We start from the raw sequence: 129,340 nt of genomic DNA on the forward strand, positions 1-129,340 counted from the left end.
AAAGCAAGAAACACAGTTCCATTTTGGGGTGAAAAATTTCTTCTTCAAGTTCAGTGTTTCTGACAGTCTACCACTCACACTGTGACCCAACACCCTCCTCAGGGCAACAGGGGATCTCAGCACCATCCAGGAAAAGTAAAACCCCTGTTCATCTAGAGAGCATGGTGTGAACAGCCACAGCATGAGTGATATGAAATATAACCCAGGGGACAGGAGGGGGAAATGGAGTAAAGGGAACTTCTGAGCCTGAGGACTTTTTTCAGAGGGCAGTGGCAAAACAATCACATGACTGTAGGAGTTTTTTCCAAAGGACATGCCATCGACAGATTGAGTCCAATATCCATGAGCTCTTTGATCTGAGCTGTGAAAATAAATTATTTATGGGGTTATATGGTATCATTGGGAGTTCTAGTAGTACTGTCTTAAAATTTCCTTTAGCTGTGCATAACAGATGGGCAACATGTTAGTTTTATTTACAGACAGTCCTTATTCGCAGAACAACAGAGGTGGAAGAGGAACAGACTGTTTAGTTTTGACATGAAGGACTTCTCTTGGAAAAAGTTCTGCTGAGAAGTTTAGGGGGACTTTTTTTTAAATTGTTTTGCATCCTCAGTTTGGACTTAAACATCTATCCCACAGCTCTATTGTTCTCCCCTGGAAACTCTTAATCAAAGTTTAAACATTAATCAAAAAGGAAATAAAACTAAAATTACCTCTAAACTACAGTGAGTTATGTCTTGGCAACTCTACCCTTTTGACCCTGCTGTCACTTTGATGAATCCAGCCTATTGTGTTGTGCAGTAGAGTGTTGGCTTGCACAAGCTATAGCACAGGCTGCCAAACAGTATACTGACTGGTTTGTAGACACTTCTACTACCAAAGCTTCTGAGTGTGTATAGACAATGTCATAGATGATTGGTTTAAATCAAACTACTGAATAAAACCAACATCCAGGCAACAATTCACATTCAACAGAGAGAAGTCTGGGAGTGACTTGAGCCTTGTACTGTCTCATGAAGAACAGTAGCCTCAAATTCTCCTAGACCAACGAGGACGAAAAGTTGCAGAGATAGTAGTTTTCCTTGAGAATAATTGGATGGGATCTACAATTAGCAGATTTAACACTAGTTGATTGTAATCAATTAATACTAATAATCCACTGTTTACACTAACAATTCACTCATCTCACTTGTCTTGGCAAGACAAGTAGCAGTTCAAAAGGTCTTCAACCTGTGTAAGGAATCAAAAATCCTTGAGTCTAATAGCCTTCGCGTCAGGTTGTCACACAGAAATCTGTATCAACATCTTCAGCTGCACCCACAAGCAGAGAGTTCACACTGGAGAAGAACTGATATATTCTGTCTTTCTCTGACAAACCACTGGACCTGTACGCTGTAATCACAGTTTCATGTAGAAAGGAGACCTCAGGTGCTGTCACTAAGAAAACCCAGAACAAACTCCCAGCTCTGCCATTGCTCTGCGGTGGGACCTTACCCATGCCATGTCAATGCTCTGCCATTCTCATCGTCCCTGCTTTAGCTTGATGGTTTGCACTACACCCACATTGGGTCATGTAGGCAGTAAGACTAATAAAATTATGTCAAGATCTACATCTAGCAGTAGGCTGCAATTACCATCGGAAAAGATGCTTTTCTAGTGATATCATTTCAGTGTCATCAGAGCTGCCTGAAACAAATACTTCATTGTTTTATTGCATAAACCTCCTTCTAGGTCATGTCTGCCTTGATGAACTTTATCTATGCTGTCAGAGGATGGAAGATGGCAGAGGTAGCCAAAGTGCGTCAGCTCTGCAAACCCACTGTTCCCTGGTTCAACAGCTAACCAAACTGTCCACACATCATGGCTGGGGAACCAGCTCTTTCCCAGAAGGAAAATAGAAAATGTACTGTATCATTGTGGGGCAGCTCCAGCACGCTAAATAGAATCATATACTATCACTTCATAAGCAAAACCTGCTGCTGAGGGGAAAGAAATGTTATGTTTGTTTTTGAGGTTTTAAAAGCAATTTTTTCTTTTTCTTTTTTTTTTTTTTTTTTTTGTTTCTTACCCCAAAGGGATCCAAACCAGAAGCTCCTTCCTGTCTGAAAGATTTAGGCCTAGGACATTTGTGGCCTGATTCTCCTCTCAGCTACATTGAGTTAAGTCATATGTACCTTCAGTGAGCTGACAGAGATACTTTAGCATAAAACCAGGACGAGTGAGACACGAATCTGCGCCATGCTAATGAAGTCATAACAGCAGCAGCCCTCCAGAGCAGCATCAGCATTTTCAAACCAAAATTATGTTGATCTTTCAGCTGGAACACACAAGATTTTGAAGCTCATTCAAGTACTCTGCACCAAAATATTCAATTCCTCTCCAGCATCGTTTTATGGCAGTCGATAATATGGGTCTGTAGCTTGTTGAGGCCAAGAAAAATGGCAATGACTTTACCCATTTTTCTCTGCTTGTCAGTTTTTAACCCAGATGAAAGACTAACTAGAATAAGCAACAGCAATGGGTAAGGAGCCCTTGCGGGTGCCACAAGGTGTGACATTCTGCAAAGCATCCTGACACTTGGTGACAAGAGGGACTGTTGTGATTACAGCCTACGGCATGCAGACCACAGAAGCCATTCAGCAATTCCTGCAGTCAGACCACAACCCTTGGGTGACTTGGAAAGTCCAGATTAGAAGGGTTTGGACACTGGAAATTATTTTGAATATTTGCCTCAAGCAAGGAGAAAGAACTACCATCATGTGCCTCAGATCTTTTTCTTTCTAAAGCTAGTTATCTTCATAGAGTCTACAAAAAGAAGAATCTCAGAGGATTCTGTCTGTGATAAATCTCGTTTCTTTGAAGACAGACAAGTGCAGCCTCCAAGTTTGGTCCCTGTAAGAATTTGTGACCCATCACAAAATCAGAGTTTCTGGTCCTAGTTATTCCAGTACAGGTAGACTCTGCCATGGGAGATATGTATGTTTTCAGCATACAGTGCTCCTTGTCAGCTCAGTCTTTTCTTTGGCCTTTGAACCTCACTTGTCATTCCTGACTTAGCTCTTGACCCTTCTTCACAGACTTCTGATTTGACCTTTGCTAATTTTCTTCCTCCTAATCCTGACCTGCTTGTCATACATTGTTTAAACCTTATCTCATCTGCTATCCCAGAATCTGCTCTGCAGTTTATAGTCCCTAATCTTGTGATTAAGCCTCTGAGGACCTTCTTGACCAGACCCTCTGGCTAGTGCAGCCTATTTCCCAGATTCTAACTGATTGCAGTACCTTCATCCCATCTCCAAACCTGATTCCACTTTGAATCTTGTCAGGGGGGCTGATTGCCCATATCCTACTGTGTGCATTTTACCTTCCAGGGCAGAGGAACACAGCAGAGTAGCTCCTGAGTAATCTGTGATAACTACAAATATCCAGCCTACATTCATTGCTAAACCACCTTCTCTCTTCCACGTCAAAAATTCTCCCCCTTTTCAGGAGATTTTTTTGGCTGAAATTGTTTGCATTTCTTTTTACATTCCTGTACTTAAGCATTTGCATCCAGTAGAGGCCCTGAACTATCAGTAGATATCCTGGACCCACCTTGCATACTCCAAGTAAAAGATGTCTTTTTCTAGGTTTTGTTACAAAAAGCATTTCCCGCTCTGCCAATGGACAGCATCAGCCTAAGGCAGTGCTAACTGTTCAAATGTCCAAGTCTCACATTACCCTTCCAGCCTCATCATATCTTTTGTGATACTCTCCTGTGTTATCTTACCTCTCCTTCCCACTTCCACCCTGATCTTCATAGTATGACAAGTGTACTGACCAAGAGAGGATTCTTGTGGGGTTATTGGTCCCATCTTGCACAGCATGTGGTCCCTGACATACGGGTGAATACTTGGCAATATCACAGAGTGGCTGGACACCAAGCAGCCACGAGAGCATTGCCCTTCCTTTTGTGTGCCTCTCCTGAACTGAAGGTGCCTGTTCTCCACTTGAACTACTCCTTCTTGAGCAAGAGAAGCCCAGGCTCACTGATGAATGCAGCTCCCCTGTCCACACCCTGGCTGGATCTGCTGGCTCTTTCCAGTGGCATTGGGTGGAGAAGGTGGGATGCTTCCTGTCTGCATGTCCAATATCTTTGGAAGTCTGGGTGCTACAACACACTCAAACAGCTTAAATTAGACAACACTGTAAACTGGGGATGGGACTGGTGGAAAAGCATTGTCCTCTTCCATACCACCAAACTCAGAATCAGCTCAAAGCTACTCAAACAAAATTAGCTTTAGCTGCTGTTGGTAAAGTCCTGACTATTCAGGAGAAGTTTCCCAATCACAGGGTACTGAAAAATAGGTGTAAAGTGATTCTTACTAATATTAGGAAACCAGATAAGAACAAGGCAGATACTATGCACAGATTCTTCGCCAGGCTGCACAAAGATATACCTTCTCAAAGTCACAGGCAACTTTTAATAAGTTCTAGAGCCTGTACTAGGTCCTTCCTTTAATCATCTCCTAATATCTGTGAAGCAGTGTGATCCAGAAAGTTGTCGGCCTCTCCAGTAAAGAAAGTAGGGCTGGGTGGATGTTTGTGAATCTAACAGCAAGATGCTGTGTGTTTTTTACATGTAAAATCTGCATCTTTACACGTAAAAGATATTCACAGATTGACTTTTTTCTTTCCTCTCTGGGAAAATAATCCAATCTGTATGCACTGGCACACTGATGATTCTTTTGCTTTCTCCCTCACTTCTCTCCTGACAGGCTGCACAAGTAACTAAATAGGTGGAGGTTTAATATTTTGTTACTTCTATAGCTTTATTCTGAGATGTTTATAAAGAAGGAAATCGACCTCTTCCTGGATACCAATGAACTGTCAACTTCCTCCAGCCAGCTTCTTTGTAACACATGAAAAGCCTTTCTCATAGGCAGGGTTATTAGCTTTGCTCCAGCTATACAAGGGGAGTGAAAAGAAAGCAAAAGGGTTGGATGAGGAGCGTGCCTCAAATCCTTCCCTTGAACTCCTCCTCATATTCACCAGAAACAGGTAGGAGCTTGGTATGTGGCACACGTCTCAGGCTGTGTTCACAATTCTTGGATATGGGAAGGATTTGAGTAAGGAGAAGGCAGGCACTGTGTCAGAGCTTCCACCGAAGCAAGGGGGCTTAGACAGGACCCTTCCTGCACATAAAAGTACCCAGAATAAACTGTGCATTGTTCTCAAAGATATAAACAGGAGATGCTTTAACTTTCACGCAAGCCCTTGCAATTTCACACATGTATCTGCAAATGCTCTTCGCTAAAATATAAATGCCTCGATTCTCTGTGTCCCAGCAGGAAACCTGGGACGTCCATTAACAACATCGGAGCTTGCCAATACCCTGAAACTCCTAACACCGGGTAAAGCACCTGACAGTTCCTAGGTTAATTTTTATGCTTTTTTTTTCCTTCCAGTAAACCTGCAGGCAACTACATACTTTTCTCAACAAGTCTCTGGAGGAGAGTTCTGTCCTCTCTACCTTAAGGGAGGGTTTGGTTTCAATGGTTTTCCAAGCTGGGCTGAAATCACAAATCAGACTTGAACTATTGACCCATGTCTCTCAAATTCTGGGAGGCAAGTTAGAGAAATTCACGCCCAATATCAGATGTCTGACCCAGGTGGGGATTCATAACGGCTGGGCCAGCTCAGACAGTACCTTTAGCAGGATCAGGACACCAAGCCACTCACTGCTTGGACAAAGGGATAGCTGTTGACCAAGAACAGTAAATACACAGCTCCTGTGATGTGATTTTGAGTCCTCATATATGAGAAAAGGACTGGGAAAAGCCCCTTGTGTACAGTCAGTTGGCTCAGTGGCCAAAATAGTGCGTAACCGGGAGGTTGATAAAAGCCAGGTTTAGTGCAGAAGGTAGGAGGTTAAAATGGATCACAGCCCTGGGGGCAGAAAGATGCCTGAACTGTTCCAGGACAGAAGTAGCTGAAGCTTCAGAAGAAAGAAGATAAAAATACCCATAGAGACAGCCCAGGGGTACAGCACTGCACCCTTGCGAGGACCCAGGGAAAGAGCCCTTTGTGGTATTTACCCCTGTGGGTGGTGGTGGTGGTGGTAACTTTGAGTTTTGATACGGGGAAAAGAGAAGAGGGAGTTTCTGCAGGAAGGAGGCTGGGCCTCACCATACCACGGGGAAGAAAGGGCTAACAGAGAAGCTCAGGAGAAAAGGGAGCCGTGGGTCTGAGCTTAGGGCGCCGATCACTAACAGCTCCAGAAAGCTGCCATGCTGCAGGGGTGGCAGTGCCAAAGACAAGTGTGTGACAAGGTCGTGGGCTGATGGTCTGAGATAAATTCGACAGCAGGATCCCACGTTAAGGAGCGGGAGAATTTCAGAGTCACGTAACTCTCTTGCAGGTGCAAGAATATTTCCTCCTATTCTCCGTCCAGTCCTCTGGCTTACAACTTGCTCTCCCCCGGCATGAACAGCCCAATGGCTTGTCAGTTCACCCTATCAGCCAAGATAACAATTCGGCTGTGGTACACCCTAGCCCTCCTGGCATCAATCCATGATTTTGGTTCATTTGCAGCATACAAAATTTACTGGTGAGAAGTCAGAGCTGCTGCAGCTCCTCTGGCTTCCTGGCAAGGGGAACAGAGGAGGGAAGATAAAAATACCAAGGAACCGTACAACTGTCAGAAACAGCCTTTCCGTAGCCAGTGGGAGACAACAATCAGCAAGAGGCATTTTGCCTCCCCCGCTGGGGAAAGAGAGCACATTAAAAATGCACATTTTTCCCTGGATTTTTCATGTATTTTGAGTGATAGTCCTGTCATCATCTCACTGTCCTGCTCCAAAGATTTAAGGAGATCACTGAGCACTTTATGCCAGGTTTGGAATAATGCCAGGAAGGCTGAAGAAGCTGAGAACAGCTGTGTCAGATACCCAAATTTCAGGGCAGTGCTGTTGCCCCAGTGGGTCCCCAGAATTGGTTTCCAGTCCTAAAGGAGCAGGGACAGAAAAAGGTGGACAGGTCTGGACGCATCAGTATAACCTCCCTGGCGCATCAATACAGCAATGAGTCGCTGCTTATACTCTTTTAGTGCAAGGCTGTTTATACAGAAAAAATAAAATCAATACAAAAGGTAGAATAAATCACCTTTTGTTTTTTCCCCAGCTGTGACACTTTGATGCAGTTCTGCAGTCTGTGTTTTTTCCTTCGAACCGTGCTGTTCAGAAAGGCTTCTGCACACTCCCGTTCCAAGCATCTCGTCATAGATGTCCTTCAAATACACAATCAAACATACTCATCTCAACATTGTTCATAAAACTAGACTTAAAAACTGTCCTGCCAATCCACTGGCAAACAACCCTACTGTCCTGATTTCGTGGGGATAAAATTTATAGAATCACTTTTCTGTTACATTTTGTTTCAGTGTGTGGCCAGCCATGGTGATCAGGGTCATTAGCAGCTAAATCCGGGGCAGCTGACCCAGGCTGGCCCACAGGTGTATTCTGTAACATTAACATCAGGTTCACTATAAATGGGAAAGCTTGGAGAGGATGGGGGTTCTTTGCTCTGCTTTCTTCTGCTTTCCCTCTTTCTCCTTCTTCTCAACAATTACAATCCCTGGAGGGATTTCCTACCACTCTGTGGGCTAAGTATAACTTTGTGTCTTTTGTATTAGCATCAATATTGGTTTCCTTATTTTATTAAATCTGTTTAAATTTTAACCCATGAGTCTCCCTCCTTTTCCCAATTCCCTTTCTCGGTTGGGGAAGGGACATCGGGTGAGAGAACAACTGCTTATTGTTTAGCCCCAGGTGCAGGCTAAATGAAGACACCTACTTAAAAAAAGAAAAAAAAGAGAGAACCAGAGAACCAGTGTAGAGGCATTTCAGTTCAAAAAAGCTACTACTCCCCCAAAAAGTATCAAGTATGGGTAGCTGAGAAAGCACGAGTCAGGCTCAAAACAACTTTGGCGCCTGCCTGGTTCTCACTGACTTCCTTGGTGCAGCTCATTCCACCCCCTGCTCTGAGTTTAGGGCCTGATGCAGCAGCAACCTGAGCACGTGCTTAATGAGAAGTGTGGTTACTGCCCATTGGCATCAATACACATTGAGTTGCTTGTCACAGGCAGGACCTAAGGAGACAGGAGCTCTGCCCTCACAGGCACGGTAACCTCTCCGGTGGGCTGGCTTGGCTCTCCAGCACAAAGCTGTGCTTGCCTGAAACACTCATTTCTGCCTTTGCCCTCACTCTCCCGCTGCCAATGTTGTTTCAGTCTTGCACTCGCATTTCCCGCGGTGATCTCGCCCTGACCTTTGACAGGCTCCACACAGTTAATTAAGTTTGGCTGTAAGTTGCTTCATTTCTAGCAGGGTTTTCGTTTTGCTTGTTCCCTTTTCCCCTCCACTGCAGGATACAGCTCTTCAAGGGAGATGAATTCTGTCTTCAGGTGAAAGTCCAGAGGTTTTTTTTTCATTGACCTAAATTAAACTCCAGATTTGCATTGACATCAGAATTTAGTCCTAGGACTTTCAAGTCCTGCCAAATTCATAGAAATGGAGAGCAGCATGCTTAAAAATCTACCTCCACTCATTAAAGTATTTTAATTAAACAGTATTTATGGTACAATTGGACAAACGTATGTGTATATTGAGTTAATATTAATACTTTAAATTATGCAATTAAATGAATTATGAAAATAAATTAGATGCCTGTACTCAGCGAGTCAGCAAAAGCAGAGACAGAAAGGATTTCTCCTCTTTTACCTGCTTAAGAATAGAGTTGAAATTATATATGTTAATGCTAGAAGGTGGTTCTTGAATTAAAATATCACAGGGCTCTCAAAAGACAATAAAGGGCTAGGTAAGAACGATTAATGTGCTTTTACACAAAGAATGATACTTTTTATATATCTTTGACCTTCTAAGGTCAAAAGGATTATAGGATTGTTTGAAGTTCAGGAGGAGCTGAGCAAGGAAACAAGAGGGCTTTTCATGGGGTGATGAGAAGCTGTGGCTGACATTTCAAGAGCAGAAAGCCTATTTTCATTAACTCCTTCTTTCTCAGGTAAAAAATTTTTTGACAGAAGAAAACAAAACAAGCATACAAACGTGCAGAAAATAATCCAATTTCCTCTGCAAGCATGTAGACCTAAACTTGAAGTTCAGCAGAACCAGTGTGGTTGTCCATGAGGAGGAAGAAAAGAAAGATCCATCGGAGGCAGGTCACTGAAGGCAGAATAGCATGGCATTATCAGCAGTTAAATTAACATTGCTCACTGCACTTCTGGAAATTTATTAGGACAGCTGTTCAGATTCTGCAGCAGTCATAGTATATTTTTATCTTAGATTGTTCTGTTTAAACTTTTGAAGAGTATGTCTTGTACATTTCCGTGCACAAGTCAACGGGTAAGTGAATATCAGGGCAGTTATTTGAGCATGCAAATAACAGCAAATACAATGTGTGAACTAGAGAAAGGAGTAGAGCATAAGGACTCTAGGGTAAATTAGGTTATTTATTCTCAGTGAGTATTTTACTTGCTGAAAAACACTTTTTGCAAGGGGGCAGGGGAAGGATAGGTCAAATTTAATTAATAGTTTTGGCAGTGGGATCTCAGAAAGATGAACGACAGGGCAAAGTGTTTCATTTGATATTTTCCGTATTCTTTCCCTTTCTTGTCTTAAAATGGTATTTTTTGCTTTAAAATTGTCCAATTGGCTTCACTAAGGGCAAATCATGCCTGACAAATTTGGTGGCCTTCTATGAAAGGGTTACAGAGCTGATGGATAGGGGAAAAGCAACTGATGTCATCTATCTGGGACTTGTGCAAAGCATTTGACACTGTCCCACACAACATCCTTGTCTCTAAATTGGAGAGACATGGACTTGACAGATGGACCACTCGGTGGATAAAGAATTGGCTGGATGGTCACACTCAAAGAGTTATGGTCAATGGCTCGATGTCCAAGTGGAGACGAGTGACGAGTGCTGTTCCTTAGGGGTCAGTATTGGGACCGGTCCTGTTTAACATCTTTGTCAGCGACATGGACAGTGGGATTGAGTGCGCCCTCAGCAAGTTTGCCGACGACACCAAGCTGTGCGATGTGGTCAACACGCCGGAGAGAAGGGATGCCATCCAGAGGGACCTTGACAGGCTTGAGAGCTGGGCCTGTGAGAACTGCATGAAGTTCAACAAGGCCAAGTGCAAGGTTCTGCATGTGGGTTGGGGCAATCCCAAGCACAAATACAGACTGGGCGGAGAATGGATTAAGAGCAGCCCTGAAGAGAAGGACTTGGGGGTGATGGCTGACGAGAAGCTCAACATGAGCCGGCCATGTGCACCTGCAGCCCAGAAGGCCAACCATATCCTGGGCTGCATCAAAAGAAGCGTGGCCAGCAGGTCAAGGGAGGTGATTCTGCCCCTCTACTCCGCTCTCGTGAGACCCCACCTGGAGTATTGCGTCGAGCTCTGGGGTCCCCAACGTAAGAAGGATATGGAGCTGTTGGAACGAGTCCAGAGGAGGGCCACGAAGATGATCAGAGGGCTAGAGCACCTCTCCTATGAAGACAGGCTGAGAGAGTTGGGGCTTTTCAGCCTGGAGAAGAGAAGGCTCCAGGAAGACCTTCTAGCAGCCTTCCAGTACCTGAAGGGGGCCTACAGGAAAGCTAGAGAGGGACTTTTTACAAGGGCACATAGTGACAGGACAAGGGGGAATGGTTTTAAACTGAAAGCAGGTAGATTTAGATTAGATATTAGGAAGAAATTCTTTCTAGTGGAAAGGTGTCTCTCCTCATGGCAGGGTGCTCGAACTAGATGATCTTTAAGGTCCCTTCCAACTGAAACCATTCTATGATTCTATGAATTACTTTAAAGAGTCTTTAAAAGAGTTTAAAATCCCACAAAGGAAACTGAATATTTAACTTTGAGTCAAATTAAAGCTTTTGATCAATCTTAAATTATTTTTGTTTTTATAGTGTAATTACATATGGGTATGTGGCCTTTAGCACGAATGTTATTATTTTGTAAACATATGCAGTTCTATCAAACATAAAGTAAATTATGTATATCTACTTACTCAGACACAGTGGTAAAGTGTGGAGAAGTGCATTTTCTTCTTTACCTGTTCTGAAATATACTGAAATTTTGTATTTTAATGCCACAAGAAAGCCCTGATGTTGAGTCCTTGCAAAACAGGAAAAAATTTTCACTTAGGGTCACCACTATACCAAGAGTCTATTCCAGTGTCCTCAATTCATCTACCAAACTGAAAATTCAGTGAAGATCTTGTATGGAACACTTGGGCCAGGGCTTGCTTCTCCCTTTTCACTTTTGTCTAAATTTTCTGAATTTTTATGGACAAAATTAAACTTTTTCACTTTTCCAAAATTACTTCTCATATTCTAGCTCTAGCAAAATCTGGAATGAAAAAATTTCATTTTGTGCTGTCTCCCGTTGCTTACCCTCAAGCTATGAACGCTAGTACTTGACTGTTATTAATGCAGCTTGCTCAACTTACATTAGACTTTCTGAGCATAAATTGAGATTGCCAACAGAAGTTCTCAATCTGCGTATACAAAAACACATATATGAGTACCATTTTCTACAAAAAAGCAGTAAGAGGTCTTCTCAAGAATGAACTCTTAAAACTGAATTGGAAATAGCTTGCAAGCCTCCACTGTTTAAAGGATGAGTAACTTACTTCAATGCAGAGCAATTGGCTTGGTCTCAGCCTTTTCACAGAATCACAGAATCACACAGAATCACAGAATGTTAGGGATTGGAAGGGACCTCAAAAGATCATCTAGTCCAATCCCCCTGCCGGAGCAGGATTGCCTAGACCATATCACACAGGAACGCATCCAGGCGGGTTTTGAATGTCTCCAGAGAAGGAGACTCCACAACCTCTCTGGGCAGCCTGTTCCAGTGTTCAGTCACCCTTACCGTAAAGAAGTTTTTCCTCATATTTAAGTGGAACCTCCTGTGTTCCAGCTTGCACCCATTGCCCCTTGTCCTGTCAAGGGATGTCACTGAGAAGAGCCTGGCTCCATCCTCATGACACTTGCCCTTTACATATTTATAAACATTAATGAGGTCACCCCTCAGTCTCCTCTTCTCCAAGCTAAAGGGACCCAGCTCCCTCAGCCTCTCCTCATAAGGGAGATGTTCCACTCCCTTAATCATCTTCGTGGCTCTGCGCTGGACTCTCTCTAGCAGTTCCCTGTCCTTCTTGAAGTGAGGGGCCCAGAACTGGACACAATATTCCAGATGCGGCCTCACCAGGGCAGAGTAGAGGGGGAGGAGAACCTCTCTCGACCTGCTAACCACACCCCTTCTAATACACCCCAGGATGCCATTGGCCTTCTTGGCCACAAGGGCACACTGCTGGCTCATGGTCATCCTGTTGTCCACTAGGACCCCCAGGTCCCTTTCCCCTACGCTGCTCTCCAACAGGTCTGCCCCCAACTTGTACTGGTACATGGGGTTGTTCTTGCCCAGATGCAGGACTATACACTTGCCCTTGTTATATTTCATTAAATTTCTCCCCGCCCAACTCTCCAGCCTGTCCAGGTCTCTCTGAATGACTGCGCAGCCTTCCGGTGTGTCAGCCACTCCTCCCAGTTTTGTGTCATCAGCGAACTTGCTGACAGTGCACTCTATTCCCTCATCCAAGTCATTAATGAATATATTGAATAGTACTGGTCCCAGTACCGACCCTTGAGGGACTCCGCTAGACACAGGCCTCCAACTGGACTCTGTCCCATTGACCACCACTCTCTGGCTTCTTTCCTTGAGCCAGTTCACAATCCACCTCACTACCCGATCATCCAGACCACACTTCCTCAGTTTAGTTGCGAGGATGCTGTGGGAGACCGTGTCAAATGCCTTACTGAAATCGAGATAGACCACATCCACAGCTTTACCATCATCTATCCACCGGGTTATGTGCTCATAAAAGGCTATCAAGTTGGTTAAGCATGACTTTCTCTTGGTGAAGCCATGTTGAGTGCCCCTAATGATCCCCCTGTCCTTGATGTGCCTAGAGACAGCACCAAGAACAAGTTGTTCCATCAGCTTTCCGGGGATGGAGGTGAGGTTGACCGGTCTATAGTTACCCGGGTCCTCCTTCTTGCCCTTTTTGAAGACTGGAGTGACATTCGCTTTCCTCCAGTCCTCAGGCACCTCTCCCGATGCCCACAACTTAGCAAAGATGATGGAGAGTGGCCTAGCAATGACTTCCGCCCATTTCTTTTACCTTGTCTGCATCAGAATAACACGGGAAGTTTCCATGTTCATGAAGATGCTGCCACAGAGAGGTACAATTCTGGAAAATCCATTCAGTCCTAAAACAGGCCTCAGCTCATCCTCTTTGGTAGAGTAGTTTGGAGTGGCTGTTTCCTCTTATTCTTCTTTAATACTCTCTCCATAGACACACAAACACCAAAAGCAACTTTAACATAGCTTATTCAGTCAAGGTCTTAGACCAAGTACAAAACTATACGTAGAAGATATGGTATCTACGCTATAAAATCTACAATTCAAAGTCCTTCACTGCCTATAGACCATTCTGCTATAGCTCTATTTGTGTTGAGATAAATGCCATGTATAGTCCTGATTTCTAGAGCTTTCTGACAGAAAAGGTGAATTTCACCTTAAAGGCTTCATTCAGCCCAATGTTTACTCTGGACTCATACTGTAAGTTCACACATGTTCAAGGACATTTTTTATTTGGTGGAATACCTGCCATATAATACATGCAGCAAAGGACAGACTGGTCAAATCCCTGAATTGTTTTGGCTTGAAGAAAAGTTAAAAAAGCCAGACTCAGGAAAGCATTAGTTGTAGTGTTCTTTTAACTGGTATTATAGCAGCCTGAGAACTCAGGTGGATGTGAGAAAACACCAGTTTCCCTCCTCTGCCAGAGGAGACGTAACCAATAGCCCTCACCTCCCAGAAGCTCACCTGTAATATCAACCCTTTTCATATTCAGGGCAGGGTATTTGTCTCAATCTGTCCTGTTAACTAGTTTCATTAGTAATTAAAGAACTTAAGAAACGATTAAACTGCAGATTTCCCACCTTTCAGCTGAGCATCCTGCCCATCAGGGTAGGGAGTTCCATTCATTTGCTCTAGTTGTCTCAGTTTTGAAAAATCCCATACAGGGTAGAAGAGCTTCAACAGAAGTGACTGCAGGAGCCGCACTAAAACCTGACTGTTTGAATGTTTACTACACAGGTCTGACTTAAAATTCACTGCTTTCTGATTCAGGGGCTTGGTCACCAGAGGAAAAAAAAATCAATTCTTCAGATAGATAGACTTAATGATACATTCAAACAATTGCAATTGCTAGATCTCACTTGCTCAGCTGCTGTAAGAACTCCAGGCTACAAAAACAAATTTCTGCAACAGAAAAGGTGTACCAAGCATGTCTAAGTAGAAGACAATATGATTATTGTAAGACAGGGGAAAAAGGGAAAGGGAAAAAAGGAGAGGAGAGGAGAGGAGAGGAGAGGAGAGGAGAGGAGAGGAGAGGAGAGGAGAGGAGAGGAGAGGAGAGGAGAGGAGAGGAGAGGAGAGGGGAGGGGAGGGGAGGGGAGGGGAGGGGAGGGGAGGGGAGGGGAGGGGAGGGGAGGGGAGGAGAGGAGAGGAGAGGAGAGGAGAGGAGAGGAGAGGAGAGGAGAGGAGAGGAGAGGAGAGGAGAGGAGAGGAGAGGAGAGGAGAGGAGAGGAGAGGAGAGGAGAGGAGAGGAGAGGAGAGGAGAGGAGAGGAGAGGAGAGGAGAGGAGAGGAGAGGAGAAATTGTCTGATGCTGTCTGCAACAAGGTAAGTCCCATTGACAGCCGCAGTTATTTTGACTTAGAGACATGTGAAAAACAAGCAAGTAATGGGCAATTTGGATCTGCTGTTCTTTAACATTAATGAAAAGAATTAAAAAGAAAAACCAGTCCAAACTCCTACACTTCAACACTCCTCTGCAGGCAAAACCAGGTGAGCCTACGCCAATTTCTCCCAGTATGTGTGTTGAGACTTGGCTGATGCTGCATTCCACAAATAATTCCTCTTCTCTGTGCCTGCAAGACATTTTGGTGTAGGAATGGGAACACAACCAACACTTTCAATTAAAATAATTATTCAAAACTGGCAAACTCTTGAGATACCCCTATTGTTTCTTGCTTAAGAAGTGGCATTTAAACTTTCAGAGATATGGAGAGGAACTTTGTTTATAGATCAAATGCAGTTCTAAGGAAATCCTGTATCTCACTTGCCTCTCCTGAAGATCACGAAACCCCCTCTAAGGCCTCCTTATAAGGGGACACTGTTAATATGTACAGATAAGGATCTTATTGCACATTCAGGAAAATGTTCCTAATAAAACATAAGCTATACGGCCATAAATATTGTGCAGTAAAAGGACTGACTATCATATAGAATTACTATATTGCTTGCACAGAACAATGCACCTTCTCACTTTTAAGGCTTTAATATTAATTAAACATCTCACCACCTTTTTCACATGCTTTACGTTAGTTTCTCTATTAACACAATTCCAAGGGAAAATATGAGAGATTATTTGACTTTCTCTTTATTTAGACTGAGAAAAACTAGCCGCCTTCTGAATTCATGAGAATGGCACATATAAACAAATAGCCTTTTTTAATTACAGTTATTAACTCTCATTTCTTATGCATGATCATTCTCACAGAGAAGCTGGTCTGATGCTACAAGACTTTGTGATTTCTGAGCTCCACTGGTTGGTGTGTGTATATGCATTATAGCTTTGCTGAGGCAAGTTCTATTCTTTGACTCTAAATGTCTCCCCTGTGGCTCAATCCTTTCCTGTTGCTTTCATGAAAATGAGAAATAGTCCTTGATCACAAAGTTCCCAGGTTTTTCCTCACATTGACAAAGGAGATAGATAGATTGTTGTTAGCCTGCTGGCAAGTGTTTTGAACTGTACCAAAGAAATGGGATTCAAGTGAATACTCTCATGGATCAGGACGGGTTTTTTAATCCTCTGTAGAAGCGTTAAGGACACAGTGATGGGAGCATGTAAGAGAGGCCAAGGGTGACTGTGCACTAAACACAGCTCTCAGAGCAGTTTGTCAAATTTTTCCACTCATGACCTCACTTCCCAGTGCACTTCCAGGCTCACGACCCCACTTCTGATTACAAGCCCTACTCCTGCAGTCAAGTTCCCATCAAGCCACCTCTTAGGTACCATGACCTCTTGTTTGTAAACCTGTGTCCTAAGGGTCTGGTAAAGAGGTAACTCCCTTGTGATTCCCCCAGCACAGCTGCTGCCAGCAAACCATGGAGATCTCAGGCTGCCTGCTCATATACTGTATTTGCTCACACCAGAGACGAAGATATTTCCACCCAAGATTTTGTCTTGGAGAATAATGGTCCTGACATTATGCACCCCTGTCCTAAAACTATAGAAATAAGATGTCCAAATCCTCAAATTACATGTGGGCCAAGATGCCCACACAATCTCCCCCTGGCCTGCCTGCATCCATGGCCTGTGATTGCTCAGCATCAAGAGGACATTTCTGCTGACCACCAGATCTCCACGTAGGATGCTGCAGGGCTGAGTGCAGCCACAAAGATGTGAAACCACGTCTTGCGACGACATAATTTGCAACGTTCCTTGTGTCACTAATAGCAGGTAGGGGAAACTAAGCCACCCTGGTAAACCTCCCTTCATGTTCAATCCTTCCTCATAAATCAGTTCCTCTGCTCCTGACTCTGTGGCTGTCCATCTCTGGCTTCCCTCCATTTTACCATTGAAGTTGGAGATTTTTCAATTGTATGATCTTTTTCAGAGGCAGTCTTTAAAGGAGAATAGGCAGCTAATTGCAGTAGAACTATTGACTGGGGTCACAATTTAGGACTGAAACTGATGCCTAATCAGCCTCACACATGCTCTCCTCTTCTTGGTGTTTCCTCTTCCAAACTGCCCAAAATCCCACAATGTTTCATTTGTCAGACCGCCGATGCCACTGCAGATTGGTATAACCCCACCAGGATCTACATTCAGTTCTGCATGGACTGTCAATATAGGTCAGATTCAGGTACATGTGTGCAGTTCCACTAAAGCAACAGAGGGGAAAATCCTACAAAATAATTTTTGTTTTAATAACAAATAATTCCTTACAGGGTGTTGGAACATCTGCCACATACAAAAAATGCCATCTCTGACTGTGATAACCATATAGAGAACCTTGGATCAAACTGGAACTTTCAGTTTCATGTTAGTAGTAATGCCACATGACTCTCTCTGAGCCTGTCTTTTTGAATGTAGGGGAGATCTTCACACCTGTGCACAAAAGCACAGAAGTATGGATTGATTTTTTTTTCCCCCTTAACGAGCATGCTTGCCAGAATGCAAGCCAGGAAATACCAACTTCCATAGGCACTGCCACTGTGGGTGGTTTGAGGCTGGTGCACCCATCCCTCTGGGGGAACAGATGTTGCCACTGATTCACTTTGCAAGCATGTGAATCAAAGTCTACATCTGTGACAGCTTACAGTAAAGAATTGTGAGCAGCTGCAGAGCAAAAAGCACGGAGTGAAAAGTCAGTCAAGATGTAAGACAAGATACTGCATCAACCTTGAAAACTGACAAATGGAATCCATTTGATTCAAGCTGCAACAAATCTACCTGAGCAAAAGAAAGAAAAAGAAAGAAAGAAAAGAGACAGGCAACAGTTCACTGAGTGCCCTGTGCACAATCCATGGTGACTGCTCTCTGATGCCTTACATACGTCCTCCCGCATTAAAAAACAGCTGGAAGCGGTATGTACGATACTGCAGGACTTCTGACCAACTTCTGATCCAAATGCTGCAGCCCTCTGCACCTTCTCCCCATCCCCTCCCTGACCCAGTGAATCACTCAGAGCGTCTGTCTGGAATGCTGCCCCTTGCAATCTGCAGTCACAAAAAGACCCAGGATATTTTTCATTGCAATGAAAGTGTTGATTTAAGTCTGATGGCCAAATTCCATTTCTACCATTTATTTTGCCCCTTTGATACGATATTGGCACACTGTCAAAACTAAGGGAGGTTGCTTCGAATTGGGGTGCCCTGCCTACTTCACACCACGGGCAAGTGCAGTTCAGATGAAAGCAATGTAATACTGAATTGAAGTTTATTTATTGCTCGTTGTTTGTAAAAGGGGTTGGAATTCTCTAGGTGAAAAGTACTGCCTACATAAAGAAGCAAAGCTACCTCTGTGCCTACATAGGAGAGGGAACACTGGAGGAAAAAAAAAAAAGAAAAAAAAAGTTGCAAATATTTGATCAACTTTCTAAACAAATGTTTTCCATCTGTTTTTTGGTCTTTTGTATTTGTTTTCTTAGCTCAGATGTTTGTAGAAGGCAGAAATACACAAGGGTGCATAATGAGGAAAAACAAATTTTAAATGTGGTTTATCCCCTAACTGTCCAAGAAGCAGGATTATATTACTACACTGGTCAGTCACAAAACAGAAACAATTCCATGAGTCTTAAGTAAACTAAGCCTGTGATGTGAGAACTTTCTCAAACTTACTGGTAGTATGAGTACACCAAAAGATAGTTATCTTTATAATCTTCAAACAACTTCTAATGATAATTAACCTCATTTAGTCAAAGTGGGGGTTTTGGCCAGTCAGAACACTTTTCTAGCAGTTACCAAGACTACAATTTTGCAGAGGGAAGCAGTTTCTTCAAAATTATGTGCTTTATGAATGTTTTGTCTTTCAAACCTGTGTGGTTCAGGGACTTCTTAAATTAAAAAGAGTGATTTGACTACCTGAATGGTTTCTGTTTCTTGTGTGGGTAGGACTTTCCCTACCGCATATGCTACTTGTAGCAGCTTAGCAGTTGCATGCTGAGTAGAGATTTTTCACTTTTTTTCTTGAATTCCTGTAACAGAACTGTCTACAGTGCACAGAGCACTTCTCTACATTTGCACTGCATTTATCCATTGTTTTTATAACTATTCCTGCATTTACAAATTTCATGTATCAATACTGAACTTCATTTGCTATGAGTAGTTCATTTATCTAGATTTCTTAAGGTTCACCAAATTTTTCCCAGTCTTTGTCTTCCTTCTTTCACCTTTCACTTCTTCACCCCCCACCTATTCAGGGGCCATCTGCTGACTTACTGCCTCTGGGCTCACCATCATGTCTGAGTTATTACTGTATACACTAAACATTGGTCCTAATATGGAAACTTGTCAGACCCTGCTTTTAGGATTTTACAGTAATGAAAACTGATCACTCATGGAAATTGATTTCTTCCCGCTTTTTCAGTAATAACAACTCTTTGACGTTTAGCCAGTACCTACCTAATTTTTTAATCGCTGCTGTCAAAGGTCTTTCGAAGTCTAAACAAATTTCACCAACTCATTTTTATTTATCCACCGACCACTTCATTGACATACTCAAAGAAGTCCAAGAATTCACCCAGCACAATCTCCCACTGCAAAGACTCATTATGATCTTCCAGATTCATTTTATTTCATTAGTTCAAAAAGTCTTTTGCAAGGTCTGAACATAAGGTCCACGGCCTGAAACTTCCTGAATCACCTCTAAACCAATATAATATTTCTTAAAAGAATCAAGAAACAAACATAAAGAAAACTTTCACACAAAACTTTTCCAAACAAAAGTGTGAAAAAAAATTTAGGTAAATTGCCCTAAAAAAGTTTATTTTCATTCTGGATTTTTAACAAAATCATCCTATCCTGTTTCCCTTAAAACAAACAACTCTTTTTTTCTATTAGTATTGTTCAGCTAGGCTGGTCTAGTCTAAAATGATGGCCTCTAAGCCGATTACCTCTCTAGAGTACAATCCTTTACGTAGGTATTTTCACACAAATACAGGTTTGGTATCAAGAAGCCATCAGTAAGGAAAATCAAAGAGTGGGGCTTCTAAAGAAAAGACCAAAACAAGTTGTTATTATTACGCCACTGCATGTATTTCTCATATGCCTGCACCTTGAATACCCTATGCAGTTTTGCTCCTCCGTCCTCAGAAAGGATATATTTGAACTGGGGAAGGTTCAGGGAAAGGTCACAAGGATGATCAAAGGTGTGGAACAGCTTCCCAACCAGGAATCACTAAGTAGAATAGGCTGGAAACGAAATGACGGAGTGGGGATACTCCGATACGGACAGAGGTCCATAAATCACACACCAGTGTCACGGTGGGGGGAGCAAGGTGGGTACAATGGGAGCACTGTCCCCTCCAGGCAGGAACTGGGGAAGCAAGAAGGTGGCAGGTTGAAAACAAGGGAAAGGCAGCGGCTCTTCACACAACGTGTTATTAAGCACTGGAGTACTTTGCCTCAGGATGTTGTGGATACCAGCAGTTTCAAAAAGCAACCCGACAAATTCACAGAGCAAAGGTTCGCAGGGGACTCCTTCATTTTACAGATGCAACTTCCAGCTCAGGGGCAGTTTGAGCCCCAAGTCACTGGCTGGCAGGAGAGCATACCAGGGAAGTACCACTCACTAAGCACTAAGCCCTGTTCTTCTTTTACCTAGACATCCATGGCTTGCCAACATTAGAGGGAGGACCCTAGGTTAGACGGGTGCCTGGTCTGACCAGCACTGCCATTCCTACATTCCTGTTTTCTATCTCTAATGCTGAAAACTACTTTTAGTGACAGATTTTTGCTATTATCTCAACCATCTCATATCCAAGTTACCTGCCAACCCTCTTCTTGTGAGAACAACAGCTTGCTTTAGACACCCTTCTTCCAACATTTCTGTCCTTCATCTTATCACAGAATAGTACCTTTCTGGAGATAAGTCTTCTGTGGAGTCATCTGAGGAACATCCCAGCCATTGATAGGGAACTGCACCTATACTGAAGTCAAGGGGAACTGCACACGCTTGATGACAAACAGTCTTTGGTATTTACACTGCAATGTACAGAAGGCGTGTAAAAAATGGATAAATTAATCCACAGAATACCTGATTCCCCATGCTTCATGCACTTAATTGGTATGACATGTCAGAGCAGAATGACCAAAGGATAGGTTGGGCTGAACCTGACCTGTAAGTTTAAAGCTAAAGAGAAACATTTCAATTATTTAAAAAAAAAAAAAAAAAAAAAAAATATTTCTCCTTTACTGATGTCCTGTTTAAATGCCTGTATGATATTTCAAGAGCTACATTGGATTCTCATCCTCCAGAGTAAAGAAAAGGAATTTAAAAAAACCTCAAACCTCTTACAAAGAAAACTTTAGATGTTATGGAGGAAATGGGTAAATATATTTGATTGTCAAGATGAACTACAATATTTTCAAGCTTGTCTAAGTGTAATTTAAAACTCAGGGCCTGTGAACTTTTTGTCGTGTTTACTTACATGCAAACATTCCCCCATTTGTTCAAAATAAATAGGTATTTTTTTAATTTATTTATACACACTGAAAGCATAAGCACTAATGCAGCAACAACAGAACATCCAATAACAATCCTAGTTGCTAAATTTGACAGGGTCAAGCTGAAAAACCTCTGGGCTTGCTTAATAAATAGTCAGTCTAAAAAGGATCCATAACACTTATGCTGGACTCATCCCAAACTTCAACTTTTCAGAAGACTCTCAAAATAGGCCTTCCACGCTGGTGAGACATCCTGCACTAAGAATTGGCTCTGCTTGAAAAAAGAATGGGGCAATGTGGCCTGTTTGACATGAAGAACTAAATTTTCTGGGTTTCATTTCTGGAACTGCTACTAAACCATTGTATAATCCAGTCAGCGGGATGGCAGGCATTTTTTCAATTAAGGAGGATTTTCTTCTATCAAAAAATGTGATTTTTGTAAACAGAGTTTTGATGTTTGTGTTTTTTTAAACAATCCCAATTGATCTCTTTTTTAATTATTTTTTTAAAAGCTTTGACATTTGCTACTTTAAAAGCACAAGAAAACTTCCAATCCGCTCTCTGTTATCTTTGTTTTAAGTTTTTCTTTGCAGTGGAAAGAAAAAGGTCATAAAAAGAGATAAAAAATACAATCAATATTTTTATCTTTCTATACTCAACTCTGGAAAACTGATGAGACAACAAGGATGTCAACCAAAAATTGTTTAAAAAGCAACTTAAATGATGCAATTTTTTTCCATTTAAATAGGCAAAGTACTGAACCTAAATCTGTCTCACTTCACCCATCACACATACAATGTCCTAGAGCAGCAACAGTCAAACAACAACCCTGGCCTCAGCTGTAAGTCCATTTCACCTGGACCTCCCACAGTCCCGGACTCAAGGTGCTCTGCATCCCTCATACCTGTTTCAAAGGGATGTGCCCCTTGGGACACCACCTAACCCTTGGCCAGACCTTCCTAACACTCCTGGCACTGGCATAGGCACGATTTCCTCATGCTAAAAGGTGACTGGGCTGAGCAGTGATTATTTTTTGGGCAGATCAGTTCCCTGCTCAGGGTCACCAGGTGACCAGAGAGCAGCTTCTGTTGGCCAGAAGAAGCAGCTGCTCTCCCAGATGGGAACAAGCATCCAAAAGCAGAAAATCCAGCTCGGTTCTTTCAGTGCCTGTTTGTTAAATTACAGACTCCATCTCTGGGAAGGCTGGGCTGAACTTCCCAGCTCCCACAATGATGGCAGGTTGGTCCTGGCCCCAGGGATGCCAGCGGCCATGCACAGAGGACAGGCAACCCCTGGCAGGGCTCCCCTTGAGGGTGCCCTGGGGGAACTACCTGTCCCCCATGGACAGGCACAGCTCTGCTCCTTCCACCATCACATAGCGTGCTGGCCTCCCCATAGCCCAAAAGCCCTATAAGTAAAGGCAAACCCATCCTTCCGTGAGAGCGCAGCTGATGCTGGCCTCTGCGAATGCTCCGTGTGCGTGTGCTGCATGCCCAAGTATGCTTTAAGCCAGAAATGGTTATGCTAGAAATTGAAGAAATTATGCACAATGTTAGGAGCTTCCAGAAAGGAAATAGTAAAGTGTACAAATATATAAGATGAGATTTCATCAGAAATAAACTATGTGGATATGGGAACTTGCTTCATTCTGCATAAAAGGCACGTATATAACACTGTTGGATCCAATACACTTAACAAAGACAGGAAATAGACCTCAGTCAAAATTAATTTAGCGCCTGACCTACAGAGCTCATGCATGAAAATATATGGTGTGCCTCATCTTTTCTTGTATATACGTGATAATGCTTACCTACTCCTAAGGCTATTATGAGAATGTTTTAATCTGATTAAATTTAATTCAATGTTTTAGTGCCACTTACCTACAGCTCTAACAGTGAAATGGATGCATTAGTTCATTCCACATAGCAGGGTTGTTCACACAGAGGCGTGTCCTCCAGACACAGGTATAGAAGCTCCCCATATATATAAGATTATTCAAGAACATAAGCACATGCAAGAATGGAGCCTAAACTTTGTCTGTGGTGCCTAGCCAGTACATTAGTATTTGCTGGATGCTAATACATATTATTTATCGGTTCTTCTTTTTAATTCTTATTCTTGAACAGACTGATTTATTTACATAGAATCGTAGAATCATACAATGGTTTGGGTTGGAAGGGACCTTAAAGATCATCTAGTTCCAACCCCCCTGCCACAGGCAGGGACACCTTTCCACTAGACCAGGTTGCTCAAAGCCTCATCCAGCCTGGCCTTAAACACTGCCAGGGAGGGGGCAGACACAGCTTCTCTGGGCAACCTGTTCCAGTGTCTCACCACCCTCACAGTAAAGGGTTTCTTCCTAATATCTAATATAAATCTACTCTCTTTCAGTTTAAAACCATTCCCCCTCCTCCTGTCACTACATGCCCTTGTAAAAAGTCCCTCTCCAGTTTTCCTGTAGGCCCCCTTCAGGTACTGGAAGGCTGCTATGAGGTCTCCCTGGAGCCTTCTCTTCTCCAGGCTGAACAGCCCCACCTCTCACAGCCTGGAGAAGATAAAATTTTGCACAGTGGTCCACCATTTCATAGAATAATGTGTCTTTTCTGAAAGGAATTGTGTAATTTTTTTTTCTTTGTTTCTTTTTAGTATTGTACCACTATATTTTAAAATTTCAAATAAAAGCATGACTGGAATAACAGACAGTTAAATTACATCCACATGGATACTAATAAGCAGTCTCTAAAGTCTTAGCCAGTTGCCTAACCAAAACACGAAGCATATGGGAAAGAAGGGGGCCTAAAATTAAAAAACAGCAATTCTGTACTTTGATTGTTTAGTCTGAGTGGTTGAGGGGACACGAGTGTAGGGATAAGAGGGCAAGAATTGGAAGCCTAGTGCAATTCTTTGGATGTGTAGTGATGTTAAAGGACCCCCACCTTCACATGTAGACCAACATGGTATACATTTAGGTCTCTACTCTTCCAAAAGCTTCTCTTCATTTATGTTTCCTCTATATCTGTACATCTGAAAGGTCCAGGACCCGGTTCAGTGTCATTGGACCCAGAGCCTTGTGTGGAAGACTGAATAGCCTTACTCCTAGAAACTTCATTAAGAGCTCGGAGCTGCTTATAAATTATCATAAATCCAAGGCCCAAAGGTAGGGTGCAACAAACAGTGTGCAAAATGACTTGCATGAAGTGGAAACAGCTACGGGAGTCCCTCAGCCTGACTGTGCCTGTTTGCAAAAGGCAAAAGGCACGCTGCATCGCCACCCAGCCTGCTCCACTCCTAAACACCCACAGAACTGGATCCGTCACACTTCCCAGTTTGTGCGTTTTACTAAGGGACAATTATAGCTGGAAAAATGTGCAATTTTTCACACCTGCAATTTGCTATTTTCCTGCTTTCATTTCTACTCAGGCAGACAGAGTGAAAAAAATCTTTTTCAGAGCCCATGTTTCTTTGCTCTGACACAGATTTTGGTATGTTGATGAAAAGGCAACAGTTTTCTCTGTCCTCGCCCTGCTCTCAGAATAAGTGTTCAAATCTGAGCTATCTTATCTGAGGAGAATCCAGAAAGGACTGAGAAATTACGGTGTAACATGAAGTGATCTGCTTTCCATAGGAGAAGCAAACCTCCACCCACTGCGCTATTCAATTACTGCTGATGAGTACATCAGGCAGCCAATCTGTAGCAACAACAGTAAGAAAGTATGGCAATTACAAAGTGTTTTTCCCTGTTAGATCATAAACTGATTGTCTCAGATGGGTAAATATATCCTCTGCTCACCAGGAAACAGAACTGAACAGAAACTGGAATTGTTTCCGTCTGAGAAGCAGCGATGCCTTGTAGACAAAACGGTGACGTGCATCTCAGAAAGCTGAGTACCAAGACCTGATGGTAAGACCATGGGATAAATCATGTAGATTATTTTTTAAATGCTCACTAATTTTGGATGCCTCAGATGGAGTCATCTTTTTCCATGTGTTTGATAAATATTTTTTAAAGATGCATGGTTCCCTTGTACAAGAAGGACTCTGATTCCCAGATTCCCTGTTTTAGCCCCAGGCCTCTTCACTAGCTTTACAGAGGACATTTTCTGACAGGTAAAGGTGAACTTTTACTCTTGCCTTTCACAGAAGTGTGAAAAATTAATTATTTCTTGCTGAAGTCTTTGAAAAACATATTTCACCTTAAAGTAGGGACCCAGCTAAGACAGCTCAGAAAATTACGAGCCAGTGAAAACAACAGATTACCATAGAGAACATTATGCAAACTTAACAACTGCAATTCAGGAGAAGCATTTGCTCAAGTTCAACAGATCCTTCAGCTTCAGTTTCTGAATGTATGTGATGAGATTATTTGAGTTGAAATAATTATAAAAACTTATGTGGGCTAATAATGTTCATTGGATGCAGACACAGCCTGCAAAAATTTCTTACAATGCCAGGGCCTTTCCAAACAGATGTTTTATTTTAGTTTTACAAAACCATGCTGTTTAATCTTGTGACACAATCTACAGTTTAGACACAAAAGGATTTGGCATAGATATATATGTGTGTGTATGTGTGTGTATGTGTATATATATATACACAAACACATATATGAAGGGACACATACTTAAGATATAGCTTAAGTATTTTAACACTTATATTCATATGCAGAAGAGAAATAGTAACAGGAGAATATAATGTAGATGGTATGATAAACTGTACCCCATTCTGCTTACTGTTTCTTCAGCTGCAACTATTTACCAAGCGTCCTTCATCAGCAGATAAAGATTTCTTTACAAAAAAGCTTATAAAAATTTACTTGTTAGCACATCTCTCTAAGTGTTAACTGTTACCTATCTCTGAGGGTGTTACTTCCCTATGTGATTATTATAAAATATTTTTTGCCTATGAGTGTTTTGAATTGTCTCTGCTCTGTCCAAGTGTCTGAAACTGTTTGGCTAAATCATGGTTTCTTCGACTTCAGCAACAAGTGACTGCTCTATTAATTAAAAGCTTTCTGTTACGCAAGAGGTCAGGCTAGAACAGGGGTCCCTTGGTGTTATCATCACAACCCCTCTCTTGCGAAGAGAAAAAGGACCCTGAGCTCTTATAACATAAAGTCAAGGTATGAAAAAAGAGTGGAGGTAGGAAAGCAAAGGACCAATAAGGGCTCCATCCACTCTTAAAGTCCATGTTGCATTGCTGCAATACAGGCAAATTTCCTTGAAACTTAGACTGTGGAAATGTGCCTCCATTCCCACTCTTATTATTCGTACCTGCTTGGAGGCAACATGCAAAGCATCTGTTAAAATGTAGGACTTTGAAAATGAACACTTAAAGCCATTTCAGACCCAAAACAGCTCCTAGCCAACATCAAGGAGGCATAAAAGTGGGTTAAAGAAACCCAACTATTCATTTAATGTAAAGGATTAAAATGTTGGCATTTTTTTTTCTTAAACTAACATTTGTACAGACAATTTTTTGTTCCTTGTCAAATGTGACAAATTTTAAATGCAGCCCATCACAACTCAGGCTCAAGCCAGAACCATTGCCACTTCTCTTACAATAGAAGTGAATGCTTTTAACTTTCAAATACACAAACAAACACCAATACAACAACAGAGAAAGTTGAGGACAGGGCCTCTTTCTGTTACAAACAAACACCCCAAGAATATCTCTTTGCTATTCCATCATATTAGGCACGATCAAAAATTTCTACAACAGCCTAAGGGAACATCTGCTCCTTTCCTTTTAGTGGGAATGAATCTCCTTCTCTACTTGCAAATTGGTTTAGAAGCATTTAATTTGTGGTCATTTGAATTTTTCACGAGTACACCTTTCAAAGTGAGATTCTGAAAAGTTTTGCAAGAAATAAGCATGCCTCTGAGATTTATGATGAAGCCAAGGCCCACAGACACTAAATGAGATAACCAGCATAATGCCAGTTCATGGCTGAGCTAGTACTGGAACTTGAGAGTCCTGCTTCTGAGTTCTCTGATGTTAGATTGTATGGATTTGAAAAGATAGACATCTCGGACTCCCAGAGGAAAGTGCTCCAGACGAAATAAATCACTGTCAGAAGTGGGTGAGATTCCACTGAAGTCATGCCAGGGGTGAGTTGAGCAATTCAGCTTCAAAGAAGTTCATTGCACCTTATCTCCAGGAAGATACTAATGATATTAATGGCACATTTACGCAATGTAAGTTTCAACATGCAAATTATCTTTATTAAGACATTTCTTTTAGTTGTTTGCACTTGTTCTCAGACTGAACTATAAAGGATTTGTCACTAGCCCTACAACCTATCCCACTTCTGTTGAAACCAAAGGTGAAACTCCCACTGACTGCAATAGGACACTACTGAACTGTATAAACCTGGACAAAACCTGGAACAACGTACTTGGTGGTAGAAGTGTGCTTGCAAATTGAAAAAGCAAGTAAAGGAATCAATATTTTCATCATCATAATCAGGGCTGGTAGAAAGCAGGCTAACTGCCATCCTTTATTTAAGAACCGCTGTGCATCTCTCTTCCTGGTATACAAGTTATCCTGCCTATCATGCTGTAAAGCATTCCCAGTGCTTACATCTAGGATGCTTCACCAGCAAACAAGGAATACATAGCTCTTCAGAGCAAACTTCTGTACTGTCAAAGTGTCCAAAACCAGGTATAAGCAAGTAAAACTAAGTTTGAAGAGCTCATAAATGGCTACAGACTCATGTCAGACAGGAATGAGATGAGCAATAACAGTTTGGTAGTGGCCCACCATGAAAGCATGTGAGCAATTAAATTGCACTTCTCTCAAGTTCTTGATTTCCCAATCTTGACGATCAAGGGAGGAGAGTGTCTGTGAGCAGTGGAGCGTGTTGCAGAGGGCCCTTTACACCCAGACATCCCTACTCCTCTTCCCTGTATTCCTTGGAGGTGGTAGCCCATAGGCTACCCTGGCCTGTGGACCCTTTTGTGGGGGCACCATCAGAAGACTTAGTAGCCATGCTACTGTCTATATTCATAACATACAGTGATTAAAATAGACAACAGCTACAGAAAGGCTCTCTGTTTTACACTCTGTGAGTGAAATGTTAGCTCCTATCCACTGCTTGGGTCTCTCTGTGCCCGCCATGGAAAAATGAAAATCCATGGGGCATATCTGATCTGACCTGAGGAATTCGTATGAACTTCACCCCTTCCTTTTCCTTCCAAACAGCTCCATTCATCACAGGCAGCTTGCTCCCATTTCCCACACAACGATGCTCAGAAGAAAATTCTGCTCCCCACACATGCATCAATGCAGAGTCACAGACCGGCCGCTTGCTCTGACCGATCTGGGAGAGTAGAGACCAAAGTGAAAGCAGCAGCAGCTGTCTGCCCCTTGATTCACAATGGAGGCAACCTCTGCAAAATGCTCCTTTAAAAATATCTCAGGGAGAGACATCACTCATGCACCACACTTGCATGATGAGCAGAGAGCTCTGCGTGTAGACTCCTTCACGTCAGACAATTACTACCAAATGTACTTTTTCTTTCTGTAGTGTGATGGGGAACAGTTCAGTAATTAAAGAGCAGGCTGAAGGGGATATTTTTAGTAACTTGATAGCTTTGAGATCACTGAATGATCTGCCAGGAGCGAGCCGCACACACATGGGGTTATAATTGGAGTAGCTGCGATTATTCCGATGGGAAAAACAGTTCCACAGGTCGCCCATACATGGGGTGTTTATTTGTGTGCACGTGTCCCACAGAGGAAGAGTGGTGCAAAGGTCAGCACACCTCGGCTGCCTTCTCCATGGTCCACACCTCTGCTCTTTGTTTTCCTCCTCGAGCATCCCACGTGCACAGCCCCTTACCGTGCAAGGTAACAGAGGCGCGAGGATGTCCATTTGGCCAGGTGATTGTTATAATCCTCCACGGGAACGTGTTCCTGGCTGGTGTGAGGCTAGGCAGCGGTGCGAAGGGAAGGGGCTGAGAGGGGAGCTGGGGAAGGGGCTGCCGGAGCTCCCGGGGTCGCAGCTGCTGGATGGGATAAGGATAAAGGGCTTCTGCGCTGCTGTTAATTCCTCCCTGGCACCAAGAGAAGGTACCTCTATGTGCTTTTTGACACAAGTTAATTGTAACTTTGTCCAGACCAAAAATAAAAGGCAGGAGAGGAGGTGTGAGGTATCCTGTGGACACAGAGACCATGCGACTGCTCAGTGCAGTTGTCTGTAACAGCCAAAGATGCAAAAGGGGACAGAGCAGCTCTCTCTTACTCTGGAGGGTTACTCACTAACTATTTTCTGGAGCCTAAATAGCATGGGCCCCAGAAAACACAGAGATGTCTTATACCACCCCGGCTGTTATGCTCTTACTTCTTGTACCAAGCACAGAAACGGGAGAGGAAAGAAACGAGCCAGAATTCCGCTGGTTGGTGTCTTTCCTTCTCTTCTCTTCTCATTACCTACAACTGTAATTTAGCCACTACTCTGAGAAACTTGGAGCCTCTCTCCAAGAAGCCGCGGGTAATATTTTCTCACCAGATAAGCAGTTTTCCTACAGAACCTGGCAGGTTTTAAGTAGCCTAGAGAATACCTTACAGCTGGAGACAGAATTGTCTGGGAAGATTGCAGTATAATTCAGGCAGTCAGCAAGCTGGCTGGCTGCGTAGGGACTTGAAAAGCATGTGCTTGGATAATGCACTATCCAGATGTTTCAAAGACTTTATGCATATAGAAAATAGACATATTTTATACATATATACATACTGTATATGTACATACACCACCTACACAAATATATGTATATAACGTAAGTTTTACATTGGTAAATAGATGGAAATTATGGATGGAATTCAAAACGTACTGCAGCTGATTGGGAATATCCTGAGATGTTGTGTATAGAGGTTGCCCTGTACAGGCTGTGAAGTCTCCCACCCTGGAGATATTCAAAAACCTTCTGGACACGGTCTTGGGCAACTGGCTGTGGGTGGCACTGTTTGAGCAGGGGGTTTGGACCAGATGACCTCCAGAGGTCCCTTCCAACCTCAATCATTCTGTGACTCTATGACATATCTTATATAAACCCATATTAATGCCATTCTATCTGTGAATGAACTCCCACCCTAAGTTACCATTCATACTGTACATGCATTGTTTTTAGTCCACAAAGTTATCCACAGATTTGTACTTTTTTTCCTACTGTTGGGGAAACTGAGGCCCTGAGAAACCAAGTGATGTGCACTAGCCTTGCTCAACAAGCCAGAACAGAGGTTTGCCCCTGGCCTCCGTTCCACCCTGGCTGCCGAGACTAGAAATGGTAACTCTCCAAGTGTTCTTGTTGCTTAATTTTTTTCCTACTCCTTATTTTCAAACTATACTAGGAAAACATACGCTTCTATGTTTTTTTGGAGCCAACTGTGCCTTCCGTGGCCATGATGACACTGCAATTATGTCATTGCTTGGAAGTGCATGGAAGTAGTATTCTTTTGCTGAAAGATGCTGGTTAGCCCCCTTTGGGAAGGAGCTTTGATAAAATGCACTTGTGCTGGAACATACAAGTGGTTTTGAGAGCCAGGACCCTGAGTCTAAAATTCAGTGAATGTTTTGAACAATAGTCAGCTTTGTAATGAACGAAGGAAAAAAGCCTGCACGTGAGTACATTTGACATATCTGCAGACATCCAAGATTGTGATACATGTGATTCGAGATCAAGATTGAAAGTGGCTGCTGTAATATCACACTGAGAAAATAACCAGCCTTAGCACAAGAGATACAAGCCAGCCAAAGGGCCACTACAAAAATCCGGGGGAACTGTGAGAGAAGATCACACTTTCAACTTGTGTTTGGCCATCTATGTATCTAAGGTACATTACAAGAGACCCATCACCGAATACAAACTCTGAACAAAACTATGAAAGAAAATTTCCCACTTGCTCCCTCAAGGCAACGCTCAGGGTCCACCCAGTCCAGCTGACTGCTCAGGTCAATTATGGGCAGAAGCGCAGGAGGGCTTCCTCCTCGCTGAGGAACAGCTCCGTCTTTAACAGGGCTGCCTGGAATAGGTTCAATTTCCCACTCTTTGTCTTTCCCCTGCGTGTTTCCCCTGCTACAGAAGTTTGCCAAGTGGAAGGAAGACCATGGGCAGTGCCCTGCAAGGGATGAAAAACCCATTTCCCCAAGGATGTTACTAACCTGGAGAAGTACTGGCCCCAAAGGGACTACAAGAAGAATATAAACTAAGAAAGTAGCTCCCAGGTGCATTAGCTACTACTTGAGGCTCTTGCACAAGCTTGGCAGGTCAGGTTAATCCATTTTTCAGTTTGGAAATGAAATCTTCTTTGGATAGTTTATAAAAAATTGCCAGAACTTCCATTTTCACTGAGAAATTAATCAAAATCAAAGTTTAATTTCACTCTGAGACAATATAAGCAGCAATGAACACCACCATACTTGTGTTTAAATTTTTTCCAGAAGTTTTCTTTTGTCTACAGCAATGGAAACCGTCATTACTCCGACCAGTTGCACAATGCTGCAGAGCAAGAAGACATATGGAGGGCATTTTTGCCCAGACTGTAACAGATCTTCAATGAGCTGGTTCGGCTGTGTGGGGTTGGGTTTTTTTTTTTAAGTCACAACATCAGAAAGCCACTGTGCAAACAATAGAAGGCATAAACAACACTTAGGAAGGCATTTTTACCACACTCATTTTCATGGTATTTGAGTGCCATGAATGAATGAAATCAGCAGCGCTGCAGAGGGTTAGGATGGCTGCTCGTACAATGGATGAAGAAATACCTTCGTCCCCCGTTTGCCATGCTTCCAGATGAATGCCGCCAGCATACGACAACCACTCGCTGTTCCCACTGGCCTTTCCAACAGCCTCGTCCAGGGCCTGATCCAGCCTTGCTATAGTCAATGGCAAGACCCCGGCCGAGCTCACTGGGAGCTGGACCCGGCCCTAAAGCTCTGGTTCTAGCAACAGTACCATGAAATTGTCCCTGCTTGTAGTACAGTGATTCTACACAGAGAAGTTCCTCTTTGGCTCTGAGCAATCGAATCACAAGCACATTTTAAATGCCAGAAACAAGTGGAGAAACAAGAAGGAGGGAGCTTATTTCATGGAAAGCCATTTGCTTTCTTTGAGTTCTTTACATCTTTCTTTGATTTCTTTGTCTGGGATGGCCCAAGCTCTGCAGGGTCAGATTATTCCCACCTGCTTTTCAAGCTGCTCTAGGAAAACAAAAAAACCTACTTCAGATAACTACACTTCAGTAAAACCAGCAAGTCTATTCTAGCAGATGGGCTCTGTGTGTGTGTGTGTGTGTGTGTGCGCGCGTGTGTGCATGCGTACATGTCTCTGCCTGTGTCTGAAAAAAAATGAGTGAAAAGAGCCTATCTTGACAACAGCCATGAGACCTTCATTTTTACTATGTTTGCTCTGTATTTTCTACACTTGTCACCAGGTAGCAGAGCTTCAACATGTGCATTGTGTCTTAGATGACTAAAATAAATTAATTTCCAAAATACACTTCTCAGACTAGTTACCTACCTAAACAAGGAAGAGCAATAAAGGATAGACCTCTGCAGTAACCTGCACCATCTCAGAACCACAGTTTGCAGGTGAGCATTACCACAGGTACATGCTTGAGAAAAGTAAACCCAGATTCAGCATACCTTAAAAAAATCATAAAATTCCACTGGCCGCAGTGGATGCACTGAAGATCCAAGTCTCTGGTATGGGAAGGTGAAATATTCTGCACGATCTGGGAGCCGAACATCTAGAAAATACTGCCAAAGGCTCTTTCAGTGACTTTCTTTAACAAAGAATAAGAAAAAAATCAGCAGCTTAAACACCTTATTCTAAAAATGTAAAAATGATAGATGCAGTAACTGATAAACCCTGTTATACCCCATAAACTATTGCGTTTTAAGTCCAAATTGAAAGGAGAAACAAACCAACTGCCATTTGTTTTACATCGTAAAACAGTTTACCTTCTCCCTCAAACAGCTGAAGCCAAAAGAAGTCACATAGTACGTATTTCTATGTATCAGGCAGGCTCCAGGCTCGTCTTGTGGATTCTAACTCAAGCTGGACATGTAGCAGAACTTCTCTCCAAATCTTCACATATTTTGATGAATTTGTCACGGACAATTCACAAATAGAAATCTGATGGGCGTTTGATTCTTTGCGAATTAGTCACTCCTTTCTAATAAATCTTTATGTCCCGCTCCTTTGACTTACTCAAGAGAACATATTGTCTTTTAAAAAACATAATATAGCCATCAGCAAATCATAGTTGTGGCACCACCAAAGCATTACCAAGTTGAAGAGTGGTGCCGCATCCCATTCTTCTCCATAGCATAAAGCGTCCCACACGCTCGCTGCCTCTGTTCTTTTCCATCCTCTCTCTCTTCTCAGTATCTTTCACCACCAGACTGGCACTGGCGTCCAGCCAGCCAGCCGGCACTTTAGCTAGACAAGTGCTATGCTGATATGCCTAGATCTTTGAAGTGTCACACAACAAGTCCAACAAGTTAGTTTTCTTCCTATTTTAATATTTTTTGCAGAGGGCCCCAGCCACAAAGTACATTTCCCATCAGGTTTTTTTTCGAAACAGCTCCTTTCTGTGCAAACTTCTGCTGATGACTTCCTTTTCAAAATGCTTTGACCCCTATTTTTGAGAATATGGCTGAGAGATGCCTTTGTAAATGATTTTACATTATACCTACATTAGGTATATACCGTGCCCCTGGAGGCCAAGTTCAGAAAGTCATGATTGGGTTGGTTAATACAATTTTTAATGAGCACTGATGTGACATGCTGCTTAGATCAAAGCGCAAAGAGCTGTTATTTGTCACTGCTTCCCATTATAGCACATTCTGAACAAGGGCACAGCAATGAAACAAGTAGGACTGGGTATATTTTAAAAAAAAATATTGTTCATCAGGCTGAAAAAAATATATCCTTAAAATAACACAAAATAAAAAAGACAAGTAAAAGACAAAGTATAGTCTCTGTTGTTTTTGTCAAGTTCTCCCACGTCTGAACCCATTGGGTATTGATTTCCTATTATTTCATTACCACATCTGAAGCTGCACTGATAGTAAATCACAAGCAGAGCCTCATTTACCAACTTGGCCAATGGAGCAGTAAAGTCATTCCCCTTTCCTCTTATGAAAAGCTGTTAGTGATGCCACCATGGGGGGCTGTCACTTCCCAGAGGAGAAACCGTGAGCTTCTGGAATAATTGACTTTTGGGATAACTGACTTTTTACAGGCGACCTTCAGTGTCATCTTTTTGCGGATAATTAAGTTGCTCGATCTGTTGATGGTAAAGCAGGTTGTGTCTATAGAAAAAGCCTCTCCTTTTGGATGTTGCTGCTTTTATACAATTATACTTCAAAACCGCTAGCCTTTCATTACTGCTCAGGGTGATGCTGGCCTACCACTCAGGTAAACAGCAGGCGACTTACATTAAGAGCCTTCCTACACGCCATATTATCTGTACGCCTGCCAAACACGTAAGACTTCAAGCTGGCTTCCTCCATCAGGCAGGACCCCTTCCTAACAATCTGGTGCTCATGGCCAACAACAGGGCAATTCGCTTTCCCACATACGCTGCCTTTCACTTCACCTTATATCACCCGTTCACACGCCCACCATTATCTCACTGATCACCCTGGCAGGAACTTCTCTTAGGAGAGGCAACCATCACACACAGATCTGAAGTACATTACGGGTCCCCATGACTCAGAAATTCAGATGCTTGCACTGCATTCAAGCGAACGTTGTTGTTTTCCTTGCTCACTGGATGTTTCACTTATTAACCTGCAGGCAAAGAAAAACTACTTGGGTGTCTCTGCTGCTGTAGGATTGTTACAAGTGGCAAAATCAGAATTTTGCCCTGGATTAGTCCTGAAAACAGCCCAGTGGACACACAAGCCTTTTTCCAAATGCGTCGAAGATGAGCAAGCAACATTGGGCAAGGGTATTTTTACAGCCTTATCTAGCATTACTTGCTCATGTTCATGGACACCTGTTGCTCAAAGGATGTTGCTTTTCTCTGTGCATCTCTCCCCAGGTCACTGAGAGAGTATCTGACCGCTACAGGCTTGTACAGACCGCCACCAAGTGCTCTGGAAACCATCCTTTCTGGCTTGAAAAACCTTTGTGTGAAGGCGCAAGCGTAACCCTGAGAATCCAAAGCACCGGAGCGCTAATTCTGACTCACCACTTACTTGTGTCTGTCTCAGTTTCCTCCCTATATAAGTGAGGAAGTTTAAATTTATTCTTCCTTCTCAAGGGAGTTGGAAGGAACCATAATTGTTTATATTTCTTTTTAAACATGCAGCATGTAAACACTTTAGCTCGGTTAAGCTGTTCATAACTCAGTTATGTTGATTTTCTCAAAATTTCCTCCAATTTGTTACACATTCTTTGCCATGAGGCCCTACAGCTCAGCCCCGGAGTCCAAACACAAACTAGAAAACACAATGTCCCTGTCCAGGGGACATTACAAACGAAAGCCTCATGCTTAAACTCCGGCACGAGTCACTCACATGTACAACATTAAGCGCATGCGCAAAGCGTTCGCATGACCAAGGCCTAAGACTTGATTAAAAATCAAAACTAATCAACAACAGACATGGGGGAAAGCGTGCAGAGAGCGCTGCACCAAAGGCAACTTAGGCATCTACTTTTAGCTCTTAAAACGCCCGATTTACGCAGAAAGCTGCAACCACACAAAGGTTTCTTTCGGAGGCAAGGGCACACGCCACGTTTCTTTCTGTCCAGCTCACGAACAGCCGCTCCGCACCCCTTGGGAAGCGGGATCCGGGCCCCGGGAGCCTCAGCCCGGCCGGCAGCTCCCGCCCCTGCTCGGGCCGCGTTCCCCTCAGCTGAGGAAGGACCCACCGCCCCCGCCCGCTCTCACACGCGTCCTCCATCCCGCCCGCCGCCCCCGCTCACGACCCCCGGGCTGCCCGCCGCCGCCCCCAGCCCCGGTGCTCGCTCCCTCCCGTTCCCGCCACCCGCGCCCCGCTGAGGCACCCGACCGGTCCCGGCCGCCCCTTCCCCCGCCGTGGGAGCGGTGTCCCGGCGGCGGGGCCGCCCCCCTCCCCGCCCCGGGAGGAGTCCCCACCTCCCGACCCCTCCTCCTCCTCCTCCTGCTGGAAGGGGAAATATGAAGCGGAGCTGCTGCCGCGCTCCGTGGAGACGGTGGGGGACGCGGCAGCGGAGTGGGCATCCTCGGGCACCGAGCGGCGGCCGATTCGGAGCCCTGCCGGGGCAGCGGCGGTGGTGTGCGGGGCGGGAGCCCTGAGGAGCGGGAGCAGCGGCGGCGGCCCCCGGCCCCGGAGGGTGCCCGGCGGTCCCCGGCCCCGCCAGCCGCCTGCCCCCCAGCGCCGGGCCGTGGGCTGCCCGCGGCGGCGCTGAGGCGCGGGCGGCGCGGCGGGAGGTGGCGGCGGCCGGAGCGAAGGCGCGGGGAGGGGGCGCTGCGAGGCGGGGAGATGTCCGTCCCGTACGGCAGCCTCATGAGATACCTGTTCCCAGCCCTGCTGCTGCACGGTGAGTGCGGGGCCGGGGAGCGGGGGGGGGCCGAGTCGGCTGCCTGGGGGTCCCCGCTCAGTGCGGGGCCGGGGAGCGGGGGCGAGTCGGCTGCCTGGGGGTCCCCGCCCGCTGGGTGACTCGTCGTGGTGCGCCCGAAAAGCTGGCTGGGTTGCGAGGGGGCCCCGTAACCTCGCTGGTGGGGGGAGAGGGTCGCGGGTGGATGTGCTCGCCCGTCGTGGGCATTGCGTCCCGGCTGCTGGGGCCGGGGGGTCCGGCAGAGGAAGGGTCCGCGTGGGTGCCGAAGCGAGCAGGGACCTTGTTCGCTCTGCCTGACCCCCCCTTGTTAGCGGCACCCTTCGCAAAGCGTGCGGGTGCGGCGTGGGGCGGCAACCAGCCGGTGCAGGTAAAGCCACGCAGGAAGCGCCCCGCTCCGAAGTTCGTGTCGGCGGCGTTGTCGTTGCACGGCTGTAACTGCTTGGATGGAGCAGCTGGTCCGGGCACCTCACACAAAGATGCTTTACTCGCCTCCGGGCAAGGGGCCGGCTCTTACCAAACTCCGGGGAGCTTGGCCGAGGTGTTCTGTGGGACCCATGTTTCACCCGCAGGCGTAGAAGGAGTTTTTGATGTGGAGATATTCACTGGGAAGCCTTAGGCAGCAGGGTTTGCCAGCACGGGGTCTTGTACCCAACTAAAAATGTTTTACTGCAGAGCACAGAGACTCTCGGTGTCATTACACACCATCCTGCTTTGACACTCTCTCAGCTTAGCCCTGGACTGACATTTCTCTGAAACTGCCCACTAGGCAAAATTTTAGTGAGAAAAGCCAGCGTATTTAAACTTAAACTTACGAGTTCAGCTTATAAATACATATTTAGGCACTGAAACAGATAACCTGTCTTTCTGGAAAGGCAGTGTTCTTCAAGAGCAACTTCTGCAAAGGAGGTTGTTTAATGAGCTGCTTCAGTATGTCTAACATTTGGCAGCCAGATTTGAAAAATCCGGGCACGATATTGTTCTGAAAGAGTGACTCAACCTACTCGGTTACAGCATCATTTTGAAGAGTGTTCCTAATTCTGAAGGACTTTGTAGCATCCAGCCTTCTTCAGTTAAGTTTCTTAGGACCCCAAGCTTACTCGTAAAAAGAGGAATTTATTTTAACTCTTACAGTGCAAGTGACCTACATGGATTCAGTGTGAGATCTGTGAGCTTTATAAGGATTTCAAAGCTGTTCCTGGGGTTGATTTTGTGGAGCAGGGATTGTCTGTCTCTGTGTTTGTACAAGTGCTAAGCACACAGATGGTATTCAATAAATAATAAAGAGCATGGGCTTCTCATTGTGTATGTTGTTTTGAGAAAGAACGAGCAGGGGACCCTGTTCCCCAGGAGGGGATTTTATACCCTGTTCCCCAGGAGGGGCTTTTATACCCTTCTCACAGCTCAGCTATGAAATCTGGAGAGTGTAGAAATGTGTTTAGTTGAGCCAGACCTGCCGGGACGCCAGAGGTGTTCTTTAAAACTCTGTGGTCTAAGATGTAAAAGTTGAAATGGAAGGTTTGAAGTTAGAGGGTAAAGAGAGGAGGTGTAATTACAGGGTTGGACTCCCCGGCTCATCTGCTTGGAATTACAGAGCAGAGCTGAACCCTGTCTGGAGCAGGAAACAAATCAGGGCCAGTGATCAGATCAAAACAGCAGCTACCAAAAGAGGATGAAGGAGGAAAATCATCTCTTTCTTCTATCTGCAGTTATATTTCACCAAATAACATAAACCTAAGTTCTTGTAGAAAGGCGTAACTCAGCGCCTTGCATATAAAGATAAACACCTCCGTAATGTCGCAGTGCACGGTTTGGGTCTGAACTTTAAGCGTTGGGAAACTACTGCCCTCTTACAAACTTCAAATGCCATCAGTGGTATATAATGCACTGAAATGTAGCCTGTGTACATGTATTTACCCTGTTAGCTTTAACTTGGCCTAGAACTTCTCCCTCTGTGCCATAGAGTCAATAGGAACATCCTTCGGGCAGCGGCTAGCCCGAATTGGTAATATGTAAGAATAACCAGCAATCCCAGGGGATCACAGTGTTAAGCCTCTTTACAGCATGTGATGTTTTCTTTCGCATTTCAATTGCACATGGCAATTTAAGAGTTAAAAGCGAGTGAGTGTGAGTGGGTGGTTAAGGATTTTTAGGACTTAAAACTTTATAACACAAGTTAAAACGTCCTGTAAGGCTGAAGCTTCTGCTTTCACTACAGTAAGAAATGCCTACTTTAACATCACTAAATTGAAATTTGGAAAAACTTGTCTTCATTAATCAAAATAAAACCTGTACAATGTCAGGAAAAAAAAAAAAAAAGGTTTGCAGCTGGAAGTTGTCCATTATCACTGTTTTCTTTGCTTAGACAAAAAGCCACGGAAGTTTCAGATGTCAAATGCTAAGATCATTCAGCTCCAGAAAACCTGATTAATAAGAGCTACGTTCAAGTGGATTCAAAACAAATTTTGCTAATTTCTTTTGTAAATGTAAACTTTTTTTACAAATACAGATGCTAAGAAGAAACTTTAGTGTATTTCTGGTGATGTTACTGTTACAGTAATGAATTAGAAACTTTAAGTAAAACAATTTGTTGATAACATCATGGAAATAGTACTAATAAAGATGATGAAGACGGGACTGCTAGGCTTTTCAGAGCAAAACTGTTTATGCTTTTAAAAGTTCTCTGCCAATATTGCTTAAATTAGTTACATAGAAGTGTTTTATTTCAAGACCTGTTCAGGAAAATAATAAGTAAATGTATCAGAAATAAATACTCATATCTATTAAATGGACAAATATTGTGCTCCGTGCTAGAGGTGTATGTGATCTGTTCCCTCAGTAAAATACTTCATTTGGAAATCTGGAAGACAACAAAGAGAGAAAGAGGGGAAGACACACTGCTTAGTGCAACACTTGTAGAGTTTGCAGGGAGAGTTAGGAGGTAGACTCAATTTTCTTAACAATTTCATCAGTGTAATTGGATTTCACTCATCTCTACAGCTTGACTGTGGGCTAGCAGTGGTACCATGTAGTTATCATGAACGGAAAGGGTGATTTTTGTCTGTGGGAGGTGGGCTGCCAGACGATGAAGCCCAAAACTAGCCTCAACCACGCTGAAGGCAAATACCCTTAGCTATTCAAGGCAAGGGTAGTATTTTATGACTGATGTCACGCTTTAAACAGGGCTGATAGAGGCCAGGATTATACATACTGAGGTTGTTTAGCGTTGTCTTTACTCAGACACAAGGCGTTGGGGGCAGTTCCACCTGAATAAATCCTGGTGCTGAGGTGTGGGTGGAAGACAGGGCAGAGGTCTGGAGGCTGCATGGCAGATGTCTCAGACAGAGAGCAGGTGTTCCCTTCAAAGAGGGCAAGATCAAGCTACCGTCAATATTGAATTGCACTGGCGGCCCAGTGCTGCACCCACTCATGTCAATGGCAGAGTTCCTGCAGCCCTGAAGGGACGGGGGGCTTTAACCATTCAGGGCTTCATAAAGAAGCCCACGCTTTGCAGATTGGCATTTCACCTTGCATGGGTAGCAGCAGTTACCCCAATTAAGAGATGAACTTCAACTTAGCAGATGTTGTCAGCTGTGTAACTGCTTGGTGCGTGGTTCCCAACCTCTTCCAAGACAGGGCGTTGAGTAAGGACTGAGCTGGAGCATAACAGGGGACCTCAGTGCTGGGCCAGTCAGCCTTGGAGGAATTTATTTTTAGCGCTCCCTTCTAGAGATAGTTGAGATCTCTCTTTGGGATCTTCCACGCTCTGAAACGTTCATTTCCCTCCATCAGCGTACAAGTCTCTTTGAAAGCCGTACCTGGAAACTCTTTATGCACAAGGAAGGCAACAGATACACGTGAAAGGAAATCATTGTCCTGTCTGCTTCCACGACGATAAAACCCAGCTTTCCTTTCCCAACCCTTTTGTTTGTAGTAGCTAATTTAGGTCTCAATCCTGCGAGGACTCTTTGAAGTTTCAAGTGCAGGGAAAACACTGGTAAACACAGACTGCGGCTTGGTAACAGGACGGTATATTCTCCATGGCAATTACATAAGTTTGCACTGTGGCTAAAAGCCTGTCATGGGTGTTATCTAACACTATCCCACATCAAGAAAGAGCGTAATCCAAAAGTCTGTTTATTTAATTGTGCAGGGCAACTACCCAGATAAGGAGAGCTATAAACTTAATCCAGCCAATTATTCTTTATCTGTTATAAGGTTTTTCCCAAGTTTCAAACAAGTTCTAACTTGAAAAGAGTTTGCTGCAGAAATACAGCACGAATGTTAAAATGTTTCAATCGGAGATGAAGCCACCACGTATTTTGAACTTGTACTATCATTTGAACTTGTACTATCACTCAAGGTTGTTTTAATTCATAATAAAATTGTGCTTTTCTGGATTTACATTGCTATAAAGTGAAGTGGTTACTCCTGAGAAATCCCAATCTAAAACCAGGTTTGAACCCTACTTCCAGGTAACATTTACTCTCCCATTTAGCAAAGGGTGAACCTGCTGAATGCCTAGTAGCTTTGAGTCTGGTTTGAAGCGCTTCACTTGGACATGTTTGAAGCCATGGTTTAGATCCTGGTAAAGGTGTTCATTAAACTGATTAAATCTAAACAGTTTAAGATTATTTGTGTTATACTTTTGCAATCTGGCATAGCTGAGAACAGAATTTGGCCGGGTATTTAGGCACGAATTAAATTATAAGAATTTGTGTTCAAGCACAACGCTTTTTATTATCTGTTTTGCAGTTGTACGTTATTTGCATGCTGTTTTTCAGAAAACCGAAACATTTATTCTAGCAGCTCGCAGTTTTTTGCAGAAACGTTGGTGGAGAGCTTTGTCATAGCCATTTTTGAAACACGTTTGGGTAACGGGCTGCCAACAGATTGCCCTTTTAAGATTTGTATTTTACTCTCAGCTATGTGCAAAAATCTTTGAAGAACTTGAAAGTAACCTATCTTCCCTTAACAATTACTTTTATCTTGAGTGGTTGTTCCCACATCAGATACAGGTTTATAGGTGAACCTGAGAGCCTGAAGTTCCCTGTCTGGTGCAGTGCGTCTTACTGGAGTGGCAGCTGTGTAGACCTCCACTTTCCCATCCAGATGGATGTTGCATCTGTCCCTGTCAAGTGTGATCTGGGAGGGCCTGAGCAGGGATCCGCACCTAGCTGTAGCACCTCTTAAACTATTTTTGATTAGTTTGATGCTAAAGCTGTGATCTAAACTGCTAGGGCTTGGTTATGGAAGAGAAGTTGGATATCAGCTCATCAGAAAATGCATTTGTTTTGCTTTGATTTTTTAGCTGTCATTTCTGATGGATTCTGGAATTTTCCTTTTCCTTTTGGACTTGCTCCTTTCTTTGCGTAAACAGCCACCATGGGGCGGGTGATACTATCTTATGACCTCTGGTTGTGGTGTAGCTAAAGTGAAAGCCAACCAGAGGCTGCACAGAGTTATTGCTATTAGTCTCATGCAAAGATTGTTTTTTGTTTGAAGTCTGTCACACTTTTGAGTGATAACATGATGGATTTTATTTATTTGTTTGTTTGTTTTTAACAAGTGGGTAAGATTCTATCATAACACACAAAAATTTAAGTCAGTCACAGAGGGCCTGAGATACTTTCAGTTGAGTCTGAGATACTTAAATGGCTTGTCGTGGAGGTATTGAAACCTACCGTCTGTCTGTGCTGTACAGAACAGCAGACTTGGATCTCTTTGAGTGAAACTAGTGGCTCCAACTATGTTGCAACTGCATCTAGGCTCCAAAGCGGGCTTTGAAAGAGCCGTGAAATTATTTTTGCAGTTTCGTGGAAGCACATTTTAACCTCAAGCCTCCCACCGATGTCCCATTTCACAGGGCCAAATGGGTCTTTTAAAATTAGTGCCGTCATCCCTGCAGGACCTGGGTTTTGCAGGACACCTCGTCGTGCGCTGCCCAGGGTGGAGCAGGGGGATGCTGTGCCGCTGCTGAGCGCCTGCTGCAAGGAGAAGCACAGGAAGATGGTGTTCAGTTTACTGCCCTGTGTGGGAAGCGTGTCGCCGGTCGTGGTGTTTGATCTTCAGATGGTACAAGGGGAAGTTATGGCTCCTTTGTATGGTAGTCATATGCCCAGGCATATGTCAGTAAATATAAAAGCGTTGAAATCATTACTCAGTAAGGAAGGAGCCTGTGCTAAATTAAGTGTTTCCTTTCCCAAGCAACACAAACGTAGGTAAAGGTCCCATCACAGCTTTTTAATTTTATACCATAATTCATATCCTGATATTCCCGTCCTATTTATGTGATGTTGCCTAGCACATGTGTATTTTCTACATACCTTCCTCTGTCTCTGCAGCCTTTGTTATGTTCTCATGCCTGTCTTGATCACCTAAACTTGTTCCTGCCCTCATTTCTCACAGTTGGATGGACAGAGTCCCTAACAAATATCCTCTCCGCAGGTACAGATCTCTGGGACTAACGATGCAAATCTCCCTTCTATCCACAGGTTACAGCTTATCATTTGCAAGTTGCAGACAGAACTACATACATGTGACAGGGAGAGCTGGGACCCCATTGCTTTCAAGCTATATCAAAGAAAAGACACTGTGTAATACCACAAAAGTTTGACTCCTTTTCAAAAACCCCTTCTTTTCATTATTTCCCCAAGGGAATAATTGGGAATGTATAATGTGGTTACTGCATTTTCTCCTTTGATATGTGCACATACAAGATGGTATCCTCCCACAGAAAGATTTTTGCTTGGAGACATTAAATGCCCAAGTATGTTTAAATGAGTAAATTGTTCATTTTTAAGTGCGTCTGTATTCATGAATCATATGACATGAGCTAGGCAAAACACAACTGCTTAAAAGCAAATGGTATAATAAATATGCCTGGGAAATAGTCACTTGAACCATTTCTAAACCTCTTCTTGATGGCAGATTTCAAACGCTTAACAACCTCAAGTGGAAATGTAAATTTTCAAAGACTTTTTCAGTGTGAGATCTGTTTGTCTGCAGGACACATCCTGACAGCTATGTTTCTGTTGAAAGAGTTAGTACTGATGGCTACAGCCTCTACCGGGTGTCTGGCAGGAGGTGTCGCTTCTGACCCAAAAGGTGCGCTGAGCCCCTGGACAGGAGCGCTCGCTCCATTTCAGAATGAGGTGCTGAAGTAACATGGGCTTTTTGAGCGTGTGGAGACTTAGAGATGGAGAAGGGTGTTAGAAGGCAAGCTCTCAGTCACTAGCTGGGATTCGTAACGACAAAGATAAATATAGTGGTACGCTTACCTGTACCTGGCTGAACTTGTTCTCCTGGCAGTGTAAAGGCCTGTGATGTCTGCCCCGTACCCACACGGTTTCAGATAAACCAAATAAGCCCAAGTTTTTTGAGAGTGTCAAGTGCTGCTCCAGGTGAGGTGAGCTGCAGACATGGCACAGCACTGGCTTCAGCCTAGGAGGCTGTACTGCCGCATGTGTGAAGCACTGACCCTGTCTCGTAAATCCTGCCTCTCCGAAGATGTAGTCAGCTCAAGCAGAGCATCACCACGCCATGGTCATACCATTTCTGAAGTGGCTGTACTGTTTCTGGCTGCAGAACGGGAGGTGTTTGGTGCTAACATGAGTGACTCCACTCACCAGTGCAGAAATAACTGAGAAGCCTTGACTTCCAGAAAGGGGGAAGTATTGACCCTCTGAAAATCGGGCTCCTTTAAGGGCATCTCAGACGGCATGCTCAAATATCAAAGCATCCCTAGTATTTATTACCCTTTAGAAAGTAAGGCCATAAATTCTCATTCAGATGGAAGAATTATTTGTAACCTGCAACAATGCTACCAGATTTTCCAGTAAAGACTTTGTGAGGCTGTATTCATTAATCTCATTAAATCTTGAGACCATTCAGTGGTGAGCACTGTTTACATTCAAGTATTTATTGTATTCTTTCTGATCATTCTTTACCCTGCCTACTGGATAAGTCTTTGCCTTTGTTTAGCTTAGGAATTACTATTTTTAAATGGTTGACATGTATTAGTATTTTTAGCAATGCCATTTTCCCAAGTGTTACCCAAGTTTCTTCCAGAAGGTCTAAGACCTAGCCAACATAATGAATCACTGACACCATTTTCTTTTTTTGCAACAGGAGATAGCAAAGGTTTGAAACAGTGTTTAAATAAAAAACAAATAATACTCATTTTCTTGTCATTTTTTAGTGATGCTGCGCACTGCCCAAGCAGATGCCTAAGCATTAGATGGGGAATAAAGCGTAGGACCCTGCGTTAAGTGGCCTGGCATGGTGCAGGGTTGCACCATGCACTGATGATCCCCAACAGCCCAGTTCCTGAACTGGATCAGCCAAGAAGGCACCGGAAAAGATGGGGGGTGAATCCTAGACCCTGCCCCTGGAGCACATGTTAGCGAGACATCCCTCTCCCGAGATGGCTGTCCTGACTTCCAGGGCACACAACCAGCCCCTCCACCCCACCCCATATTTGTTTTCTAGCCCAATGGTTCTTAAATTCCTTCTGGCAAAGTAATACACTTTCCAACCCATTATGTAAGGTTCATGTTTGTCACCTCTTAACCTCTAGATGTGTGTTTTTCTTTTGATCCATGTTTTCCAACATATCTAAGAGCAGGCCATGCCTAAAAGAGTAAAGACGCGTTCCTTCTGAAGTTACGTATTTATTTTGTTCAATTAATATTGTGGAGAGAGAGCGCGCTGGTGGGTTTTGTATGTATACGTTACTAGAAACCAAAATTACTGTGTGCTGGAGATAAAATTAGCTTTTGAAATTCCTTTTCCCCTTTAAAATAAAAATAGCAGAATCTGCCTTTAATTGACCACCTCAGTCATCACAGAGGCTTCCTGTGTGCAGAGGCTTTGCTTTTACTATCTGTTTTCCCTTGGCTTTAAAGAGTAGCCTTTATTTGCAAGTTTATTATAGAAGCGTTCAAATTAGAGGTGGGCTGAAACCGCAAAGTTTATGTCTGGATCTGGATGCAACTTTTAGAAAGTTCCACAGTCCAGGTTTTTGATTGTCCTGACCAGAGATTACAGAGGTGTCTATAAAATTCAGGTTCAGAGCCACATCTCCTGGGTGTGGAAGCGCAACACTTTGGTTCAAGCCCTTTTCCCCAGTGTATTTCGTAAAGCACATTTATGTAGTGGATTGTTAGTGGGCTGATAGAGAGGAAGAGCTTCCCATATTTTTTTTTTCAGATGAGAAAAGAAATGTAAACAGTATTTTCCTAGACACATAACATTGTGAACAAGTGTCATTCAACACAAGATGTTCACAACATCCTTTATCGTGTTGAAGCCCTTCTCAGCAGGGTCTTATGATAATTTACAATTTCCTATCACAGGGCTGGGAGAAGGTTCTGCTCTTCTTCACCCGGACAGCAGGTCCCACCCTCGGTCCTTGGAGAAGAGTGCATGGAGGGCTTTCAAGGAGTCACAATGTCATCATATGCTGAAACACCTTCACAACGGAGCCCGGATCACTGTGCAGATGCCTCCCAATATTGAGGGACACTGGGTCTCTACTGGGTAAGGAAAGACAAAACAAGGTGCTTGAGCGATATATGTGGAAGAGAAGAGGGGAAGGAAGCAGAGAGGGAAGGATGAATATTCCCACTTTAAGCAGCAGGGGAAATATTTCCTTTAATATGGTGATGCTCTAAATTCCAGATGCACTCTATACGTTTATGCATAAAAGGAGAAGGAGCGGCATTATGTACAGTAGAATAGCATGCTATAAAGCTGTCTTGATGAATCAATTTATAGTCTGGATTTTAAACAGCATGCTGTGAAATATCTTTAAATCTCTCTTTGAATAGGAAGGAGCCCAAGTTGCCAAAATGGATGCTTATTCAAACATAACATTGTACTATCTTTGATTACATGTATTAGATCCATTGAATGGGTCCTTATTTTCAGAGCGTGTGTCTAGCACAGATTTTATTAGCAAAAGAAATTAAGAAGCTGTATTTTCACTGGTTCTATTACTCTGTATACATGATGAGTTGTAATTCAGAGCGCTACTTTGCTTTCTGTATCTCAGCAGGCAATGTTCACATACTCATTTGTAGTGCCTTGTAGTAGGAAAGACTGAGGTATTTTAACAGAAAGGAGTGTATTTATGTTAAGCAGTGTGGATGTGACAAGGGGGACAAGTTTGAAGGCACAAAAGGGCTTTCTACAGGAAGTGGAATTTAACTGCCATTTATACCTTCAGGGAAAAAAAAAAGAAAAAACAGAAAACCTGAATATTTAATGATCCAAATTCAAACCAAATAGAAGTTTTGCTTTAGTGATCAGAAGGTTGCATTAACTGCCACCCCTGTTGAGAGTGGAAAAGCTAAGGACACCATCCTGCACATCCTCTCTAGACCAGAGGTGGTGGAGCACCACTGAGAAGCTTGTACAGCAGCTGTAGAAGCCAGTTCAGTGTACTGTACTGTGGATGTTTGGCATTTCACTTTCTGATGTTATCAGTCCTTTTGCTAAATCTACTATGCAAAAGAGAAGAATAGATGTTTAATAAGCTGCTGCTTTTTTCAGAGAAGAATTGAGTCACATAGTGATCCAGAGACAAAAAGGAAAAGCAAAACATGACTCAAAGTATTTAAGCCTCAAAGGTACAGCCCTTAGTTAGATATGATCACCATGAAGCAGTATATTAATAACAGCATAAGAGCAGGGGAAATTGTTGGTTAATTGGCAGGCCACAGATGTCAAGTTCCTATTTACGCCTGTTTATGCCAGAGGGACATTGGCACCCAAGTACCTCTGTTGACCCGTGCAGGTTTACTCTGTCTTGTTACCTGTAGTGTACATCATGTGCCACCTTGCTAAAATTTTGTTTCCATCACTTTCTGTCTTCCCACAGCTGCGAAGTTAGAGCAGGCCCAGAGTTCATCACAAGATCTTACAGGTTCTACCACAATAATACATTTAAGGCCTATCAGTTTTATTACGGTGGCAATCGCTGCACAAACCCTATCTACACGTTAGTTATACGTGGCAAAATACGTCTCCGCCAAGCATCCTGGATCATCCGAGGGGGTACTGAAGCTGATTATCAGCTACGCAACATACAGATCATATGCCACAATGAAGCAATAGCCAAAAAATTAAGTGAGTTGGTGAACCATACGTGTCCTGGATTTATACCAGAAGATAGTCCCTGGGAGCAGGATGTGAGCTACGATTTGCTGAGAGAAGAGAATGGCTGTGAATGCACCAAAGCTCTGAATTTTGCCATGCATGAACTCCAGCTGATACGTGTGGAGAAGCAGTACCTGCACCACAATTTGGACCACCTTGTGGAGGAGCTATTTCTCGGAGACATTCATACTGATGCTACTCAGAGGAGGTACTACCGGCCCTCTAGTTATCAACCTCCTCTTCAAAATGCCAAGGTATGTGTCTGTGTATATGCCCTCTTTTTAAGATACTAGTGACAAAGCCCACGTTATTAAGCTCTTCTGAGTCAGTGCACTCGTGTAACCTAAATGTAGATGTGCTTCTAAAATAAGAGGTGGATGCAGCCTTACAGGTGATGCAGCCCATTAAAAAAAGATTGCAGAGCTTATCTCGTGAGAATAGTAACTCTTCTGTGGTTTATGAGACTGCATCAAATGCCCAAAAAGTAGTCTGATGGACTAAGGTCAGTAAAGGTCACTCTGAAGATGAAATCGAAGACTTGTATGCAGAGGTGGGAGTTGTTGGCTGGGACCACGGCTGTAGGCTAGCAGCTGAGAAGAGAGAAAGTTTGATACAGGACTGAGAAAGGACACGAGAAACAGGCATCAGTGGATGCTTGTGTAGCTGTGGGAATGCCAGGGAGAGAGGAAATAAAATTGTATGAGCATATGGAAGTTGAGTGATCCATAACCTGAAGAGAAAAAGAGGAAATTGGAAGGTAGACACATGAAAGGGGCAGCATGGAGGGAAAAAAACTGATGGGCTATGCAGGTCATGGATCCAGATGCAGGCACACACATTAATGAAATGAAAAACAGGTGAATTTGGAATGGGGCTTTAATTCCATTTGGTAATTCAGTTTTCAAAGGGGCCTCAAAGCTCCCTCAGCTTCATTGGGAACTGATCAACCCATAGTAAGTTAAATAAAAATCAAACAGCAAGAGTAGACATTGATGGCCTGTAGCAGGAGGGCTGTCTATAGATCTTTCCTGGTGACATTTCAAAGGCAGGCGGCGATTGGAACCACATTGCCGGCTGCCGCTGCTGCCGGTGTGCTCCAGCTGGGCGCTGCCGCAGCATCGCTTCCAGCTAATGGGTTATCACCATTCTTCATCATCTCGTTGCAACCGATTCAAAAATCAGCTACAGCTTATCAGCAATAGCAGGAAACACAACAGGGGAGGAGAAAGTTCTGATGAGAAGGCCTTGGCTTTCCCTTCCATTCAAAACTGCCTGCCCTGGGCTGCGTCTGCCTCCTGTGGACATCAAGTTTCAATGGTTCAGGACCTTACATGATCTGCCTTTAATCATTTTAATAGCCTGGCCTAGGGATAATTTTAATCCACAGTCAACTGTGTCTCTGTATGAAAGCTGCTGTCATTTCTGTCATTCTTATGCTGTCTTCAAGTGACCAGGGACAAATTTGCATTTTCTTTTTAAACATGTCTTCCCAAAATGGAGAGTTTCAGCAGCAGCAGATGAACCACAGCATGTTCCTCATCAAAATTTTACTTTTCTTTAATCAAGTCAAACATGCACATTGACTTTCTCTTTGCTTCTTTGGGAGTGAGGGTTCTTTCCTAAATCTCTTCCTTGCAGGTATCTGTAGGTACAAATTATCTGACACCAGCTATCATCTGTTGTATCTGTTCTAGAAAATATGGTAGATCTTTTTCTGACCACATGAAACAGAGAAAAAATCTTGATTTAATTCACCCTAGCTGATTATTTTTTTTGGTCAAATCTAGTTGTATTATTATGGGCTGATAGATAACATAGTAAATGCTTACACTTCTACCTTGTAGTAATTTCATTACAGTCAGAATGATCAGGTGAACTGTCAACCAGCTCTATAAAGTAAGATTTTTGTCCAGGTCTGCTGTAATTTTAGGACACGCTGGTAACAATTTTCCTGCTGGTCTCCTCTGTTACTGTAGCATCACTTTTTCTCTCTGAAATATAATGCCTCTAAGATATAATGCTCAAATTTAAGGCATCAAATCTTGCATGAGAGATCTCTTTCTTTAGCCACATTAACTAAATAAACTGCAAGAGCACTGAAAACTCTCATTTATGTTCACAAAGTCCATTATCTCAGGCATGATCCAAACCATTCTGGCCTGAGTGGGTGACATCTCTATGTGGAGGTAAGCGCTGCCTCAGGCTGCCTGCCTGGGACACCCCGCATGCTGTTATCCCGCAGTCCCACCTGTCCGGATGGGCAGGTCCTGCCTGGGGGTACCCATGCGGTCCAATCAGGGAGAGCCTGCGGTGTGGATCCCAGGGAAGGCTTTCCATATCATATGTTTACAAGAACTGGGGGAGAGGAAAAGCGAACAACCCAACCAGTTATCCATTGGTATTCATGAAGTACAGTGCTTCCAAATAAGGTTTTTGGTAGCCAGGTCTTGGCGGAGGCTGAATCTCAAGGCTGAATTTATGACACTTGAAGCCCATTGATAAAGAGTCCTGTTGGCTACACAAAGGGCTGTTACTACAGAAAGCACAGGTTAACTCTGAGTCCACCAAAATATGTACAGATTCCATCTCTCTGTGATGAAACTGCTGTAGTTTAATAAATGGAGGCCCCGGGTCCTGACTTGCAGGCCACTGCTCAACTCCCAGTTTGGCCAGTTATGACTTCTGGAGAGTTATGACACCTCTGTTGCTCCTCCAACCATTGTGTGCAAGGCCTGCTTTGGCTCCTACAATGTGTATATATACAGTGTGTGGATTGCTGGGACACACCAGTCTCAGCTGGAGCCTTCAACAGCAAAAGATGCATAGGTTTAACACAAGTTTAAAGTGGGCAACAGTGCAGCTTCTCTTTGTGTTTTTTGGTAGGTTCCTCTTGCTCAGATTTGATGTCAGATTTCTTTTTCTCTCAAGAGAAGTTGAGCCTGCTGATACTAGGCTTTCAGCGTGATACAAATAACAGTACCCCTAAAAAATGAACCTTTGCTTCAGCTGCCATGAAAGACTTCTGGATGTTGGTTTGTACCTAACCATGAAGTTCTCTGTACCAACAGGTTTGCAACCCAGATGTCTGACCTAGTGTTTGCCAAATGTAGGAAGACTAGTAACAGAGATGCTTTTTTTTTAAGTCCAGGCAAACATACTGCTGAAAGGTTATAACCCTTCTTCTTTGAACTCTTTTCCTTTCCTAATTGTTGCTCCACTGGGACCCAGCTGAAAATGAGTTTAAATGCTAAACTGAGTTTAAAACTACAAGTCACAGACTCCTCTGGAAACTGGAAACCATGAATAAATAGAAACGTTAAATCAACTTGTTTTTTTAAGGTTTCTACAGTCATACCAAGAGGTTGGGGAGGCCAGGAAATTGCTTCTGAAGTGAATCAGGTGTATTGTGTGGAATCTTTCATTTAAGGCTTTTTTCATTTCCTTTTTATTTATTTTTATTTTAAACTTATAAAGGCCTGCCTAAAATAAGTTAAGAGGATTCACATTTTGAGTTAAATTTATAGTTAAGGCTCTATATAGAAGAAAGTTCCACCCAGCTCAAGAGTTTACACAGCCTCTATGTTGGATGTTGTAGCCACATTCATTACTTATGTGGTTGAAATGAATGGTAATCAAAAGCAAATGATTGCTGGATATGTTAGGAATGCCAAAGCCGCATGATCAGGACTTTAAACAAATAGAATTGGACCTTCTCCAGATTCCTGCAGCGATTTCACCACAGGATGGTAAATCAAAAGGGCTGTCCAAAAACCAGACAGCTTTATGCTGAGCTACAAATCTGAATAAATTCACAGATTACCGTATCTCAAGTGTTCCTATAAAATCAGGGAGCTTTTAAAAATATATATGTCATCTCGTAAGGCTTTATGAATTCTCTTAGATAAAAGCATAGCTTAAACAAATTCCTCCTGTAAAATACGTGGAAGTTCCTGAGTGCAGCTGATGAATAGCTCACTGTATAGATTTATCTTAGCGGTCCTCTAGCCTTGCTCAAGATATCAGTTGAGACTTGCTGATGAACGGGGCTGAACATCTTTGATGTCTCTTGGTGTTGCAAGTTTATCAAGGGATTCAAGCTATTGCACATGCAGCTTCTTTAGCCAGCATGAGAGAGCACATGGGTGGAAAGGGCAGGATGGGGGAACTGCTTGGCTATCATCACACATATTATACAAAATATTCCCAATTAGGACAGCACCGAGGAGCCTGACTGGTCATAAAATCACACCTTATTTACGAATGCATACAGGGACTTGTAGCCTGAAGGAAGGTTTGAATGGAGTATTCGTTCACTATGCGGAAGGACAGAAGATGTTTTCAGAGATACCTGCTCTGAAACTACAGGAAATGTGTACAACAGCAATACTGGGACACTTATTTCGCATCTAATTGCCTCAGCGATAGTGCTTTGTACACAAAGAACTCCTTGTGCTATTTTATCATCTGACGGAGTAACGGGAAAGATCAGAGCAGGGCTGTGATGACCGGTTGTTCTAGTTAGATCATTGTTTAGGTATAAGGCTGGAGTGGTCTGGAACATCACAAGAAGCCTAAAATGTGCTAGGATAACCTTCCTTCTGCCTTTGCCATGCTCAAACATTTGCTGGCCGCACACTTTCAGTAAGACATTTTCCCTTGAAAATGCAATTCCAATGGATTGATTCTTTATTACAAGTTTATTCGCTGCTGGGAGCTGACTTCCAGCAGCACCTGACATTTGCAGCTAATACAGATCTACCCTATGGAGACTAGTGCTTGGGCTTTCCTTTAGCCAGGTGATGAAAGAACAAAGTGCACGAAGTTTTCTGCTTTTCAAAATCTGAGTCTTCAGCTCTTTGAAACTCAGTGACTTCATCTATAGGGGAATGCTATGCACTTGAGGAGCTGCCAGGGAAATGTGAGCATAATAGTCGTTAAACATGTGAAGCACCTCAGAGAAATATGCAAAACATTATCTCAACCAAAAACTGTAATTTTGGAGGACAAAACTCCTGTTTGACACAGTAGTGCCACTAGACTTGTAGATTAAGCCAACCCTTGAAGGGTTTCTTTTGTTCATTATTATTTGCAAAAGACTCCTGGGTTAGGGAAATTATGAGAGGAGAGAAGAAAGAACATGCAGAAGAATGTTCAAACAGGTTAATTCCAGGTTTATGAACAGTAACAGTGCGTGTGATGCACTGTGGAGATAAGAAGAAGCAAACAGCTTCTAGCTGAGGCTGGTCCTTGCTTCACTATGGCCTTGCAGAAGAGTGGTCCTTTGAAGGTGCCACTCTGCACTTACTTACTGCCTGCGCCAGCGTTAGTGCTAGGCAAGGGCTGAAGCAAAAGGTTGCTTTTCACTCTCTGTGTGAACCTTCAAAAGCTAATTGTTGCTTTTAAAACCCTATTCAGCTTTGTTAACTTAACTATCACTGCCTGTTCTGCAGCTGCAGTAAAAGCCTGCCCAAATACAAATGCAGTACCGCAGATCAAAATTAACTATTTAGCCTAGCAAAATAAAACATGGACCTTAAGATCAACTCAACATATGTATCTAAACTACTGACACCTTCCTTTTTCTTGGCATCTAACCGCAATTGCTTCATCTTTTGTAAGAGGGAAGGGAGGACTCACTAGTAATATTGCTACATGGTTCAGAGGGCTTTATAGGTTGCTTTTTAAAGGCGTAATAAACACATAAGTCAGCTTTATTTTGGAATACTCTGTTCCTCAAGACGGACATTCAAGCTGTCCCTTCGGGTTTTCCATGGATTTTTTTGTTGATACTTCCCAAAATATGCATGTCACCATATATTAGTATCATTTTAACAGGATAGATGACATGCAAGCACACTCATCTGAGGAAAAGGCCAGTTTTCCCTTTGTTCTTGTCTTTTGCCCAGGTTAAAGTAATTTATATCAGAAAAGAACAACCGGAAGACTTCTGCATTTCAAGTCAGTTGTGTTTATTTCAGTTTTATGCAGGATTGTGCAACAGAATCAACATCATAGATCAGACGGTTGTGTAATGGTAGTGCCTTTGGATTCTTTCACTATCTTTCCCTTCATGGGAGCAGTTAATAAAAACCGTTCCTCGATATCTTAAAATATATGGTACGCATTTGTAGATAAATCTGAACCTATCTCCACCCTCCTTCCTGCTTGCAGCTCCTCTGTTCCCCACCAAAAGAAATCCCAAACTGACAACCCTGCAAAGGAGTTACCGCTCTCTCCAGCATTTCACTTGCTTCAAGATTTTTAATTAAAGTTTTAAATCTTTGTTATTCTTCATTCCCTTTGGCAAGCTGAATTATAACTGTGTCAACTGTGCTTGTCAACTCCCAAGAGCCAGCCTGATGCACGTTAGCCAACTCAGCTTCATATGAGGTCATGGAAAGCCTGCAAATTATCACTTTTGTGGTGGAGAGAGATTGTAGCTGTTTGTGAAAGCGTTGTCTTAGTCTGCAGTTATCTAGAGCAGTGGAGGAGCAGAGCTTGATAGTATTCTGAGCAATTCATAAAAGTGTCCTTTCTGTGGACTCGGCTCTTTGGCAATGTGAGGCAAAGCCATCCAACTTTTTTTGCTGAGTTGAAAGCATTTCCTTGAATTGATGTTCTCCCAAGGGTTTCCATTTGTACTCATCCTGGGAGCACTCAGTTACTAACACTAAAACCTGGCACCTGGTTTTCTCAGGTGGTGAGGTTTAAAGCATCCTGACCAGGCATGCCTTGTTCCAGTCCCATCTAGCCCTGCCTGTGACACACGGTATTCAAGTGAGTGTGAGAGATCATTGCTAAGCACATCTTTTCTTCCCCCTCTTCTTCAGTACTTTCCCTCATGGTAGTATGTGCATTCACATGGCAGGAGTTTCCTACCCCAGCTTTTGTGGCTGCAAGATCCTAGGCCACCAGTTAGGTCTGTATTGCTCACATAGTTCAAGCCTGAGCCTGTGCTTGAGGAAACCTGGCACCTGGTCCGTCACCACACACCTCTGTGCAACGAGGCGCTGCTGGGTGCTAGCCCTTGCTACTGCAATACCATATAGATGCAACCTGTTGTCCTTTTCCAACCATGAATGAGACCTGCTTCTTGCCACACACCAGTAACCAGTGCAAATCAGGGCTGGCCAAAGGTGGTTTTGTGTCGGCTGAGATCCTGGCTCTTCCAAACAAGCTCCCCACACTACAGCCAATAGCACAGACCTGGGGGGCTCAGATAACAGAAGTAGAGTGTTGTAGAAATATTATTAATGTCAGTACATGACTTGATAAGGCAGGATATTGCCACAAATATGTGAAATAAGTGACTTCACAGGCACAGGGTGCTTGTAACTGAGCGGGGCGGTGGTGGCAGCAGCCCTTGAGCAGAGACCAGGCCCAGCTGGCAGTGCTGTGGAGCACAGGGAGAGAAGGGTGTACTTAGAGTAGCCACATCAAATATCTGGGTTTGAATAAAAAGTGCAAGTTGAAAGGCCTGAGCCCCAAGGGAGGTGTTAGAGAAAGAAGCCACTGCTCTGCCAAGGATTTGGGGTTGGGTTTTGGTGTTGCACTGGCATTGCTGGGGGGGGAAGAGGAGAGAGAGGAAGAGTCCAAAGGTGGCACAGCCAACTGCAAAGAGCATGTGCTTTTCATCTTGCTGAGGCAGAGCTGGTACTTGAATCTCTTCACCAGGTTACGGTATAGGAAGGATGCGTCCACTGTGCAGTGGCTCCAGATAAAAAGAGAAGGAGAGATGATTTCCCAAATTACTTTGGGAAACTGCTGTGTAATTTCATGCAAGTTTAAAGACCTTGCAGGTGTAAACCAAACTACTACTGAGAAAACTAATCAGGTTCACCGCTTCTCAGAATTGTCCGCTGCTTTTCCTTAGCCCAGGTCAGCTCCAAGCAGCAGCAGTCCCACATCTGTCCCAACACCAGGCCTCCTGTACCAAGAGTTGCCATATTTTTGGATGGTTTAGGAACTTACTACACATCGCTACCTTCTATGCTTTTGTCTTCTTAATGTGTCCGATCTGGTAAAATACCAACTACTTGCAACTATAAAAGATGACAGAGAGAGCCTGTCAGGAAATGGTCAAAATTCTCCATTTTAAAATACCAAAAAATCCCCTAAAAATGCTTTTTCTCATTTTTTGAAGAGAAACATTTGTTTTTCAGAGAAAAATTGAATGCCAGAAAACAAAATTTTGCTTTGTATCACTCTTCCTCCAGACTGTGTATACTCAGTGAGATATTTTCCCATGTCCTTTTTAAAATAAGAATATAATGAAAAATATCACATTAATTTTTCAGTCTGTTCTGCTAAGAATGCACTGCATCTGTCAGACTCTAAGTAGCCTGAGCAATGAATCTTCCCTTAAAAAACAGTAAGTTATAGTTGAGATAATGTTAATTTTGCATTATGTAAACAGCCAAGTACCAGAATAGTCATCTGTTGCAATTCTACAAGAGAAAGGCTGAATTACGATTTGAGCTGTTTCAGAAAAATAGTGGTTTAAAGTTCTTAGACTGAGATACAGATATATTTTCAGGATATAAAGATAAATAGATAGATATGGGAGAGAGCAAATATGTTTGAACAAGGTGTTTAGTTGAAAATAACGATATTTTCAGCCTACTCGTTACTATTAGTGCTTGTTTGTTTTGTCCCTAAATACAACTTGCAGCATGTCCTGCAGGTCCTCTCCTTTATATTAAGCATTGATTTAAGCTTCTGCTTGAACCATAAGGAAAGGGTAGATTTTCTGTATATTTTGACAAGAGTTTAGTCTGTAGATGTCTTCTTCTGTAACAACAACATTGAAATACAAAGATGTTCAAAGAAAACTGGAACACCTTCCAAAAAGATCTTTCTACGTGTTACTCAAAGCTCATTTCACCATTGCGCGGAGAGCATCCCAGTTGCGTGATAGTTTTTTGGCCTGGGCCATAAAAAACACTATGAATTGATTAGAGGCAAATTAATCCTAGGCAGCCATAGAATCCCATAGAACTTAAGAGAAAATTGAACTATGCTGAGAGGGTTTATATTTCTGACTATCCACAGCAATTGGGAAAAGGATCAAGGAACCTCACTCTTGTTTGCTTTCTTTATTAGAAACCTCTCTGCTTGGCTTCCAGAGCTCTCTGGCCCTGTTACCACTTCAGCTGAGGCAGCAGGAGGGAGGGATAAGGAAAAATGTTGGTGGAAATTTTCAGATCACAAACTATTTTCTCCACAACTACAAAACTGAGATTCCAGCCAGAGATTCAGGCTTATTTCAGCCCACATGGCCTCATGGATTAATTCAGAAATTGGATTTAAAGAAACACCCGGGAGGGCAAGGAGTTGGGCCACCATCGATGAGGCATTGCAGACCTGCAGGGAGGCACCCTTCATGGGAAGGGATCTTCCAGTCATTGGGCAGCAGCCCAAGGCTGGTCCCTCTAACAAGACCCCAGTATTAAAAATATTGCATTGTACACCTAAGATAATCAAAACATAGAACAGATGTTCATCCTGTCCACTGCTCTTTTTATTGCTTTTTAGTTTATGTCATGCCCAAATGAGCTTTTTATTAGAGAGTACTTATGAGTATTTGGACTTAAATGTCCTCTGCCTCTATTCCCTATTTTCTTTGAACGTCTGTTTTTAGAAAATAATCTTTCTCTGAGACACATGGAAAGGGAGTGATTTGCAAGGCCTTAGCAAGTGTAATTAAGAGCCAAGTGCAGCCGACCTGAAAAAGCAACAGTGAAAAATACAGTCAATTGTTAGACATAAATTACTCTGTAATTATGTTCAATTGCCTCATAACAAAATTAGATCTTTCTCTCATCCATTACTTGGACAAAAATCATACTGAGGGAGTTTACATGTGGCATATTATTCCACTAAGAAGTTCATACTCTGTAAAAGATAGATAGTATCACAGCAAAAAAAAAAAGGTTTAAGTGGGGTCAGATTCAAGCACTGGTCTCAGGGAAGCGATGCTTTCAGGGTACGTCCATATGAGGTACTTGCGCCAGCCTGTGAAAGGGATACTTCTGCTTCCCTCCTCACCGCCCCGACCTCTCCTTGTCCCACTCCCTGTTTGTTGCAAAACATGCCTGTTCACCTCAGCCCCTTCATCCAGGCACATTGTCAGCAATTAGAAGGCCGGCAGGCTGGACATTTCTTAGCAGCGCAACTGGCCAGACCTTCAGAGCTGGTGCAAAGCCTTTGGAATTAGAAGGGCTGCACAGAGTTACAGCAGTTCAAGATACGAACCACAGAGGTCAAATAGCCAGATGAGCTACAGACAAGTGTTTATACTGCTAAACTTCACTTCGATTTCTGTGAGTTCACTTGGACCTTCCTTGAGTTTGCCCAAGGAGTCACCTTCACTCAGAGCATAATGACAGTCAGCATAGTGGCACTGCATGAGTTTTATAAGTTTTGGGAAGTCACTCCTCCTTGTGCCTCAAGACATGAACCCACCCCTGATAAGGAGAAAGGGGCTGCTGGTAGTTATGCAGTTTTTTGGACCATGGAGCTCCATCAACCTTCTTCTGCCTGCTCTGCTGCTGGCCAAAACAAAGGGACTGAGCAGCGGCAGGTGTGACCAGTCTGCACCTTCTACACTCCCAGCATGATGGAGAAGACATCAAACGATAATATTCCCTGCCCAGTATCAGAGCCTTGACTCATAAGAGCCATGGTTTTTAATGTTGAGGGGAGAAACCTAAAATCACTGCTAGAAAAATGGCAAAAAGAACATTTATGCTTGGTAGTCCTTTCTGGTCAAAAAAAGTAAAAAAAAAAAAAACAAAACGTTGCTGCAAATAGGACTGATTCCAGATCTCCAGGACTGATTCCAGATCTCCTTCTTGTCCATTTACTAGACGTGAGAAACAACAGAGGAATCCCACAAGCAGCCAAGAGTGACCAAGAAGACAACTGGCTGGGTTTCTGTTTGGTTTTCTTCAGATTTTGAACAAGGGCAACAGAAACCACTGGTTCCCAGGTTAAATTGCCTTGGCTCACAAACTGATTGTGGAGAACAGGCTCCTGAGAGGGGAATGTGAATATAAACCAAACCACCTGGCTGGCCTATGCTGCTCTGCCAGGGTCTCCTCTGGGAGATCGTAAGAGCTTTCAACTTCACTTCCACAGAAAAGGGACTGTAGCAGAAATTGTCTCCTACTATTGACCAATTCAGCTTATATAAGCTATATTTAGTTTTACATCACTGTCTTTTCCTCACTTTCTTTCTTCACTTTATGCGAGTGGGACAATCATAGCAATAAAGTTACTGTCATCAGTGCAGTTTATTAGCCCTTAAAGTGTTACTGACACCAGTCTGCCCCATGGCAGGACAGCCACACTGGAGAAATGAGTGCTTGATAAACACCAGCATCTTCCACAGAGCAGATCCCTTGGCCTGGATCCCTGCAGGTGTCTGTGCAAGGCAGCAGTAGCATCTTTTGGATGTTGATCTCCAAGAAGACAAAGTGTTATTTCTATTACACTTCAAAAATGTGTGTTTCTTCGGTGCTTTGGTTGGCAGTAAAACAGAATCGCTCTCCTCATCCAACAGTTTTCTTGCAGCACCAGCAGCGCTGCCCAGGACAGGGCAGACGCTCAGCTTCTGGCATCCCCGTTCACAGCTGGAGCACAAGGGAAATGGGGCAGCTCTGCCGCTGCCCGAGACGTGCTGAGGCAGTCTCCACCCTTCCCCAGCACCAACTTGTTTCCTAGCTGTTTATAAGTCATCTGCCCCCCAGCAATCCTGAGCCACAAACCACCCAGTAAACCAGACCGCTTTCCGGAGAAAATGACTGACATCCTCTGAAGGGAGCTAGGGATTCAACAGACCGGTTTTGTAAGTCCCAAACAATCTTGCAGATGAAACTTGGTGAGATTTTATTACAGGCGAGAGGAAGGTGGACACTGGACTTCTGTCAGATTGTATTTGAAGGTTTGTTCCAGGAAAAGAGCTACACATTTTTTATAATAATTACTATTATTATTTTATGTTTAATCATATAGGTCCCTCAAATTTCTGTCTGCTTTCTGACAGCTGAGTGTCTTTATTTAGCCTCCTACCAGTCCTATCCCAAACAGAAGAGCTGTAATTGTCTGTGTTTCTATGAAATGAGGTTAAGTCACACAGGAAGGTCACACAAGAAATGTAGAGCAAAATAGGAAACATAACTGGATCTTGGTTCCTCTCTTGACCATCAGAAAATCCAAGCTGAAACTTGCAATTTCAGAAAGCAGCTCAGTTTCACAGTCCTTATGCATTGTCTGTGCTTTCAGTGTTCAAGAGAACCAGCTGTTTTGCACCAGCCTCTGCTGTCAGTTACTATGGCAGAAATCTGTGCTAACTTCACCAGTTGCAGTTAAATTACTCAATTAAATGTTCTTTGTATTTTCACTAAGATACTAATGGCCTTTGCACCTGCTTGCAGAAAAATGTATCTTAAATTTAGTTAACAAGCTCCACAGTGGGAAAGAACTGCAGCCACTTCAATAGCATGCTGACACGTGGTTCCCAGAAGAGCGTGTGTTTTGGGGTGGAAAGACTCTCTGGAGGTCAGCAAGTCGAACCTCCTTCCCTCTCAAAGTGGGGCTATCGGCCAGCACAGGTTCAGATCAACCTGAGCTACATCATTTATAGTTATTTTGCATGTAGATCATTATTCTGCATCCCAGGGACGTAGAACAGCAGACTTTTCATTGATTTCACTGACTTTTGGTGTCTGTCTGGTCTAGGGTGGGGGCAAATATAGACCCTGTTTAATATGGGTAAAAGGGATATATTGGGGGAGTTGTACGTTGATCCTCTGAAGCTACCTACCGTCATATTATTAGAGAAACTCAGGGCACTAATGAAGGTTGTGTAAACATCACCCTTAAAGTGTGCTGTGAGCTGAAGGCCGTGAGTGGAGAAATGCTGACTCCGTAGCAGCTCACATGGACTTTCAAGTACAAGCGTTGAATATGAGCATTTATGTTATGGAGGGAGCTCAGAGAGGTCTCAGAAAAGAGGGCTGGAAAGGGGCGCAAAGAGAAAGTATTTGTATAAATGTCTCTCCCCAATGGCTGCGTGGGGAGTTTCAGCTCTTGACTCGGTGCACTCTGAATTGCACCTCAGGAAAACACTTTGCAGCTTGAACAAGGTGGATGTGAGTAACCCCCCCAGCACATCCCCCTCTCTCCAGGAAGGATTGAGTGTCCTTGAAAGATGAAGGTGCAAGCTGTATGTGTGGTCTTTGCCTTTCACTCTGAGTATAAGCCTGCTTACAGCTCAGAGCGCAGCCCCTCCGCACATCACCAGCCCACTAGAGATCCCGAGATAAACAAACAGCACATCACCAACACAAAACACGCACTAGTAAAACAGAAAACACTGCTTTTATCATGCAGGGTGGCATTTATTCTTGATCTAATTATTTGTCATAAATGAAGTGAGCTAAAAAATTTGTAGTTTCGTAATCCTTTATTGGTCCATAAAATGTACTTCAAGGTTTAGCAGAGCAGAGACAAACGCTAATGCTGCCGTCTCTCTTGCCGTTGAAAAAGTGCAAAATACATTTTGAAAAGAGAATAGCTAGGCCAAACTCTTCTGCCAAGAAGGAAGATTAGCCTTAGGAACAACGTACAGGTTTCTAGCTTTATTTTCTGATGTCAGGAGGTGGAAGCCTTAGCACGAAATTCCCTCCCCTCCTGCCACAGACTCAGAGCCTGCACACCCCTCGTAAATCACCCCCAGTGCTCATGGACGGGGCTGGGGGTACCCGGCTGCTTGAGGCTGGTGCTCGGCCCAGAGCGGTGAGCTGCCGTGGAGCCCGGCAGGCACCACCGACCTGTCTCTGCTGGAGAGGGCCATAAAGCTTTCACCGTGCCCCGTGGCAGCCAGCCGTGTCGTGTGCTTCACAAGCTGGCGTTAGGGCTCAAAAAAGCTGAAAAAGTTTAAAATCACTGGTTACTGTTCTCCCAAACTGCTGCCCAACTGAAAAACGTACTTAGGACACCCACGTCCATCTACAGAACCCAAAGTTAACAACTAAAAGGAAGACAGATGCAAAATAAGAGGTCAGCAAATGTACTCGTTTCTAACACAAGAGTTGCCAAGTCCCTACCACAGTAAATTACCATCTGCCAGCTTCTTGTATGATTTGAAGGATAAAGTCAGCCTTTTCTAGATCCAATAAAAAGGTGAACTAAATTGTTCATTTCATAGAAATGCAGATGAGGAATTAAACTCCTAACTGTGCTCCTGCTTTGCAGTCTTATGCATTCAAAACCAAATGGTGCCATGTTTCAGGTGCTTTGAAGGCTGAGAATCTGCAGGAGAACATTAAAAAGATAAGAAATAACAACATATTTATCAAAATGTTGAGCTGGTGTCACTTCAACGTGAAACGGACAGCCCGATTCATTGCCCTCTATCACAGATAATGCCTAACAAGGGTTTCTCTCTGCTTCATTTCAGAACCACGACCGCACGTGCATCGCGTGTAGAATCATCTACCGCTCGGACGAGCACCATCCTCCCATCTTACCCCCCAAGGCAGATCTGACTATAGGGCTACACGGAGAGTGGGTGAGCCAGCGCTGCGAGGTGCGACCAGAGGTCCTCTTCCTCACTCGGCACTTCATCTTCCATGACAACAACAACACCTGGGAAGGTCACTACTACCACTACTCCGACCCCATCTGCAAGCACCCCACCTTCACCATCTACGCCAAGGGACGTTACAGCCGGGGAGTGCACTCGTCCAAAGTGATGGGCGGCACGGAGTTTGTGTTCAAAGGTAGAGTGGTTCGCAACACTGGGGGCGGAGGTGGCCATGTCGTTACAGACCAGAGCAGCGTTCACTCGTAACGATTTGATGGCTGATTATTTCATTCTGTCATTTTTCTGGAGTTAGTCATTTCTTGGGAAGTTCACAGGCGTTGTGTGAGTGCCCAGCCAAACTGTACAGCTGCACGGTATTTCGCACCACTGAAGCCATACTCATTCGAGGCAGGGATCTTTAAGTACAGCGCAGGAAAATACGATTTCACATCACTAAGTCTTGGAGTCCAGTGGCCAGACTTCAAGCATCTAAGCAAAGTGTCTGAGATTAGATCTGGTCCTAGGGCTCCTTCAGCAGAGAGAAAAAAAACACCTTCAGAAGGCATTTCAGGTCATAATCATGGTATAAATCATTTTCTGGCAAAGACAGATACAGCAGTGTGGTGGGCTGACACCGGCTGGGTGCCGGGTACCCACCAAAGCCACTCTGTCACTCCCCTCCTCAGCTGGACAGGTGAGAGAAAATACAATGAGAGGCTTGTGTGTCAAGATAAGGACGGGGAGAGATCACTCACCAACTACTGACATGGGCAAAACAGGCTCGACTCGGGGAAATCAGTTTAATTTATTACCAATCAAATCAGAGAAGGGTAATGAGAAATAAAACCAAAAAAACACCTTCCCTCACCCTCCCCTTCTTTCCCGGGCTCAACTTCACTCCCAAATTCTCTACCTTCTCCCCCTGAGCAGCATAGGGGGACGAGGAATGGGGGTTGTGGTCAGTTTGTCACATGTGGTCTCTGCTGCTCCTTCCTCCTCAGGGGGAGGACTCCTCACACTCTCCCTCTGCTCCAGTGTGGGGTCCCTCCCACAGGAGACAGTCCTCCATAAATTTCCTCAATGTGAGTCCTTCCCACAGGCTACAGTTCTTCACGAACTGCTCCAGCGTGGGTCTGTTCCATGGGGTCACAAGTCCTGCCAGCAAACCTGCTCCAGCATGGGCTCCTCACTCCACGGGTCCACAGGTCCTGCCAGGAGCCTGCTCCAGCGTGGGCTTCCTACAGGGTCACAGCCTCCTTCGGGCAAATCCACCTGCTCCAGCGTGGGGTCCACCATGGGCTGCAGATGGATATCTGCTTCACCGTGGACCTCCATGGGCTGCAGGGGGACAGCCTGCCTCACCAGGGTCTTCACCACAGGCTGCAGGGGAATCTCTGCTCTAGTGGTTGGAGCATCTCCTCCCCCTCCTTCTTCACTGACCTCTGTGTCTGCAGTGTTGCTTCTCTCACACATTCTCACTCCTCTCTCCAGCTGCAGTTGCACAGGTGGGGTTTTTTTTTTTTCCGCTTCTTAAATACATTATCACAGAGGTCCTACCACTGTTGCTGATGAGCTCAGCCTTGGCCAGTGGCAGGTCTGTCTTGGAGCCGGCTGGCATCGGCTCTGTCGGACAGCGGGGAAACTTCTAGCAGCTTCTCACAGAAGCCACCCCTGTAGCCCTCCCCACTACCAAAACCTTGCCATTCAAACCCAATACAAGCAGCAGCATGTGTCTTCTCATCAGCTTCCAAGGGGCCCTGGAGCAAGTAAGGCTGTCCCTAAAGACAGCTCTGATTAATCCCACCACAGCAAAGACTAGATGTATCTAACCGAAACCCCTCAAGTACTTTGGGAAGCAGCACTCAGTGGTGACGCCAGCCGGGTCCCTGCGGCTGAGAAGCCATCCTGTGCAAACAGCCCCATAGCACCGTGCTTAGAAAGAGCTCAGTGGCTTTAACCACTCACACAAACAAACATCTCCAAAACATGACGTCCCGCCGTGGCGCCAGCCCCAGCAGAGCCTCTGGAAGCCCTAAGCACTCTGGGCTCTTCTCCTCCTTATTTCAGTTAACATGTGAGAAGGATATAGCTTCTTGCATGGCTCCAATTTAGGAAAGCATCTAACTATAAGAAATAATTTACTAATCTGGGATTTTCATAGGAGGCAGGAGATGCCCTTGCTTGTCAGAGCTTTTGCTCTTTACAGCTACACACAGCATTTCTCAGCTCAGCTCCTGGGGTGAAATCCAGTTTTTGCTTGAATTTCCAGTTTACGGTATGCCAACTTACCTCACAGATCGAGGTCACTAATTTGGTTTTGGTAAGACTTTTAGGTTCACTTTCTATAGATGACCTTTTACACCAACTAGGACAGATAACGTGAACTGTAGAGCCATTGAGTCGACTATGTTTATAAAACCTCAGAATAAAACTGCCAACAAATCATACTATAAAATGACCTGCAAGAGAATTTGGGATTTTGGTGCCTTGGGAGGCATGAGGGCTGGTCATTTGCTTCTGTTTTGGTCAGCTCCGATCCATTCAGATCCCGTTTTCTTGATAAGCAGTGTCAAATGCACACCAGGAAAAATCTCCGTTTAGCTTCCATTAGCTCATTCACTTTGGCTTTTCCCGACTTTCTAAACTTGGCTGAAAAATAAAACTTGATGTGCCTTAAGCTCCTCTGAAATACAGGCAACTTGGAACAGCGGAAGCTGCAGCACTTCTACATTTGATACGGCAAGCTGCAGCCACTGTTTAGATATGAGAAACAGCATCTCTCTGTAGTTCAGGAATACTTTATAATTCATGCAAAAAAGACAGGTAATATAGGAAGATAGTGCAGCTGTGGTGCTTTCCAAATTTCCCAGTTGGAACTAATTATTTCATTAGCTTTACAGGGTAACAGATATTAAGAAATGATGCAAAATACATTATAAACAGCCCTACTTACAGATTAATACAGAAGGTAATAAAACACGAGTAAAGTTTTATTGTTTCCTCTTTTACCTATCTCCTGATATAACCAACCAGGCTTTATCTGTAAAGGCTTATCTGGAATTTATGAAAAGCTCTGCTTAATCTCTGGCTGAGATATGTGGCCATCAGGTTTTCTTCAACTGAGTTTGTTTGTATGTGTTCCTTGCGAGAGGCAATTACGTCGAAGACGTAAAATGATGCAAATAGATTCACTGGCCACACCTGCAATATGAAAAATTGATTTAAGAATGAACAAGCAGAGACAATTCTTGATTTAACAGGTACACCCCAATCCGCACATTGTCTTTGCTTTTGTTTTTGTCCCTCTGCTAATAGCTCCTCTCTTCCTCTCTCGCAGTGAATCACATGAAGGTCACTCCCATGGATATATCCACAGCCTCTCTGCTCAATGTCTTCAACGGGAACGAGTGTGGAGCGCAGGGGTCCTGGCAAGTTGGGGTTCAGCAAGATGTCACCCACACGAACGGCTGCATCGCGCTCGGCATCCGCTTACCTCACACTGAGTACGAAATCTTCAAGATGGAGCAGGACGCCCGGGGCAGGTACTTGCTGTACAACGGCCAGAGACCGAGCGACGGGTCCAGCCCCGACCGACCGGAGAAGAGAGCCACTTCCTACCAGATGCCTTTAATTCAGTGTGCTTCGTCAGTACCCCGAGCTGAAGAGTCACCAGAGGAGAATAAAATAAGGCTGTATAGCAGCAGGGCACCGGAAAAATATCCCAGCGCCCCAGCTCTTGCTTTGGTGTTGTTTATTTGTACTGTGTCATATTGGGACATTCTCAGCTAGAAGTGGAAAAAAAACCCTTATTTTTCATGACTACAAAGCCAGGATTCCACCAGACTGGGGGGTTGTTTTTCTTCCGAAAGAAAGGGACATTTATTTTCTTGATGCACTTGAATGCCTGAGAACTGTTGTTCTTTTCCTTACTTCCCCCCTGCCCCTCCTCCTCGAATCCCGAACGGCACTCGTTTGATGTTTGTGCTTTGAACTTCATCCAGTCTGATCCTTGGCCTGACATGACTGCACAAAAGTAATTGCACTTTAGGACTGCAGACTTTTGGGGGGAAGGAGGGGGTCTCCTTTTATTATTTTTTTTTTAACTGCTGGGGTGAACGTTATGATCCTGCTTCAGTCATCTCTGCCATCTCACCATTGTGGTACTCTTCTCCCCAACACTGGGTTTCTCATCAGAATTTAGCTCTGGGGAAGGGCTCCGTGTTGTGCCAGTACTGTGATCGTGGCTGCCCCCTCTGACTTCACAGCTCTGATGTAGATATGTATATAAGGAGGAAACCCACAAAGATTTATCTTGTCATTATCTCACAGCTCGTAACACAAAAAAAAACCCCAGCAAATCGACAGCCCTCCGTTCAGGTAGTGCTAAACGGTTGATACCTCTAATTAAAAAAATATTCCAAGTAATTTAAGCTATTTTTACAATCATGAAGTTGTAAAACTAACCAGTGGTTTAATATTTTCTCGTTCAATTTCCTTAGCTATATAATTGCTTCGAGGCCTCCCTTTGTATCTAGCGAGTAGTTACAATCAAGCCCCCTTAAAGCCAGACAGCTGCCGATACAAGGCTGCAGGGACAATTTGTGTTTTCCTGTTCCTGAGGCCTTACATACTCTGTGTGCAGTATTTGTGCCTTGGATTTTTGTGTCAGCCAGGTGGGCAAAGCAAAGAAGCAAGTGGGGTCTAACGTATTCTGCAACCCTATTTAGCAGCGTCTTTGTAGTGATGTGACCTCATGTAGGAACAAGTAAAGGCTTTCAGCAGCAAGCACGCCGTGGGCCCTAGTAGAGCAAGAAAGCAGCTGGAAACAGACCTGCATCCATGTGATGGAGGGAGACTGGCCCAGTCTTACCAGATGGAGGAACAAGAGTTGCACAAATGCAGCCACATCCTCCCTTTTCTCCTTGCTGGACTGTCCCAACACATACCATGGTTTCACCAAGCATTGGTTTGGGGAGACGCTGCTGGGCAGGTGGATAGGCACAGCCCTGAGAGAGAGCATTCTTCAACAAGAGGTTCCCCTGGAAACCCTTGGGTTTCCCCTGGTGGCAAATACATCCTCGCGCACACTTGTGTGAACCAGAGCAGACTCTGGAGAGGTAGTAGGGGAGATATTTAAGGCCAGCAACGAGGTACAGTTCATGGATGAACCATGTTCCCTCACTGTAATGGGGAGCAAGCTGAGGGCATGGCTTAACCTTGCAGCATTTGGGCTGTGGCTTTTACTGATATGCAGCCATGTTCTGGCTCACAGGAGGAGCAGGAACGCATGTAAGAAACAGGAGTAAGGTCATAGCACTTCTTCATCAGTGTCAGCAGCTTCTAGCTGCCCAGTCCAGTACTATGGGGGAAAGAAGCCTTTAATGTGTTATTTTCTGCATCATAGGAAAAGCATGTCTTGAATGAAGGTCTTTCAGCTTTACATAGGTGAGTCTCCGTACTGTGTGCTATAGCAAAAGCATTATTTGAAAACACAGTGATAGCATGGACCTCACCAGCAAAAACAGCAGGAAAAAGCCATTCAAGTAGCAAATGGCTGTGCTCAGGCTCCCTACCTCCTCAAAGTCCATGCCTTCTTGGCAGTTTTTCCAAGCTGGTATCAGCCTTGGATGCAAATTTCCTCGGAGTGAGAACAAAATTGGTTCACCTGATTTTGAGACAGGAGGAGGAAGCAGGGGAAGGAACAATCATAGACTCTCACTGCCAGGCCAGATCGCATCTTTCATGTTATTTTTCCTCAGACAGATGAAAAGCCACAGAAAGCTCATTAAGAGTCAGGAATGGAGCTCAGGCTGGCTTGGTAGTCACCAGAGAAAATGTTCATCCATCCATCTGATATCAGATCCCCCTTCAGCCTGCTGGAAGGAGCTGGAAGCCAACTCCCCACGATTAATTGAGCCCTGTGAACAACAGCTGCTCTGATCAGCATTTCTTGATGGTTTTCTGCTCCACACAGTGAAACCTACTTGAAGAGTCAGTTCAGGATCAGTTGCTGGTAGGGAGGCATCAGGAGCATAGTTTTAACTAGAGGGTCAAGGAGACATGATGCCTCTGAAAGAGAAGCTACAAACCAGGGGGAGTTTGATTTTCTTTAGCTAGACTTGAGTTTTTTATTAAGCAGATTTACACCAGCATATCTCCAACTGAGTTACTGCGCTATTACAAGATAGTTAAACAAGTCCTTTCAAATACTAGCTCTGCTTCTGTTTGAGACACAGTGGCATGAGTGAATTTATGTTAGTCTTTATTTATGAGGATAGGTATGGCATGATGTTCCTCAGATCATGAGACAAGCTTCTTCCAGCACCATCGACCATTCCCCCATTAGGTGGTCTCATCTCTGCAAAAATACCAACGGCTAGGAGTCGTCAGACCCTGTTCCTTCCCTATGTAAGTGCCACACACAACTCAGCCCTAGCTGAAATCTGCACATGCTTGTGATGCTGGACTGAAGCCAGGAGCAAAGGAACTGCTCCGCAGCACGATGTTCTATACTCATCAGGGCAATGATCTACAATTTAGTAGTGCTGCATGGCTCCTCTGTAAATTGCTTAATGTCAGAAATATCACAACAGTTTCAAGAGAGACCTGTCTAGTCATTACCTTCAAAAAGCACATTCATCATAGAATCATAGAATGGTTTGGGTTGGAAGGGACCTTAAAGATCATCTAGTTCCAACCCCCTTGCCATGGGCAGGGACACCTTCCACTAGACCAGGTTGCTCAAAGCCCCATCCAACCTGGCTTTAAAAACTGCCAGGGAGGGGGCATCCACAGCTTCTCTGGGCAACCTGTTCCAGTGTCTCACCACCCTCACAGTAAAGAATTTCTTCCTCGTATCTAATCTAAATCTACCCTCTTTCAGTTTAAAACCGTTCCCCCTCGTCCTATCACTACATGCCCCTGTAAAAAGTCCTCTCCAGCTTTCCTGTAGGCCCCCTTATATCTCAATTGTGCTTTGAATCACAGACTTGCAAAGATCTAGGTTTTCCAAGGCTTAAGGTTACACTAAACACAAATGTGACTCAATGTACAAATTGTACAATAACGGGGTTTTTTCTGTCACACAGAGATAGTTAAAAAGGAAGCACTTGAAAAAAGGCCTTCATAATGCATTGCCAGAAATCTGATTTGGGGCTCCTCTAGTTTATTTGTAGTGTTGACCAGCAACATAATTTTACTATCTGGGTTCTTGGCATATGCTGCACCAGCTTCCCTCCTTGTGCCTATATATTTTTTCTTTATTTTTCTATTAGCCAATAGAAGCCAAGTTGGACAAAGATATAAGTAAGGCTTCAGAGTGCATCGTTTATTTGCCAGTCCATGTTCTCTGCAAGGCTTCTCCTAGGTTACAGGCACAGAACTAGGAGCTAAGTTTCTTTGATCTTTTGGTTTCATCATGCACTAAATTAACTGCTGCACAGCACCATATACATTTGTGACACAATATGTTCCATTCATTTTATTTCTCCAACCTGACCTCATGTGCTGGCAGCCCTGGCTGCTAAAGAAGTTAAACCACAAAGTGGCTTAGCAGTGGAAGACCTACAAACTGAGTGATTTGTCCCCTATCGAAATGCAAACAAAAAATGTTTTGTTTTAAAAAGTGAAACAATTAACATTGGTATCTTCAATAACTGTCAATGTCGCCAGGACAGGTGAAAATTTTTCCCTCAGCACCACTGTAATATCCTACTCAAGGAGCCACTTGACAGAAGAAATAATGACCTGAAGAAGTTCTTGGGCAAATTGTTTTAACAAGTTCTATTTAAGAAAAAGGACAAAAGGGATCAGAAAAATCCAAACAAGTCTTCTTGCTCTGTTTCATACTGTTTACATATTGTGCCTGCTGCCCTGGGGTAGAATGTCATCTTTATGAACAAAAGTCCATATTTTAAAATATGTCTGTCTTGCTTGAATTGGAGTGTGCTTGCTTCAAGTGCAGGATTTAAAAAAAAATCTTTTTATTTTTGTAAAGTTATAGAAAATATTTTTCTTCTCAACTATGTTCCAGATTAAACTGCCAGGGAAGTTTAAGCACTTGTTAAAACTATTGATCTGAAATAAAAAAAAAGCCTAACTGAAAAAATTAAGGATTTCTTTGCCTCCTATACATGTTAGCTTTTTGTCCTGTGGACTTTCCACCTGTAAAAAATGATAGATGTCTCGGAAAGTGATAACCAAAAATCCCTCTGTTGAGCAACCTGTGCACAGAAAAGCTGATTTCTTACTATATACACAAGAAAACATTTTTCCTTGAGAACACATCACTAGAAATAGCTCTGATGGATACAGCTGGGATGATTTAGATTTCACAGCACATCTTCAGGTTCTCTGCATAAAAGGTGGGCTGGAAGTGCCCAGCGAGTACTGACAGCGTTGGCTTGCAAGGAGAGTACGGTCAGAGCAGCTGTTGTCAGGACAAAGGGTGAGCTTCCAGCAGAAGCCAAGTATTTTTCATCAGTGAGCTGCAAGCAAAGCAAGCAGCATTACTGCTCTGCTATTCCATCTCACTTGCTCTCAGGGCTCCAACCTGGGGGTGGGAGCGGGGAGAGATTAGAAAGGACACTTTTCTTAAAGAGTAAGGAAAACCTAGTATGAACTGAGGAGGGAAAGCAAGCCACAGGATAACAAAAGCATCTTTGCTCAGCGCTGTGCAGTTTTACTCCTGCCTCGCTTGCACAAAGAAGAGGTGAAGTGCAGTCAATGAGAGTTCCACCACCACCATCAAAAGCTTTGGAGTTGACCAATTTCTGAGTTTTCAGAAGTGACTCAGGAGATCCCTGAAAGATGAGCTCGATTTTCAGGATGTGTGCCCTAAATTACAAGGCACTCTGAATGCAGCAGCCACCGCTTTGTGAAGAAGCGGCCTCCCCTTCCACACAAAGCAGTGGGTACGGATGAATTCAGGCATAAATAAATTCTGCGTGGCATAACTTGCTCCCTCCTGACGCAACAGGGAAGGCTAGGTAATAAAAACCAGCACCACTCATTCTTAATTTTATAGTTTCAATAATTTTCCATAATATTCCCTCTTTCTACGAGTATTTGGCAAGAATTTTTTCCTTCTAGTCTTCTCCTCTTTAGTACAATCACTGTTGATTTTTTTAATTGCTATTTGCTGCCAGCAATAAATAATAATAAGGAAATAAACAAGATTTCCACTCTGCTGCTGAATCAGGCAGAAACAAACATGACTGGGAGGAATCAAACCATGAGCACCCTCAGTAGCTAAAGAAACAGCACTGCTGGCCTGAGCAATTATTTATCAAGCACCTTCTCCCCACCCCTTCTTTGTAAGTCTGCTCCAGGGTATAGGACCAGTCCATTGGATGGATACAGGCTTGAGAGGTGAGCCCGTGCAAACCACGTGAAGTTCAGCAAGGCCAAGTGCAAGGTTCTGCATGTGGGTGGGGGCAATCCCAAGCACAAATACAGGCTGGGCGGACAAGGATTGAGAGCAGCCCTGAGGAGAAGGACTTGCGGGTGATGGTTGGCGAGAAGCTCAACATGAGCCAGCAATGTGTGCTTGCAGCCCAGAAGGCCAACCGCATCCTGGGCTGCATCAAAAGCAGCGTGGCCAGCAGGTCGAGGGAGGTGATTCTGCCTCTCTACTCTCATGAGACCCCACCTGGAGTACTGCATTCAGCTCTGGGGCCCCCAACAGAAGGACATGGAGCTGTTGGAACGAGTCCAGGAGGGCCACGAAGATGATCAGAGGGCTGGAGCACCTCTCCTATGAAGACAGGCTGAGAAAGTTGGGGGTCTTCAGCCTGGAGAAGAGAAGGCTCCGGGGAGACCTTAGAGCAGCCTTCCAGTACCTGAAGGAGGCCTACAGGAAAGCAGGAGAGGGGCTTTTTACAAGGGCATGCAGTGGTAGGACAAGGGGGAACGGTGTTAAACTGAAAGAGGGTAGATTTAGATTAGATATTAGGAAGAAATTCTTTCCTGTGAGGATGGTGAGACACTGAGACAGGTTACCCAGAGAAGTTGTGGCTGCCCCCTCCCTGGCAGTGTTTAAGGCGAGGTTGGATGGGGCTCTGAGCAACCTGGTCTAGTGGAAAGGTGTCCCTGCCTGTGCCAGGGGGGTTGGAACTGGATGATCTTTAAGGTCCCTTCCAACCCAAACCATTCTGTGATTATATGATCATTCTGTGATTCTACCTATGGTGCTACCGAGCCCCAAGGACAGCAATTAATTCCTACATATCTGCCAGTAATGGGAACTGCCCATGATCGCTGCCTCAAAGCAGGCAGACATGATTCCCAGCATCCTTTTCCCATGGGAACCACATCAGTCCTTGTCCGCTGCCATTTCCAAGACGGTCTATTGGAAAATGAGCAGGCAAGCTGCACAGGACAGTGCTGTCATCGAAGAGAGAAATGAAAAAGGTTTGGAAAAAAAGCTTACGCTTGGAGGTGTTGGGCATTAGATCTCCTAGATTAACTGTATATATGAATATACGGACAAATTCTGCAGTGCCACCCACAGAAAAAAACCCGGGATCAGACCCACACCCCGTCATCCCGGGGACAGACGCTCGCCAGACACACACACACGTTATGAATTTCTTTAAATAAACGTGCAACGAGAGACACAGGAGCCCTCCAATATCCTGCCACGAACGCGAGCTGTAACTCCGCACCCTTCCGCAGGCCGGTGCGGCCGCGGCCCGTGGTGCCGGCGCAGGGGGCGGCGGCGGGAGGAGAGGAGCGGGCGGGCGGGGAGCGGCACGCGGGAGCGGCGCGGCCCGAGCAGACATCGCCCCCTGGCGGCTAAGGCCTGCGGCGCCTCCCTTGTCCCGCCCGTTCTCCCCAAAACCCCGAGGGCAGCATGGTCAGGGCAGCGGGGAGACCGAGAGCAGCCGAGCTTTAAGGTTCGCAGCCCCGCGAACTTACAGCAGGATCAGCCAACCTTGGGTGGAAAAAAAATGAAGGTTGACATGAAATCGGATGATATGCAGAAGAAGAAGATGCTTTTTCAAAAGCATTCATACAGAAAACCTCTCCTATGAAGAGAGGCTGAGAGAGCTGGGGCTGTTCAGCCTGGAGAAGAGAAGGCTCCAGGGACACCTTATAGCAGCCGTCCAGTACCTGAAGGGGGCCTACAGGAAAGCGGGAGAGGGACTTTTACAAGGGCATGTAGTGACAGGACGAGGGGGAATGGTTTTAAACTGAAAGAGGGTAGATTTAGATTAGATATGAGGAAGAAATTCTTCACTGTGAGGGTGGTGAGACACTGGGACAGGTTGCCCAGAGAAGCTGGGGCTGCCCCCTCCCTGGCAGTGTTTAAGGCGAGGTTGGATGGGGCTCTGAGCAACCTGGTCTAGTGGAAAGGTGTCCCTGCCTGTGGCAGGGGGGTTGGAACTAGATGATCTTTAAGGTCCCTTCTAACCCAAACCATTCTATGATTCTATGAAACATTAATTAAGGTTTATTGACTGATAAACAGATGTCTGTAAATGTTGTTTTCCCACAGCATTTATTCTTAACCTGTATTTTCTCCTTGAAGAAATATCTAGCTGCAAATACTGTTTTTTCACAAAGAGGAGAACACCATACAAATACTGTGCTGTTCTGCTCCATCAGTGGTCAGGAGTTTTATGGAGAACAATAAGCAGCAGAGCTCAAGTGAAACAGAGGCCCAGGCTGCCTTCCCTTAGTCTCATTATAGCCATTAATTTAGACCGCTTGAGAGGACAGGGTAGCAGTGATGGAGCTGAGGAGTGCCAGCAAGGTAAGAGGGTGACACCGTCATCTCATGACAGAAAGGATCATCAGAGCCTGGGTAACTGGGCAAATTATCAGGAAACACGTATTGGCCTTTAAACCAGTTTCTCTATTGAGCCCATGGTATTAGCACACAGAAAATAAAAACACACACACGTATTTTAAAGATAAAAGTCTTCCCTGAGGATCAGACTAACACTACAAGTTCGTGCCATCTGATGCTTTCTCCTTACCAGAGGGGCACAGCGTCCGTGGGAGCGGTAGTGATAAAAGCAATCACAGGAACTACATTCAGAAATCTGAAGTTACGCTTTCAAGAGTTAAGAAACGCCAAAATGAAGCTTTGCCCCTGCAGCCTTCACTGCAGCCCCTTCTGCATGCCCAGTGCCATACCATCAGGGTAAAACTTTCTCAACCTATACAATATGGACTAAAGGAATGGCTTCTCCTCACTCCGTTAGGGATACTGGGGAAATGATTGCATGGTCTAAGCTGTACCAACCATTTCTGCAGGTTTTGTTTTAAATTCATACTAGAAGGCAAATACTATTACTGAACTGTAAAATTTGCATTGCTTCAACATATTCCCATCTGTCCAAAAATGTATATATAAATGGCAACTGGAAAACATAATGATACATACAGCTCATATGTAAGTACTTTATTCATGGAATTACCAAATTTTTAATGAGTAGTATCACACAGTCACTAAAACTGTTCTAAGAGCTACATAAATTCTCAAATACCTTATATATGCTAAAAAATACTACTACATTTTGACAGACAGTCTAATTTTAAATCTTAGACTATTATTGGCTCATCCTATTATAAGAGCAAGTGCTTTAGCTTCCACGATTCCAACCAGGACTAGGAGATAGCTATCAATGTAGAGCTACACGAAAGGGAGCATACAGGACTTAGTGGCCATCAGGCATGAGACTGGGAAGGGTTTCCTATAAAAATAGCTTAGTTTCTTTAAATCTAAAAATGCTTTTGCATTGACAGCTGAGCACTTTGCACTGCACGAAAGCGGTAGCAAGTGCTTCTGTATGTTGGAAATTCACCTTGTGTCAGCATCCTCCTGCTTAAGCCTCCTGTTTTTCTTTGAAGGTCTCAAATTAATATTTGCAGAGGCCCAGCATGCATTTGAGAAGGGGTTTTGGACAAGACAACTCCCACTTTGCAAGAATGAAAGAAGTGTTTCGGTACCCAGTCGCCCTGAAAATTAGCAATTTTAAAGTAGCAGAAAAATTAGGAACTTAAATGAGGAAAATGGATTAGCAGAGGCAATTGAAGCCGTTACAAAGTTATGATACAACATAAAGTCCTATAGTAACCCAGTCTGCTGTAATCACCAGTTTGCATACAGGCACCTCAGAAAGTTTTCGGTTCACAGATCAGACGTAAATATGAATGTACACAGATGCACACAAGAGTTCTGCATAAGCCTATTATTATGCCTGCCCACAGGGGCATTAACATTTGCGTGGCTCTGCACGCACAGAGCGCCGGAGGACTCTGGTCACACATTGCTCTTCCCCACTGCACTCTCAAGAGCAGTAGCCAAGGAGATCAGGAGGCCCCTGTCCATATGCTGCTCCTTACATTGCTGAAAGTACTTACTTTTTATTAGCTGCTTCATTTCTACGCCTCTAGTTCCACAAATGCAACTTCTACATAGCTCTATAAGTGGACCCATAAAACCACAATTAGCTTATTTTTTTTAATTACTGGTTTAAGACAAGCTTCACAGTCAGTTACAGGTCCTCTGAAGATCAGATTCCCATTTGCAATCATTAAATCATCAGTTATTTCCAAGCAAGTGGCTGAGCAGAGCAAGTTGGAGAAGTGAGGATGCATACGTGCAGGGTTATACTTTCTTCCAACTTTTAGCATTTCTCACCCTATTATTCAGCATTTTCTTGCATCACCTCCTTCCTGTCCCCAGGTAAATCAAGCTCCTGTCCCACCCCACACACCCTCCATGAGCCTACTCTGGTGCCAGCTCGAGTTTTCCCCCGCTGTGCCTGCTAACCCGCTCCCTTGTAACACGCTGGTCTCTCACCCACGTTGCTGACAAGTGCTGGGCCACCGCCAGCTGCTGCCGGGGTGTTTGATCCATGCCCGTGCTGACAGCTCAGCAAGCACGTCAGCACTAGCTGGTCAAACAGCAGCAAGCAGGACAGGTATCTTTTCAGCTCACTGTGCAAGCCTGCCCTGAACGGGAGCACCAATTTAAATGTCTTTCACCTCAGCTCTCATTTTCCCATAATTGGAGGTAGTTGGTATCTGTGAAACATCAACCTCTCCATCAAATGTGGCTTGAATTAGATTTCAAATTCACACAGGGAGAAGCAGCACAAAGACGCTGCAATCACATAAACCTTGTGTCTTTTAAGAAGTTAAGTTTTTCCACAAATGTGCTGACCTTCTTTCACCATTGCAATCTGGTTCCTGTGGAGGCAGGATGAAGAGATAATTTCACCTAATCAGGAAAGCAATCTGTTCTGATTTTCTTGATGCTGGGACATGAAATGAGAGGCCCAAGGGCTAAAGTATTTCAAGGTATTATGCAAGAATGTGAAGTCTGAAAGCAGTGCCATGAAGTTGAAGGCTGCACTGGAAATCCAAGCTTGGACAGTCCTGGGCATGAACACAATGAAAAATCTTTCTCCTGGCATATCTCCTGTTTACAGTCACCATGTTTGAGACTTTACACCCTGAGGTTGGAGAGAAATCCCCGTTCCTGGAGAAGGCCACAGCGGTTTCCGGCGCATGTCCAGGGAGGAGGCAGCACATACAGACCTTTCTAATGGCCCAGCTGTTCTGGGAAGACACAGCCATCAACAAAGCCACTTCTGAAGCAGCCCATCTCACTCTTCTCATGACCATACTCCCTTTTTCTTCACTTGACACCAACCACTCCTGAGATTTGGGACAGGTGTCTCATTTATTATTTCACAATTTTAAACTATCCTGAGGTGATTAAGGCAATCAAGGAAAATTAGCCACCACATGAGCTTCCACCTATGAACCACTCACTTATCAAAGCTGCAGTCTTTAGTACCTCTGACTGCAGCTCTAGAGGGCTGTCTATTTGACCCAAGGTTCAAGTTTTGTTTTCTGTGGACTTTCCTCCTAAGCCTTTCCAAACATGGTTCTATAACCTAGACTGTCCTACATAATGATTTAAAGCAATGCCTCTCAACCATTAAGAAACAGAGCACCATCTTTATAATTAAGATAATTACTAGATTATCATTATTAATATTCCGCAAACCAATCCTCATACCAGTGCAGAAGTGCACTGCAGTCTGAAAAGCAGTAGTAACAGCAAGCGTTTAACTAATTTTGAGTGAAAACACATCAGTGGATTTAACCTAAGAGTCTACTTACTGCTGGAGCACCGTTTGCTTGCAGGAGTCAAACATGCTTAGGTTTTACAAAAAGAAGGGCTTGGCTCTTCTGAAGAAGTGCCTCCAAAAATCAGAGTGGAGCTGTCTATCATCTGTATCTGGATTACCAAAGTAGCGACAGAAAAATATTTTGCCACTCCCATGGGCAGAGAAATACATACCACCACTAACACAGTAGTTGTACAGATTTAGGACTGACTGTTTTCTTTTACTCGAAAAGCACAAACAGCACTGGCTCCACAAAAATTTTGCTACACAGACACACTTTTATGTTCTAAGACTACAAACACAACATGCCCAAATGTTTAGCATCTTTTTTTTCCCCCTACTGTCTTTAGCAGAGGTCAGGCATTACAATCACAGTGAGCACAATCCACTGTTAAGCACCAGACACATTTTCTGCCTGTTTAACACTCTGCTTCAGGAACAGACAAGGCACAGCTAAGTCTTTGGGAAGGTGCTTTAAAAGCCTAGGAAAGATCTCCAAGCAACATGAAGCAGCATTTTGGAAATCTAACAAAAAAAAACTTGGACAAGGCTGAAGGAAGGCTTGATGAGAAATGGGATGGAGTGTGTGCTAGAGAACAGGGGCTTGCCTAAACCATCCCCTCCCAGTCATTTGTCCCAACACTCATGCCTCAGTTTCCCCATCTCTAAAGCCAGGACAAGCCATCCTCACAAGGCAGACTGAGACACTCACAAAGATTGCTATTTAATTCCTACCCACTCTGTCACTCGTGATCAATATCTAGGCTGTTCTCAATCTCTCTGAATTCATCTATGCACGTGAACCTGCACCAGCATTAGTAAAAACTTTCAAGAACATCCTGAAATAATTATTCCCACACTATGGCAAATTTTTTTCCCCAGAATTTGGATGATAAGCAGACTAAAGAAAAAAACCCAAAACAACTCACAACCCTATTTTTCTTATACACAAGTTTAAAAGGTAAGAATAACTATTTCCATCAGCTTTCAATTAATTTTTCAAGTGTCTGAGCTCAGACTGCTTAGCTATAATAACAATAGCTGTCTGTCTCACGCCTCTGTGCCTGGATATCGTAACACCCTTTAAATCTTTTTTAAAGAAGAGGCAGGGGAAGAGCAGTGTTCCACCACTGCCAGCAACAGAAGTAGCTACTGTATAAACAGGGATTCAATACCCTGTCAGCAGTGCTATCAACATTACATAAACTGGTACCAAGCTTTAAATAAAATGGCACTGTAACAAATGGTGGGAGATGCTTATACCACACTTCCGTTAAAACCAAATCTTTCATCCCCTACAAATTATATTTCATCCAAATCGGTTCCTAGATCCAGTTTACCACGCAAACACATAAACCCTTGTCCCACGAGAAGAGGAAGAGGCACTGACCTTACCATCTGGCAGTAATGAGAACGCCAGACAAAAGAATCAATTGTTTTGCTTTTGCACAAGACCTCATTTCTACATAGCTAAATTTGTCACCTAGAGGGCAAATAAATAAAGGTGACACCACCATTACCACCTCTCCTTATGCAGCCCTGTCAGAATCAGGAATTCTTCTTAAACATACGCAACCTGCATTGAAACAGCAAAACACAACAGACCAACTTTCATATACTTGGTTACGTTATCTGAGTGTCCCTGGAAAAGACGTTCAAACAGGAAATAAAGAAATAGGTCTCATTTAATCATCATTAGTTTCAGTTCTTCCTACAGGAGCTCAAACCCTTGTGAAAACTGACTCATGTATTTAGCCTCCGCTCTTGTCCGACATTAAAGCGTGCCACCAGACTAAAGCTGCCACAGAAGCTGAAGATCAGCAAAGACAAGAGTCTCCCCAGCAGCAGTGGTCATTGCTACACACCAATGTGCCTGCCAGCACACACCCCGCAAAGCCATTCCACAGGAACCAGCGCAGAAAGCAAAGCGGTGAACTGGAATGTTCACAGCAACGTGGCTAAAAAAGACGAGCTACAGAATTTCATCCCACACGTAAACATGAAGGGCAGGGCATTTCAATATTATAGTAAATGTTTATTAGGGTTGCTCTGTAACTGCGCAGCTCCCATTCCACCTTTTGCCACAGACTGAAGCAAGTGTTTGCCCTAGCAACTCAGTTAAACCGTAAATACCTAGGGACTCCAAACAGGAAAAAGAAAACTCTTTGTCACGACGACTATTATAGATCTGACAAACCATCAGCATCCTCAGTGCTGCCTGGATTCAGGCACCTGCTCCTCACTCCAACATTGCATCTTTATCCAAGGCAGCTTCACGCTATTTCCAGCAGTACCTAGAAGCAGGGCAGTTACACCACCTGCAAAGTGGACTAGATACACCTATTCAGTATCAGCACTCTACAGAACATACATAGTCAGGGAGAACTTCCAAAATAAAAAGGACACTACTACATTTTTAATGGTTTATTAACACTTCAACTTTTAATATCTTTGAAGAAGGCCTGAAAGATAAGTTTTGCTTATTGACTTTGTCTTTTCCCCTTTGGCAAAACGTCACCTTCCACCTCCTCCCTCCACCCTCCCTCCTCCCAGGAGGATAATGAAGTTTCAAAGCTAGTGTTTGGTTGCTTCTTACATGTAAATTGGCTTCAATCACAGCAGCAGAAACATGCAAGCCTGGGCAACAGTGTTTGTCAGCAGCTTTTAGAGATGAGTGGAAGTACACAAATAACTTGTGCATTGATACAAATAACTTTTTCTTAATTGAACTTCACATATATGTATTTTGAGTGGGTTAAATTTGGTGCCCAGAATTACTACAGAAGCTCTATCTTCTATTTAGCTAGGCCTTTTTTTTCCCTGAACCATCATACTACCCTTTCTTAAAGTGCTATATTCATAAAAACTTTAAAATACTACTTTGATGCTGTATACTTGTTCCATCTTGCCCTTTTGAGAAATCAGAAGAGCAACCTGCAACACGTATTTAACAAGTTATGCATTTAGCCTCACGCAACTTTATGGGCATCATCGTCTGATCATATCACTAGAGGCAGTGGAGAGATTGTATTTCCCCGTGCTTACGTACAAAAGTAAGCAGGCCGACAAAGCAAGAAGTTCTAACCATTTCAGGAATAAAGACAAACAATTTAATCCATATTACATAATGCACTGAATACAGTTGATCTCATCCAAAGTGACTCCTGAGAGCAAAATAGTTTTAGCATTACATTTTATATACAGCTATGAAGGGATTACTGGAAACCAAGACAGTCTCCTTATACCATCAGTAAGTACACTGGTTACGAGACCGCTGCACACTTTCACTTTGAAGACATTACTGTAAACCACAACCAAGTTTTACCGCCACCTCTTTGTTGTTCATGAAAAAAGTTACTTCATCTGACTTTATCATTTTTTTACCTTATTTCTGCTGCCAGACATCAAAAGCTGAGTCAGCTGCATTGAGCAATGACTCCTTTTTCTGCTCTCAAGTCCTGAACGTGCTAGCTACCCTCGAAAACCTCTGTACACTACGCTGTAAACATTTTAAGATCTTCTTTCGGGGGATTTTTTTTTTTTTTCCCTTTCAATGCAGGAATAACTGCTCTGTCTAAAGCAAACTACATCCTGCACCCTATTGCTTCCGTTATTTTCCACGTCATCAGTTTGGAACAGGCTATGAAAGTTTGATGCGGCAATGTTCTGTTAGAGAAAAAAAGTGGGAGAATTACACCATTCTGAACCAGCGGAACCAAAACAATCAAGACCTTAACATAGTTTTTCCAGTCACTGGGATGGAAGGAGACTTGAATGCAGACACTGGAACAAGTAATTGGAAACATCTGTGCTTGCATGCTTAAGTGAAAAGATAAGCAGTATTTGCATTTTCTTCATCATCTTCCTTGCACATATGCAAGATTTTATAAAAAAGCTTCACAGAGAGTAATGACAGGATATGATGTAATTATAGTTTTCTTTTTTTTTTTAAAAAAAAAAAGCACTAGAAATCAAAGGCAACCAAGATAACGTACATCTTCTCTAGAACATTTTTCTCAGCTACACAAGGTGTGCATATACCAAGGTCTAACACACTTAGCTGCACCACATCAAGTCAAGCTGTCCAAGAGCATACACAATTTCGCTTACAGGAGCATATCCCTTCTGCAGTTTTTCAGTTTACAAGTAATTCCCCGTATCGGATTATGCTTAGTCAGAAGTACAGATAATATTTTGTTCCAATACTACTGGTTTTATGACATATTCAGAGATGAGGCAAGACATAAGATTAAGTGCAGGGAAGCATTTCAGACCCCTAAAAATGTATTCCTTAAAACTTAGCTATACATGGTTAACACAGGTAGATCTGCCAAGGGTTACATAAAAATGATTTTCGTTTTCAAAAGGTGAGCGACCGAGGCTCACTCAGCAAATATCAACTCTTCTGCATCACGGAATTCATTATGGGTGTCTGAATCATTCAAATCACATTTTTGAACATCTGCTAAAACAGAATTACAAACCAAGTTACTATATGTGAATTAAGTACCCTTATGAAATCAAAGAATAATGTTGACTCCTGGAAGACACCCAGAAGATCCAAAGATGGAACAGAAGGTTGATTATTAAACTCCCGCACAATCCAAACAAATTGTTAATATATTGAAAACATTCACGTTGGGCATTTGTACCTGCTGGATATCCAAATTATTCTGTCCCAAAACAAGTTCGATAACCATCCTCTCTGTAGCTGAAAGCAGCCAGAAAACAGTTCATTTTTTTAAACAAATGGAATGGAAGCCTTTTTTTTCCCCCCCAAGCTTCAATTACAACAGTCTAAGCCAGAGACTTATGCAAATAAACTTCAAAATAGCCATTTGTTACAAGTAGCAAATTACCAGGAACAATGAACTTGTTAGGAATACCTTCTAGAAGTACGACACACACAAACAGGCTACCCAGCAGAAAAATCTGTTAACAATTTTATTTCTTTTGTAACGTTAAATATTATGGGACAGGATTGTAAGGATGAAGAACTCTCAACAATGCCTCACAAGGGATAAGAAAGAAATTCTGCCATGATATTAGCAAAGTAAGGTAAGGAGAAAATTTACACAGTAAGAGGCACCATTTCCCCCAGAATACCTCTTGTCATATTCCTGAATGAGTGGGATTAGCAATCTAATAAATCATTTTTCAAGAGGTAACAGCAACAGATAAAATTTTAAAGGATTATTAAAATAACATTTACAAGACTCTGAACAATTTTTGAACTCTTATTAAAACCACAGAAAGAAAGAACAATTCTTTATTTATGAATTTTCATAAAGGACTGACTGTGCAACTGACACCTGCTATTGATGACTTAATGTAAAATTTTGTCCAGTAGCTGAACAGTTTTTCTTTTTAGATTGTGTTTTCTAACTGTGTGAAATCATTAAAGGCAAAGCCTGTTATGATGCTGTACACAAAAATGGCCACTTGGGCCATACTACCAATGAAGTGGTAGGTAAACAAATCTTTTTCTGGCCAAGATAAAAAAAACAAAACAAAACAAAACAAAAAAAAAAAAAAAACCCAAACAAAAAACAACACCAAGGAAGCTGCATTTTGCATGCTTCTCTCACTCATTCTTTCTACACGATGAACTTCCCTAGAAAGAATCCAATGAAAATGGCTGCAATTACAACAAGAAGTGAAGGAAGACAATTAGAGCCATTATCTCTGAGGGCCAAAGCTGTGGGTGATCCAGATTTATCCGAGTGCGCTACCTTTCTGAGCCTCAAGCCTTCATCCTGAGGGGGAAAAAAACACAGATGGAAAAAAAAATTATGAATACGTCTTCTTTACAATTGTAAAAACTGAACTCAAAGGCCAAATTTACTGGTGAATGTTTAAATAAAGTTCAAAAAAAAATAAAAATAATATTATACCACAACAAAATCCAAAATATGAACATAGCAAACCATAACATTTCAAGTAAGGACAGGTAGTCCACTTGTCTCTCTTCATAGTCTGGTTAAGAAAGATTCTGAAATTCTTGCTAGGCACAACAAAAAAATCCTGCTTTTACTTACTATGTGTCAGAATTAAATACCAGCAATTCCTTATTGTTAAGGAGAAACATCTGCTTTGTGTAGTGTTTCTCCAAATGTTCCAGTGTCACCAGAATTACAGGTGTGGAGACACCATTATTTCACGGTTCTTTAAAAGGCTACCATGGCAAATTAAATTGTCAGATACCCAAAAGCAAATATATAGAAAAGTCACATGAAGTCACATATTGATTAGTTACAAGTTACCGAAATGGCACCTTTACATAAAGGTACTGGAAAGCAGTGTTTGCTTACCTCCTCTGGCCAAACAATTGTTCTTGTTCACTACAATTTGTGACACAGAATGTTACCACTTTGGATCTCATTTACTCGTTCTTAAGAATGAATAATAATGCACTTTTATTAAAGCTACTAATTCACTATCTCTGATTTAGACTTAAAGTAACTAAGACCACTTTAAATAACACCATTTCATTTAAGAAGAAAATTATGTAGCTTCAGTATCCCATCCATGACAATCACAAAGTCTCAATCACTAAGGAGTTTAAAATATACAGTATATACAGGAAGTACAATTGTATTACAAATCAATCCTGACATTTTAACAGTTGTACCTACTTTTTGGAATACACATCTGTTGGCCTAATTACAAACCAGACCTTTCAATCAAGAAGAGTGAAGCCACTTCAATATAAACACTCAAGCAGAACTTACTCTCAGGTGCCGATTTTCATCTGTCAGCTTCATAATCTCTGCTTGAAGTCTTTTGCACTCCTCCACTAGTTTCCTTGTTTCAGTATCATTAAGTGAAACACTATGTGGTTTTGGCATCGGTCCATCCTGCTTAGATGTATTCAGTACTGGGGCAGGTTTGCTTGCATCTATATCATTCTACAAATATTAAGAACAACTTGAGAATTTTACTTACCTAGAGAAAAATTATCCACAGCTTAAAATTGACACAATCCAGCTACTAATATAGTTCAATGAAGTTTATATTTACAGTAATATGAACAAAGACTTCTGTTATCAGTTCAATTCTGATTAGCTCAAATATTAAAAAGCAAGAGAAGACTGCACTCTTTAATTTTGCTACTACATGCCACTGAGACAAAAATTAATACTTTAGCTGCTTGACACTGATCCAGCAGGCATCCAAAAGATGGCATAAAATACAACAAACAGCATTTGAGCTTGAGGGGGAAAAAAAAAAAATGAAGAAAGTAATCCTGCAATACTAAGAAACAAAACGAAGTAAAAAGAAAACAGGTTGTGTCACCAACTAATATGAAGTATGTATGGCAAAAATATTTTGCACTTATAGCACCTCTTGCTGAAGGAAAATAAATTATTACACAAACATGAAATTTAAGTCTCACAGCATCTCTGATATACACATTACTAATTTTGAATACAAGTGAAAAGTCACGTAAACATCTGTGAGAAAGCAAAAAATAAAATTAAAAATCCAGTTCTCACAGTTCTGCTCAAAATATCCAATGATCTTTAGTAGACATTAATACCACAATGGATTCAACTGTATAGTCCAGGTTACCATTTGTAAAAACACAGCATTCATACGGCAATACACTCAGAAACAGTTCATATTAAGATTCATGCTTCTGTATTCCTACTTGCTTGGCTACACAGCTATGTCATTTAGACCACCACCATACTGCATCTTTCATAACCAAAGCAGTCCAAGGTAAGTGTTAAATGTAACAGAAAACCTATTAAAAGAAAAACACATCTATGTAATAACAAAGTAACTAAAAAAAGATGCAAGAATTTATTTAGTTCCTATGCAAGTAGCAGTTATTTGGTCCACAGCATCTACTTCCATTTTACATTTTTTGCAATACAGCCATATACAGCCTAAGCACCAGATCCTACTACACCACACAGGTACTCCTAACTGGATTTAAAAAGATCAACATATTTATATCATGAGTAAGCAAATCAGGATCTGTTGGTTTTTTAACTGGTTTGCTAGCTGAACTGAATTCCTTTAGTAGCACTGAAACTTCACTAGAGACCTAACACTCATCTCCCCGGAACAAACCTCCTTCTGCTGTTTGACCTTACTGACTGGTTTCTTCATGTCAGTCTTCTGGCTATGACTGGTAGTGAAATACTTGTGTCCTGGTGTAGGTATACCCTGAGGTGGCAGGTGAGGCTTACCCTCAGGACTTGGCAGATTTCTCATCGCCAGGTTTAAGGGATTGACTAAAACAACTGCTAAAACAGGGTTTTGCAACCCTATGCTGCTACTCAGAAAAGTACAAATATTATGTACAGTCAATATTATGAAAATATCGCATTGAAGAAAGTACAAAAGGAGGTAGTTTTGTATAATCCCCTACATTTCTCTCCCTACATTATACATTTTATAAAATTAAAAACAAGTATAATTTTTCTAATATCTAAGATGCTATTTAATAAGAAGTTAAAAAACACCGCAAGTAGCCAACTAAGTGCCTTGATAACAAATGCTTAACCTTTACAGTTTTAGCATTTAACACACACTTAGGCAGCTTACACCTGAATAAAAGGCTGCATCTCATAAATTATCCTTTACCAAAAAAAAAACTAAAAAAAAAAACAACTATAAAAACAAACCACCAACAAAAAACACCAAAATTATTATACTTAAGGCAAGAAAGAGGTAATAGGATTTTTTTTTTGTCTGATTATCTGTCTTTACCACTACCTTAAAAAATGCATTTAGGATTCCCAAAGTATGCATTAATTTCTGATCAGTACTTCCTTTTCTAATTCAGCTGAATTATAAACAGAATTTTTAAAACTGAAAAGCATTTAATACTTGAAAAAGCAAATGATGCAATTCACTTTTCACTGTATGCAGTACTGATGATTCTCCTTTTTTTTTTTTTTAATCTGACAGCAATAAAATGCTAAAGCAAAGCAACAATAAAAATAACGAAAGGATACTAATTTTTGGCACTAGTCTCCATTACTGGAGGTTTCTAAGATGCGATTGGACCGGGTGCTCCCTTTCCGACAAAAGGCTGGACCACATGGTATTTCAAGGTCCCTTTCCACCTGGGCTGTTCTATGATTCTATGAATCCTTGAAAAGTTATATACTGAACACCCCTCCTGTCTGTTTAATTTAGTACAAATTCCTACAATCCATTTAATCAACATATCAAATAGGTTTAAAAAAAATTCCAAAAAAATTTCCGTGAGATCCTACCAGTCAGTGTATGACAGTTTCTTACTCTTACTTACCAGTTTATCATTTTCATTGGGCATTTCAAACACACATCTCAATTTGGAGTCCATTAACTCATCAGGTTTTGCTTCTTTCCACTAAGACAACAATTAATATAGTTACTTAACATGCCAGACTCATGCAAACATCTGAACAGTTCATAAGCTTGCTCTTAGTACTTGGCCCCTATATAGCTGAATACTGTCCTTACGCTAGCTGCGATTTTCAGACTTGCTTCTGAACAATATTCTTTTGTTCACTTTGACTACTTCAAAGTAATGAAAGCTAGAAATGGTTAAACTTAAGTCTGGAAATGGAAATGAGTAAACTGAATGCAAGGATAGATCCAGATGTTTGTAGGTGACATAGAGGGGACGACACAGCTGTTCCTTTAACACACAACAAGGAACAAGCACCATCCAAGTCAGTTTAAGAAGAAAATTCTAGCCCTATCACTCCTTGGTAAATGTACTCCTTATGTTCCATCTTGGAAACGCCAATTTTAAACAAAAGATTGAAACACACTTTTTAGTAACTCTATATTTAGTTCCAGAGTAAATTTCTTTAGTTCTTCATATTTTAGATTTTTACGAACTTCCTCCTTTTACTGAATAATACAATTTGGGCCTAGAGAATTTTTCAAAGCTGTTTATAAGAAACATTGCAAATTCTAATGGTTATCCATAAAAATAAAATAAAATAAAAATTAAAATATAATAAAATAAAAATATAAAAATATAATAAATAAAATAATTGTGAAATATGCTGGAATCTCTTTACTCAACTGACAATTAACTTTCAAAGCATACACTTCATGTGGTTGCCTCAGATCTTTAGGCTCAGAGACTGATCCGAAGCCTGCAGCAATTTTTCCAACAATAGGTCCTCTGAAGTTACCTTAGAACAGCAAGCCTTACAGACTAGAAAATCCACGCTTTTCAGAACACCCTTTTTTGTTGTGTTTTTTTTCTTTTTTTTTCTTCAGTGGCATTAGTTGCGCAGTAACTTATAACCACAATTACCAATTTTCTGCAAGATCTGTTTCTCAGTATTCTATACCTGAACACACTGAGAAAGCAGTTATTTGAAAGGTATTTCTAAAGTGGATTTTTATATCCTCAAATAGTTACGCTTCACTTACCAGACATAACCAAGTGCTATCAAAGCATATTAAGAAAAAGTAAACCAGACCAACAAGGAAGAGAGATGTTAACTGTGTAGCTGCATATCTCAAAAGCTTAATAAAATCTAAAAGGTTTTCTACTGCTTCCAGTGAAGAGTGATGCCACAGTAGTCTTTGCCTTCATATACGGGGACAGAGCCTAAACCTGCAGAGGTCTAGTGGATTTCAGTGATTTATAAAACCTCATCTTTATCCTTTGTTCCCCCTCTCCTGCTCTGCCTTGAGTGAAAGGAGGTCGTAGTGAGGTGGGGGTTGGCCTCTTCTCCCAGGCAACTAGCAACAGGACTAGAGTGCATAGCCACAAGCTGCGCCAGGGGAGGTTCAGCTTAGACATTAGGAAAAATTTCTTCACAGAAAGGGTTATTAGGCATTGGAATGGGCTACCCAGGGAGGTGGTGGAGTCACCATCCCTGGAGGTATTTAAGAAAAGGCTAGATGTGGCACTTAGTGCCATGGTCTAGTTGACACAGTGGTGTCAGGTCAAAGGTTGGACTCAATGAACCCAGAGGTCTCTTCCAACGTAGTTCATTCTCTGATTCTGTGAATGTACCTGTGTAAACTCAAGCATCCCTTAAAACAGTCTCTAGAGACAGAAGCCTGTGCATCATTCCCTTCCACCTTAATATACATGCTTATGGGAGCCCACGTACACCTTAAAGGGCATGTTCTGACAACTGAAGGCTTCCTTCCCATTGCTGCCAGCTTGTAACATCAGAAACAGGTGTCCTTACTTCTAAACTAATAAGCACAAACCTAAATCTCTTCTTTCTGGCTCTTTCATCAGACCCATCCTGCCTAAAACCTGAATCTACAACATGTTCTATTAAAATAGAAAATAAATCTATATTTGTGCTGTGTTTACCCACTTGGTATCTTGTAGAGAGATGTACCTTAGTCCTCCAAATGTTTTAATTCATTATAATCTCATTCAACATTTCACTTAAACGCTTTTTAGACCAAATGCACCCATTTCATACAGCTTCAGACTTGTTGTTTAAATGTATTCTTGATTCCTCCAAATACAATGTTTATCCCCTTCAGATTAGCTGCATATAAGATAAAACATGCCCATATTTTAATACTGAACTGACCTTACCTTAGATTCACTACTATTTCCATTCAACCAGTTCACTAGGCAAGTTTGAAGAACTGAGCTTATATTTAATATTTAAAAACCCTGAATCACTTATGGAAGTCATATTTGTTCAGATAAAACCCAATTCTCCAAAAATAAATTACAAACCATGATTCATTTACACTTAGCCTGAATTTTTAAGGAAAAAAAAAATATACAACAGTCATTTTACCCCATTTTTACTTACCACTGCCTCCATATCTGAAATATTTGGTGGTGCATAGGTTGTCTGTACCATAAACTTGTGTTTACTCTTCTCATTTGGGTCATAGTCGAAAGGCTGCAGCATTACTGTTCAAAAGAAAAAACAAAGCATAAAACTCTGATTCTTCAGCTAATCACTGTAGCAAGCATGCTATCCACTTTAGATCTGCTTCTCACTGAATGGACACTGAAAGTTAAAATGCAAAGGCAGTGTTGAAAATAGAGCAGATATACACTAGCAACAGGCACTTAGAGGAAAGATCTTGAAGTTCTTCAGAGTCTGGTGTAGCTGACATGATTACTTCTGTAATTACTATAACTAAAAGACATTTCATATACAAGTATGAACAAACAGATCCTGTAAGATGTAAAAAAAAAAACCAAACACCACTGGACTTTTCTTTGGAATGAACACATTTTATGATTAAGAGTGTGCAAAGATAAAAGAATTGTAGCACACATTACGATGGTTACTCAGGGGAGGGGAAAAAAAAAAAAAGAGAACCTACATTAGGTAGACCACCAAGCAGTGGGGCAAGTTCAGATGACTTCTAAAGCTATATTCGTCTAAGCTGGGAGCAAAACTACTAAAAATGCAGGAAGTAAAGCTGCCTGGGGCTTTAATAATACATCTTTAAGCCACTTTCAAATTGAGCTCTTAAAAAAAAATTTATAGTGATTATTTTTGTAATAACTACACATTTTATTCAGGTTTTAATATTTGTAACTCTAAGTCCAGTCTAACAGTTAACATTTGTCCAAAAGTACTCCAAAATCCAGGTACACACTTTAATTCTGTGGCAAGTTTTGGTCCTCCACCGCATTTTACCCTAAGAGGGGTGGGATTCAAAATCAAATTCCCTGTAAAGGCAGCTCTAAGTGAAACATTAAAATAAAACTTATAATATCTGCTCCTTGCATTTTATCTTATATATTTTCTTTCTGCTTTTTCACCTTTCAACATATTGTACTACAGGTTTAAAAAAAACAACAAAACAAACAAAACCAAACCACCTTCTGGATCAAACCAGACCTTTTTGACACATTTGTGCTACAAGTATCAGAGGCAGAGTATGCAAGTGCTTCAGACTTTCTGAATGACAGCCTTTTCACTGTACTTTCAGCTTTCCAAAGTTGAAAACTGTTGGTCAAGAACAGAAACTCGTGTTTCTGAAGTTATTATTTTGAAGTGTGCACAAGCTCAGTGAAAAAAATTACATCATTCATAGCCTTCATTATTTCTACAGCACTACAATACTTTTAAATGAAAGCTCTAATTACAGAAGCACAGTGCCTTCATCTATCCAAGTTGTACAAGGCCATCCAGGAGCAGACTATGTTTTTACACCACGTAGCGGTTGTCCAGGTCACCCTGGCATCACTACTTTGTGTGTGGTTTCTTTAGTTCAAAGGGACTGAAGTAATATGACGTCTATAATACAGACCAGGAGATTAGAACTTTTATAGGATATAGTTGCATATGCAGGGGCATAATATAAGGGTTTGCAGAAATACCCAAATACACAAGGTTTGCTATAGTAGTGTTGGGGGACTACTGAAGCAGATGGATAGATACACAACCAGCAGAGTCTACCTTCAACCATACTGCCTGTTTGGAGCGGACCCTGAAACGACTGTTACCTTAGCTCCCTTTTCTCCTTTCAGAGACAAGCAGTTGCCTTACTCCAGGTGGGACTACAGGACCACACAAGTTATCTTTAAATATATGTGTATGTAGGTACACTTGCAACTTGGTCTACCAGATGAGGAGGACTCTGACAGTGTACATACACTTGTCTTCCACAGAATGGGAATTCCAGTTCGGCATATCTTTACACAAAATTAAAAGGGAAGCTGAAGTAGTTTTAGATAAGGATTAAAACCAAAATCCAAGAATTATATTTATGGAGTCCCATCAACAGGTATCTGTATATTTACCTATTTCACAGCAATGAAAAAGCTATAGCAGAAATAGTGATTTAGCTAGAAAAACACACTGTATGCTCTGAACAACCTTCCGATATATTCTAAACCAATTCAGTCTGTAGACTGTGATACTGCTACCGTTTTCAACAATTCAATTATATTTTCCACGATTCTGAATCTTCATTGGATATATAGTTCAACACACTTCCCCTTCCACAGAGGGTAAATTCTTCGTGGTAGGACTGAACTGCATTTGTTTATAAAATACTAAGTACAGTATCAAAATTACTAACTTGGCCTTTCCAAATACACTAGTACCTATGAAAAAAGTTACTTCTAAATTTAATTACACTGCCACATAACTTTAAGCCTTAAATACTAGTTAAAAGTTGCAAGTGTTTGCTACATGATGATTATATCTTTTTTTTTTTTCCTTAAATGTTACATACAGCATAACCAAAGGATAAGTGAATAATCTGAATCACATATATTTCACAAATAAAGCACATAAAGGAACTGCAGTATTTGACAAGCTTTCAAACAATCCTATTTGAAAAGCTTGAAAAGTCAGGTTTCCTCAATCATTGGTCTCACTGTGGTCCAAAACATAACTGATCAAACTAAATGCTTCTTCCAGATATGGATGCTATAACAATTTATCTCTAAGAATTGTTCCATCAACAAACTACTGAATAGCATGCAGTACTTCAGGTTCCTAAAGCCAAGGGAACAGATGGAGTAACTTGAAAGATGGCAAAGCCAGCTTTCCCTCATCAGAGAACTTCTTCACATGCTGGCAGAATCCTTGGATAACTAGTTGAATAACTTTATGTTCTTTGACCACTCGGTAACAGCTGAAAATATGATTGAATTGATATGCAGGAGAAAAAGACAATTCACAAATTCAAAGAGCTCTTCAAGCTCTTCACGGTTTTAAGTAATCACGGAAAATCTCACGAATATATGAAGCCACAGTTTTCAACATGTTCCTGGAATTGCTGAGTTGTCCAGAGATCACTTCTAAGGGAATCGCAACTGTTACAAAAGCAAGCCTCTTGTTAATAGGCCTAGTTTTTCTACACAGGAGGGCTTTATCTCCACAAAATAAATCTTATAGGATCTGAAAACCAGAAGGAATAACAGTAACAAGTAACAGCAACGAGTTGTGAAGGAAGAACAGCAACACGCTATATTCTGAAAAGAAAAATCAACAAGTTAACAACAGAAATACAAGATAGGATAATGAACAGTTAATTTAGGGCATCAAGGTAAAGAAAAATGGGTCTTATCAAATTAGTATTTTTGGAAAAAAAGTATAAACATGGCTGAAGAAGGTTACCTAGTGATTCAAAATTACATGATAAACAAAATGCCCATGGACTTCCTTAAAATGACTGTTAAATCACATCAACAATGAATTTGACTCTGAATCAGCACAATGCATTATACAGGCTGAAGAAAGCTAACATTATCTCAACATTTAGTTTTGAACACAGAGTTTCAGCCCATGTCATCCTACAGTTATTTCTCTCTGCACAACAATGTGAGAGAAATCTATTTTTAATTATATGAAAGATGAGTAAGCACTGAAAACATGCACTTGAGAGACTGATGAGATAACAAAGTGGGTCACTAGAAAAATTATCTGCGTACTTGGCTGTCCTGGTTTGGCCTAAACCAGGCCGATTTTCCTTTCAGTGATTTTTACTTTCAGCTAAGTCTCCTCTAAATAACTGCACTTTCTGAAACTAACTGCATGTTTTTGCAGACAGTGTCTGCTTCCAGGACTGATAACGCTCGAAGTTTGTAGTTATCGCTGAGGCACCGGTAGGGATGTTGTGCAGTAAGGCTCTTGCTGTACTTTTTTCTTAGAGAAACCAAGGTCACCGCTGGATTCCTCACTGCTTACAAGTGAAAAGCTGAAGGGGGGGGGGTCGCAGCTGCAGGGGGGAGCAGACAGGGCAGGTGACCCAAAATTGACCAACGAGGGTATTCCATCCCATACACGTCATTCTCGGTATAAAGCGGGGGGATCACGAGGGTCTCGCTCCTCTTGCTCGCTCTTGCTTTTTTCTGCTATGGCTGGTGTCCAAGGAGGACTCCGACTGTTTTCCTGCTGCCCCCGATTCTGATCTGCATCCCTGAATCCAGCTCTCGACCGTCGCTAGGCCCAGCCTGGGCCTTCCCGGAGCCTGCCCTGCAGTGCCGGTGGTGACGTTGCCGACATCGGGGGAGCTCGATCTTGGTTTTGTATATATATTTGTATATATTTGATTATTCCAATATTATTATTATACTCTTTTTCATTATTATAGGTTTATTAAAACTGTTTTAACTTTCCAACCCGTAAGTCTCTCTCCCTTTTCCCTTTCCCTTTCCCTTTGGGTGGGGGGGGAGGGTTAACAGAGAGCGTCTGCTGCAGGTTTAATCGCCAGCCCAGCTTTAAACCGTGACAGATTTATTGGCGCCCAACGTGGGGCTCGAGAGAAGCTCCAACAGGTTCCTCTGATAAGTCGAATCCCGGCTCCGGCGGGAGGAGACCCGGAGAGCTCAGCTGAGAGAGTATCAGATTTCTTCCTTTGAGATTTACGAGGGGTTGGAAATTAAAACAGATAGCGAAGATGCTGATGTCATTTTTGAATGCTGTGTTATCTCATCTCTTTATAAAGCCTTTTACAGAGTTAAGTGTAATGATACCTTACTTGCCGTATGCGCTGTTTGTTACTGTTTATGTGCAGTTTATCACTGCTGGGCACTGGTCAATGTGCATTGTTTTGTTATGGCGTTTCATACTGATTTATGTCGTGATAAACTGGGCTGTTACTATTCTGACCGCGGTAGCAGCGATTTTATCTGCGGGCTCCGGGCGTCCTTTAGCTGATTGTGTTAATGATTACACTTCCAATTTTACTTCGGGAAATAGTACCTTCTCCTTTTCTGCCAAGCTGATTCCTCTAGATTTTGTGAAATTCGGATGGTGCTGTCTAGGTGGCATGTTTTTATTTTCGGTTGTCCTGAATGTGTTTCTGATGTGGGATAAGATTAAGTATCGGTGCAGGGACAGGTGTAGGTGTTATGCAGCCACCTCAGATCCTACAGCGTGTGCGGCCGCTACAGCTCGCACCGCAGCTGCTACACCCCCCAAGATGGCCACTGCAGTTACTCAGACTCTAACGAGTCTCAGCACTCCCACGACAGCCACTGCATCTACTCAGACCCCAGCATCTAACGAATCTGTACCAATTGCTCCTGTAACCAGGAAGAAATACCAAAAGAAATCAGCTCGTGAAGAGGAAGATGATGACTCAGAGCCTTCTAAGGCAGAGCCATCACAGGACCCAGGTGAGGGCCCTTCTCAGGCAGAGTCAGGGCCTGACACAGATGGGGGTTCCCTTGATCGTCATTTTAAAGCAGACCCATCACAGAAGAAAGGTCGTTCTAAAGCAGAACTATCACAGGAGGAGGACTCGGATGTAGAGATAACCTACCACTCCTTATCCCTGAAGGACCTGAGAAATATAAGGAAAGATTTCAGCCGTTATGATGGTGAGCCAATTATTACCTGGTTGCTCTGATGCTGGGATAATGGGGCAGATAGCATGCAATTAGATGGCAGAGAAGCCAGACAGTTGGGATCCCTGTCCAGAGATGGTGGTATTGATAAGGCGCTTGCAAGAAAGTCAAACACTATCAGTCTCTGGAGGCGACTCTTGTCAGCTGTAAAGAGCAGGTATCCCTATAAAGATGATGTTATGAGCCACCTGAGCAAATGGACCACTATAGAAAAAGGTATTAACTACCTTAGAGAACTAGCTGTGCAAGAGATCATTTATAGACACCCACGGGAAATTGTAGATCCTGTAGATCCTGATGAAGTGGAATGCAACCGATCCATGTTCCGGAAGGTTGTGAAGAATGCTCCACCAACATATACCCATACATTGTCAATATTAGTCTGGGGAGAAAATGCTATGGCACGACCTAGTGTGGATGAAATGGCTAACTGTATGCGACAGTATGAAGATAGTATTTCTTCCCCACTGCAGGCCCGTGTCTCGGCTGTGGAAAAACTGACAAAGGAAAACAAGGACTCATTTAAACAACTGTCAGACAAACTGTCCAGGATCGAGAATAAACTTGACTCTCTACCTACACAGGCGCGCGTTGCAGCTGTTAAGAGAAAACGCCCTCCTACAGGACCAGCTCAAAGGAAACGGAACACATCACGAGGTATCCTGTGGTTTGCCCTGCGTGGTTATGGGGAAGACATGAACAGATGGCATGGACAACCTACCAGTACCCTACAGGCACGAGTATGTGAGTTGCAAGCTAAAAGAAATACCAGAGAGAATTTTTCTAGGAGGATGGCTGCTCCAGTTACCAGTGAGCAGGACCCCAGTCAGGGTAGATGGGCCTCAAATTCCTTTTTCCAAAGTGTGAATAGGAGAAATGAAGGTCCAGTCCCTGTGAGCAGCACAAATCCATTTCTTGATTAGGGGGGCCCTGCCTCCAGCCAGGTGGAGGAAAGGGACAACCGAGTTTATTGGACTGTGTGGATTCGATGGCCTGGCACATCAAAACCACAAAGGTATCGAGCCTTGGTAGACACTGGTGCACAGTGCACCCTAATGCCATCGGATCATAAAGGGGCAGAATCTATCAGTATTTCAGGAGTAACAGGAGGATCTCAAGTGTTATCTGTATTGGAGGCTGAAGTGAGCCTAACTAAAAATGAATGGAAAAAGCACCCCATTGTGACTGGCCCAGATGCTCCATGCATCCTTGGCATAGACTACCTCAAGAGAGGGTATTTTAAGGACCCAAAAGGGTATAGATGGGCCTTTGGTGTAGCAGCTGTAGAGACTGAGGACATTAAACAGCTGTCTACCTTGCCTGGCCTCTCAGAGGATCCTTCTGTTGTGGGGTTGCTGAAGGTTGAAGAACAACAGGTGCCAATTGCTACTACCACGGTGCACCGACGACAATATCGCACCAATCGAGACTCCCTGATCCCCATTCATAAACTGATTAGACAATTAGAAAATCAAGGAGTGATTAGTAAGACTCGCTCACCCTTTAATAGTCCTATATGGCCAGTGCGAAAGTCTGATGGAGAATGGAGATTAACTGTGGACTATCGTGGCCTAAATGAAGTTACGCCACCGCTGAGTGCTGCTGTGCCAGACATGCTAGAGCTTCAATACGAACTGGAGTCAAAGGCAGCCAAGTGGTATGCCACCATAGACATTGCTAATGCATTTTTCTCTATTCCTTTGGCACCAAAGTGCAGGCCACAGTTTGCTTTCACCTGGAGAGGTATCCAGTATACCTGGAATCGACTGCCCCAGGGGTGGAAACACAGTCCTACTATTTGCCATGGACTGATCCAGACTGCACTAGAAAAGGGTGGATCTCCAGAACATTTGCAATACATTGATGACATCATTGTATGGGGTGATACAGCAGCAGAAGTTTTTGACAAAGGGGAGAAAATAATCCAAATTCTTCTGAAAGCTGGTTTTGCCATAAAAAGAGGCAAGGTCAAGGGACCTGCCCGGGAGATCCAGTTTTTAGGGATTAAATGGCAAGATGGGCGTCGCCAGATCCCGATAGAGGTGATCAACAAAATAACAGCTATGTCCCCACCTACTAACAAAAAGGAAACACAAGCCTTCTTAGGCGTTGTGGGTTTCTGGAGAATGCATATTCCAGATTACAGCCAGATTGTACGCCCTCTTTATCAAGTGACCAGAAAGAAGAATGATTTTCAGTGGGGTCCTGAACAACGACAGGCCTTTGAACAGATTAAACAAGAGATTGTGCATGCAGTAGCCCTTGGACCAGTCCGTACGGGACAAGATGTTAAAAATGTGCTCTACACCGCAGCTGGGGACAATGGTCCTACCTGGAGCCTCTGGCAGAAAGTGCCAGGGGAGACTCGAGGTCGACCCCTAGGATTTTGGAGTCGAGGATACAAGGGTTCCGAGGCCAATTACACCCCAACTGAAAAAGAGATACTGGCAGCATATGAAGGAGTTAGAGCTGCTTCAGAGGTAATTGGTACTGAGGCACAACTTCTCCTGGCACCTCGATTACCAGTACTAGGCTGGATGTTCAAGGGTAAGGTTCCCACTACCCATCATGCAACTGATGCTACATGGAGTAAATGGATTGCATTAATTACACAGAGGGCTCGAATAGGAAACCCTAATCGCACAGGAATCTTAGAAGTGATCATGGACTGGCCAGAAGGCAAAGACTTCGGAATGCCACCAGAAAAGGAGGTGACACGTGCTGAAGAAGCCCCACCATATAATGAACTACCAGAGGATGAGAAGCAGTATGCCCTGTTCACCGATGGATCCTGCCGTCTTGTAGGAAAGCATCGGAACTGGAAAGCTGCTGTATGGAGTCCCATACGACGAGTCACAGAAGCCACAGAAGGACAAGGTGAATCAAGTCAATTCGCAGAGGTAAAAGCCATCCAGCTGGCTCTAGACATTGCTGAACGAGAAAAGTGGCCAAGGCTGTATCTTTATACTGACTCATGGATGGTGGCAAATGCCTTGTGGGGGTGGTTAAAGCAGTGGAAGCAAAACAACTGGCAGCGTAAAGGTAAACCTATTTGGGCTGCTGAACTGTGGCAAGATATTGCTGCTCGGCTAGAGAAACTAGTCGTGAAGGTACGTCATGTAGATGCTCACGTACCTAAAAGTCGGGCAACTGAGGAACATCGAAACAACCAACAAGCGGATCAAGCTGCTAAAGTGTTCCAAATAGATTTGGACTGGGAACATAAAGGTGAACTATTTTTAGCTCGGTGGGCTCATGACACTTCAGGTCATCAAGGAAGAGATGCAACATACAGATGGGCTCGTGACCGAGGGGTGGACTTAACTATGGACTCTATTGCACAGGTTATCCATGATTGTGAAACATGCGCCGCAATTAAGCAAGCCAAACGGTTAAAACCTCTGTGGTATGGGGGGCGGTGGTTGAAATATAAATATGGGGAGGCCTGGCAAATTGACTATATCACACTCCCTCAAACCCACCAGGGTAAACGTTATGTGCTTACCATGGTGGAGGCGACCACCGGATGGCTGGAAACATACTCTGTGCCCCATGCCACTGCCCGGAACACTATTCTGGGCCTTGAAAAGCAAATCTTGTGGCGACATGGCACGCCAGAGAGAATTGAGTCAGACAATGGGACTCATTTCAAAAACAGTCTCATAGATAACTGGGCCAAAGAGCATGGCATCGAGTGGGTATATCATATCCCCTATCATGCACCAGCATCTGGGAAAATTGAACGATACAATGGGCTGTTAAAAACTACCCTAAAAGCAATGGGGGGTGGAACCTTTAAAAACTGGGATAAGCATTTGGCACAAGCTACCTGGCTAGTTAACACCAGAGGATCCATCAACCGAGCTGGCCCTGCTCAGTCAGACCTTTTACATACAATAGAAGGAGATAAAGTCCCAGTGGTGCATGAAAGGAATCTATTGGGAAAAACTGTCTGGGTTCTTCCTGCTACGGGCAAAGGTAAACCCATTCGTGGGATTGCTTTTGCTCAAGGACCTGGATGTACTTGGTGGGTAATGCTGCAGGATGGTGAAGTCCGATGTGTCCCTGAAGGTGATCTGATCTTGGGTGAGAATACTTAATTCTGAACTGCATGATGTTAATTGCTGCATAATACTAACAGTGTTCATAAGTGTCTTTCAGGTTAAGACAGTGGTGACGAGACCAGAGCTAGCTGCAAGTGGCGTCCAGTAACCTCCTCGAGACTGACATCTTTAACCTGCAACCCGTGGGCACAAACTGTGACAAAACTCATACCATGTCTCCTGCCCTGAGAGACTCCTAGCCAGATGGAAACCCACAATCCTGAACTAAATGAACTTGATGAACTTTTTTTTTTTTCTGTATAGAGATGAATCATAAACTAATGTTATCTGTATATATTTTAAAATGAAAAGTTAGTGGTGATCTGAGTATGACGTGAATGGTATGGAATAAGGGGTGGAATGTCCTGGTTTGGCCTAAACCAGGCCGATTTTCCTTTCAGTGATTTTTACTTTCAGCTAAGTCTCCTCTAAATAACTGCACTTTCTGAAACTAACTGCATGTTTTTGCAGACAGTGTCTGCTTCCAGGACTGATAACGCTCGAAGTTTGTAGTTATCGCTGAGGCACCGGTAGGGATGTTGTGCAGTAAGGCTCTTGCTGTACTTTTTTCTTAGAGAAACCAAGGTCACCGCTGGATTCCTCACTGCTTACAAGTGAAAAGCTGAAGGGGGGGTCGCAGCTGCAGGGGGGAGCAGACAGGGCAGGTGACCCAAAATTGACCAACGAGGGTATTCCATCCCATACACGTCATTCTCGGTATAAAGCGGGGGGATCACGAGGGTCTCGCTCCTCTTGCTCGCTCTTGCTTTTTTCTGCTATGGCTGGTGTCCAAGGAGGACTCCGACTGTTTTCCTGCTGCCCCCGATTCTGATCTGCATCCCTGAATCCAGCTCTCGACCGTCGCTAGGCCCAGCCTGGGCCTTCCCGGAGCCTGCCCTGCAGTGCCGGTGGTGACGTTGCCGACATCGGGGGAGCTCGATCTTGGTTTTGTATATATATTTGTATATATTTGATTATTCCAATATTATTATTATACTCTTTTTCATTATTATAGGTTTATTAAAACTGTTTTAACTTTCCAACCCGTAAGTCTCTCTCCCTTTTCCCTTTCCCTTTCCCTTTGGGGGGGGGGGGGAGGGTTAACAGAGAGCGTCTGCTGCAGGTTTAATCGCCAGCCCAGCTTTAAACCGTGACATTGGCTTACCAAGTGACTCAGAAAAAACTACATGCTTAAAAACAAAAAGATGAAGCTGATACTTTGGGGAAGAGAACTTAATTCTGAAAAGCACTGTGGAATCACTGTAACTGAACAACTGCACATGAAAGCATCTTGGGGTCACTGTAGCTGAAGAACTGCATGACAATCCAGTAACACAGAAAAAGGGGTATCAAAGATTCTCAGCCATGCAAATTGAAGAGCCGAGCCGTGTGATACTGTTTCCCTTCATTGGTGAACCTGAAGCTGAAATATTGTTTACAGCTCCAGTATTGCCTCATTTAAAAAATGAAAATATTCAAAGCATTAAAAAGATGATTTGCAGCTATGAAAACACACTTTACAATAGGCAAATGGACTACTTCAATCTCTTCAATTCCCTGAAGAGAATGTCCAGCAACATCTTGATCACGATGTATGACTACCCACGGGAAAGATCCCCAATAGTAATCAAACAGACAGTTAAGACTAAATTGCTGTAAGTCGAAGTTGAAGACAGAAATAAAATAGGCTTTTGACTACTTGAATCTTGAACCAATTCTCAGTAAAATGATCTTTCATCGACAAGATGCTGGACTGTCCATGGTAAGCAATAATGAAGTCCTACAGATCATATTAGATTAGAAAACTGATGTCTCTCCTACAAGGAAAGTTACTCTAAGATTTTAATCAATCAAAGCTTTCCTGAGTTATTCCTTGCAATATTTGAACGTATCACCTGAAGCTAGTTCTCCAGCTTCTTTTAAACTTCCCAAAGGGTATAAGGATATGAACCTGAAAAGCTCTGAGGATTGCTCCATGCTTCCCTTTTGCTTTGCTACAGCTCTCCAAGTGTTCTACAAAAATCAGCTTTCTAGACTTAGGAGATCTAGGAGCTCACACCTGTATTGCCTGTGACCTCTACAACCTATAAGACCACAGCCTATAAAATGGGGATTCCCCTCTCCAAGTTGGGAAATACGGTACGTACAGAGAAACAAAGAGCTTCTCACCTCTTACAGCCAGTGGTTTGAGAATCCCCTTTATTCTGGAGATTCCTACCTCAAAATGATTGAGAGAACGACTTAAGAAAATCATTTACCAAATCAGAAGACTAATACCTAGTCTTCTCCCATTTTCTTCAGAATGTCTACTCCCACGATTACTAACACCCGGTCTTTTTGACATTGTATAGTCCAGTATAGGATTAGACCATTATATGTCCAGCTATCAAAATTCTGAGGGCTGTCAGAATGAAGTATGTAAGCCAAACCTATATGGAGTTTCATGGAAAAAAGGAAAATATTGTCTGGCTTCAGGGCTCACATTCTGCTGAAAAGTAAGGATTCTTTTTTTGATCCCCTCACCCAAAAAAACAAAAAAAGAATAAGTGGGTGTGTCTTTAGTGAAATATACTAGATTTTTCAAATTTAAGGGCTACAAACTACTCCACCTACCTAAAATAACAGAAAATATAATTTTTAAAAGCAATTTAATAATACATATACTACTGTGATAAATGGAAGAATTATGAAACAATAGAGTTCAGGGACCAATACTATGGTCAAAACAACTAGCCTACAATTGTAAATGAATTTTTTTTTAAAGGCAATGAACTGTCAAATGTTAAACTTCAAACGCAGAGCAGTCAAGCAATGCCCTACTTCAAGATATAAGCATGATTATAGAGATCTGAAGCAAAGGTACTGTTAATGTCACTGCCCATTTTGAACTTTCTTTTCCTTCTTTCAGAGAGAGCTGCAGATAAATGTGGCAAATGGCAAGTATTTCTGTATGGAACGGTTTTCATGTATCATTGCAGCTCTACATCAAGCTGACATTGCACTAATGAAGGGGAATAGTTTTATTTTTAAAAAAATATTTTTAAAAAATTGATGTACTTCAAACAGCCTCTAAGATCAAGCATTAGAGAACTTCATTAAAGGCCTAAAACCACCTAACCTACAATTGTATATATTTGTTTTTACCTGAAACAATTACAGACGATCCTGGGTCAATAATTCCACTGTTTGGCCTCACACAGTATCGACGAGGCGCTGTGGTCTTCACTTTGAAGCATACTTTTCTATCTGATGGATTTCGTAGTTTAAGATTTGTAGTTACTACATCTGTAAAGGGACCTGAAAAAGGGGTTGGTTTTTTTAAATATGCATGTATCTCTGGAAAAGAAATCTGTTTATACAGTACAAATTACTCTTAAATATACTCTATATAAATTATATTACTCTTAAAATATAACTTGATGGCAACAAATTTCTAAAAGCAGGCTAAATCATACATCCGTTAAGCACATACACTGTTACACGCAAAGCACGCTCTATCACCTTAGTTATAATAATATACATTACAGCAATGAACAAATAACTCTTAAATAGTATGACAGACTCAAGCTGCTGGCACGAAAAGTTCATATATACATATGCTAATTTTACCAAATCGTTCTTAACATTTTAAATACCTAGAAGGTAACGGTCATATGCAAAACTAAATTTTGCTGGATTCTTCGAAGCAACACAGTCTTTGGAATGCTTTCAAATGTTTAAAGAAAGAAAACACTGTGATACTGAAACATACTAACTGCTCTTGACATTTCAACTTCTGTTGTGTTCCTGAGCTCCTATAGACTTGACAGAAACAGACATAAACCTCATCTTTTAAGCTCAGAGTATCATCTTTCTTGTCTATTTTGTTTATGCATATATACTCTAACTGATCCACAGAAAAGAAGTTGTAGTTGCCATATTTACATATTCAATGCAGTGTATTCTCTAAACTGTGTTTATGTTAAACCATCAGGATAGGAATTGCCTCTAAGGCTGAACTGGACAAGAGGCATAATTTCAACGTCAAGATGCAAAAGCACATCTTCCAACAGAGATCACCTCTATATGATGCCATAGAGTAACAGCACAAAAAGCAAGTAATCACAGTGTTCTGAGCTGTGTTAATCTCCCTTATGCTTGTGTCCTCTGAAAGCAAGACTGCACAGGCACTAAAAGAATGTAATGTAGAAAATGGAATTTCATATGAACATGAAATTTATTCTATAATATTTCACGTGTACATTAACTTTTAAGAACCTTCTTTATCGTTCTTTTAAAATGTTTTTTACACATTAAATTACTACAAAATAATTTTCACCAGTATTGAAAACATGACAACTACTTTTCCATTAAGAAAACACAAAGAAAGCAAACTTTAGAATAAATTGGATTAAATACATACGTGATACGAACAAGTGGTAAGTTACAACAAAACCACTAATTCCATGAGACAAAGGTAGTCAATTCTTTTCTGAACACCTTATTCCACAGAGGTATCTGGACTACTCTGAAGGAAATGGTACTGGCCACTATCAAACATGTGACTACACTAGAGGGCTCAGTATCTGACCGATGTCTTTGTTTCTGCAACTCTCTCGCATTCTGAATCCTTGATTTTGAGAGAGGGCTAAACAGAGTCTTGACACAAAACACCGAGATACATATCAATAAAGGACTAAAACAGGAATTACTGAGAACCAGAATACCAAGATGTAGTTGAAGGTACATGTGAGCTAGATTTACATTCAACAAGACTCTTTTGAGAAAATAGGAACTGGTATTACTTGTGTGAAACTTCATTTCTAATGTGGCTTTATATGGTGGACGGAAGAGTCACCCTCTCAATCCAAGCAAATTTGACACAATCCCCATGAGGAAGATTTACAAAACTACTTCAAAGTCTCCTGTCACTTACTTCTCAAAGGCTCTTGCAGGATCCGGTTGCATTTACTTATAGAACGTGATCCAAAAATAACTCCCATCACCCACACCACAAGTAAAATCAGGCAGCTGAACACACCTCTAAATCTAAGGCTGGTGATGCACTCAGAAAAGACCAAACATTTATTTTTTTGAGCTACTCAAACATTTTTGAGGAAGTTATTCTCAGAGTTTTACTAATAGCCACCTAGGCATTGCCTTTGCAGTGCCCAGCAGCATACAGCACCTTGAATCTGGCTTTCAAAGGTGTGGGTTGCTTTTTTTTTAATTGCAATGCTAGACAACCTGAGGAGCTCTCTGCTCCTCAATCTTCTCAAGTACTACTACTAAGGAAATTCTGCTCAAATGAAAAAAAAGGTTCAGTTCAGAGGCTCATTTTGAAAGGCACAACCATCAAGAAGAGGAGCTATCCTATTCAAAAATAGCTTATTTCAAGACAAAGCAGCAGTGAATTTATAAACTGATGATAAACTGTTTTTTTTAAACTTTAAAAAAAATATATGTTCTGTTTCTTTTGAGACATGAAAGGTCCCCTCATGCCTGCCTTCTCAAAGTGCGTAATAATGAGATAGGATTCAAAATACTCTTCTAATTATTCTGATATTTACTGTCAGTTCTAACACCACAGATAATTTAAAAAAAAATCCGCTTTTGTCCCTCAGGTACATGAATGCAGTGACCTCCTTTGCGTTTCCTGGATACTTCCCAAAAAAGAACCTTTAGCTCAGGGATGTTTTTTAGTATCAGACAGTTCTTTCAGAGTGGACTGAAATCCTTCTCAAGGCCTAGAGCATCCTTCTGACAGCTTTACCTTTCACTTGCTTTCTAAAAGCTTTAAAGAAAAAAAAGCTGTATAAAGGTTCTCGAGACTCACAACCATCAGATTTAATACATAGCTGGCAACAAACTGGTGCATGAAAGACGACTAAATTTCACTGTTCCTGCAGAACCCAGTTATTTTGGTAGTTTAGTGGCATACCAACAGACAGCACTGACCTGAGCATGGACAGGCAGGAGCAGACACAAGGACAGTAAATCAGAAAAAATATCTTATTACCGTTCAGAGGAGCTGCGTGATCTAAATGAGCACGACATGTCATTCAAAAAAGAAACCATGCAACATTCACACAAACATAAATACCGCTACCCTTTGGGGAGTGGGGAAATAAAGTACAAGCTGGCCCTAACAGCCTGAGTGCAAAAGCCTAAATCATGATGGTTCCTTGAGAAAAACAAGAGACGGGGTGGGGGGGGAAGGAAGAACCAGGAAGGAGAAATGTTTTAGACCATACTGCACAGACCGCATCTAAACAAGGAAAAGAACAGGCAAAGATAGATACAGATGTTCTGCACATGCACCAGGATGGACAAATGCATGCCAACTTCATCCCAGAAAACATACAGCTATGCTAGGACAGCATTATATTCTCAAAAGGAGCATCTCACTCGCTGTTTGCATGACACCCAGGCCAAAGATGGTTTTTGAGGACTTAAATCATGTCTAACTGCGCCCTGCACCCACCACACAAAATACCTCATGAGTGTTCAACTACTGTTTGCCCAATACTTCTGTTGTAAACTGCTTAAGACTATTTTTTATCTTATATTTGTACAACTTAAGACAATGGACTTCTGGATCTGCAACTACAGTTTTCAGAAGCTGTGGTGATTTAACTAATAAAATCCTCAAGCTATACTGATATAACTATGATGTCTAATGACAAGAGATCATTGCTTTATACAATCATAGAATGGTTTGGGTTGGAAGGGACCTTAAAGATCATCTAGTTCCAACCCCCCTGCCACAGGCAGGGACACCTTTCCACTAGACCAGGTTGCTCAAAGCCCCATCCAACCTGGCCTTAAACGCTGCCAGGAAGGGGGCATTCACAGCTTCTCTGGGCAACCTGTTTCAGTGTTTCACCACCCTCACAGGAAAGAATTTCTTCCTCGTATCTAATCTAAATCTCCCCTCTTTCAGTTTAACACCGTTCCCCCTCGTCCTGTCACTACGTGCCCTTGTAACAAGTCCCTCTCCAGCTTTCCTGTAGGAGGCCCTCTTCAGGTACTGGAAGGCTGCTAGAAGGTCTCTCTGGAGCCTTCTCTTCTCCAGGCTGAACAGCCTCAACTCTCTCAGCCTGTCTTCATAGGAGAGGTGCTCCAGCCCTCTGATCATCTTTGTGGCCCTCCTCTGGACTCGTTCCAACAGCTCCATGTCCTTCTTGTGTTGGGGACCCCAGAGCTGGATGCAGTACTCCACGTGGGGTCTCACGAGAGCAGAGTACAGGGGCAGAATCACCTTCCTCGACCTGCTGGCCACGCTGCTTTTGATGCAGCCCAGGATGCGGTTGGCCTTCTGGGCTGCAAGCGCACATTGCCGGCTCATGTTGAGCTTCTTGTCAACCATCACCCCCAAGTCCTTCTCCTCAGGGCTGCTCTCAATTCATTCTCTGCCCAGCCTGTATTTGTGCTTGGGATTGCCCCGACCCACCTGTAATTTCAATCTAACAACCTCTGGGAGTCAGAGCTACTTTAAAGGGGACAAGGAGTTCAGCAACCCACTTAGTAGTGTAAATTCAAGACATTAATTACAGCATCTTCCTAGAATAAAAGTTGTGAGAGCATCAGGTTATTTCAACTGCTTTGAATGGGGCGGTGACAATCCACGCCTAGATTTTTTCCTGTCTTTTTGACTTATGAGGGCCTTAGAAAGTAATGACAGACACCTGCCTAATCACACTCAGAAATACTAGAGATCTCCAAAAACATTATGCACTGAATTTCTATTCCGGCAATCTTATAGTACAGCCACTGCAACATGAATGCCAGGGTTGCCTCTGGCAACTACACATTTTGGACTACAGCAACTAGGTGGGCAGGAAGAAATGACACAGATTCTGCAGAGCCAGTTTCCACTGCTCAAACACAGTGCCAAGATTCCCAGCTTTGCCACAAGCTTGCCAGTTACACTGCAGTAAAAACAAAATACTATGTATTACTGGACGTGTAGGACCTGTACAGAGATCTTTGTGATCAATGGTGTCATCTTCTCTTCAAATTCAGGTCTCCTTCAGTTCCTCAGCTCCAAAAGCCATCCTTCTACCGCCTGGGATAATCAAACATAAGGGGAAAAAATGATGACATGAATATGCCTTTCTAGAGTGGGAAAGAAAAGCTTTGATAAACCTCCTCAGTCTGTGGTATCCCTGGGAAAGGTGAGAGATCGCTGTCAGCACCTCTAGTTGTTGCTAGCATGGAAGAATATAAAGAACTTCTGAGAAGCAGACAGGTTTGGTTATCAAGAAGCTCCATTCAAAATTAGTAAGGCTGTCACCACGTACACACAGAGCATGTCACAGAATAGCACCTCTACTTAAAATTGGATAGAAATTATCATTTTATCAAATTACAGAAAATCTTTGATAATTAGAAGGCAGATGACTTGTAGAGTTGTACAAAAATGAGCATGCATTCTTAAACAAATTCAACAGCATTTTATATGAAACATCTTCAGAGTTATGCATATTGTCCTCTTCGATTTAAGACACTGAACAGTAGCTGTAACAAAAGCTAATACCTAAGATGACTCTGCCAGAAAGCACTATTCCATGCACAGAACTAAAGTTTATGTAACTTGTAAATTGGCACAGTAAAGTGATATATTCAGCCACATCTAAAAACAATGTAAGTACACATAAAAAAAGTACACAGACTGGCAAAAGGAATCCAAACTCCTTAAAATGTGTAAATTACAGCGTTAACTTCAAGAAAACTGGGATTATATGCTTTTAAGTGGGATGCTGTTTTTTCACAACTGCTTCATCATCTTTGAAATTCCAAGAGCACTTGAAACATGTAGAACACTTCAAGGCATCTTTACCAAAAGAAACTCAGGCAGAGTGGTTTTCTTTCAGCACACAATAAAGTCAGGTTGGGCAGGCAAAGAAAAATCATTTACTGCATTTGACAATTTGAGCCCTAACGAATGAGAAAGCAGTTAAAGTCAGCAAGCTAAAAACTAGCAGTAATATTACAAAGCCAGCAAGACAAATTTTGAGAACAAGTTAACTGACTTGTATGATAGACCTGGCAGGAACAGAGCAAGATCTCCATTAACTCATTCTGCCAGAATTGGAAGTAACAATAGAATAAAGAAAGAATAAGTTAAATTAACATATCCCCTGTAATCTGCATTCGTATGATATAATAAAGAATTTTTTAATTAGGCCAAAATTTAATCATTTTTCTTTCCCATCACTTGACAGAGCAATCCCAGAATGGTTGAGGTTGGAAGGCACCTCTGGAGGTCATCTAGGCCAAACCCCCTGCTCAAGCAGGGCCACCCAGAACCAGTTGCCCAGGACCATATCCAGATGGCTTTTGAATATTGTGGAGGACAGAGACTCCACAGCCTCCCTGGACAACCTGTGCCAGTGCTCGGTCACCCTCACAGTAAAAAAAGCATTTCCTGATGTTCAGAGGGAACCTCCAGTGCTTCAGTTTATGCCCATTGCCTCTGGTCCTGTCACTGGGCACCACTGAAAAGAGCCTGGCCCTGTCCTCTTTCCACCCTCCCTTCAGGTATCTGTACACATTAATAAGATCCCCTCTGAGCCTTCTCTTCTCCAGGCTGAGAAGCCCCAGCTCTCTCAGCCTTTCCTCATAGTAGAGATGCTCCAGTCCCTTCATCATCTTTGTGGCCCTTCACTGGACTCTCTCCAGTATGTCCTCATGTCTCTTATAGTGGGGAGCCCAGAACTGGACCCAGCACTCCAGCTGTGGCCTCATCAGTGCTGAGCAGAGGGGAAGGATCACCTCCCTCAACCTGTGGGCAACACTCCTCCTAATGCAGCCCAGGATACCACTGGCCTTCTTTGCTGCAAAAGCACACTGCTGGTTTGTGGTCAGCTTGGTGTCCACCAGGATCACCAGAGCCTTTTCTGCAAAGCTGCTTTCCAGCTGGTCAGACCCCAGCCTGTACTGGTACAAGGGGGGTTGTTCCACCCCAGGTGCAGGACTTCACACCTCTCCTTGTTGAACTTCACAAGGTTCCTGTCAGCCTGTTTCTCCATCTGCCAGCTCTCTCAGCACTCGTGGATGCATTCCATCAGGGCCTATGGACTTAGGTAGGTCCAGTTTACTTAAGTATTCCCTGATCTGATCACCTTCCACCAAGGGTACTGAAGATGTCTAAAAATGAAAGACGAATGTCCTGTAGCAAGGCAAAACTACCTTGACTGTCAGATAAGAAAACTAATCTTAAAATATACACAAAGCACTTAATTGCTCCAAATGGAATTTTATAGTACATTCTGAAAAAGGCATAGGTGACACAGCTGACACAAAAGGAAGTGAGAGGAATGTTGTTTATTTCCATAAATTACTTTTAAGAAATTAATATTCAGACCTCTGTGAAAACAATCTGAAGAGAATCCATAATATGCATTGCCAATGAACATAATTCCTTCCTCTTGCAATACCAAAACCATAACCATTCAAATACCTTCTTCAACTGGAAGAAAAATTCCGACTCTAACAAAACATCTATGTTAAAATTATTCACAATCTATGAAACGTAACAGCTTAGGTTTCATGGATTAATGCTTCAACTTATCAATGGATGAAGGTGCAAGATTAATAATACCTACAAATTACCATGGTGCTCAGGTAGATATCCATATATTAGAGCAATAATACAGAATCTTACACTTCTTATTCTACTCTGGCACTTGGGAAATAGTTATTAGTTTTATCATCAACCTGCATTTAAGTGTCCGAATGCAAAAAAGGCTTTATAAGAAAGCTGACACACCTCAATGGCCATGCTCCTGAAGGCTGATTCTAGGCTACCACTGTTTACCACAGCTAACATCAGAGTTTATCTGAGCTCCCCACAATGACATGCTGTCAGCATCCATGCTGGTAATACATCTGTCAAAGATTTTTCCTTCTAAAAAATGCTGAGACAATGCCCATTTTTTAATCCTAACAGAGCTCATCTTCCTCTATTAAAGGGGCAAGCAGAGCCTATGTATGGCTATACAGATTACTAGAGGTGCTTGTGCAGATGCTGGCATGCATGCGTTCCTGGGGGCTGGTATAAGAGAAATGGGAATTGAAACCTTTTGCCTGCCATTCTGACAGAGAAAAGACAGGAATATAATACAGTAGCGTTTCAAAGCAGACAAAACAAACAATTTTTTTTCTTATATTTTCTTTCTGGATCAAAATTTTATATTCACCCCAGCTTGTTACTGACATGTTGTTAGTGGCCAAAAAAACAGAGTAAAAAATGCAATAAGCATCTATCTCAACGGTAAAGTACAACCACACATCATTACCATGAATTCTGGTAAAGAGAACATTATCTACTTTATATGTTAGATAAAATACAGGCTAAAAGGAGACTGTCTTGCATTTAATGTTAAATATGGACAACGGCTTCTTTAGCCTCAACAACAACAAACAACAATATTAATAAGATGGTATAACATGGAATAACTTCAAACAAAGATATTAATGCCTGTATTTAGCTTAAGCTTTAAAATCTAGCACTCTGCATCCAATTCAGTCATACATGTCTATTCTTGATATTTTTCATACTGAAAGAGTGCCATTACTAAAGAACTGTCACGTTACTAATATTAAAGGCATGGTTTTACTTAAACTTAACCTCCACGTTATTGTGAATTCCTTACTTACAAATTAGCTTTATTTGGTTACATTGTTATTCTTGCCAAACACACATTAAGAGCATACTAAAACGGGTAGCTCGTAATTCTACTAGAATAGTGTCTTAAGAAATCTAATGATAAAGTATTATTCATCCCAAAGTGCTCTCACCATTGAAATAACAAGAGCAGTAGAAATCTTTTACTACTGCTAAACGTGAACATTTAAACCAGCAAACTACCCTCAAAGTCCTGAAACAACTAAGTAAGGTGTACAAGCAATCATTCAATACAGATGCAATATTAACAAGTTAGTTCAGTAAGGGCTGTGTTATAAACCCTTCCTGCTGGAGCAACTATTCTCTTTATTTGCGTAAGGTAGCATAACTAATGAATTTGATAATTAGAGAGGCTCTTACGTTTCAAAGAATACTAGCAGATTTGAACAACTAAATAAACAAGTAACTTTTCCCTTTCTTTTTCCTTTTAAACTTGCTTTGTATTTTAACCTGCTATAACTTGCAAAAGGTTTCAGGGATGCTGAAAAGCCCAGATCTGCTGTTTAAAATATTCAAATATTCAGCAGCTTAAAATATGTATGCATCCTCAAACACAAAATTTCCAATTGGATACACCTTTCTAATCTGAATTGCAACATACAATATACTCTTCAAACTCTACAGCAGTAATCAGAATACTTGTAATCATCTCAGATGACAGCTGTAGTAGCACATGGAAAAATCAGCCTTTCCACAGACAACCTGACCAAAAGCTGTTAGCTAGCGCTTTTCCCAGTGTGCTCCAGGAACTGGGTATCAGAGGCCAGACTCAAACATTAAACAGAACACCAGAGCTGTTGTGGTTTTCATCAATTTCCTTGCAAGTAGGATCCCAACAGTGTAACAAAGTAACTCTAAAAATAAATCAGTTTCACGCTTCTCCCAGTGTGGACAAAAACCCAGAAGAAACCCAGTTTCATGTATTTGACTGTTAGATGGTGTCCAACCTCATTACACAACACAGAGCCCGGTCTAAACAGGCTTATACATCAGACATTAAAATTCCCTACAGACAGGTCTAGCTAATACTGGACTACCTCCCAAATACATGAACAGTTCACTTCAGTTTCATGGTGACCTTTCATTCTCTGCAAGCACAGACTACACGTCTCCATCTCCCAAATCTCCAAAAGCCAAGTACAGCATCATATCCTACAGTCACTCAGGAAAACAAACACCTGCTTTAAATAAAAGTTGCATTCAGTCACAGTCTTGTCACTCAGACAGGATCACAAAGTCCATTTCCTTATTACCTTCACATCACAGTGCTGAGCTGAGCTAACACAGCCACACTTGCCAAGACCGGTCAGCTCACTTCTATAGAAGCAGCTAGAGTTCTGACTTGAGCTGTGACATGGAACATGTCTAGCAGATGTCTAGCAGACATCCAAATTAAAAACCAAACAGTTTTTACTTTCATTGGGTCTACTACACTTAGTGGCCATATTAACATCCTACTGTTAACATGTTAAACATGTTATAATTCATAGGAGTACAATGATGATTAATTACTAAGTTTACTTCACATATGGAGCTGTTACTCCCATGTATATGATTTTTAAATTTATGAACATCCCTTCTTACAAAGAAAAGAACATTAAACACTTATCTCAGTCAAGCTATTCTAATGCCTTGGAATGTAACATGACTTACCAGCTTCTAGCTTAAGTACGTAATCAGATACCACCATTGTCCTACCAAAATTTCAAGAACATTGTAACCTCATGACCTAGGAGAAGCCTTCTAAAGTCCACATGAAACAAACCATTTTCTAAGACTCTATCTGATGAATTCAAAACTATTTTTGCCCACGTAATTTTTAGAAGGTTCGTTCAGACTGACATGACTCAGATTTGAAATTCAACTAGTTTCTAATGATCTAAATACATTCATAGCCACCTGATGCCAATTAATTTTTGTACCAATCCTACCCTTTAGCCTACATAGCTCATCTTTTCCCCAGTGCTTACTTCTTCTGATATATTTATAGATAGCAATCAGATCCCCTTTCAGTCTTCATTTTGCTAAGATAAACAAGCCAAGCTATCCTACTTCACTCGTGTTAATAACTTCTTCTTTGCACCATTCCCATTTGGGTTCATTTTCTCTGACTAGGTGCAGCCAGGGATGCATTCAGATAAAACTTCATCAATGCCATAAACCTTGACATTAATACTTCCCTCACTACAAAACTAGTCTCCTATTTTCCCCGTTTCACGACTCATCACTCACAATAAACCTGTGATTAAGAACTAGTCTCTAGTTTTACTACTCCTTCATCACTTCCAAGTTCTATTATTACCACATGTCAAATGCTCACATTTTTTTTTGCGTTCACCACATCTCCTATCTTCGCACTACCAGTGAGCTCTACCAGCACAGTCCCACCCACACCAAGGTCATTAATGAAGATACTAAACCAAGTTCAAATACGACACTGATCCATCATTTAGAAATGTCCTTACTAAGCTTCCAACAGCTGTGCTGCAGTTTATTTTTATAGCTTGTCCCTCCTCCACCTTACGTTTTTCCACTAGGCTCTTTTACCTGCAACTTAATTATTAGTTTTGCAGATACCTCTTTATCAAATAATCAATATTCAGATCATGGAACAGACCTTCCTGGGAGATATGTCGAAACGTATGGAAGGCAGGGAGTTAATTAGAGACAGCCAACATGGCTTCACCATGGGCAATTGTGCCTGACTAATCTAGTGGCCTTCTACAATGCATTGACTGCATCAGCTGACAAGGGAAGAGCTACAAATGTCACCTACCTGGACTTCTGTAAGGCCTTTGATATGGTCCCGCCCAACATTCTTACCTCTAAATTGGAGAGATATGGATTTGAAGGACGGACTGTTAGATGAATAAGAAATTGGCTGGGTGGTCATGTCCAAGAGTTACAGTTAATGCCTCAATGTCCAAGTGGAAAGCAGTATCAAGTGGTGTCCCTCAAGGATCCATAGTGGGACCAATACTATTCAATCTCTTCATCAATGACATAGTGAGATTGAGTGCACCCTTAAGAAAGTTTGCAGATGACACCAAGTTGAGTGGTGACATTGATTCATTTGAGGGAAGGGATGCCATCCAGAAGGACCCTGACAGGCTTGAAGGGTGGGCCCATGCAAATGTCATGAAGTTCAACAAGGTCAAGTGCAAGGTCTTGCATCTGGGTTGGGGCAATCCCAAACATGGATACAGGCTGGGCAATGAGTGGATTGAGAGCAGCTCTGCCGAGAGGACTTGGCACTACTGGTCGATGAAAAACTGAGTATGAGCCAACAAAGTGTGCTCACAGCCCCAGAAAGCCAATTGCATCCTGGGCTGCATAAATAGAAGCGGGGCCAGAAAGCTGAAGGAGGTGATTGCTCCCCTCTACTTTGCTCACATGAAGAGGCCCCACCTGGAGCACTGCATCCAGCTCTGGGACCCCCAGTACAAGACAGACATGGAACTGTTAGAGTGAGGTCCACAAAAATGCTCAGAGGGCTGGAACACCCATCCTGTGAAGAAAGGCTGAGACAGTTGGGATTGTTCAGCCTGGACAAGAGAAGGCTCCAGGGAAACCTTATTGTGGACTTTTAATATATAAAGTGGGCTTGTAAGAAAGATGGAGAAAGACTCTTTACCAGGGCCTGTAGTGACAGGACAAGGGGCAATGGAGTTAAAACTGAAAAGAGGGTAGGTTTAGATTGGACGTAAGGAAGTAATTGTTTACTGTGAGGGTGGTGAGACACCGGGACAGGTTACCCAGAGAAGTTGTGGATGCCCCATCTCCAGAAGTGTTCAAGGTCAGGCTGGACAGGGCTTTGAGCAACCTGATCTAGTGAAAGATGCCCCTGCCCACAGAAGGGGAGTTGGACTATGTAACGGTTAACGGTCCCTTCCAACCCAAACCATTCTGTGATTCTATGAAATAATGTAATGACATCCAGTAAACCCAGTGGTAAGATCAGATTTTGTTTGGGGGATGCATACAGAAGAGATGAAAAAGAGACACAGAGAGAGAAGGAATTCTCAGATCAGACTGGCACATTCTACCTGGGACACTCATGCTGTATTTTATTCCATGTTCTATTTACCTCCATGTCTTTAATTATTCTTTCCTCTAAGGCTTTGCATACTATCGAGGTCAGACCTAGTCAAGCATTGAAGTGTCAAATTAAGAAATACTTCAAGTGAGACCACATTTTGAGAAACACAGGAAGGAAAAATTCTGGTGTGACTATCTTTTCAAAATTCAAGCAGACGATTCTTTTTCTTTTGCCTTTCTTCCTTATTCATGTTATTAAAAACCAAACACCTGAAGTCCTACACCAGGATAATATTTAGCTAACTATCTTAACTCTCAAGACCTTGTTCACACAGAAATAAACTGAAAATACTTATTTTCATTTACATAACCATGTATTTCTAAATACTTTCAAACCATAAAATGAAATACATCTACATTGCCAAATAATTTAGAATGCAATGAAATAACTGTATACAATACAAAAACAAACATTAAAAGGCAAGAGAAGCTAAAGAGGCCAAGATCACTATGCACCAAATGAAGTCTTACTACCTTAAGGAAAACAAAGTTACTAAAATTCTATCTTGTGTTTCTGCATTTTTATCTTCAACAATGCTGCATCAGAAATTATCTTAGTAGAGTCATTTTGCTGTTTTTTTTCTTTAAAGAAATTAGCCTGTAAACATTTATCTGGCTCATCTGACAATAAAAGCCTTGTAATTTGACACCTTTTGCACTGGAAAATGTAATACTTATCTAATTAGTCAGTGATTTTCTTTTCCCACTTTACACACAGAAAGTTCTCTCCAGAAGCCTTTTCCAACTTGAATTCATGGCTTGTAAGCTCAGCATGTAATAACCCTTTAATGACTGATGGTCACAAAGATCTGGTTAACAAAAACCTCCCAAAGACAAAGTTAGTCAGAAAGTAGAACATATTCACAAACCACAGTCAAGCCAAAACAGGAACAATTCATAATACCACAACGGACAGTCAGTGCACTAAATATTCAGACCTATTAACTGATGCATAAAACAGCTCCTCTCGTTCATGGTAAGTTTCTACTTTTCAACTTGGCCTTGAACAATGGTAGTGTTCACATATAATACAGTACTTTTTACAATATAAATAATGATGTATTACAGCGATTTAGAACACTTGCTTGGGCTATCAACAAGCAGAATGAGCAGGCACTTTATACTAATTACAACGTAAAGGTGAAGCTTTTATACCAATGACAATACTAGAAGTACAAGATAGTGAGGTTTGGATGACAAACTAGATCTGCCAAAATATAATCTAATAGTTACAATATGCCTGAATTCACAGATCAGTACAACTCCCTTTTTATTAGTCAGTTTTAAATGAAGTCTAACAGGGGACGTATGTATTAACATAATATCACCTCATAAGCAACACCTGGTAAAAAATTTCTCTTCCTCAACACATTCCCACCAATCATTTTGTGTCTCAATTTTCATTAATACCTATCATTAAAAAAAAAAATGTAAAATACTAACAAATACTGCATTTGAGCCAGGAAACAATGGGCAGAAGTACAGATATATAGGAAGAGTAAACAACTCCAGGAATCCTTCTTGGATTTAAAAAAAAAAAGAAAGAAATCAAAGACTACTTGTTGCATACTGAATCATTCTATGGGGATGTTCAATCTCTGCCATCACACGATACTCAGCCAACAAAAATATTAATTTAAATGGAATCATTTCAAAGTATCAAAAAGTCACAACTGTGTTAGCCATCACTTACAAACAGTTTTTCCCCTCTGCATTCCCATTGTTTAGTTTCAAAAACGTTCTTGAATGAAGATACCAGAAAACTGATATCCCAATCGCCTTTTTTTATGCCTGTCTTAGAAAGCTGGGACATCACAATTTGCTGGTACTTTGAAGAGAGTGAAAACAGGCATAAAATTTGACATAATCAAGACACACACAAATAAGGCAGCAAGATCACATTTGAGGACTTCAAACCCTGCCTACCCTAAAAGATATCCCGGGCCAATTCTGGCAACAGACCTTGAGGGCAGGTGATGTATTTAACGTTGAGCTATTTTTACCTTTAAATTCCACCTTCTCAGTTTGCAGCAACACATAGCCTGTGGCTTTCAATGTTACCAATAGCAGCGTAACGATTACAAAATAATCTATAGCAATATTTTTGTATTATTTAAAAGGTTGTAGAAATCTGCATTTCAGAATGAGCCTTAATACTTAAGTGAAGTGCTCTCTACCTCACTTAAAGTCATTTGAATGTATACCAGTTGACAGCTGATTTTATACACTAACAATTCTAGATTATGAATCAGATATTAAACATCATCTGTTATACTGATCTCTTCCAGTAACTCAAACCATCAAAGGGAAAATTTATTGCACAGAGACATGCTCAAAAGTTGATTTTAGTCTGCTTACTTGCTGACTTATTTCCAGCCTTGAGGCAGTAACAAAAACAAAAAAAAAAAAAAGGAAAAGTGTGCTTCATTATTTTGAGACGTTTACAAAGGCAACATAACCAGATTTCACACACTGGAAAGCAAGAACTTCAACAAAGGATACCAATTTAGAATATTCAGACATTTTTATAATATGTGACTACTGCTACTCAGACACCTCTGCATCACATGAAATTCAAATTCTGAACACTGTCTACCAATCTTCCAAGGCTCATCAAATCAACTAGTGTTGATTTTCAATTAGGTGTTGCAGAAGCATGTCTTGTGACTGATTTAAAGATTTGGCAAAGGTTTTTAAAAAAGGACCATCATCCAAGACCAACTTAAATACACACTACTTACAATTGCAAAACTGGCTTCTTTAACTTAAGACCAAGTTCCCATAAAAATGCTAGAAATCTTTGAACTGAAAACTTCAAGTGCTGCTATTTAACTACAAACTTGTTATAAAAAAAAAATTAAAATATATTTACTCACAGTGAACCAATTCCAGATTACCATGATCTTCACTAAACTAGAGCTACAGACAATGATTATATGCATGAGTCCCATGAAAAACACACCAAAAAGAAGCAGAAGATCTTCCACCTCCCAAATCAGTTGCTTTTAAGTGTCTCATGTTTCAATTCTTCCTAAACAAACCCAAGCGACTTCAGATTTGAGAAGCTAAACAAAATACATCAGACTAAAATACAGAAGAAAGCTAACCTACAGGAGTAATATGGCTGAAGACCTGGATGCAAGAACCACGAGGCAAATTCTCAGTGTTCCATACTGAGTGTCTGAAAGCAGTATTATGTAGTTTATCAACTGCCTCTTAATTTCATCACTTTGAAGTATAATTTTTTCCTCTCGTCACATTTGCACAACACTCTGAAAAGCACTTATTTCGTTTGTGGTTTTCCTTAGGTATTCCTGATGATTCCAGAATCCATAGAATCCTAGCTATCACAGAAGCAGAGGGAATTAACCATGACCCAAAACACTATTAATGACTGAAATTTCTAGGAATGCAAAGTACTACAAAAACAGGATTCTAATCTTTTGGTCATCAAGGAAAATATGTAATGTGTTAGCCACCATGGGACATGTTCTTCAGACCACCCCCTGAATTGCATGGAATAAAATTCAGGATAAATGTATTATAGATCTTATTTTTGCTGATGGAGTAAAGTAGGTTTAAAAAAAAGAAAAGACAGTTCCATCAGGCAACGATGAATTTAAAGCCTTGTCAACAACTCCTTAAGATAAGTCCTATCTACTTTTTAACTTAAATCATTGTTTATCATTGCATAGGGGCATACTAACACATTTCACTGTTATTCTAAAGGTCAGCAAATCCATTGTAAGTTCCTGAGGCAAAAAAAACAACAAAACAGATGTTTAGACTTAAACTAGATCTCTGTTACATACACAGCAACAGTATTAAGTCAATAATAATAATGGATAATTGCCGCAATAAAATAACTTTGAATAACCACCTGCATTGAAAAAACATATACTTTTTTTTTAAACAAAGTTGTATGATTTTCCTACACTAAGTTACACTTATTCTGAGTCATATATTCTCTTACTAACCAATTACTTTTTTAAAAGATAACACTCGGAATTCCCTCCTGCTTCAATGCAGTACTTTAGAACTGAATTCGTTTGTGGCCCACAAACCTTATTAAACACGTCAGAATAATAAGCAGTTAGAAAATATTTGAGAGTGCACTTGCTGCTCTCTCAATAAATAGCTCTTTCTACAGTATATTACTGCAATAATATAGTAATAGACAGTGCTTTCCATGGAGTATTAAGACTGCAATCTCATTATGCTTCAGATTTTGTTTTTGCTTAGTCTGCTCTACAGAAATTTTCCTAATATATGCATCAGCCTGAAACCAAAGTTTATGCCTAAAGAATACACATTTCATGCTCTAAGCGCATAAACACACAGCACAATAAAGATCACTGACTGACAATGGCTTCATACAGACAGAATTTCTAAGCTACTATTTATTCTATATTCCCCATATCAACACTTTTATATCACATAAATACAGCTTACTTCCAGCTTGAAGACAGCTCAACATTTGACAGCTTCGAATTAGATGCAGTAGCTTTTCAATTTAAAAAACAAACAAACAAACAAACAAAAACTAAAAAAAACCCACATGCATCTTCCTCCAACCTGCTTTGCAATAAGAATACAGAGTATTGAAATCTGACTGCAGCCAGACCTGGCAGCATTTTAACAACACAAAACAGAAGTGAAAAAGATAAGTTCCTGCGATGGTTTTGACTCTGTCTATGAATGTGCAATTTAAAAATTTAAAAATTGAAGCTATCAAGAAATTAATGTGTGATCAGACAGATTTTGGGTTTTAATTGATTTGATGGATCAATAAAACAAGTATAGTTTGTTAAAAACGTCTTTGACAAACCAGACTTAAGCTTTATTTTTAAAAGCCAGGCCAGCCAAAGGTATTTTGGGGGAATACAGTGTTCTTCTCCAATATAAACATTAATTTGTTCTAGTTGTCCATTTAAAGATTTTTACAACATCATAAATTCCGCTCTGTCCCTCTAAAACAATGAAAAATGAGTCTACTAAAAATGGAAAATAAAATAGAAACATTTATAGGATTAGGCAAGTACATGTGCTGACACTAGTCACAAAACTTAAAACCTACGTTCAGATAACATTAACAGCTTTCAAAAAAAATAATATTGCTGATTCTAAATCTGAAACGTTCTGAGATTTTTCTGAATGCCCCTTATGGGTATAAAATATAATAACAGGATACTACTGAAAAACTACTTATTCTATCATGCTTTTCTTTATGCCCTTACATTTCAAGGATCACTCATTTTTGGGGAGAGCCATCCTTTTCACAACTATCTAATTTATTAGGACAGAGAAAAACCCCCACATGAAAACAACGCTAACTGGGACCTATTTTGACAGAAGCATGTCACGCCAGTCACAGTCATGCAGTCGGCACGCAATATCCAACACACAGAAACTTCTGAAACGCACACATTCCTTTCCCTCATTCCCAGGAAAGGAGGGAGCTGCCTGTTTACTTACCGAGGACCTGCCTGAAACATGACAACTTGAGGGAAAGTACGGGGAGTCATTTGCCAGGCCAGCGGGCCAGGCTGCATCGCAGAGAGGGTGCGGGCGCCTGCACATCGCCTCCTCGCACACCCCTGGAGTGATGCTGCAAAACGGGGGGGCACCGGGGGGGGCCAGGGCTGCGCTCCCACAAGCGCCCACAGCCGCCCCTCCAGGGCGCAGGAGGGGGAAAAGGCCAGACGTGAGGGCAGGCTCCTGAAGCGCGTCTTCCTTCCCCGCACGGCGGCAAGGCTTCAGTCGCCCGCTCCGGGGCCTCTCCTAGCGGGTACAGCCAGAGGGAGACCTCGCGGAGAGGGACCGGCGGCCACGCAGACCCCCGCGGCCACAGAAATGACAGAAGAGCAAATCTCCCTCCCCGGGCCGCAACCCGTCCCCTCCCCGGGCCCCGCTACTCCAGGGCCGGGCCTCCCGAGCGGAGCAGTGACACGGCAGCGGCCGCGCCGGCATGCGGGAGGACACGCGGGGGCAAGAGGCGGACTGGCGCACCGGCGGGGGCCAGGTGAACCCCAGCGCCACGCCCGGCAGAGCAGGCGGCAGGCGGGCACCCGCCGGGGCCGCGGGCACGCTCTCCAGTCCCCATGGGATCCCAAGATGGCGCCGGCCGAGCCCGTTCACCGGCTCGGCGGCGCTCCCCCACCCCGCGACGGACCCGGGCGGGCAGGGCCCGGCACCGCGGCCCGGGGGAAGGCGGGGAACGAGACGCTTGGAGGCGGCCCAGTGCTGAGGCGAAACGGGACACCGGACCGGGCTGGGCCGTCCCGCTGCCCCCCGCCCCCGAGCCGGGCTCCCCCTCACCTTTGAATTTGAGGTCGGTGGGCGGATCGAGCACCAGGATCTGCTCGTGCTTTGCCAGAGCCCCGGCGGCCGCCATCTCGCTTGCTCGCTCCGGCGGGAGGAGGCGTGGGGGGAGGAAGGAGGAGGAGGAGGAGGAGGACAAGGAGGAGAAGAAGAAGGAGGAGGGGCGGGAGGCCGAGGCCGGGCGGCGGAGCCGCTCCCTCGCGGCGGGCGGGTAGTGGCTCCGCGCGGCTGCGGGCGCTGCCGGCGGGGCGCGGGCCGAGGGCGGGCGCTGCCGGCGGGGCGCGGGCCGAGGGCGGGCGCTGCCGCCTACCGCTGCGCGCGCTGCCGCCCCTCCCCGCGCGACTGGCTCAACGGCCGCTAGGCCGGCAACGCCACCCCTCCGTGGGCACGAGGGCGGCGGAGGCGGTGGCGGGGCCCCCTCCGCGCATGCGCCCGCGCGCAGCTCGCGCCTGGCGGCTCCCTACCCCCGCCCTTCCCGCGCCGGCGGTTGGAGCGAGGCCCCGCGGCCCGGCCCGGCCCGGCCCTCACAACCACCCCCCGGTGGGGCCGCCGGGGCGCAGGAGCGAGGAGAAGCGGCACCCCCGCCCCAACACACACACACACAGCTCGGGCAGAGGCGGCGGGAGCGGGACGCGTGTGCCTCGAACCGCCGGAAGAGGAAGGGCCGCCGCTGGCTCGGCGCTTGGGGCGGCAGCAGTGCCGCTGGGGGAACTACGGCTCCCAGCGTGCCGGGCGGCGGGCGGGAGCGGGGCCTGCCGGGAGCTGTAGTCTTTGAGGGGCGCTGAGGCGGGCGCGGGGGGCCTCGGCGGGCTACCTCCGCTCGGCGGGGCTCGTGGGACAGTGGGGGAAGCGCCGCCATCAGGGCCTGCGGGTGGTTTGGCCTGCCCTTTCCTCGAAGCTGGGGCAGGGAGGGCGAGCCTGAGCGGTGGGTCCGTGAGGGGCAGTTGGGAAAGGGAGAGGGGCAAATTGGGCAGATAGGCTTAAACTCGCCATGGGCACTGGTGGCTCTGGCTTGGATCCGGGCTGCTCACGGTGAGGCTTGAGGCGTTGGAGCCAGCTCCCGGCTGCTGTCAGGCGCCCGTGTCTGGATGGCTGCGCCCTGGTCTACAGGCAGCTCTACCACCCTGCCAGGCAGTACCCGGGCACCAAGGTGGATGGGCCTGGCTCTCAAACAGGCCTGGAAAACGGCCAAATGCTCTCCTCGAGTTGGAAAATTGTTGTTAGAGTAGGAAAATTGTTGTTAGGTGAAGCGTTAGTAATATTAACAGGGAGTCAATGTTGAGAGAGATTGCGCTCTTGCAAAACCTGAATGAGAAATAAAAGCCGTTAGTTATTAGTAGGCAGGAACACGGGATATTTGCCATCCTTCTCACATGACTTTTTTGTCAGACACAGTGTTTTCATGGTAGGCCTTTGCATTAATGCCCTGTTTTCAAGCGGATTAGGCATCTTGGGATATTTGAATACACTGGTGACAACCAAACAAGAAAAAACAGATGGACAGCCAAATCCATCTGATCCTTGATGACTCCTGTGTCCTAAATCTACTTCTGAAGATTTATAAGTTTGTATTCATGCAAGGTTGGAGTACAGTGGTGGAAATGAAGTCACAAGGATTAACACATTTATTTTTCCTCTCTTGCAGTCTGGTGAAGGTATGCTAAGAACATGTACATAATAAACCATTTGAAAAATATGTCCTGATAATAAATACATTGAAATGACTTAAATGCTTTGCCTTCAAATCAGCTCATCATCACAAAATTTCTTTGGTGACTACCTCTACCTCAGCCCCAACCATGAAGGAAGGGTTTTGAGGCCATTCCGCAGGGCAGACCCCCTGAGTAATTCAGGTTCAGGCTCTGCCTTGGCTCCAGCAGAGCCTTCACCCTCCATTTCGACTGCCTGCCTCTCCTCTAGGCCTGCCACCATCACGCCTGCCTTCTTCAGCACTTTTCTCCATGCCTCTCCCACTGACAGCAAATACCATCAATGACTGAAGAAGAAATAAGTGAGAAGTGCTGTAGAAAAGTATTTCAGAGCAGTTTTACCCGATTGGAATTGGCTTCAATAGGTGGAGTTTCATGGCGTATATGTGAAAATGTTGCTAGAGGTCTGCAACTATTCTGGCTGCAGTTTTCCTGCTTCAGACTTATTTTATGATGTGCATAAAACAGCATCTTAAATTACATCCTTTATTTACAGTGCAATATTTAAAGTTATTGTCTGGTGGTCTGCTGGGCTTTGTTAGCAAAACCAATGTTCCACTCTGTTTATGCATTCTTACCCTTGGCATCTGGAAGATGAACTGGAAGATAGAGGGTTTTTTTCCTGTCCTAGTATATTTTTTTTCTTCTTTTGTTAATATGGACAGTTAGTCTATTACCTCCACTCTTTCTCTGTTTCTGTTCATGAATCCAGCAAAGATTAAGCCACAGTGTACACTTCTCAGAAAAGATAATTCAGCTCCAGAATTACCTGGTGATTATGTGCCACAAGAACTTCTGGGTCTCAGCTTGCAAAGAATCAAGACATGTGGAACTGCTGCAAAATACTAAATGCCACAAAAGTTTCTGTCTTTTCTCCTTTTAATTAGGTTAAAAAATAGCAGTAAAGAGTACAAATTCAAAAGAAGCTTCCTCTATGCAGATTTATAAGACAGAAATACCTCTGTTTTCTAATTTTTGTGTGCATCTCTCTAAGAAAATTTGAGGCGAAACAGAAGTTAAGATCTCCTTCGTATGACAACAGGTGTTACAGGTTTCCCCATGCACCGTTTTCAGTGTGAACACCTTGTTAGGCTCACAGAGGGAGCATCACAGCATCTCTGAGGCTGGAGGGGACCCCAGGAGGACCCGTAGTTCAATTTCCAACTCAAAGCAGGGTCAAAGCTGAATGCAGGCCAGGTCACTCAGGGCTTTGTCCTGTGGGGTCATTAAAACCTCTGAGGACAGAGATTTCACAGCCTCGCTGGAGCAGCCCGGCTTGGTGCTTGCCTGTCCAGCTTCAATCTGCTCATTTTGTGTTCTTGTAATGGCAAAGTTAGTCAATAAACTTTGAGTGGGTGGATTAATGGTAACTATGTATGACCATGTTTTTTTAATGTAGTCTTTGTTGTTGTTTGAACACATTGAGAACCTTAATAACACATTAATCTGTTTTGTTGTGTTTGGTATCATTTCTGATCTAATGCTTTTATTTCATCCAGACTGATGTAATTTTTTATATTAAACAACACCTGTGCTGTTGATCAGCAATATCTGGCAACCTTCTCCAGCATCTGATTCATTTAATTTTAACACCTCATAGCACAGTTCAGGAATGAAATCTTCGATCTCCCGCAGTCAACAGAAATCCTCTTGCTGCTTTCAGGGCAGCTGAATTCAGTATTGTTATAATATCTCAGTTTGGAGATGGCTTGACATTTTTCAAAACTGTTTCCTATTGAATAGAAAGTAACCTCTCTCTGTACCTGAGAAGTAGCAGAGTAGACTCAGTTTCGTAGTAGTGTTTTGTGCTGTTTATTATGCAGCTAGTTTATTCATTCCCACCAATTCTGAACTTGAAAATGTCTTGCAATAAAACAATATCACGACCTTCTTTGCAGTTTCTTGGTGTTATTAAGACTGTCATAAAAAGCAACCAAGTGCTGCATTACTTGTCATGTTAATGGGAAAATTCTAGATCTCACTCAGTGAAGTATCTATCTATCTATCTCATGCATCCTGCATTGATAAGTCAGTGAATATTGCAGAACACAAAGGTGTAAAGGTGAGAGTATGTTTTAATTTCTCTTTAAGGAAATACCTGGCCTTTTGGTGCTGCTGATTATCTTCTGAAATACATAACTGTTCGTACAGCAGGCTCTAGTCATCATTTACTTGACTGCTAATGAGTTCCATATATAATTTTGGGCCCACTTGTTATATTGTAAATCTAAGGTAAAATTGCAGTCCACACTATTACTGAAGATTTATGGCACTATTCAGATGTTGCCACAGACTGGAATCTTAGTTGAATATCTTCAAGTTTGCTCAACTACAGTGTATTTCTTTACCTAGTGACATTATTATAAGAACATACAATGCATGTTGAATATTCAAGTAGAGAGAAGCACATAATGTCATTCTTATAAATAGCTATAGAGTAAAATTTGATGTACTTTTCATATTTTGCACCCAGTTCTGCTCTGCTGAACACAAAAATGCCCTAGACCATTAACTTATGTAGGAACAAGACAAAAATTGTATCTTGTCTTTGTGGTTTAAAGTAGCATTTAAAGAACTGAATGATTCCTGAGCCAATTTCAAATGTGCTAAAATCCATTAGTCCTTTGATAAAGGACAAGGTTATTAAGGAAATGGATTTTTGAATACTGTTTTCAAGAATTGGTTCTTACAGTTCATATACATTCATGAGGGATGTAATGAGATAATTCAATATACAAAATACGGAACGTGTGTGTGTTGCTTGTTGTTTGCTGGTGTTGCATTTCTAAAAATGCACTAACACTTTGCTAAAAAGTAGCCAAAAATCAAATATGCATATCTTTAACAACAGTCTTAACCTGAGAATTAATTCTGCAGAAATAGCATAATGGTGCCCTGTGGTCATTGCATCTCTTTTCCAATCTGATATTCTTGCAAACAACATCATGGTCTTTCACAGCCTCAGTTTGGAGAATTCACCTGGCAACTGCGATTCAAACTTCCCCTTTCTTTTGCTCTGCTAGTACATGTAGCAGCTCTGCAATGCTAATTCTGCCCTCAGCATCTCCTGAGCGGTCCCAGGTAGCCCTCAAATTATATTTTCACATTATGCCTAGGTTCAGTTCTAATGGATCACAAGGTAAATAGGAGCAAACAATGTCATATCAGTGTGTGAAAGACAAGCATTGCACTGAGACGGTGCGTGCCACATAAAGTGCTTTCCCTCTACTAAGCGCTGAGAAGATGTGCACGGAAGTGCTGTGTCCAGTTTGGGGCACCTGCCTTCAGGAGAGATGTGGGGTAATAGAAGGGAGTCCAGAAGAGAGGACCTGTAATGACTAAGGTCCAGAAATCAGGCGGCTTGAAACATGAGGACAGATTGAAAAACTGAGGTTGTTTAGCTAAGGAAGACAAGATTGACTCACATGTTCAGTAATAGTCTTCAAATACATTAAAAACTGTTGCAAAGAGAAAGAAAATAGTCTGCTCTTGCTTAATTTGAATAGGACAGGAAGTAATGGGCGTAGATCAGAGCAAGAACTGATTTAGAGCAGAGATGAAAAACTTTTTAAGAGTAAGGATAATCAATGAAAAAATTGCCTGGAAGTGCAATCCATGGAGTCCCAGTCACTGACCTTTAAGAACAGGTTAGACATCTGTTGGGAGATATAAATTTAGCTGATCCTGTCTTGAGGTGTGACCTCTGAGGTCCTTCCCAGCCCTGAGTCTATCATTGTGTAAATTCCAGCATGCTCAAAGATTAAACTGATCATCTGCAGTAGTAATGACCATTCCCTAAGGTCTGAGCTACAGTCCATTAAAAGCAGGGGGAATTTTTCCAGTGACTTTAACAAGCATTGGATCAGGCCCTAATTGAGTGTGTAATTTGGAGCTGCATATGGAATTTGGTCCACAGTTCTGTTAATGGTATTTGCAAATGAGAAGAATCCAACTCCTTTTCCCAGGGTACGTTAGTTTGCAATGGTTACAACAGAAAGTAAACACATGCTGAAGAAGCAGTTCTAGATTTTTCTGACAAAATTGAGTAGAATTGACTGAAGACAGACACAAAGAGAAGATCTCTGGGGAAAAATTTAGACAGCTATTTTTTATGTCAATTAAGCAGGGCCAGACAGAAAGAGACAGCAAAAACTACGTTAACAACACTTTAAAAATAAATAGGTGTAATGAATGTGAGAAAGAAATGTTTGCCTCTGCTGAAAGATCAAATTAGCTGAGTTCCTGAAAATGGGCAGAGCAAAAGAAGGGGAGACATGGAGAAATTCAGGCTGTCAGTGGTTTCAATGGGTTGCATAGTGACTGACGAGGAAAGATCCATTCCCCCATAGTCTGTTACCAAATAACATAAAGATTTTCCTCCACTCTGAATGATCAATTAAATCACAAGCGCTTATGCCAGCTGAAGCTCTACCTCTGCAATTGCACATTTTTATGTGATCTGGAGGAATACTAATATGCATAAAGTTAAGAGTTTGCAGATTTGCAAAATCACAGCTCCTGTGGGCACCCACAGCCGGCCTGCTTTCGTGGGCTGTGCACATCTCCTGGAAATTCTTTCTCTGTTACCCTTGTGTTGTGGCAGGAAACAGGCAAATGCTCAAAATGCTCCTCTAACAGATGCAGGAAGCTAAGGGTACTAATATGTGGCTACTACACACATGAAAGATCTCTGCTCTTGATTAATTCAGTATCTCTAGGAGTAAAGACACAAGGTTTCTAGAATCATCTCCCCATTCCAGTTTGTTTGTTGGAAATGTGTTCTGTGTCTGCACACAAGCTTGAACACTCTACCTGAGAGGTCATTTATGAAATATTTATTTACTTTGCATTCAGGGAAATAAAAAAGAAAAAAGTCTGCATAATATTATTGATGGAATCTTTGACTGCCAAATACTGAATTATTTATAGCTTAATTGTACGAATGATACCCATGAGGACCTGTTAGATTGCAATATGCAATTGATACACTGTGCAAAACCAGCGACATATCTTTCTGACTTTGTTCTGGTACTTCAGTGGGTCACCTTAGAACAGGTATGAACGCTTTGCAGAGGCAAAGCTGGAATACCCGACAGAATTTTTGAAGCTGCAAGGGGTAAAAAGGCCTGCAGAAAGCCCCATGTAGCAAAAGATGCTCTGACCTGGACTACCCCCACATGGCACCTTTCCACTCGCAACCCATGGGTGCCCATCGGCCAGCGATCTGTCACACTGTGCACAGTTCCCTGATGCTCCCCTTCCCTGTGGGCAACCTAGTCCCTTCTGTACTTAGGCAGGTCCTACCTACGCAATGGACACCGCAACCCTGTGCACGGCTCTCCACCCACAACCTTGAGTATTCATCATTTTCCTCCCCCAACACCAAGCCCTAGCAGGGAAGGTTGGGAGACTGCACCCACTCACCCACTACTTTGGTCCTGTGCCTACATACCTGTTGCAGAGAAATACATAAATAGATGTTCCACCATTAAATTCATAAAGTTGAATGCTTGTAAATATTTTGTGAGCATGCCTTTTAATACAGACTTTAACTGTGCAATCACTATTTTAATTCCACTGGTTTCCTGGCTTCAGTTCTGCTTTTCAGAGAGAAACACACTATAGTGCATTGAGACCCTTCTGCTCCCACTCCATCACCCCCAAACTACTTCTGTTCTGTTTTGCTGGTTTTTTTTTTCCCTTCCCTCTCTCCTAATCCACATTGCTCCTGCCCTTCTCTTCACACTGGCTAGGAGACAGACAGGCCAGGGAGCTTTCCCTTCTTTCACCTTCAAATGAGGCAGGTGTTTTTTCTCCTCCTTTGTCCCAAGTATGAGAAAAAGCAATTTAATAGAAATTAATAGCAGTTTAATAGAAAATCAGTCAGCCACTGCAAACCTGGCATGTGACTTTTTCCCCTGGCCATTCCTTGCATTTTTTCCTTCCCCGAGTAAGGCAAATAATAGAAATGAGGCAAATGGGAATCTCTAGTGGATCAGAGAGTAGTTTCTATTCATTCACCACCCTCCCTCTCTGGGCCAGCACCAAAGGCTTCAGAGAGTCCCACCATAGACAGACAGGGAATGGTATCTCTTCCATGTTGAGATTCATCCTATTTTAAAATACTGGCTTCAGATCTGAAGCACCATGTTAAATACCCTTATGTCATTTTGTTCTCTTGTTTCTTTCCAGCAATTTTGGTGTCATTTGCAAAGTTATCAGCAAAGCATTTATGTTTTCTTCCAGATCACTGATAAAGACATTGAACTTCGTTGGCTCCTTTGAAGCCGTTAAATAACCCATTAGACGAGAGTAGAAACATGCTGATGTAGCTGCTAATTGGTTCACAG

The 129,340-nt window shown here is 42.6% G+C and overlaps 2 protein-coding genes across 2 annotated transcripts; one reads left to right on the forward strand and one right to left on the reverse strand.

The window, feature by feature from the left end:
* The first annotated feature begins 36,841 nt into the window (after nucleotides 1–36,841).
* On the forward strand, nucleotides 36,842–66,453 carry APCDD1 (APC down-regulated 1). The gene is made up of 5 exons (XM_068396998.1): nucleotides 36,842–36,899; nucleotides 46,271–46,454; nucleotides 47,797–48,328; nucleotides 62,539–62,860; nucleotides 66,002–66,453. The coding sequence occupies exons 1-5, from the start codon at nucleotides 36,842–36,844 to the stop codon at nucleotides 66,451–66,453; spliced, it is 1,548 nt and encodes a 515-aa protein (XP_068253099.1).
* A 14,450-nt stretch (nucleotides 66,454–80,903) lies between these two features.
* On the reverse strand, nucleotides 80,904–121,535 carry VAPA (VAMP associated protein A). The gene is made up of 6 exons (XM_068396446.1): nucleotides 121,279–121,535; nucleotides 102,336–102,488; nucleotides 89,573–89,676; nucleotides 87,085–87,165; nucleotides 84,548–84,724; nucleotides 80,904–83,572 (listed from the first exon to the last, which is right to left on the reverse strand). Exons 1-6 carry the CDS (start codon nucleotides 121,352–121,354, stop codon nucleotides 83,414–83,416), a joined length of 750 nt encoding a protein of 249 aa, XP_068252547.1. The 5' UTR covers nucleotides 121,355–121,535; the 3' UTR covers nucleotides 80,904–83,413.
* Between the last annotated feature and the right edge of the window lie 7,805 nt (nucleotides 121,536–129,340).

This window comes from Nyctibius grandis, chromosome 3 (assembly GCF_013368605.1).
Source record: "Nyctibius grandis isolate bNycGra1 chromosome 3, bNycGra1.pri, whole genome shotgun sequence".
NCBI classification, from domain to species: Eukaryota; Metazoa; Chordata; class Aves; order Nyctibiiformes; family Nyctibiidae; genus Nyctibius; species Nyctibius grandis.

Bases quoted from the DNA above. Each gene is read 5' to 3' on its own strand.
- APCDD1 (XM_068396998.1), top strand. From the start codon at position 36,842: ATGTCCGTCCCGTACGGCAGCCTCATGAGATACCTGTTCCCAGCCCTG. The intron at 36,900-46,270 runs GTGAGTGCGGGG...TTCCTATCACAG, and splicing joins CCCAGCCCTGCTGCTGCACG to GGCTGGGAGAAGGTTCTGCT. The intron at 46,455-47,796 runs GTAAGGAAAGAC...GTCTTCCCACAG, and splicing joins GGACACTGGGTCTCTACTGG to CTGCGAAGTTAGAGCAGGCC.
- VAPA (XM_068396446.1), bottom strand. From the start codon at position 121,354: ATGGCGGCCGCCGGGGCTCTGGCAAAGCACGAGCAGATCCTGGTGCTC. The intron at 102,489-121,278 runs GTGAGGGGGAGC...CCCCTTTTTCAG, and splicing joins CACCGACCTCAAATTCAAAG to GTCCCTTTACAGATGTAGTA. The intron at 83,573-84,547 runs GTAAGTTCTGCT...TTTCCCCCTCAG, and splicing joins ATGAAAATCGGCACCTGAGA to GATGAAGGCTTGAGGCTCAG.